The following is a 144,179-nucleotide window of genomic DNA, read 5'->3' as shown; positions in this document are numbered from 1 at the left end:
TTAATTTTAATTAAAAACCTCAAGACTGGGGTGCCTGGGTGTCTCAGACATCTGACTCTTGGTTTCAGCTCAGGTCTTGATCTCAGGATCTTGATATCAAGCCCCAAGTTGGGGTCCCATGCTCAGTAGGGAGTCTGCATGAGATTCACTCTCCTCTTCCTCGACCCCTCCCCCTCACTCATTGTCTCTCTCTCTCTCTCTCTCTCTCAAATAAAATAAATCTTTAAAAAAAAAAGTAGGAGAATATTACATGAGGTAAGCATAGATTGAACTTCAACAAGTTCTAGCCACAAAGTATATTACAAATCTATTCTTGCCTTCTCCAATTTGTTCATTTTGACATGATTTAGTTGCATGAATTGCAATTTGAAGGAAATAGAAAATAGTTTAGGTTATTTTGTTGTGTTTTCTGGGAGGTTGTTTTGTTCCTTTGGACCTGAGGTGCATGGAAGTGGAGCCATCAGCTTGTGGCATGCTCTAATGCTTGCTTCTTGTATTTTTCTTTTTAAATATATTTCCATGTGTTTTAATTTTCCTTCCTTTTATCCCCTTGTATACCATCCCTAATATTATCTCATCTTCCCCCAACCCATCATGTCACCATACTTTATGTGACTGCAGTTTTTTAGAATGATTTGGGGTTATTTCAAATTTTTCACTAAAAATACTTCTGACTCCTCCACCCTGCTTCTTATAGGTAGAGAAGTTGTTTTGGGGTTTTTTTTTGTTTTTTTGTTTTTTTTTCTTTTCACTGTGGCAAAGTATTTCATCCCCTGTGGCACCACATCTTACTTTCCCTGTCCCTGCTCCTGGTCACTGAGATTGTTCCCCGCTCTGATTTTACCAGCAATGCCGGGCAAGGGCTTCACGGGAATGTACACTGTTTTTTCTCAGAAGTACATCTCGAGAGTTAATGAGTGGTAACACACGTACACACACAAATCCGCTACAGACTGCCGTGCAGAATGGTTAAACCTACTTATATTTCAGAAGCAGGAAGAGATGTAGTTTTCCACACTGATACCTGACCTTAGTTTTGACGGCAAAATATTTGCATGTCATGATTGCTTTTTAATTTGATAATTTTCCTCACTATTGAGATTGAATAATCTTTACTTTTTAGGTATTCGTATTTCTTTCTGTGAATGTAATTATCTAGTACATCTTTTTTCGGCTAATTAGAGATTTTCCTCTCTTATTATGTCTAAACTAAAAGAATGTCTTATGAATTTAAGATTTCTTATAAATTATTAAGAACAGTTTTTAGTTGTATGTTGCTTCAGAATCGTCTCCAGGCCTGTGATCTGTTAATTTCGTCCATGCTATTTATATGACAAAAATATTTCCTTGTAAAAAAAAAAAAAAGAAAAGAACTATTTCCTTGTAATATATTCAAAACCCACAAATTTTGCCTCTATATTTTATTTTTTATTTTATTTTTCAATGTTTTGTTGTGATGAAGGATCTATAAAGGGCCCAAATTTTGAGTGTACAGCTTGACAAATGTTTAATGAGCCTCTATGTATACACCCTTGCAAATGTCACTGAGATCAAGATAAAGATTTCTAGCATCCCAGAAGCTTCCCTTGTATCTTTTCCCAGCCAAAACCTACTCTTCGCCCACACCCAGACAGCAACCACCGTACAAGCAGACATCAGTTTTCTTTGTTCTTCAACTTCATATAACCAGAATCATCGATTATGCACTCTTGTTGTCTAGTTTTCTTTGCCCAATATTATGACAGTGAGATTCATGCCCGTTGTTGCAGGTAGCAGTGGTTCTACTTTGTAGCTGTGTGGTTCTTCATTGTGTAAAGAGAGTATATCGTATCTATCCATTCTACTACTGATAGGGATTTGGGTTTTTTCCAGTTTGGGACTGTTATAAATAAGCTGTTAAATATTGTACAAAGAATTTCACAAACATATTTTATACATAAATCTTCGAGTGGATGTGGGTAGTTGTCTCTCTTGAATGCATTTATATAACACACATGTAAGTATACATAAAATTTCTGGGTCCAGGATTGTGTAAATATTTATTAGGAATATTATTGCAAATTTAGTTTCCCCAGTGATTGTCCCAATTTACACTCCAAATTGCTCTACGGTTCTAATTGCACCACATCTTTGCCAAGATTTTGTATTGTTGGTCTGCTTAATTATAGGCATTCTCATGAGTGTGTAGCAGAATCACATTTGTGCTTATTCTCTTTTTTCTCAATATTGAACTTCATTTCCGTGGCTTTTTTATCAATTGTTTAGAGGGGAATATGGCCGGGAGTACCACAATACTAAAGTTATTGCCTATGGACGGTCAATGTGGATGAATCAATTTCCTGCTTCAGAACATCATTTAAGAAAATTTTCTAATCACATGTAATAATCTTTGTCAACTTCATTTTCAGCGTTTCTGTGTATGTAAAATTGCTTCATTTTAATGTATTACTTGATGAATTACATTACCAGATTTCCCAGTGCTGAAACTTTGACATCTAACTGGAATGAAATGAAGTTTATTATGCTGTTAATGCGTTGCTCCATTCTGTTTCCTTGGAGTCCTGTTTACTTAGAATGTTTATATCGTTATCCATATGTGATCTTGGCTTCCTGATCTACTTTAATGTTCTGTATTTGAGGGGCACTAATACGAGGCTATGTTTGCTTCATAGAATAAATTGGAATTATTTTCTGTTTCTCTCGTCGGGGACTGGTCAAATAATATTGATGAGATCTCATTACAAGCAAAGTAGAATTCTCTTGCCTCTCTTCAGCCTGGTGGTTTTTTTGTTTGTTTGTTTTTGGGTTTTGTTGTTGTTGTTGTGTGTGTGTGTGTGTGTTTTTCCAGAAAGTAACAATGTGACAAGCAATTCCCATTTCCTTTGTGGCATTCGGCTGATGTTTTCTTAAAGACAATGAAGTAAATGGCTGAAAGTGTGCACTGTGGTGCAGAAGCCCATGGTTTAGATTCTTGGTTCTATCCCTCACAGGCTGTGACCTTAGGCAAATCTCTTGTCCTTCTGTGCCTCCATGACTTCAGTGGAGAATAGGAGTGATTGAAAGTTCTGAGAGTGCCTACATAAGGTTGTTGTGAAGATTAAAATAAGTAGGTATGTAAAACTCTTAGAACAGTGTGTGGCACAAAATACAGATTTTAGTTCTATTTCAATACTTGTAGGGACAATTTGGGCAATTTACATGCTTGTAGAAAATATACTTCATCAAATTAAAATCAGTAATATGGACAGAACCACTTCTTTACACCCTGAATTTTTTTAACTTTCATTATTTCCTCATTATCATTTTTTTTCTATTGATGTAGTCCTCTCTTTTCCTTGATTGATTTTGCTAACAAGTTTGTGATGTTGTTTTTTTTTTCCCAAAGAACCAGCACAAGATTTATTCATTATTTCTAATGATTTTTGTTTTATTTATTAATTCCTGCTTTTATTTTTATTTGCTTCTTCCTTAGGTTAATTTTATTTTTTTCTAAATTCTTATGTTGAACGCTTAAATTTTTTCCTTTCATTTTTCTTGATTATTTAGTTATGGTTATTTTATTCCATGTCTGTGTCAAAGATTTAGATATGTAATCTTTTCGTTATTTTTCTTTTTTAGATATTTTGCAATTTTGGTGTAAATTTCCTCTTTTACCAAATAATTCTTTATGGGAAGTTTTTAATCTGTCGATTTTTGTTTTTCTGCTCTTTTAATTTTCTTTTAATATGTGTTCCCTTATTCTCCAGGTCTCTTGTGAATAGATTAATTTTTATTGAATTTTGATCAGAAAGTGTTCAAATATCATCTCCCACTCTATAACTTGCTTTTTACTTTTTCTAGTGATGTCTTTTCATGACCAGAGTTCATAAATTTAATATAGGGAAAATTTGTCAAGTGATTTACTTATTATCACTTTCTAAGTATTATTTTTTTAATTTTTACTAGTCAAAGTTCATACAGATTCAACCTACATTTTTTCCAAAGTTTTCATTTTGCTTTTTACATTTACTTCCTTAATCTACTGAAATCCAATTTTTAATATGACATGAGATCTAATTTCAGTTTTCCTCATTTCCAATCTATTTTCACAACACTGTCTATTCAATTTTCCCTCTTCTACAATTCTACTTTTCATATCTATTGTGTCCATATGATTTGTCAGCTTATCTCTATTAAGTCCAATACCACATATAACTAACTACTGTATCTTTATAAAGGTTTTGTGATCAGTAGGGCAATTTCCTACAGCCATCTTTAGAAACAGTTTGTCAAATTTCATTTACATATTCTATTGAAATTTTAACCCCATTGAAATTTTTATTTGAATTGTATTCAACTGATCAACTTGGGAAAAATCAACATTGTTTTAACCTAAGCCACAACACATTTCTCCATTTTCTTGACAATGTTACAGAAACAGTTCCATTTTTTTTTTTTCCATACAGGATTCACATATATTTTGCTAGACTTAAATCTAAGTGATTTCTATATTAGTTTCAAATGGCATTTCATTTTAGCAACTTAATTTCTGGTATATAGAAATGCAATAAATTTTTATACATTGACATTATATTCAGACATGTTAATGAAATCTCTTATTTCTTCTAACAATTTGAAAGTGTAACTTTTTAGTTTTATATGTAAGTAATAAAACATCTGTGAATAATTACATTTTTGTTCCTTCTTTCAAATCTTTGTATTTTTTATTTTATTTTCTTGTTTTACAGTAGTAATAGTAATCTTGTATTATTCCTATATTATTTCTAAAACAATTTTTAAAATATTTTACCATTCAAGATGTTTGCTTTTGGTTTATGTCAGATGTCTTTTGTCAGATAAAGGAAGTCTTACTATTTTGATAAGAATTTTTATCATAAGTGGATGTTGAATTTCATCAAAGGTTTTTCATACATGTATTAATATGGTCACAAGTCTTTTTCCTTTTGAGATGTTAATGTGGTAGAAGATATTTCTGGACATGTATGCCTTCCTAGGATAAATTCAATTTGTCATGATATGTTCTTTTTCTGTTATAAATTTTTTTAAAGATGATTTTACTTATTCATTTGACAGAGAGAGAGAGAGAGAGCGTGAGCACAAGAAGGGGGAGGGGCTCAGGGAGAGGAAAAAGAAGACTCCCTGCTGAGCAGGGAGCCAGACAGGGAGCTGGATCCCAAAATTCTGGGATCATGACCTAAGCCAAAGGCAGACACTTAAGTGAGCCACCCAGGTACCCTTCCATTATAGATTTCATTCACTAACTTTGCTTAGGAATTTTGCATCTCTATTGAGGTAGGCTTAAAATTTTGTCTGATGTGGACATCAAGTTTCTATTGAATTCAATGTATGAATTAGGAGTTCTCTCTTTTCCTGTTCTTGTAGAATCATTTGTATTAGATTACAATACTCTATTCCTTAAGAATTTATGAAAATCAACCTGTAAATCCATCTAGCTCAAATATAAACCTTGGGGGAAAAAATTTTAACTAGAGTGAATTTCACATATTCAGACTTCTTATTTATTTTTAATAAATTATAGTCAATTGCATTTCTGCTCATTTTATCCACCTAATATTACTTAATTTGCCCAATATTTTTTTTCTAAAATTTTACAATTTTTTTAAAATTTTTTTTCCAAAGAACTAACTTTAGGTTGAGATTTCTTATGTCTTCTTTGGTTTTTATTTTATTTTCTACCATAACCTTTTTATATCCTTCTTCCACCTTTTTAAAATTTTATTCTGTTATATGTTATATGTTATACATATGTATATATGTTATATGTTATATATGTGTAACACATATATAATTTTCATATCTATTATCAGAACAAAATTTTATATTTTGTTATATATATGTATACATACACATATATATGTATATATATACACATTTAAGTTCTACTCTCAGCAAATTTTAATTATACAATACAGTATTATCAACTGTTCTCACTATGTGATATGTTCAATCCTCAGACCTTATTCATTTTATAGTGGAAAGTTGTTCTGTTCTTTTTCTAACTTCTTAGGTTGGCTGCTTAGCTTACTTATTTTTAACCTTTGCATCACCTGTTTTTTTCCACCAATGGTTTTTAAAAGTTTTCTCTTTACCTTTTGTTTTCTGCAGTTTCATCACAAATTATGTAAGCAGAAATTTCTTAGTGTTTATCCAGACTGGTAAATGTTTTGCTTTCTTAAAAGTCTATGGATTTGGGGGCGCCTGGGTGGCTCAGTGGGTTAAGCCTCTGCCTTCAGCTCAGGCCATGATCCCAGACTCCTGGGATCGAGCCCCACATCGGGATCTCTGCTCAGCAGGGAGCCTGCTTCCCCCTCGCTCGCTCTCTCTCTCTGTGCTGACCTGCCTACTTGTGATCCCTCTCTCTGTCAAATAAATAAAATATTAAAAAAAAAAGTCTATGGATTTGTTACTTTATTTTATAAAATTCTCGGACATTATCTGTTCAAGTAGTTCCTTCACTCCACTTTTTTCTGTCTTCTTTTTCTGGACGTCCACTTTAAATAGGTTATACCTTCTCATTCTTTCCTTCCTATATCCTAAGATTTCTCATATTTTTTTTCATCTTTTTGTCTCTCTGGGATGAATTTTAATTAATTACTTCAAGAAATACCTTCCAGTTCATTCATTCTGTGCTATATTTAACCTGCATACTTTGAGTTATATCAACACTTTCTATTTCTCAAAGTTTTATTTGTTTTTCTTTCAGATCGATCAGGTTTTTTCCGGTGGTTTTTTGTTTGTTTGTTTTCATGCCACAGTTCATTTCTTGAAACACTTCATCCACAGCTATGCTGTCTTTTCTGTTTCAAGGCTACTTACTCCAGGAGAGCCTGTATGAATTCTCCTGTTGTGACAGTTCATAATTTCTGGAGTCACAGGTTTTTCTGTCAGTGGTCAGGAGACGGTTTATGGATAACTCAGACCATCCAGTGTTGCAAATGAATAGTCAATTGCCAGATGCTAACTTTTTCTCTCCCTATCGACTTTTGTAAGATTTGTGTATCTTTAGGGTCAATAAATGTTATCAGAATATGTTTAGACACTTTCATGTTTTCATCATTCCTACCAAGAATTTGATTATTCCTTTCAGTCTATAGGTTCAATTTATCCTTAACTTAGAGAGGTTTTTTGTTGTTGTTGTTGTTGTTTTTCTCTTTTTAGGCAGTACATATCCTTTATCTGTTCTTTTCCTTCCTTTTTAAAACATTCACATGTTAGATTCCTGGACTTACCAACTAAATCTTTCATCTTTTCCTCATAATTATTATCTCCTCGTCTTTACTCTGAATTTGGAGATAATTTATGGTCTTTAACTTCAAAGGCTTTTAATTCAGGTTTCAACAGTGACAACTCCTTCAACTCACCCACAAAATGGATTTATTTGGGTAAACATAAGTAGTTTCTAACTCTAAAAACATTCTTCTGTGTAATACATTTGTATTTCCTTAAAATCTGGGCCAGGGAAGTCCCCAGATTTTTTTCATCTGCCTATGAAATCAATTCTATTATACCAAAATGTCCTATTTGTCTTCGCTGATAATCATTTTTACAGCTATTGGGTCGCCTTAGATAAGATGAATTTTTCTTTCCCCAGTCAGCACAGGTGATGAGAAGCAAAGTGTCTGTAATATAGAACCAGGAGTGCTTCCTGCCAATGTACCTGGGAGAAGCTCTCTTCTCCTCAGAACCTTGAGCTCTCCTGCCCTCAAGGACAGAAATGACTGACACTTCCCTCAGCAACTTCTGACTCTGAGTTATTGGGAAACCAAGTTCCCTGATGGTAAGTGCTGCTCAGTCTGCTACTTTCCAAGGCTTTTGCCAGGCAAAGGGTCAAAAGCTCTGCACAGTCTGCTGGCATGAGACCACAGGGATAATTGCCTCCAGGCCTACCACTGCTGCATTTTTTGCCTTCTTTTCAACTACTCTGTTCCTCACTTAGCTTTTATGGGAAAGAGAGGAATATTTTGAGAGCTGGAGTTATTCAACCAGCTAACTGGTATTTTTCCCCCCAGAAGCAGGTTAGTTTTTATGGTTATTGTTGTTCTTTCTCTATCAAAGATTTCCCATGGCCGTCAGGATTAGAATTACTTTAATGTCTCTGTCCTCTGCATACTGCTTCTCTGAGCACCTCAAGCCAAGGTTATTATAATCGCCACCATTTAGTAGTTGTGGCCCTTATGGTTTTTCTTTAAATTATTTCAGTCCTTCAAATCTCTTAGATTTCTATTTATTTTCTGTGGCAGATAGAACAGAATTAGAACCACACTCCCCATGTCTTCTGAAAAAAACACACATATGAGAAAGAGAAAAATACTTTTCCCTTGCCGTAAACATCAACTTGGATCTAAACTAGTAGTTGTTTGTTCTGAAAGGCTTTGTCTTATGTCTCTGAACTCTAAGCACCCTGGAATACCTCTCCCTGACAAGAAAGCTTTCATATTACTGTCACATCATGCCTGAGTTCCTCATCCACATCCTACATCAATAGATCAGAAAAATACCCAAAAGTATGTCCGTTCTATATGTGTTAGGTGAAGGGTGAAACAGTCTCTGACAATTAAACGCAAGTCCATATCATGCAGCTTTTTTCATAGATGAGGAAATGCAAAATAGGGGTCTTTAACATTTCTCACAGCAATAGTTATAATTCTGACAGTTACAATTCTAATTCCCGGTATTTATTGAGAGCCCAGAATATCCTATTCCGTTCCATCTTTGCAAAGACAGGAATCCTCAGAAACCCCCTAGGCTTTTCTCTCTAGTGCATGGGAAGTGTACACCCTCTCAGCCCTCTCACCCTGAAGCCTTTACAATAACTGGTGTATGGCCATGCCTTGCTACCCCAACTTATTATATGTCCAAATAACTTCTTGTCATGCTTTGGCCTGAGTTTAACCTCAATCTGTGAATGCTCACCAGTCTCATTTCCAAAAGTTCAATTACTTCAACTAGGTAGTTTCCCTAGAGACTTAGAGTTGGGAAAATTCTGGGCGCTATCACTCTTACTTCGAAAGCTAATTCTCATTCTGCAGAATGAAATATTTATCCCCTAGGGGAACTAAGGAAGCTAAAGAGCATGTTTCAATCATCTGCCTATTATCACTTCTGAACGCCTCCACTGCTTATTCCATTAGATAATTCAGTGACTCAAAGCCAGATGTTTTTATCCCCAAGTGAAAAGTCCTACATTTGGTCTAAAATTACAAATATACTGCAGTGCAGAAAATGACATTCTGAAATTGGCCGGAGAGTTTTATTTAACGTCAGAACACTTAGAGCATTTCTGAGCTGGCACCAAAAATGTATCTTTTATAAACGTATTCTCTTTATCAGTATGTGTTTCATGACATATCAATACTTACTGTCTGGACAGTAAGACTTTGTTTTCATACAGGTCTGGTTTTACCTAAGTTATGGCTTAAAAATAGATTGCTATGATTTTTCTTTTTTGGTGCTGAGAAACATAGTCACATTTCCCTCTTACTTCTCCATGGGTTCCATCGCTACTACCCCCTTCTTGTTCCCTCTACAGTGTTGGATAATTCTTTTTTTTTTTCTTTTTTTAAATACAGTGACTGATCTCTTTTTAAAATTTAAACAGGCTCTGCTACTTTTTTAGTTTACCACTTGAATAATTGAATGATTTTTTTCTAAAAATCAGTGAGATATATATATAAACATATATAAACATAAATATAATAACTATATACACATATATTACATATATATTACATATTTATATAAACATAAATGTGTGTATAGTTCACCAGTCCCTCAGTCTCTCTCTTTCTCTCTCTCTCTCTCTCTATATATATATGTATTTTATACACACACACACACACACACACACACACATATATATATCTATATATACAATCTCCAGACTTTTCTGGACACCACTAATCTGTAATTCAGGAGTTTAAGATCTTCCTGTAATTCTGTGGTTCCTTGTTGATAAATAAGTATTATGGATAAAGTACAAATAAGTATATACCAGAAAAAAAAAAAAGAACACCTTTGTTGATGGATGATGAAAATGTGTTAGCAGAGAATGCTGAAGCAGCAAGACAGAATGCTATCATACTGACAGTAATTCATAGTTAGCCAAAAAAACAAAGAACGACCCTGAGGCCAGCTGAATGGCTTCAAACCTCAGCCGCTGCAGAGCAAATACATTTTCTACCTCCAGAATGGAATTACGTCCTTGGAAATAATTCCGCCCTGTGGTGTTGCTAAAACTTTCACAAACGCACTCCTGCAGTCTGCTTGTACAGGGTCTAATCAGGTGTCCTGACCAACAGCACACCTATCCTGAATTTGTCCCCAGCAGATGTGGCATTTGTGGTGATTCACTCAGCCTCCATGTGTAAGCTCTATGGCAACCTTAATTCAGAACAATTTCAACAATAACTTTTGGGCAAAACAGTAGAATGCAAACAACAGGACAGAAGGTCAGGATCAGATCACTCTTCTGTGGAGAAACAGAACCTCAGCACTTCCAATATGCTTCCAGGTGTATGCAGTACTCACTCTACTGAGACGATTATCTGACAATATTTTGTTTTTCCCCAAAACACCAACATCTCCCCAAAACATCCTTCTAGCAGGAAAATCAGAAGGGCTCAACAGATAACTTCCTCATCCTGTTTCACCAAGTCCACCACAATAAAATATCTATTCTTTTACACATGCCCCTGGTATTTACCCAACTACTTACATGACAGTTCTACTTCTGTCTGGTAGTCATACTAACAGTGATATCTAAAAGCTGAACTTCTATTTGCCTTTCTTAAATAGACTTTTCTCTAAATTTTTCCACCTCAGTTGCTCCAGTCAGTAAACATAAAATATCATGATTCTTCTCTTTATCTCACCCCCACCAGCCGCCCATCAACAAATCTTGTTATCTCTAATTTCAATTTCTTCTTATCTCCTGAACTGTTAGTTCAAGGCCACATCATCTCTCAACTGGACCACTGACTAACCCTTTAACTGTTCTGGCTGGTTTTTTGTTTTGTTTTGTTTTGTTTTGTTTTTGTTTTTGTTTTTGTTTTTTTTTGCCTTTCCACATCCACATTCTGATTATCTGTTGTTGTGTAAAAAACTTTCTCAAAGCCTAGTGACTTAAAAATAACAATAGGGTCATTGTTTTTCATGATTCTGTTTGTTGACTGGGATCAACTGAGCAATTATTTGGTTGATGTCAGTTGATGTCACTAACACAGTAGCAGTTGCGTAGTGGTTAAGATACTGAAAAACCTGGCTGTCTCTGTCTCTCTCTCTCTTTCTCTCCCTTCTAGTCTCAGGACTTGTCCTCTCCCTGTGATCTCTCCAGAACAGTAACCGGGCTTCTTACATAGTAGTCAGAGGCTCCCAAAATGAGTGAAAGGCCTCTTAAAACTTAGACCTAGAATTGGAATAACATCACTTCTATAACATTTTATTGGTTAACATAGTCAAAGGCCAACCTAAATTTATTGTGCTGGAAAGGACACACACACACACACACTTTATATACAAACTATTTGTTCTGCTTCTCTAGAGAACCCTGACTAATGCAGTGATGCATATTTTGCATATCAGGCATTCTTTTAGTTTTAATATCTTTCTTATTATTACTGTCTCTTTTATTGATTTCTCTTAGCTATTTTCATTTCAATATATCTTGGGAAAGAGAAAAGCAATTCTTGACAGCCACAAGCCAGTGTGGCACTCATAGCTAGACCATGGTGTTCTCCCATGGAACATAATTTCAGAGAATGTCAATATCAGAGAAGGCCAATCTGTGATTCTATGGATCAAAAAAAAAAAAAAGAAAGAAAAAGAAAAAGAAAAAGACAAGACCATAATCATGTCTGAACACAGACAAGAATATTAACATTGTCCAAATCACAAAAATGTCTGCACATCCCCTTATCCTGGCTGATACGAATGACTACAATTTTAACCTTAGTCTACTCTCTCTCCCTTTTGGTAAGATTTATAAGACAGAATTACCTCCACTTTCTGACAGCATCCAATCCAGAACAAAGTCTGCTTCTTCAATCCTCTTCAAAATTGATAAACCAAGCCCAAATCTTATTTTACAAAGTTGTTTCTAAAACTCTCCTACTGAAATGACTCATAGGTCTTGAGGGCAAAGATTTACCTTAGCTGAAATAAGCAATAAACCCAAGCTGCTCAACTACAGTTATATTTCTGATAGTCTTTAATGAAAAAGAATTGGCAATCTTAACTTGTTATATGTGCCATCAGTAGCCTTAAATGATTTCTGGGTCAAATCAAGGTGGTACTCAATACTTAAACAACAGGAGCATAAAAGGAGTTTTGTATTCTAAGTAATTCTCAGTGCTACACTGAGTGATTTCAATGTTTATTTTGGTATCTTATGGTTACAAACCAATATTGAATATCAAGAGCACTCAGCAAATTGCTGTCTGGAAGTTATTAAATTAATCCCAAGTAGCTATATTGTTTCCTTTTCCTGAGGAAAACTGTAGGCTTGTAATCATTATAATTCTAGGTCCTGTGAGTATTCTGTAGCAATCAAACACTTATTAACTGCCACTGTTAATGCAGCCATCAAAAAAATGTAGAATGTATAAATTTCAATTCAATTTAGGAGATAATGGAATGACACAGTTAAAAATCCAAATGATGAACAAAAAAAAAAAAAAAAAAGGGAGAGAGAGAGAGAAAAGAAAAAGTCCAAACATATTGAGGCACAGAAAAGAAGCATAAAAAGAAAACAGAAAACAGAACAAACACAAATTCAAATGTATTTTTACTTTTTTATTCTATTTTTTTAATTAAATTTAATTTTTTTCAGTGTTCCAAAATTCATTGTTTATGCACCACACCCAGTGCTCTATGCAATACATGCCAAATGTAGTTGTAAAAAGAGTAAGTTTCTCCTATTGGCCAAAAGGAGTCATAGAGACTTAACTAACACTCCCACTGAAACAATCAAAAACAGGATGAGATATATAAAACAAAAACCTTCAAGACATTGGTCTATGGCAACAAAGGACAGTGAGCCCTGAGAAACATAAATGAGGTAAACCCCATAATTCTCCAACTAACTGTCTTGAAAGAGCTCCCAGTCCACTGTCACAGGAAGGGGAAACATGGGCAGAGAATGTGAGTTGTGAGAGAGAGCTAATAGTGCAAACAGCTAGATGTCGTCAAGCAGGATCCTGGAGAGGACAGGGCTGCCCAGGAAAAGGATCATGACATCTGCAGAAGATCTCTCTTGAGTATTCAACATAGCACTGAACAGTGCATGTGTGTGAAGAAGGTTTGCAAGGCTGAGGAAAGATGAGAGGGCCCATTTCTATGGATCAAGTGCAAAAACATCCTATTTTAGAAGGCATTGAGTAGAATATTTTGAAGGTCCTCTAATCTACTAGTAAAAACCCCACAAAGGTACATGGGTTGGGACAAGAAATGATCTTACTGCAATTTTAATTATCATCTCAAAAATCAGCCTTTGTTTTTACTAATTTTCTCTACTGTTTTTCTGTTTTCTCTTTCACTGGTTTCTTCTCTGACATGTATTATTTCCTTTCTTTTCCTCGCTTTGGGATTAATTTATTCTTCTTTTTCTAATAGTCTGAAGTGCAAGATGAGGTCATTGACTTGAGATGCTTTTTTTTTCCTCATAAAAAGCTTTTAGTGCTATTAATTTCCCTTTAAGTGTTGCTTTATCTGCACCACACAAATTTTAAGAAGTTGTGTTTTCATTTTTATTCACTTCAATATATCTTTTAATTTCCCTTTTGAATTCTTTTTCCTATGCCTTACTTAGAAAATCTCTAAGAATCCAGAAATGTTTCTCTTTGTTATTGCTTTCTAATTTAATTCCGCTGTGCTCAGAGAACATATTTTCCATGACTTGAATCCTTGAAAATTTATTGAGACTCATTTTATGCTCTAGAACATGGTCTACCTTGTTAAATGTTCCATGTGTCATTAAAAGATTAAGCATCCCCCCCCCCTTTTCAGGGAGAATGTTTTATAAATGTCAATTAATTCAAATTGGTTGCAAGTATTACTCAAGTTCTCTATATCCTTACTGGTATTCTGTCTATTTGTTCTATTTATATAAAGAATAGATGATGACGATGATGATGGGATGCCTGTGTGGCTCAGTCAGTAAAGTGTCTCAGCTCATGTCATGATCCCAGGGTCCTGGGAAAGAGCTTCCCTGCTCCAGGGGAAGCCTGCATCTCCCTCTGCTCCTACCCCTGCTTGTACTCTCTTTCTCTCTCAAATAGATGAATAAAGCCTTTTTTTTTTTTTAAGAGTAGATGATGAACTATTTAACTATAATTTGGGGCTTGTCTAGTTTTCTTTGAAGTTCTATCATGTTTGTCAGTTTTGCCTTGAGGCTCTATTATTAAATGTATAAACAATTAGGATTATTAAGTCTTCTTCATTAATTGACCTCTTTATCATTATGAAATGGCTCCCCTTATTGCTGGTAATATTTATTCTGAAATCTAGTTTTTCTGATATTAATGTAAGTGCCCCAGATTTCTTTTCATTACTGTTATCATGGTACATTTTCCCATCATTTCCCTTTAAATTTATTTGCCATTTTTTAGTATCTCTTTATAATTTTCCTTATTCTCCTTATTTGGAGATTCCATTGCTCAAAGTTTTTCTTTGGCTCTCTGATAGTATCTTCATTTTTGTCATTCTTTACCTCTCTCTATTTCATTATGAGTATTCTTTTTTGCTATATCTGCCAGTTCATTGATTTCTTTCTTCTGCAATGTCTAACGTACTGTTAATTTCATCCAGTGTATTTATCATCTTAAACATTATATTTTTCATCTTGAGAAGTTTAATAAGGGTATATATACACTTTCCCCAGCTTCATGAAGAGGTCGCCTATGATTACAATAACTGCTTTAATATCCTTGTCTACTAATTCCATCATGTGCATCATTTGGTTGTCTCAGTTAATTTTTAGTTTTAGTGCTCATTAAGGTTTATATTTTCCTGCTTATTTGGCACACATGGTAATAATTTCTATTATTTGCCAACATTATGACTTTTATCTTGTATGTTGGATGCTTTTGTATGTGTATAAATATTTTTTGCCTTTATTCTGGAATAGAGAGAAGTTTTTTGGTGGGATTCTTTCAGGTCTTGCTTTTGAACTTTGCTAGGCAAGACCAAGCAGTATTTAGTCTATGATGAATTATCCCACCACTGCAATAAAAGCCTTTTGAGGACTTTTTTTGATATCCCTTCAATTAAGAGGTTTCTTACTTTGGTTGGTGGAACTATTCTCAGCCCTAGTTCCAGTACTGTTTTCTCTAATCAGTTCAGGTGGTTCTTTCTTTGACTCAGTCCCTCACACACATGTATGTATCAGTATAAACCTAGATAAGAAGACCTGAGAAAGAACTCTGCAGGTCTCTCTAAATGCAGCCTCCATGGACTTGAGCCCTCTCTTATCAGTTGAAGGAGACCAGCAGGTTCTAAATGGGTTTTTGTTTCCCTGTATTACAGCCATAAAACTTCCTTCAAGCAAGAATTTGGGACAAAGCTCAAGTTCACCTTGTTTGTTTCCTATTTCCCAGGCATCATTGTCCTTTGTTGTCCAATGTCCTATATCTTAAAGACCACTTTTGTATGTATTTCATGTGCTTTTACTTATTTAATAGATTAAGTCTAGTTCCTCTTACTGCATTTCCACTGGAGGCAGAAGTCCTAGAGTTGAAGATTTAAATTTACAGAGTACTGATCCCTAATAGAAGTAGACTCCAAATTTCATATAGTATACCCTGATTCTTCCCAAGGATTTAATTATTGGTAAAATAACATGGATTATTACAGAATGGTAAGAACTGACATTACCTTAATATTTTTTATTTCATACACAATAAAGGGAAGAAAGATTTCTCCCATTAAGCACATCTGAGTCTGCCCCAACTCTTATTTTCTCAACTGCTATCATCTATTCATTTTCCCATCAGCTACTTCAAAGGAAGAACATTTCACCAAATTCAGTGACTGGCTAGCTGTCATTCAGCTAATTTTTGTTTTGTTTTGTTTTGTTTTTTTGTTTTGAATTGTTTTGTTTTGTTTTGTTTTTTGTATTGAGAACAATGTAGAGAATCGCTCTGGAAATAATTTGGGGAAGACTATGAATAGTGCTCAGTTGTGTTTCTCTTTTACTGCTGCTTTTATGGACTTTATATTGTAGTTGGGTTGAAGTTCACAGAAGTTTTAATAAATGTAAACCCAGGGAACTCATAAACCTTGTCCCAAAGTCTACAACTGTAATTGTTCTTTATTTTGCTCTGCTCTAAGGAATGCTGACACACACCCATTTCTCAAAGAAATTTTCTGCTCTATTTAACTTACGTATTTATTTAAGAAATATTTATTGAGCATAGCCATTCAAAACACTGTGAGACACTGAGGTTATAATATCTGAAACAAAAAATAGTCTTTTTACTAGCAAAGTATATAATCTAGTGAAGAAATTGATAACACAAGTAAACAAGTATTTAAACACAAGTTGTATTAGGTGAGGTGAAGAAAATTAACAAGCGGCTATGCTGCAGAATTTTTTAAAAATCAATTTTTATAATAAAGAAAAGTCTTTAGACAGTAAGTTATAGAATGATCCACCGAATGAAAACAATCAATCACAGGAATAGCACAAAAAAGAGTGGGCATAGAGATATATTTGTGCTGAAATATTAAGAAAGGAAGGTGGAACTTGGTGTGTTCAAAGATTTGAAATAAAGCCACTGTGGTTGAAATACAGCAAAGAAGAGAGTGGAACCAAATGAGGTTGAAAGAGAAGCAGAAGCCATACCACACAGGATCCTACTTGCAATAGTCATGAACAGTTTAAAGCATGGGGACAGTAGAATCATCCTTTTGTTTCCAAAAGACCACTCTAACTTCCAGATGTATAATAGATTGAGGAAGGTAAGACAGGAAAAGATAATATCAAGTAGGAGACTAATGCAGGAGTCCAGATAAGAATGATAGTGAAATATACTGAGGTGGTGGAGATGCAGTGAGTGGGTGACTATATGTTTGAACAGTGAGTTTGTGCATGGATAGGCATGGAGGTGGGGGAAAGTTTCTGGTTTGAGCAGCTAAGTTAACAACAATGCCCATCCCCAAGATGGTAAAAGACTAAATGAGGAAAAAGTTTGGAGGTGAAAGCAATTCAACTTGGCCCACATTTAAGTTTGGAATGCTCAGGAGTTATCAAAATAGAGATATTAAGTAGCCAGTTGAATAAATAATTTACAGGAGGAATTTGAAATGGAAATATTATTTTGGTAGTTGTTAAAATTTAGATTATATTTAAAGGCATGGAACTGGATAAACTCACCTAAGGAAAGAAGGTGATCAGGAGAGCCTAGCACTGACCTCAAGTGTGATGGTTAATATTATACGTCAACTTGACTGGATCACAGATATCTGGTTAAACATTATTTCTGGGTGTGTCTGTGAGGATGTTTTCAGAAGAGATTAGCATTTGCATTGGTAGACTGAGTAAAGGTCATCACCCTCCCCATTGCAGGTGCCCATTATCCAAACCACTAAGGACCTGAATAGAAGAAAAAGGAGGAAAGTAGTACCCTTTCTCTCTCTCTCCCTCTCTCTCTCTCTCTCTCATTCTCTCTCATTCTCTCTCTCTCTCTTTCTCTCTCTCTCTCCTGACTATTGAATTAGAGCATTATCCTTCTCCTGTCCTCAGCACTTTTGGTTCCCAGGCCTTCACACTCAGACTGGAATCTACACCACCCTGGCTTTCAGGCCTTCCAAGTATGTCACTGGTCTTCCTGGGTTTCCAGCTGGCAGATAAAAGATCATGAAATTTCTCAATCTCCACAATCAATTGATCCAAGACCTTTTAGATAAGTAGATGAATATATAGATGACGATGATAGATGAGAGAGAGAGAGAGAGAGAGAGAGAGAGAATGAGAGAGATTCTGTTTCTCTGGAGAACTCTGACCAACAAACACCAAAGAACCCCAACACCTAGATTTCGCACAGAGGAAGAGGAGTATCAAACAGGAAAGGACAGTGTGTTATCATAAAAGCCAAAAGAGAAAAGTTATCTTTTGAGAAGGATAACATGAGTGGGTTGTGGAAAGATGCGTCAATTAGTTCTAAATCTCAATAGCTCTCTTGTGAAGAAGAGTTTTTGCGAAGCGTTTGAAGTGACAGGCAGATTTAACAGGTTAAGAAGAGGTAGGAAGTGAAGAAGTAGAGACTGCATGTGTGACAAATAACTTGGAAAAATGATTTTGAAAAAAAATCAATGAAGTGCAGTGACAAATAGAGGGAAGCATGGAGTCAAGAGATTTGTATACATGTACATATATATGGTTCCTCACTTTCCTTGCTAAAATAGACCCTGAATACTTGCCAAGGTACCAATTTGAAGCATATATAAATAAGTTAGGGAAAAAAATCAAAGTCATCTAGCATCGTCAAGGAAGAAAAGCTGCATAGTCATTCATAGTTCTGAAAGATATGTGGAAATCCATTCTATCGATATTTGTGCAAACCAACCTATTGCAAAAACTGATTAGTATCAACACAGTTTTACAAAACAACTGCCTAATCAGAAATAATCCTTTTTCTATTTAACAAAAGGAAATGATTTTTGATGCAAATTCTCGTAAAACTGCAGTAAGTCATGTGACATTACTATGAAAGTTCTCTTTCTCTGACTATATAAAACTAAGCATTACCATTAAAAAAAAAAAAAAAAAAAAGCATTAAGCACAACCAGAATGAAGATAGAGTTTGACCTCAGATTTAACTTCCGGGTGTGATTTTCCTGAAATTTTACTGAGAAAGGAGCCAAACGCACATGATATTTTCAGCAAATAAGAGAACTCTTTAGTTTTTCTCCCAGTATTTGGTGATATATGGCAGGTGAAAAGTAAATAAATAAGCATAGGTGAAGGAATGAGGAGAACATGTAGTTGCAAGGGAACAGTCAAGAAACTAGTCTTATAATTTACTATGAAAACATATGAAGTTTAGGTGAAGGGACTATTTTTTAATTTAATAATTCCCACCCAAGTAAGGACTCCAAGCATATTCTATTTGTTCTTACTGAACACAATGAGGTTGATCTTATTGTTTTAATTTTACAGATAAGGAAACTAAGGTTTACGGAAGTTAAACATGTCACCCAAGGACACATAACTGGTACGTTCCAGAGCCAGGGTGTAAACCCAGCTTGTCCAACTCTAGAGCCAATGCTTCCAAAGATGGAGCACAGTGATCAGCAGTAGAAGAAATAGGACTGTAGGCTGGGAACTTGGCTGCCTCCTTTCGACACCTAACTCAACCCCATATTAACTCTGTGAACTTGGGCGGGTTGTTTCTTGTACTCGATCTCAGTTTTCTCATTTATAAAAGCGATATAATAGTTACTTCATAGATTGTTGTGAGACTTAAATGAATTAAACAGGACTTGGACCGTGGATTTTAATAAATGATAGGCAATAGTATAAGAGTAGTTTTTTCTTTGGTAAAGTTACCCTCTTAAGGAGTGTCTAGTGACTTCAGTGAGCAAAGATGCTTCCCAGTCAAATCACCCTAAATCACCTTTAACCTTACATCAGAACACAGACAACTAGGATTTTAATTTCAAAATACAGATAATATTGTCTTTGTCTCATCATTGTTTATGCATTTGCTTATTGTTCAAGCTTTCCCCGCCCCAGAGCCCTGATAAATCTTTGTTTGTCTGAGAAGTACAGCAACTAAATCTATCAGCACCAAAACTGGGAAGGCTTCCAGGATCATTAGGAGAGTACTCCATAGAGCTTAGGGAAGTGTGATCTGTCACAATATTGTAAACTTGCACTAAGTCTGCGTTCTAAAAACTCACTGGGAAAAGCAAAAGCAAACAAGTTGGAACGGCTTCTCCATTCAGTGTGCAGTAACGATTTTGCCTGCCTTAATTGCCTCTTTCTTTTATGAACAGGAGAATTCAGTCAAGTAGATGTGGCATACCTGAGTTGCTCTAAGATAATAAAAAAGGACTCCTATCTTTTATATAATTGCAGCCCTTGTTCTTGTGTTTGTTAGATGCAATGAATGTTATTCTATGAGAAGGACCAGCTCTTGCATCCCATCAAAATCTTTCCGGGAAACCTGAAGCATAGAACTCTGATATCCTCTCGTATTGTGGCAGAAAAGCAGCGGTACAAGGCACATTACTGAAATAACAGGGTACAGGGGAGATAGGGCTGATTTGTTTTGTTGTAGAACCTTTGCTACTGAATTTGCTGGAATAGCAGAGTAAGAGCTACTAAAGACTCATCTTTTGAATATTATGCATTCTGACTTGTCCCTGTGATGGAAGAGCAGAAAAATGAGGGACGGAGAACATAAAAAAAGTAATTAACAATTTTGAGAGTTAAATGAAAAGGCACGCATGTGTGCATATCTGTGTTTTTCCAGAATGGCTATGGGATAAGTAATATTTAGGTCGAAGTGTGGTTTTATACAAGTCATTTTAGAGTTCTGTGGTTACTTCCTAGTTTTATTATACATCTAGAAGCTGGGAAAACAGAGGGAAATCTAGGGCTCCTAACTATGTAATTAAATATTTAGAAAAACCTGCTAAAAGCCGAAGAGACAAAAGCTGCCACAGATGAAAAGTTTGACAAAAGTGTTGTTTTTCAATATAAACATAAACCACCTTATGACTGTACACTTATTTGTGTGCATGTCTTTGTGCATGCACACGTGGTCACACACAAAAAGAATTTAAGGGCAAAAAATTTAAATTGAAATAATACGTATGTCTCAATTATCTGGATGCTACAAGAAAAAGTAAAAAGCGTTCTGACCACAATACGTTTTCCATTTCAATCTTGTATAGACGATTTTAGATCATTTAGGACATTTTTCTTTGAAAAAAAAAAAAAAGTCTTTGGCAGCTTTGGAATGGAGAACAAAATAGGTCCCATTTATTTGTTTCACAGATGGACTCCTAATAGATGGTGTTTTTAAAATTACGTTACAGCAATGTTTGAAGAGAAGTGGGATTTAAATTCAAATATGAGAAAAAAAGTCCATTCAGAACCGAAAAGAGTAATACTTTGAGAATCAAGATGAGAAGACCTTCCAAGTAACTTAGCAATACTTTATCCACAAAATAATTTTTCTTGCATTCCCACTTCCAAATGTAAAAACTTAAATATCACCTTGAATTCTTTCCATTGTGCCACGAAGTCTCTGTTTTAAGGATTCAGTTGAAAGAGAGAAATAATTCCATCCTTAGCACTTATGTGATGGGATCAATTCAATAATACCACTAGAACTGAATATTTATAATCATTCCTTCAGCAAATGACCATATAGGCTAAATAATAAAAACATAACAAGATGAAATTTTTATAAAGGTGGTTGTAAATATTTGACAAATTTCTGAAATAATTGTTAGTAAAACTCAACAGAAATAAACATTTGTTTTCCAATTGCTGTCATGATGGAAGCTTCCCATAGCATATATTGTTGAATTGCTCTACTCAGAGAGGAACAGTAAGTAGATCATCAGCCTTTGGTCTAGATTATCAATGACTACATCTCCTTTCTCCCTCTAAGAGGAGTTGGGTAAACTTAAGCTGAAAATACAAATTTGTGGAGTCTCCACTATTGGCACTATTGGCATTTATGATGACATCTGATTTGCTGTGCCCTTCTTGGGTATCATACCTCCAAAGGGTTGAAGTGGCATATAAGACCACATTCTAGCACCTGAGAGCCTAGCCTAGAGCCACACATTAAAAGCAGAATTTGGGTTAAGATTGCTCTATATTTTCAATTACATTTCAGTCAATTAACAACATTTTCTCTAACTTTAAACTTATTAATTCTCAACAATGTTCAAAGATTTAAAAAGATCAATGAAACATTTTCCAAAAATAAATGAAATATGAGAAAATTTGCTTAGTAATATTTATTGTTCACTATCCTTATTCAGTTAGGCTTGCAAAAGAGGAGAGGAAAATTTCAAGTGGGTATTAACCTTGAGCCCCAAACAGTTTGATTCCTACCTTTTTAAATCAGCCAATAATCCAGAGAAAATAAGAAAAATGAAAATGGTTATTTGTAGAATACCAACCAACTGTAGCCATGATATTTTCAAAGAATTATGTACAAAATTCTAAGGATAGTTAAAGACAGCTATATGCACTTAATTTAAATCACCAGTGTAAGTGTGTGAGAAAATAATTAGTTTGGGAAACTCTATCGGCAGTGTCATTTCAGTGCCTGAAATAATCAGTGTATGTTAGCAAAACTTATGGAAATAATTTATGAACTTACTCATCTAACACATGTTTATTGAGAATCTACTCATGCCAGAAAAATTCCCTATCTTCATGGAAGTAATATTGAATGGTAGAAAACAATAAACACAAAAGCAACATATATTCAATTGATTCTTGAAAACATGGGTTTGAATTGCACAGATCCACTTATACAAGGATTTTTTTCAATAAATACAGTACAATATTGTAAGTGTATTGTCTCTTCCTTGAGATTTCCTTAATAACATTTTCTTTTCTCTAGTTTACTTTATTGTAGAAATACAATACTTTATTGTAACAATGTATAATACATACAGCATAGAAAATATGTGTTAATCAACTGTTAATGTTATCAGGAAGGCTTCCAACCAAAGAGTAGGCTGTTGGCAGTTAAGTTTTGGGAAAATCAAAGCTATATGTGGATTTTCAACTGTGTGGGTGTCAGCACCTCTCACCCTGTCATTGTTCAAGGATGCACTGTAATTGACTGGATAAGTGGTAAGCGCTAAATAAAGGTGAGTGCTGTGAAGTGGAATAAAGTGGCAATGGTGTACCTATTAGTTAACTATTGCTACAAAGTTGTGACATTCAGCCGTAAGCAATTATTGCACATATATCAACTATGCTGATGTCAGTTGGCATTGGCTGACTCTAGGATGGTCGAGGTCAATCTTGATCAAAGTGATTGGGCATCTCAGCCCTAATTCATGTTTCTGAACCTCCAGCAGGCTAGTCTGAGCAGGTTCTCAGGGCCCTGTAAGAGATGTGGGAGAACATATGAAGGAAACAGCCAAGGTTTCCTGTGACTTAGACTTGAAACTAACACACTGTTTCTTCTAATTCATTCTACTGGCCACAGAAAATCATATTGCTGAACCTAGACTCAAAGAACTGTGTATGTCACCCCACCCACTGGGAGAAAGAACTGGAGAGTTAATAGTAAGGGGTATAGACACAGTGGGGGGTAAAAAAATGGGATCAATAATACATCAACCACAGTGTATAGGCTACTTGAAAAGAGTTATCAGGAAAGGAGTTGTTGACCTATATGATCCGAATGATTAGACACCTTAAAGAGGCAAAGGGGTGAGCCACTGGGATATGCAGGAGAAATAAATGCAAAGACCATGAGGCAATATGGAGGAAATGAGGGGACAGAAGTAGAAGATGAGGTTACACAGGTGGTGGAAGGAAGTGAATTGAGGCACAGATCTTATAAGGCCTTGTGAGCCCTGGAAAGTATATTTATTTTTTTGTAAGTAAGAGGAAAAGCCACTTCAATTTTATGAGATGAGGTGAAACAAACTTTATTTAGGTGAACTACAAATGACAAAATGCTGGGCAGGCTAAAAATTGCCATGCAAATTGAAAAATTGAGAGCCTTAGAGAAATATGTATCTATAGACTATAAGAGAAATGGGTAAATTCTACAAAAGGACTCATAGACACAAAACTATATACAATAGTTCCCCATTACCCACAGGGATAATGTTCTAAGATCCCCAGTGGTTGCCTGAAACCACACACAGTAGCAAATCTTATATATACTATATTTTTCCTCTACATACATATCTATGATAAAGTTTATTTTATAAATTAGCACAGTACAAGATTAACAACAACTGAAAATAAAATAGAAAATTACATTAATATACTATAATAAAAGTTACATGAATGTGATCACTCTCTCAAAATGTTTTACTTTACTGTACTCACCCTTCTTCTTCTTGTGATGATAGGAGAGGATAACATACCCACGTGATGCATGAATTGAAGGGGATGACATAAATGTTGCGAGGTAGCACCAGGTTACTACTGACTTTCTGACAATATCTCAGAAGGAGAATCATCTGCTTCCAGACCTTGATTGACCACAGGTGACTGAAACTACAGTAAGAGAGACTGCAAATAAGTGAGGACTCCTGTATTTACACCTTAAAGGAAATCTAATGGCTCTTCAAAGTAAGGTGATTTACAACTTGCTTATGCTGAATTTAGAATATAGCCCAACCAAGCAGAGATTTGAGACTTCAGTATGGGCTATGGTCTTGGATTTATTACCTAGAGGCTCATTGAGCACAGATATTCTTTACTTTATGTGGTATATGTATTTCTGGAAATTTTCTGGGGCTTTGAATTTTAAAATGAAGTAATTTCCCAATGGTTATTATTTAAAATATGTGACCCGTGCAAAAATAAATTGAAATCCCCTAAAATAAAAAAATTATCATAAATAATAAAATAACATGTATAAAAATTAACATACAAAAAGCAATATCATATATATGTATGTGTATATATATATATATATGATGTAACCAAATAGAAGATATAATGAAAAAAACACATTTGCAGCAGCTAAAAATGATAACAATAATATGTTACCTAGACCAAATTTTAAGAAATATCCACACTTCTATGATGAAATCCTTAAAACACTCTTACATGACACGAAAGTAAATGTAAACAAATGAAAAAATAGGCCATGTGCTTAAGAAGAATCAACATTATAAATAGATCAGTTTCCCTTAAAGTGATTTAGAATTTTAATACAATACCACTTGGAAAACATCAGGCTTTTTTTCTTTTCCAGACCTGGACAAGTTAACTATAAATTTCATTTGAAAAAACAAATAAGCAAAAATATTGAAAAAGAAGTAGGGAAGTGGCCAGTCCTATCAGTTCTTAAAATACACTGTGAAGCTTCATAACAGTGTGGAAACTGTTGCATTAAAAAGACAGAGAAACTAATGGAATGGAATAAAACATTCAGAATAAACTGAATAAACATTCAGAATAAACTCAGTTACATATACACACATAAAACAGAGTACAATAAGGAGGTGGTATCTCAAGTCTGAGGGGAAACGCGAACTGTTTAGTAAATGGAATTATGATAACCGGATAGTCATATTTTAAAAAAGGATAAAAATTAAACCCATTCCATACATCATAAAAGACAATAAATTCCAAAAATACCAAAAAAATAGACATAAAAATGAAACATCATAGTTCTAGAAGTTAGTATGGTTAAATTCCTCTATAGTCTGGGAACCTTTGTCTACCTACTGTTCAAATTCCAGAATATGGGGAAACATGGATAAATTTGAACACATAAAATAAAAAAGATAATTTTTGCATGGCAAAAACCTTAAGCAAATTACAGAGACAAATGAAAAACTGGGGAAAAAATACTAACTGAAGTGTTAATATCTCTAATATATAAACTGCTACTAAAATAAAAAAGAAAAAGACTAATCACCTCAATTTTTTTAACCTTTTTTAAATATTTTGTTTTAATTCTGTGGCAGTTAACATCCAGTGTTATAATAGTTTCAGATATACAATATAGTGATTCAACAATTTAATGACCCTATTTTTTAAATGAAATAGGAAATTGAACAGAGCATAAAGAAAACTAAAGGCTGGCTCTTAACTCTAAGGAAAGATATTCAACCTTACAGAAAAGAGAAAAGCAAAGTGAAACTTCTGGTATAATATTTCTCTTCTACCACATAAACAAAAAGTCCAGAAGGTTGAAACCACACTCTGTTGGTAATTCAATGTAGAATCAGGCACTCAAATATTTCTGTTAAAGCTGTAAACCATGAAATTCCCAATGAGAAGAGTTTAAAAATACCTAGCATAATTATGTACACATTTACCCTTTGATCCAGCAGTAATTCCAAGAACCTATCTAAAAGACATACTGGCAAAAAATAAGAAAAGCACAGGAGTGTTCATTGCACTAGTATTGGTAGTAGCAGAAGTCTGAAAGCAATTCAAATGTCCATCAAAATGGATTGGTTGAATAAACTGTGAAACATCCACATAATAACTTGTTACTTACAGCTATAAGAAGGAAGGAATAACAAATATGTGCTATGTCCAGAAAATTTATTAAAATAAAATTTTAATTTATTATAAAATCAATTAAAATAATTGATTATAGGGGTGCCTGAGTGGCTCAGTCCTTTAAGTGTCTGCCTTGAGTTCAGATCATGATCCCAGGGTCCTGGGATAGAACCCCAAGTGGGGCTCTCCGCTCAGAGCAGGGAATCCACTTCTGCCTCTCCCCCTATCCCTCCCCCGCTTATACTCTCTCTCTCAAAAAAAAAAAAAAATAAAATAAAGTAATTGATTATAAAGTTAACATGTACAAAGTATAAGAAAGCAATAAGGAGTAGGGGGATGGGTTAGCCCTGTGATGGGTATTAAGGAGAGCACAAATTGCATGGAGCACTGGCTGTTACACACAAACAATGATTCATGGAACACTACATCAAAAACTAATGATGTACTGTATGGCAACTAACATAACATAATAAAAAAATTTTTTTAATTTAAAAAAGTCAAAAAAAATTTTAATTAAAAAAAGAAAGCAATAAAGAAAAAATCTATGATGTGCTAACAATTGTCTAAGAATGGAAGGATACTATTAACATATTTGTATAACTAGGGCACCTGGGTGGCTCAGTTGGTTAAGCAACTGCCTTTGGCTCGATCCTGAGGTCCCAGGATCAAGTCCAACATCAGGCTCACTGCTCAGTGGGGAGTCTGCTTCTTCTGACCCTCCTCCTCTCATGTGCTCTCTCTCTCTCAAATAAGTAAAAATCTTTAATAAAAAAAAATATATATAACTATTTATAATTTAAAAATCCATGAAGAAAACACAGTTTAAAAAAATTACCCCAAAATAATAATTATAATACTTAGCTTAAGTCAGAAAGGAAGAAAGAAAGTTAGTAGGTATTGAGTAACTAAACTCTTGTAAAGTACTTTGTATCTTCACTCTAAGAGTTTAAATTGCTTAATAAGTTTTAGAGCTGAATTTAAAGAATTTATATTGAAATTTATTTTCAAGTTTGGAAATTCTAATTCAAATTTGTTAACATGACATTAGATTATTTTCTCCAGTTCCTCATACGTAACAGATATTTTGGCATTTGTGAAAGCACAGTATTTATGGACTGTATTTTTTGCCGTGATAGGTGTTCCCATTATACAGTGAAGAAGGAGATTGAGTCTGGTGGAAAGATTCCCAGTTGAAAATCAGGTTATCAGCCAAAACTAAAAAGATTCTAGAAATAAAAACCTCAAGGGCCACCTGGGTGGTCCAGTTGGTTAGGCATCCAACTCTTGATTTGGGCTCAGGTCATGATCTCAGGATCATGAGACCTAGCCCCTCCTCAGGCTCTGAATTAAGCATGGACCCTGCTTAGCATTCTCTCTCTGTTTCCCCCCCACACCCCTGTCTCTTAAAATTAATTAATTAATTAATTAAAACCTCAATTGTTAATAATTGAGGAAATAAAAATATGGTTGAGCTTTATTCTCTTAATGGCTATGATCTCATTTATATAATCAAATCCAAATATCTTGATATGCCTCTCAGTTTGGTTCCTCATTGGACTACATATGATTTTATCACAAAACTGACTTGTTTTTTTCCTAGCACTTACTATCATCTGACTAATCATAAATTAGTCATAGACCAATTGTTCTCTCCCTGTCCCTCTCCAACTGCCCACCAACTCTTTTTCCCTCCCTACCTCTAGAATGTAAGCTCCATTCACACAGGGACTTATTCATTCTTTATCTTAGTATCTGGTTCCAGTGCCTGGCATACACAGGTTGCCCAATAAATATTTGTAAATAAATGAATGTGTAAGTGTTATGGCCAAAAATCTATCCAAGATTTGATATGGTCCTAATGTGTTTGACCATGTGTATAAACCCAGGTGTTTATGATGCACAACATAATCTCTAGGCCTTTAATGACACTGGGGTACATGAGATCAACAGCAGAATGTAGTGGCTAAAGAGGAGCCTTTGAAGTCCTTCACTCCAACTTCCCATAGAGCCTCCTTTACTCACTTGTATAGAAGTCTTCATGATAGTACTTACCTCATAAGGTTATTCGAGGTAAAGCACTACCACTGTGCTTGACATAAAGTAGGCTCCAAGGAAATGTCTAATTTATACTCATATGCTGTAAGAAGGGATTAAGAAAGAAGACAAGGAATTTGCCCCCTAACATCTAACTTCCTCAAGTCTCTGTTCTACTATTTTCCATACAGGTGATCATTGTGAAGTTGTTGAAATAGTTTGAGCTTCAGTTTCTGAGTTAGTAAAGTGGAAACGAAATGATTTCTACTCAAGCTACCATTTCCAGGTTGTTTTGAGAATTATATCAGACAATTTAAATGGAATTCCTATGCTGTATCCTTTGCCATTGACCCATTCAAACCATTTAATCAAATAAGTTACCTGCTCACTCAATGAAACTGTACATATTCATGATCACACACCATGTGAAATACACTGAACTTTATGGAATTATTTAGCTGTTTATAGCACTACCCAAGGAAAACATACAATTCAACAGTGTCTTCCGACTTTTGTTTAACATTTAGCTGCTAGCATCCACATGTAAATGTGGAAGAGAACCCAACGCATCCGTGGGTTCAAAGTTCTTTCTCATTTTCCATTTCCCGCCAGCAATTCCCTTTCTTGTCTCTTCTACTTGTGCTCATCAAAAAATGGGAGTCCCAAACCTATTATAGTTCTGGGAAATAATAAAACTAGACTAAGGTCACTTATTGCTCCAGCAGAAAGCATTAGATTTCTCTTTGAGACGGAGTGTCATTCTCTCTCCCATACTTCAGGCCCAGGAATGGGTATTCAAGTCCTGAAAATAGTACTATGCTCAGATCTATGATAATCTTTCCTTTTGTGTTTCATACATCATTGTATGACGTATGAAAAAGAGACCATTTTCTATTTGGGTGCAAGGTCCCCCCTCCTTGGATCCATCATTGAGCTGTTTTTCCAGCCAGTCTATTCCCACCCTGTTAATATCTCTTTCCTCTTTCTGGACATGGAATTCCTCCCCCACAAGGTTTTTTTTTTCGTTCTATTGCCACTTTTCTAACAATATGACCATCTTGTTTGGTCCATCTTATAGGATCCCCTCCTCTTTGTACAGGTCTCCATATCCCTTCCCTGAGTTCAAATATAAATTCATACATTAAATTCATACATAAATTCATATATTAAAAAATTGTCCATTTATGCTTCAAGCTTTCCTTAAAATATTTAATATACATAAGACTGACACTTTCTAAGGTAATATACATGCAACATGACAACAAATTAAATGTTTTAAAAAAAAACTAAGCACTCTAGAACATAAATGAAAGTATTTTTTCATATGGTCATTTTGTAAGATTATATTTTTAGAAAAGCTTCCTGCTTATAGCACTAATCTTGAAATTGCCTACCAAAAACGTATAAACCAAATATTTTAAAAGTCCATCTCCATACTCTAGGGCTGACTATCTTATCTTATTTTAAACCCAAAATAAAATGATGAAAGCAGAACAGATAAACTTGGCTCTGAATGACTTTTTTATTATGTTAGAAAATCAATCTTAACCTCAAAGAAAGAAGACTGTAACACTTGCAGCTGTTTTAAAGGATACATTAATAATTATAAAGAAGCATAGTTTCAGGTGAGATTTTTCTATCCACAGGAGACGGACTAACATTGATAATTCTGAAGGCTCCTATCAGGGAAAATTTGGAGATAAATTCCCCTTTATATTTATATTCAGAAACGTTCCCTTAAACATTCAGAGTAGACCTGACATATTGTACCCTTCTCAGAGTTTCCTCATGCTATCCAGGTATGCATTTACACTTACGAAGGTATATTAACATATATACAAAGGAGGGTAAATCTTGCTTTTTGCTCTTGAGGTTCTTTAAACTTGTTGAAGGGAATAAATTGATAGGTAGTGTGGAGACACTAGGATTTTAGAAATTTTCACTTACGCTGAGGAAAATTATAAAAATTCAAAACTGGACTATGTCTGGTTCCTTTAAGAATTAAAAACTTTAATAGGATTGTATTATCAGGTATGAGCTTGGAAGTGTTAATTTGCCTGAATCAAAAGTCTTACTGTCTGCCTGGACTCTTTCAAGAGAAGTGCAGTGAAAAGTAAAATTATAAGCTAAAAACAAAAGGAAAATAGTGTTAATCATATGTACAAAGCTTTCCCCTCACAAATTTGTTTTTAGTAAAGAAAATTCTGGGATATTCTCCTCACAGGACGTGGGAAGTATAGGGAGTTTGGGCAAGAGGTTTGGGTGAAAGACATTGTCCTACCTCAAATTTTGTGCAATCTATTCACGGAAAGGGAGGAAAGTTATATGAAGATCAGAAGCATCCAGAGTTAAAAACAACTTTAAAAATATATGTATTGCTTTCATTGTTCTTGTAGAAAAGGGATCACAGAAAAGACAAAAAATTGGGGAAAATTATATTAACATATCTCTCTGAACCTGCAAATGGACACAGGTGACCACTAGAATGTGTAACCCAAGGTAATGGTCAGAAAGCCACATTCCAGCCACAAGTGTCACTTAATGGTGGAGTTATCATAGAAGTTTGTCTTAACTTTATATTAAAAACAATAAGAAAAAAGGGAGTTAAAGAAAAATCTATGATAGTTTAATCCCATCAAATGCTCTGTGACAGTTTATATCTCTTTAAATTCTATTTCAAAAGCATAGTCCCTTAATGTTAATATAAAAATATTGGCATTTAGACAATTTTACATTGTTGTTTTACCAAAGGTCCTCAAGGGGGAAATGACCAATCAGTTGTTGGGCACAAATGCATTAAGTTCCGAGATACTCTTCTCTGTATGTCTAGAATGTATCTAACCATTGGGTCTTCTCCACTTTCCTGCCAATCAGTTGTTACAGGATGTTTACTGAAGATTTGTTCTATTCCATTACTGTACCAGTCTACATGGTCAAATGGGGCTAAAACAGTGCATTACAGCCAGTCAACAAATACTTATTAAATACCTCCTGTGTGCCAGAGAAGAAAATGATGAAAATACAGACAAGAAAGAGTATGGCAAGTACAAGGAACTATATAAGTCGTTCAGTATTCACAGGGAGCAAAGTGCAAACAGTGAGTACCCTAGAGATGAAGCTGACAGAGTTCATTTATCCTGAGGGACCATATATAACAGGAAATTCAACTTTATCCTATCAATAACGGGAAGCCAACAAACAAGATCAGTAGCAGCGCAGTCAGATTTCCATTTTTTAACATCACCTTTTGGCAACACTGTGTAAGGTGAATGCATAGAGAGAAAGAGAGAACAATTAAGAATTTACTATTTAACTCTACAGGAGTAATAAAAGTGTAAATTAGAAGACTGATAGCAAGAATGAGAGGAAAATTAACAGGTAGAATCAGCAGTCACGGTAACTGGATAGGGGATAAAAAGAGTGAGAGCAGTCTATGAGTTTATTTAACAAATATTTCTATCATGTTTACATGTGCCAAAGACTCTTGTAGGTATTTTTATTAACAACAACTCAAGCAATACCCATAAAAGCCATATCGGGAACTCAATTTTGTAGATGAAAACACTGGCTATTAGTAGATAAAGTACGTTGTCCACAGTCACATGGTTTGATTGTGGTTAAAATAGGATTTTACCAAGGAATGGGGCACCACAGTTTACACTCCTAACCACTACATGCTGCCCATCTAGAAATGCAAGTATGGCTGTCAGGTTTCTCAGTTGGGAGACTCAGGGGATAGTGACACCATTAAGAGAAGTATGTTTGGATTGGATGGTGAAAATACTTTGGACATATGGCATCTCCAGTACCCATGAGTTGTTCAAGTAGAAATGTCTACCAAACATTAGAATCTGAAACTTTAGATAAAGGTCAGAGCTGGAGATGTGAAATGATTGGGTCCGTCAGCATATAGGTTAAAATCAAGAGTGATTTGCTATTACTTTGGAAAAGCATGTTGAGAAGGTTAGTAGAGGAGATGATGAAAAATCAATATTTAAGGAGCAAGTAATGGAGGAAGGAACAATTAAAATAAATGAAAAGGATAGGATGTGATGAGCACTGGGTGCTGTATGCAACTGATGAGTTGTTGAACACTACGTCTGAAACTTGTGATATACTATGTGTTGGCTAATTGAAATTAAAATAAAATAAATTAAATGAAAACATATGATCAGAGCAAGAGGATTATCAAGAAATAGAGTTGAGGTGAGGCACTAAAGAGTATCAGGAAGAGAAATCCTATAAGACTTAAAGTGTCAGTAGGTTAGAATTATGAAAGTCCCTAATGTCCTTAGAAATGAAGGCCAGATTTTTAAGTGTGGGGGAGTAAATGAGACTGTGCGAAAAGAGGGGGAAGATTAAGGGCAGGGCTTGGGTTAGAGAAAAAAACATGAATAAAGTGTTTTTTTAATGAGAATGGAATGGCCTGATTTTATTAACACCGAAGTAAAAGGTCTTTTGTACAAAGGCAGATGTGTAATTGTTTGAATGCAGAATTAACACACTAGAAAAAAGCTGCCACCATCACTTTCTATGTGATCTTTGGAGCATGGAAGTTCAAGGAGCGGAAAATGGGGAAATGAATTAAGAAAACGGAAATATAGAGTAGTCTGTACAAAAAATAAAGGTTGATAAAGTTGGTTTAGGTCAATCATTAAAAGCTATGGTACAACAGAATGATTTGCTCAAGGAATGATTTTAAGAAGATTTATATAGCACTGACACATATGTCCAGTAGATTGATAAGAAATAAAAGCAGGAAACAGGAGATATTTATAAAAGTCTAAACTGGTGGTTCCGAAAGTGTGGTCTGGGGATTCCTGGAGGTCTTTAAGACTCTTTCAAGGGATCCATGAGGTCAAAACCGTTTTTATAATAACCCTAGAAAGTTCTACAGCTTTCTCACTCTGTTGCAATTTGCATCAATAGTACAAAAGAAATGATGGGTTGAAACTGTTAGCACCTTAGTAGGAATCAAGGCAGTGACACAAAACTGTGTCATTGTATTTTTCCATACACATTCACAGAAAAGAAAAAAGAAGTTTCACCTTTAAAATGTCATTGATGGAGAGGGTGGTTGAGTTATGGACATTGGGGAGGGTATGTGCTATGGTGAGTGCTGTGAAGTGTGTAAGCCTGATGATTCACAGACCTGTACCCCTGGGGCAAATAATACGTTACATGTTAATAAAAATAATTTTAAAAAATAAAATAATATGTCATTGACAGATCAGAAAAAATAATGAATTTTATTAAATCTTGGCCCTTGAGTAAATGTCTTTTTGATATTTTGAATGATGAAATGGGAAGTACACATAAAACACTTCTGTTGCATGGAGTAGGATGGTTTTCTCCAGGAAAAGTATTTCTGTGATGTGGGATGAACTGAACTCTTCCATGGACTACTATTACACTTATGACTGAAAATAAACTATATGTATTCAGAATTGTATGTCTGGCAAATATTTTCCTAAAAATGAGGGGAATGAGCCTATCACTTCAAGGAAAACTGAATATATTTCTTACCAATGATAAAAATCCAGTCTTTCAAGAAAAATTGAAAATTAGAAAAATTTGTCTTCCATTGCAGCTTGCCAACATCCCAATATGTGAAGAAATTTCCTATAGTACCAGTAGTGACATTAACAAATGTGATTTTTTTTTAATACATAGTGGACTGGTCCAGCATTTGGAAAATTGACATAATCCAGTAAACCAACATTTTCCAAATGATCAATACATGATCTACAAAATCATGCATGACTAGCGAGTTCATTGAAAGTGGAAGATAAACCAATGGATTTTAATTGAAAAGAAAAAAATCACTACTTCAATTTCTACATTCCAACTAACCTTTAAGTAACTAGCACTTGTGAACTTTGGGTTTACTATCAAAGAAAAATATCACAATTACCTGCAAAGGCCACTGAAATACTCTTCCCCTTTCTAACCACATATTTGTGTAAGGCCATAGTTTCTTCATATCCTCAACCAAACAACATATTGCAACTGATTGAATGAACAAGCAAATATGAGAATCCAAATATCTTCTTCTAAGCCAGACATTAAAAATAAACCCATAATGTAAAACAATGCCACTCTTCTCAGTAAATATTTTCTTACTTTGGAAAATATAGTGGTTTTTTTTCCCCCTAAAAAAATTTTACCTATAGTAAGTTTACTGTTTTTATTTTAAATGAATTGATAAATGCTTTTAAATTTTTTGTCTTAATTTTTAATGTTATAAACTGTGATAAAGAATAACCTACATAAACCAAAGTTTCTATGAATTGTCAATAATTTTTAAATGTGTAAATTCCTGAGACAAAAAAGTCTGACAACTTTTTGTTTAGGTATAAAGTGATAAAAGACTATAATAGAGTAATGACAGTCCTCTATAACTGGAAATTGAAGAGAAAAACTCAAGTAGAAATGATCCAGATTTTAAGGAAGATATTTAGGCTTATGAATCACTTAAACTACCTGCTTTTATAAATTATTCAAGAGAATTAACTGAGTTGGACTCACAGATACCATCTTCAGGTCCTTAAAGGAATCAGGCCCTTTATATCATTTTTGTGCTATTAAATATACTGTAATATTTCCTGTAATTCATCTTGCTAATCTTCAAGCCACATTCAACAAGATAGAGATCCAAAAGGTGAAGGATAAATATTTTCACATACAATGGAACATTACTCAGCCATGAAAAGGAATGGAATCTTGTCATTAATGACAACATGGGTAGACCTAGAAGGTTTTATGCTACGTGAGATAAGTCGGAGACAAATACTGCATGATTTCACTCATACATGAATCTGAAAAACAAAACAAAGGAACAAACAAAATGAAACAGAAACAGACTCAGAGACAGAGAACAAACTGCAGGTTGCCAGAGGGAGGACAGGCAAAATGGGTGTAGGGGAGTAGTTGGTGCAGTCTTCCAGTTATAAAATAATTGTCATGTGAATAAAAGATTAAGCATAAGGTTTATAGTCAGTGGTACTGTAATAATGTTGTGTGGTGACAGGTGGTGACTACACCTGTGAGCATAGCATACAGAGTTATTGAATCACTATGTTGTAAACCTCAAACTACTATAGTATTGTATTTCAACTATATTTCAATTAAAAAATAGTTTACAGGACAGAACCCCCCACATCCCCAATAAAGAATTATCCAATCCCCTCTAAATGTGAATTACTATGTAGTACACCTAAAACTAATATAACATTGTATGTCAATTATAATTCAATAAATAAATAATTTTTTAATGTTTTAAATAAATAAAGTCCAGAGTTTTTGTCTCCTCTATCCCAGACATCTCTCTCTTAGGTTTATTGAGTTGAGGTGATTGTGAAATTATTTTTTTCTTTTTTGTTTTATTTTTACCATATAAACATACCTGTTGCACTTTACTGAATGTTTATGCAACAATACAGTGGTCAAGGATAATATTGCATCATAATGCATTTAAATTCTCTTTAGTTATACACATTCAGATGTTAGATAATGTAGAAAATATCAGTCAATAAGCTCATAAAGTGTTCTTCTAATGAAATTTCAGATATCCCCTTTTATCCTGAGCTTCAAACCACTATAATAGTTTTATACATTGTATTTATGTCTGTATTCCTCATTAATAACCGTTAATCTTGTGTTCCATTAACAGTCAGTCTCCAAAAAAATTAAGACTAAGCTATTAAAATATGTGTGGGATAATGGCAATTATATGAATAATTAAAGCTAATATATTTTCAAATTCAGTGAGTGGCTTTTAGCACCTGTCTAGAATCCATTCTATTACTAAATGCATTGCTTTGAAGCAAATATTTTTCTGAAAAATGTTTTATGATAAGGGTTTGATAGCAATGTTAAGTCTTGACTGGTAGATAAGTTTTTCTTTCTTCAAATAGAAAATCCAGGTGAAATAAGAAATACTAACCAAAAAAGCAGATATTCCTATTATACAGATAACATGCTAAGGCTTAAGGAAATTAAAGATTATATGGTTAGAATCCAAGTTATATAAAATAATTAGGCATGTTATAAACTGACTTATGTATTTACATTTCACCTCTTTACAAGAGACCTGAGATTTCACAGGAGACTTAAGACCACTCTGGTAAGAGGGGTGCCTGGGTGGCTCAGTGGGTTAAGCCTCTGCCTTCGTCTCAGGTCATGACCCCAGGGTCCTGGGATCAAGCCCTGCATTGGGCTCTCTACTCAGCAGGGAGCCTGCTTCCCCCCTCTCTCTCTGCCTAGCTCTCTGCCTACTTGTGATCTCTCTCTCTCTGTCAAGTGAATAAATAAAATCTTAAAAAAAAAAAAAAAAAGACGATTCTGGTAAGAAACATGCAAGTAGGAGAAAAGGGAGAACACCCCACAGGGCAACTAAGATAAAACAGAAACTGGAACTTGAGGTCCTTTTATACTATATATTAAGTGGCATCAAATTGTATTTCTGTAATAGCTTTTCCCTGGGTTTCTCAAGGCTGTCCTATGACATTTGAGAGAGAAATTAAGTTTGTCTTGCATTTTCTCAAATTTTATATTGGTAGGATATACTCAGCCTGCAAGGAAAGACTTGCATTGATGTCCAGAAAATCCTGCATTCAAAATAGAAATAATAATTTCCTTAATGAAACTTGAGAAAGAGTAATAGAAAAGCCAAGCATCAAATTTCAGTTAAAAATATGTAGTTAAAGCCCAGGGTTCAAATACTTACTTGATAGAATAATTGTATATTTATAAAACAGAATGAAAAACAAATAATGTTTCTAGAGAAGGACAATGGAAATTTGTACTCTGTGACAGTAATTCTAAGAGAAAAGTCCCATGAGCTCTCCATATGTCTGTTCATTTAAATCCTGACTAGTTAACAGAATATACTGAATTTAAAAGGGCAAGTATTATTATTATATTCATTAAAGTGTTTTTTTCCCCAAGCTGTACCATTTAAAAATCACCCAGATTAGTTTAGATGATATTATTGTCTTACTCAATTTGGGCTGCTATAACAAAAATGCCATAAACTGAGTGGTTTATAAGTAAGAGAAATTTATCTCTCAGTTCTGGAAACTGGAATTCCAAGATCAGGGTGCCAGCATGGTCAGGTTCTGATAAGGGTCTTCTTCCAGGTTGCAGACTGCCAAACTGCTCTTTTTTCATTGTACCCTCAAATGGTGAAAAGAGAGCTAGAGAATTTTCTGGAGTTTTTTTTAATAAAGGCAATAGTCCCATTCCTGAAGCCTCCACCCTCATAACCTAATTGCTTCTCAAAGACCCTATCTCCTAATACCATCACATTGGATGTTAGGATTTTAACATATGAATTTTGGAGGGGCACAAACATTCAGTGACAGTCCGTAGCATTTATAAAACATATGGTATATGTTTATATTATATTTATATATATGTATGCATGTATGTATATATATAATATATATGGCATATAGATAGCACATGACATATGCTATATGTATATATTATATCTCAATTAAATTAACATATTATATGTGTACACATACTATATATTTAATACATAAAGAAGGAAAAAGTCCACTATGTATTAAGTACATAGTGAACAAGCCTGCCCTCAGGAGTCAGTTAAAGCTGGGAAGGTAAATAAAATATATAAAGTCAGAAGCAGGCATACAAAAGATGACAGAATCACAATTCCAAAAGATTTTATTAGATATGAATCATAAACTAGATCTAACAAGATGTAATTTAGGGGCGCCTGGGTGGCTCAGTGGGTTAAAGCCTCTGCCTTCTGCTCAGGTCATGATCCCAGGGTCCTGGGATCGAGCCCCGCATTGGGCTCTCTGCTCAGCAGGGAGCCTGCTTCCTCCTCTCTCTCTCTGCCTGCCTCTCTGCCTACTTGTGATCTCTGTCTGTCAAATAAATAAATAAAATCTTTAAATAAAAAAAAAAAAAGATGTAATTTAAAAATTAAAAATCTATTTGTTGTACTCAGGTCTCTCTAAACAACTATAAATTTATAGGAAAAGAAAAACATAACTTACATGGTATCAGAAGTCAGCTCCTGTGTCCAAAAACAATTGTATCTATCTTTTAAAACCACAGCACCTGACCCAAAATAGATCTTTAATAAATATCTATTAAACTCATTTGGATCAAGTTTAGAGAATGTTGTCAGTACTAGGCCTCAGGAGTGTCAAGAAAGCATGTGACTTCAAAAAAAAAAAAAATGTCAATGGGACCTTCCAATACATATATTGGTAGAAAGAAAAGTTCATAATCTTGCTCAGTTTTTATGGGTCATGCCAACTTAGGGCATTGTTTTTAGCTTTGGAGCTCTACCTTAAGAACAGAGAACTGACATACCAAAAAAAAAAAAAAAGGGGGGGGGTGCCTGGGTGGCTCAGTGGGTTACAGCCTCTGCCTTCAGCTCAGGTTATGATCTCAGGGTCCTGGGATCGAGCCCCGCACTGGGCGCTCTGCTCAGCGGGGGGCCTGCTTCCTCCTCTCTCTCTCTCTGCAATCCTTGTGATCTCTATCTGTCAAATAAATAAATAAATAAAACTTTTAAAAAAAAAAAGTAGAAGAAGAAGAAGAACAGATGTACAAACTATAATGTGAATAGAAAAAACATAAGCCTACTGAAAAAAAAACAAAACTATACTTTATAAGAAATAGCCAAAAGAAGCTGATATTTAACTTGTGGAAGAGACTGCTTTGTTATTTTCAAATATATGAAATGGAGTAATAAGCTATCATCTATTAAATAACTAGCATTGTATTGTATACCTTATTTAATCCTGCTAATACACCTATAAGGTATTATTGACATTTTTTTACTGATAACAAAACTGTCACTCAGTGAGATAAAGTAACATATTCAAACTCACACAGCTAAATAGTTATAAATCCAAAATTCACAAAATGATTTGAGCCCAAGGCCAGGGCTTATTACATTATGCTTATTTGTCTTTCACATGAAATAGGCTTAAACTGGTTCTATGTGTCGTCAAGAGACTAAATAATGTCAGGCAGATTTCAGCTCAATGTGTGTGAAGTCGTACACTAGTTCATATGAGAATACGTGGCAAAGTATTTTTACTAGTCCTTAGGAGATCTTTATGAACTTTTACTGATGAAATTATACCCTTTAGTGAAAAGGATAAAAATAATGCTGAAAATCGGTAAAGTAACCTATGATTAATAGCGTTTACCTGTGAGTTATCTTTTCAAGAAAATGGTAGAAATAATATTGAAATTAAATGTTCTTTCCAAGCTCCCTAACCCACTTCTCTTCCTGTTCCCCAGGAATGTTGTTTTCTACAACCAATTGGGGATATCTAATACCAATGCATATTGTTAAAAGATATATACATACACAAATACACTTACAGTTATGAGATTTACTTCACAATTAGTGTTAATTTACAAAAAAAAAAAAACACACAAATAACAACAATCAAAACATCTTACCCCTGGTTGATTTACAAATTTATTTCCAAAATTGAAGTATTTGGGGTCTTGGAAGTTAGGTATCAAATTTTAAAATGTATCAATATTCCCCAACTTTGTGTGGGCTGCTCCAGTTCCAGATGTTTGCAAAATTCCTCCTGGAATCTCTACACTAGGAAACAGACTAAAATAATGCAAATGTCTGATTTTGAGAACTGCTACTGAGAAGCTCATGTAGGAAGTCTGGCAATAAAAGGGTAATAATTCTAAATGGATCGTTGAGATTTAAGATGTGGAGGCTCACCTTTACTCTATTCTTGGTTTGGCTTTCCTGGATGCCACAACCCCCTGATTTCTATAACAAGCTCTTGTGCCTCGTCCCCACCAAGACAGAAATCAGGTGTAACTAGAACTTCTACTTTAAGAGAAATTAGGGGAGTATGGAATGAAAAGAACAGGCTTCCTACACAAAAGTTGTTTCTCACTTCTTTTTTCAGAGACAGGACCACTTTTTTTTTTTTTTTTCCCAGACAGGTTTGAAGGGTTGAAAATTCTCATTTAGTGATGTAAAAAACACGGTTACTTTTGTGTGTAGGTGCAGGACTGAGGCAAGGAAAGGGCAAAGAAAAGGAGTTAGTATAACCTGTCCCGAATGATTTCAGCAGACTGGAGGGCTGGAAGAGCGATGGGATGTAAGGATTGTCCCGGTTGCACCAGGCCAACGTCTTCCCTTTCATATTACACTGAGAAAACGGAGCTGGGAAAATAGACTGATGTCAGCCCCCTTTCTTACGCTTTACTGCTGCCAAGAACTAACTCTCTGTCTCCCCCGCCCCTTCCCTCCAGCTCCCTTCCCCATTCGGCCCCTCCTTAGTGGTGTTTGTACGGACGAGTGCCGAATGGGGAGACAGACCAACTAGTCGGATTGCTTTGCGCAAAATCCACCCCTTCTCTCTCCTCCCTCCCCTCCAGCCTCCGGATCCCGCACAGCTCTCCCTCCCCTCCCCATAGCGGTGTGAGGTTGAGGATGTGTCTCTACTACTAAGGCGGAAGGGGGCTACAAGCAGTGGATAATGTCAGATCCCCCCTCTCCCATTCTACCTGACGCTCCTCTCTGGCTGCACCAGGGCTGATCTCTGTAAGAAACAGCAGGAACTGTGGCAGCGGCGAGAGGAAGCGGCCGAGACGCGTGGAACCTGGAAAAGTCTGGGTGCTCGGGTTTACCTCATAGCGAGGTCCCAGCCAGCCGTCAGCACCATGGACAGCAGCACCGTCCCCACCAACGCCAGCAATTGCACTGATCCCTATACGCACTCTTCAAGTTGCTCCCCGGCACCTAGTCCTGGTTCCTGGGTCAACTTCTCCCACCTAGATGGCAACCTGTCCGACCCATGCGGTCCGAACCGCACCGCGCTGGGCGGGAGCGACAGCTCGTGCCCTCCGACCGGCAGTCCTTCCATGATCACGGCCATCACCATCATGGCACTCTACTCCATCGTGTGCGTGGTGGGTCTCTTCGGAAACTTCCTGGTCATGTATGTGATTGTCAGGTAAGGAAGGCGCCAGGACTCCCACCAGAGACTTCAGCAGCTAATAGCGCATAAAGGGACACCTGACCCCCCAGGCAGTGTTTGGCGGGAGGATGAGAGAAGGGAGGTAAACAAGGGAGAATAAGGAGGTGACGATGAATAGAGTGGTTATTGTGAGTGCAAAAATCCACTTTTTGGTTTTTCCTTCCACTGTTAAAGAAAGAATTAAAAATTTCAGTAGCAGAGAAGTTGCCTTGGTAGAAGATGTAAAGCTCCGGGAGGGAAAAAAAAAAAAAAAATATATATATATATATATATATGCATGCTCTGTCTTACATCTCACCTACCTTGAGCCAAGAGAGTTCTTGGGCACAGAATCCCACAGTCCCATCCACAGGAGCTGTGGAAACAGTAATTTGTGAATAATGGAAGAGGAATTCTAGTTAGGTTTCCTGATGAGGGGGCCAATCTCCTTCTCAGTTCTTTTCAGACATGAACCTTGGCAACTTTCCTATCCCTGCTGTCTTACCTGTACTTTACTGCACCACACCACCACTGCCATTCGCTTGTCACACTTGTCCTTACCCCACGGTTCCTTCTACCCTGAGGACACACTCAGTGAGAAAGTTTTTCTGGTGTCTCTCTGCAGGAAATAGTGTTGCTTTGTAGTAACAAATGTGACAGTTGTGTTGCCTAGACCATTTTGCAGTTGACAGCTGCCAGATCTGGTAGGGGAGTCACAAACTGAATTGGGAATAAACAGTGTGTTTCGGGAGAAATGCAGAGCATGACTGTTTTCCAAATCCTCTGAAAGTGGAAGCCAATTAGAAGTGACCAAAAGGGCATAATTCTGGATTATAAACTATTATATAGGAAGTTACAGTGGTTGTTCTGGGAGGAAAATCTGTCTTTATCCGTGAAATTATTTCAAGATTTTGTGGCCCATTTTCTGTTTACCTAGATGCTCCAGGTTTATTTGGCAAAGAGTATGCAAGCTTTCAATATTAACTGTGTTAGGGTTGGTGCGCATATTCAAGTCCTAATGATAATAATGGAATACTATATATGCATTTCTGTTAAGGTAGATAAATATTTTAACACTTTAAAATGATTTCTAATTTGAGATGTTCTTCCTACTCGGGGTTATATGTATGTAGAGAACATGGCAATTTCATACTTAGTTGCAATATTTTTCATCTATTCAGCAAGTACTGCAGCTTTTAATGGAGTTCCCTAATCATTTAGCATTCATTTTTCCTATTATGCTTTCATGATCAAGTTCTGTGAGTTGCTTGTAATTGATTATTTCTTGTATGTCTGATTGCCTTAATTAATGATTGTTAAAGAATAAAACTAATTTCTCTAATCTTTTGATGAGGAATAAGATAAATAGTGTCTCTGAGAAAAGAGCACCATCTATTGAGAAGAAGGCTAACAACAGAAGGGAAAATGCAGGAAGGAAATCAATAGGAGAATTTATTTTTCTAAATATTTACCATGTATAATGTAATACAAAGACTCCTATCAAAGATAAAAACCCAGTCTTACAGTTTTAATAAAAATCATAATTAAAGGCCTGCCTTATGAAGAGAAAATATGTTTCCCATTTGTCCTAAGAATATTCATAGAATCATAAGCTGATAGGGCTAGAAGGGAACCTAGAGTTTACCTATGGTAGATGAGTAAACTGAGGCACAGAAAGTATTAATGATTTCTTCAAGGGCAGATAGTTCATTAGTGCAGTAACACTGTATTAGTTCAATATAATATCTATCTTAACCAATATAATTTTCTTGTTATTAGAGTGGTAAATCATGATTTGAGTTAATTGAACTAAAATATTGACAAAGTAGATTTAATTAGCAGTAATAATGTGGAAATAATAAAGTACCCCAAATTTATGTCTGGAATCCTGGAGAATAAATGATGAAGAGAGATTACCAAAGCCTCTAGAAATCCTGCTGTCTGAAACATCACCCTTTATTCCCTTTTATTGCTTCTCCTGGTATTGTCCTTCCTTATTTTTCTCCCCTCTAGCTTATGCTTTTCTATAAAGAGAGAGCGGATAAAGCAGCAACTGGCTGTGAAATAAGAAGATTGGTCTGATTTCAGTGTTTAAGTGATTGCTGGTTGATTGAGTTTCTTTTAAAGGCATTGCCTCTGACCCCTTGATGACTTGGAGAAGCATAGGGACACTGCGTCTTAGTAACAACATGATATTATGCTTTACTTCTCTCTACCGAAAGTTGGAACAAAATGCAGTATGATTTGAAAGGTCACCCCAAATATCCACCTATAACAAGTTGGGTGTTTCATTCCATAGTCAAGTAACCCTCTGGGAATATGACAGTGAAACAGAAAAATGGACAATTTAGTGACCAATGAAGTAGTGAAGAAAACATTTGGAGGTTGAATAAAATATGTTTATTTAGCTTAGAATATTTAACTGGACTGTCTCCAGGCTGTAGTGTTTTCACTACAAAATGATAGTTCAGAGATATTATTGTCCCTGTTAAAAAGATGACTATAATGCTACATTTTATTGAGGTGAAATGCTTACTTCCTGCTATTATTTAAAATTCAACAAATACTTTTGAATGGTCAGGTGCAGTTAATGGTCAAGTTACAGTCTTCTATCCAAATTAAGGTGATATTTATTAGAACGTTTTAATACATCAAATGAATTATGAGTCTCAGATGACTATAGCAACCAAAACAACAACAAAAGTAACTGGCAATACAAATGCCATGATTCATACTTTTTTTGCTCTATGTCTGAACTCCACCATCATCATACCTTCATCAACATCACTAAATAGTATAACTTAAGTAGAATTCTTACACTGTGCTATTCTAAGGAACATAAGGGAGGAAGAGATACCATCATATGATCCAAAGATTTAAAATCCAGATGTTAAATGATAAAAATATTAAAACTATTCACCACATTAAAACTTTTTCAGTTTTAAAGAAAAAATATTACTTGCAAGATAATATTATTGTAATAATACAATAATATAATAATATTTATTATATTATAAAAATTACCACACATTCTAAAGAATATGGAGATAAAATATTATAAAATTTAGCAATTATTTCAAATGGGATGATACTTTATTATTGTCAAGACTCTTTACTAGGGGCACCTCACTGGCTCAGAGAGTAGAGCACACAACTCTTAATCTTGAGATTGTGAGTTCAAGCCTCACGTTGAGTGTGAAGATTACTTAAAAGGCAAATTTTTAAAAGAAATAGAATTTTTTTTAAATCAACCAAAATAATACACAAAGTTATAGCGACCAGCATGTTTCACATTGTGAGAACACTTGACCCAAGTATAGTATTAACCATAAATATAAAAACTGATGTTGTCACACATGTATTTATTTTGTGATATATTCTTCCAAAAATTTGTTCATATAGTCATGAATATGGCCTATGCACACACTATTTTTAAAAAGTAAAGGGTTGGAAACCATTAGATCTTTATGAGATGTGTAAACCATCCTTCCCAATAAATTATCAATGAAGAGCGTCCAATATTGTCTCCATTTTTCAGATTATTTCTTAGTATGACTAGATGAATTCTCAATATGACTAGTTATCAGAGCAGAGCATTTAAATATATGCAAGATTTTATTGTCATTTTTCTTTCACTAAAAAGTATTTCTCATTTTAAAACACTTGTTCTATATACTAAATATTTGATTCAGGTTTAAACTATGAAGTGATCAGTCATGCCTGATTGGAACAGAACTACAAGCTTTTTTACTTCATATATAAGTTGCTGGGAAAATAAAGAATAACAATATTTTATGTAAGTTTATATATGTTGTATTTATATATATACATCTATCTACAAATACATATATACATATGAATTATTTTCAATGCTTATGTCACTAGTAATTTTTATAAAATAAAAGTTTTTTATTTAGAAAGCTCAAATACCAATAAAGCTCACTCTCTTTTTTTAAAGATTTTTTTTTTTTTATTTGACAGAGAGAGCAATCACAAGTAGGTGCAGAGGCAGGCAGAGAGAGAGGGGAAAGCAGGCTCCCTGCTGAGCAGAGAGCCCGATGAGGCTCAATCCCAGGACCCTGAGATCATGACCTGAGCTGCAGGCAGAAGCTTAACACACTGAGCCACCCAGGCACCCCTCACTTTCTTTTTTTAAAACTATAAGATATCCTAGTTAGAGGTTGGATTCAAAGGGAAAAAAGAAAATCTGTCTTTGACATAATGGCTTATGTGAAAACATAAGAATTTAATTTTATTCCTTTTACTTCACAATGGAGAGCTTCTAGTATCATCTATTACAATTTCAACTTTAACTGCTGTTTCCCCACACAGGTGCTAATTCTGTCAGAACTGTCTTCTTCCATGTGTCCAGAAAACAAAAGTTACTTTTCATTTCCTCAATTGCATGCTATGTCTGTCGTTCACATAGTGTTATCAATTAGTTTCTTGTCTTTCCTTCTTGAAAGAATGAACTATCTTATATTTTATGTAATATTTCCAACATAAAGGAGTGTATAGAGAGTAATAGAAGATTCTTCACCTTTAAAAATTATATATAATTATAATAATTATATATACTTCTAGTAATATATATTATATATTATATAAGAATATCCATTATTTATATACATTATATAATGTGTAATTCATAATTATGTATGACTATATATTATGTAATACATAATTATATATCTATAATAATGTGTAATTTATAAATTACATTATATATATATGTAATATATATGTATAAGAAACTTCCTTTCTTCTCCTATTATACTGCTTCCCCAGAGACTATTATTAATGTAAATTTGGTGGTTATTATTCACATGAATATTTTTAAACTTTTATTTCTGATGTGTTTTTCCACAACAAAATATAATCTTTTTTTCTTTTTTTTTTTTAAGATTTTATTTATTTATTTGACAGAGATCACAAGTAGGCAGAGAGGCAGACAGAGAGAGAGGGGGGGGAAGCAGGCTCCCCGTGGAGCAGAGAGCCCAATGTGGGCTCGATCCCAGGACCCTGGGGTCATGACCTGAGCGGAAGGCAGAGGCCTTAACCCACTGAGCCACACAGGCACCCCAAAATATAATCTTTTAAACATGTTCTTTGAGCTTTACATATTAAAATTTATATTTTACATTAATGTTAATTTAGATATAATTTCACTATTTTTTTCCCAGAATTATTCTAGTTCCAGAAGATCAGTGATAGAAACAAGATGTCAAAGAACTAGCCCTCCTTAATACTTTTAACTTATCTCTAAATCTGTGTTAAAAATCATTGTAAAGATTTCTTTGCAAGTGTTTTCTTGAACTAATATTTTCATTAATACTTACATCCAATATTTGGGGAAAAAAATTTCTGGCAACTGCTACATAAGTAAATCTATTCATAAATAAAACCTAGGTGTAATTTCTCTATTCCAAGAAGGAAATAAAAATAATTAGTTTCTGACTAGTTCAAAATGTCATTCAAGTAGTAAATGCTAATAACACTTACTTATGGATATTGAATATCTTAGAGAACTTTTTACACATTAAAGTTGAAAATGTTACTTCTTCCATTATTCCACTTTAGGTATTTATTAAAATAAAATTCTTTTGGTTTCCATAAATAATGTAAAACAATGTGACATTTTAAAATACGTTAATGATAAATACCAAGACTAAACATGTGAAATGTTAAAATATGAGAATTTCATATCTTTAACCTTCATAAAGTTTAATTTATATGAACTAAAATAATAATTTATGACAGTAATCTCCAAATTATAAACACAGTCACTTACTTCAAGAATTTGTAGGCCAATATATAAAAGAGATCAAAGGAACTATTCAGGATTAATCACATGCTGCGGCCACACAGTACTGCTCAACTGCTACCCCCATCCTACACTCCACTGCTGTCCCCAAGGTACCTTCGAGGAATTTCTAGAGCACCCTCAGGTAATATTGTAAAACAATGGTTTTCATAATGTTTCAGACATTTGTTGTATCTCACCTCTCATCCTGAAGCTCACCTTTTACTTCAGTGATAGGTATGACAGTTTTGCTCAGATATAACTTATTAATTCTCTACCCTAGCTATATCTACACCCCTTGCCTTTGGCTCTGGAAGTTCTCTGATTCCACCACCCTCCAAAAAACCACTGTGGTACAACAGATCAGAAAGTGTGAGGGAGTTGCCACCCCATGAAACAACCGCTGACTGGGGAAATGAGAGACTATGGATGAATGGTCACCTAAGCTTACTTCTATCCAGTTCTAAGATGCAGACCACAAGGCACATTAGAATTTGTGTTCCACATTGTGTCCATTTCAAGAACATTCTTTTCCTTCTTTCTTATTTCACTTTCCTACTCCCCCACTTCTGGTCCCACTTCTCTTCCCTACAGTTGCTTTCCAAAATGATTCACCTTCACACCAATTCCTACTATTTTATAATGGGTTACAACATTTTGGCACAGTAAAATCTGACTAATAAACAGTCTTTACATATCCATAGAGTATAGGTTTTTCTTTTTTTTAAAGATTTTATTTATTTATTTGACAGACAGAGATCACAAGCAGAGAGAGGCAGGCAGAGAGAGAGGAGGAAGCAGGCTCCCGGCTGAGCAGAGAGCCTGATGCGGGGCTCAATCCCAGGACCCTGAGATCATGACCCGAGCCGAAGGCAGAGGCTTAACCTACTGAGCCACCCAGGTGCCCCTAGGTTTTTCTTAATAATTAAAAAATTCTTAAGAAAAATTTGAATAAGTAACCCAAATTCGAACAATGAAGAGAGTTCATGAGTCAAGCTTTTCCTTTTATTTGTTTTCCTGCCTCAGGATTCAGGAAAGTCTTTCTTAGTACATTTTTGCTTTATGACAACAGTCATCTGTGGAATCCAGATTACTTCTTGAATTCAAGAGGATGGTGGCAGTAGGGTCTCTGATATGGAAAAGAAATAAAACCTCCTGTGCCTTCTAACAAATTATCAGAAGACAAAAACTACCACCCCCTTCTCCACTGATTCCAAGTTGTATAATAACTATAAGATTTCTTATAGTAACTGGGCTCAAGAAAATTTCAGGATCCTCAAAGTGAGCTGAAACAACAGATACAAGAAATGTCATGTACAAGAAACGTTTTATAATGAGTTTGTTTTAGCACCTCCTTTCCCTTAGCCATCTGTGTCACTTCAGGACACTTTCTTTCTCCACAAATTCTTCAGGCTGAGGGTCCTTGAACCAAGATAGACATTTAGAATGGAAAAGTTACATAGGGAAAAAAAAAAAGTGGCTTTAGCTCAGAACCCTAAGTGTCAATTGTGACTCAACTTCAAATTGTTCTGTGCCTCATTCTCCTCACCTATAAAATGTGAGAATTAAACTAAAAATCTTGGAGTCCCTTCTAGTAGTAAGAATTCCTATGGCAACTTCAAGGACAGTTTCTCCATAATTTTTGTAGTTGTACTATATAGAGAAAAAAGTAATGATCTACCAAATTAAATAACCTTGGTTTCATTCCATCTCACCCTTTGGATTCTAAATAAGCTCAAATGGAGTCTGCCAGAGAGAGAAAATGCTGAGCTGTCAGTTTTGTGCTTGTCAGTTAATACAATGAGACTAACTGAAAGCAATAGTCAAGACTTTATTCACTCATTGTGAGAGTATAAGCAAGACATGAAGCAGGAAAAAGGTGTCAGCTTCCCACTGTTCAATTTTTCCCAACAGAAGAGCACCAGGTTACATGTATGAGTATAGATGTGACAGAGGGGGGAAGAAGGTCATCATCTTGTTGTACAGGGGGCCCCCAAAAACATATTTTATTTACCCACGGACCAGACGGAGGGAGAGGTGAAAGAATAGGAATAGGAAAGGATGGAGTAAGAAAGGAGAGAAGTTTTTTCCAGAACTCCTGATATGGAGGTCTCAACAGAGACACTTGGAAATAACCTTCTTAAGGGCTCCTCAACAAGGAGACTTCAAATGGAGTGTGTTAGACTAGCAATGCATATACATCTTTTCTTTTTAAATTTTTTTATTAACATATAATTATTATTTGTTTCAGAGGTACAGGTCTGTGAATCATCAGTCTTAAACAATTCATAGCACTCACCATAGTACATAACCTCCCCAATGTCCATCACCCAGCCATCTTATCCCTCCCATCCCTCTCTCCTACAGCAACCCTTAGTTTGTTTCCTGAGATTAAGAATCTCTTATGGTTTGTCTCCCTCCTGGTCCCATCTTGTTTCATTTTTCCCCTCCCTTACCCCCACAACCCCCCACCCTGCCTTTCAAATTCCTTATATCACAGAGACCCAAAGATCGTATGAGAATTGCCTTTCTCTGATTGATTTATTTCGCTTAGCATAATACCCTCTAGTTCCATCCACATCGTTGCAAATGGCAAGATTTGGGGGGTTTTGATGGCTGTATAGTATTCCAGTGTGTATGTATGTGTGTGTGTGTGTGTGTGTGTGTGTGTGTATAGATATATATACACACACATATATACCACATCTAAGAGCATGGTTGTTGAGTTGGAAGAGGAGCATGAGTCCTTGATCACAACCTCCTCCAAATTATGTACCAAGTTTGTTGTGAGGAGGGCAGATTCTCCCCATGAAGCCTGTTAGATAAGCCTTTGTAATTGCCTATGGTTGGGCCTCAAAGTTCACACATAGGATTTTGCCTGAACTCAGACTCCTCAAATTCAGCTTAAACCCTGACACCCTTCTTCTCTTCTCTCCTATGTCTTTCTCTCTCTCCTTCTCTAACACCCTCTCTCTTCCTTTCTCCCTCTCTCTTTTTCATTCTCCTTTTAATTCATGTAAAGATTGCTTTAATATTTGCTTTCAGAAATTAATTATATTCTAGTTGTTGCATTCTAAAGTAGGGTGGATAGGGCTCTCACACTTGATGGAAACTGGGATGGGTTTTAATGAGAGAGACATTATTCTGCTCTGGATATAAGTTTCTGCCCAGGCAAGAATATTGTCGAGTACAGTTGTATAACTTTTCTTATTCAATCATGTGTTATCTTATTATTTACATATAAGTAGGTATTCTAAAGTGATTCAAATGGTAATCATTCATACAAAAAAGTATTCTTAATAATTTAAATTAATGATAAATAAATTAAACCAACGGTACCTAGGTGGCCCAGTTGATTAAATGCCCAGCTCTTGGTTTGGGATCAGATCATGATCTCAGGGTCATGGGATTGAGCCCCACATCAGGCTGCATGCTAAGCATGGAGTCTACTTAAGATTCCCTCTCCCTCTCCTCCCCCTTCCCCTGGTGTGCTCTCACTCTCTCTCTCGCAAAACAAATAAATAAAATATTTTTTAAATAAAAAATAAATTAATTAAACCAACTTAACACATTAACTGTCTCCAGATACACTACATATTAATTTCTCCTACTTTACTTTACTTCTTTACTTCTTCACTTCTTTCTATTTCTTTACTTCTTTTTCTTTACTTCTTTCGATTTTCCCCTATCATCCACTTTTTCTAATAAAAGCCTTGTTCTTCAAGTCTCAACTTAAAGCCATGTCTCTTTGCAGTCTCCTCATAGTACTTCTACAACCAAGCTCCCTGCAGCATAATCCATGATAAATGTTCTGATTGTGAAAAATCTGGGAATTTTCTCATGCTTTTACAAAATGTCTTTTCCTAATCATTGAAGATTTGCTGTACAACTATTTGTCTGCTGTAGCTAAGAAATTTAAACATATTAAGGTTTAACAAAAGAACCATGCATCTTTGAAATATTTTGCAACTGAAAGTTTTCAGCATTTCAAATTCGCCTCAAAGAATTCAGATATAAATTTTCATTGATCAATTCTCTCCATTCACTGCTTTGTTCATGGGCATTTAGCTTTTATAACTTGAGTAATGAAAACTGATCTGTACCAATAGATTAATATCAACAAATCATAAATTCACACACAAACACACACACACGTAAATAAATAAATTCACATAGATAGATAAATGGACAGATGATAGGTGTGTAAGTCCAAAAACTTTAAATAGGAAACAGATTGAACTCATGACAGAAATACAGAAAGTAAAATTTTAAAGAATAAGAAAAATAAAAAGTTAATAGTCAATTCTCATTATTCATTATAGTTATGTTCTATGAAGTCATTGTGATTAGTAAATTAGAGAAGACTGAAGCTTTACTTCTCAGGGAGATGCAGGGTTAGGTTCCTATGAGCCTCCAATTTCATTTGTATCAATTAATCAAAACATAACTCTCTGTTATTTGTGGTTCTGTTTAAAGGTATCTGTTTAGTGTATATTGTTGATTCATTAACATTGAATGTATGATCAACAGTATTATAGCTAATGCCTACATGAAGCTCATCTAAGAGACCTACCTTCTCCATTAGACACATCACTACTATCATACTTAGAAACACCTAAACACCTGATAGCACTTCAGCACTCTGTTTGAGGTCCATTTTAAACACTGAGATCACCAACAAAAAACACAAAAATGCTATAAATGTGTCACTAAAAGGGGGGTTCCCCTTTCTCCACATCCTTGCCAAAATCTGTCATTTCCTGACTTGTTAATTTTAGCCATTCCAACTGGAGTGAGGTGGTATCTCATTGTGGTTTCGATTTGTAGTTCCCTGATGCTGAGTGATGTTGAGCATCTTTTCATATGTCTGTTGGCCATTTGTATGTCTTTTTTGGGAAAATGTCTGTTTATGTCTTTTGCCCATTTCTTGACTGGATTATTTGTTCTTTGAGTGTGGAGTTTGGTAAGTTCTTTATAGATCTTGGATAGTAGACTTTTATCTGATAAGACATTTGCAAATATCTTCTCCCATTCAGTAGGTTGTCTTTTGGTTTTGTCAACTGTTTGCTGTGCAAAAGATTTTATCTTGATGAAGTCCCAATAGTTCATTTTTGCTTTTGTTTTCCTTGCCTTTGAAGATGTGTTACACTGTTAGTTGTAATGCATGCTGGTAGAGCCACTCCGGAAAGTGGTATAGAGATTCCTCAAAAAATTAAAAATAGAGCTACCCTATGACTCAGCAATTGCACTACTAGGTATTTACCCAAAGGTTACAGACATAATGATCTGAAGAGGCATCTGCACCCCAATGTTTATAGTGGTAGTGCCCACAATAGCCAAACTACAAAAAGAGCCCAGATGTCCATCGACAGATGAATGGATAAAGAAGATGTGGTATAGGGATGCCTGGGTGGTTTAGTCGCTAAGCATCTGCCTTTGGCTCAGGTCATGATCCCAGGGTCCTGGGATTGAGACAAGCATTGGGCTCCCTACCCAGCAGGAAGCCTGCTTCTCTCTTTCCCACTCCCCCTGCTTGTGTTCCCTCTCTCGCTGTCTCTTTCTCTGGCAAATAAATAAAATAAAAAACCTTTAAAAAAAAAAAGAGGTGGTATATATGCAATGAAATATTACTCAAACATCAAAAAGGATGAGCTGTTATGATTTGCAATGACAAGGATGGAACTAGAGGGTATTATGCTAAGTGAAATAAGTCAATCAGAGAAAGACAATTATCATACGATTTCACTCATATGTGGAATTTAAGAAACAAAACAGGATCATAGGGGAAGGGAGAGAAAAATAAGATAAGAAAATCAGAAAGGGAGACAAACCCTGAGACTCTTAACTATAAGAAACAAACTGAGGGTTTCTGTGGGGGAGGTGAGGTGGGGATGGGGTAACTGAGTAGTAGGCATTAAGGAGGGCACATGACGTAATGAGCACTGGGTGTTATATGCAACAGATGGATCATTAAACTCTACCTCTTAAATTAATAATACACTATATGTTAATTAATTCAATTTAAATTTTAAAAAATAATAAAAAAATTAATGAATCACTTAATGAACCTCAGAAAGGAGACATTTAGAGTCTGACAGCTAAAATGGGACGGTAGAGTGTTGCTTTTACCTCAGCTGAGAACTAGCCCATCAGAGCAATTCAAATTTTTCATAACTCTGTACATATCTGCAAATAACCACAAAAACCCAAAAGTAAAGATTTTCAAGGTTAAAATACATTCTAGCATGTAAATTTGTTTGTAGATACAGAATCCATTCATATGCAAATGTTTTACAAGGAAATATTTTAAAAACACAGCTGAAGAAAAAAATCAGAAATTATGTTCCACATTAAATATAATGACACTTTCATGAATGAAGACAAGTTTAATGTTTTTATTATCATTTATCATAATCAAAAGGAATAGCTTGAAAACAAAATGGATTCCTATATGAATCAATCATCAGTCTGTCACTAGATACCTAGGTTGGCACACGAATTTAAAAACCTATATTATGCACAAGGGTCCCTAGTTCTCCATAACCATGTCAGCATTTGTTACTTCTTGACTTTTTGATAATGGTCATTCTAACAGGTATGAAGTGGTATATCACTGTGGTTTTAATTTGCATTTCCTAATGACTAATAATGTTGAACATTTTTCTATGTACCTGTTGGCCCTTTTATAGATCCTCTTTGGATAAATGTCTATTCAGGTCCTTTGCCCATTTTTTAATCAGGTTCTTTCTTTTCATGTTATTGAGTTATACGAGTCCTCTATATACTTGGCTATTACCTTTTTCTCAGATATATGGTTTGCAAATACTTTTTCCCATTCCATAGGTCCTCTTTTCACTTTGTTGATGGTTTATTTTGTTGTTCAGAAGCTTTTTAGTTTGATGTAGTCCCATTTGTTTATTTTTTATTTTGCTGCCTGTGCTTTTTGTGTCACATCCAAAAAAATCATTACCAAGACCTACATCAAGGAAACTTGTTCTTATGTTGTCTTCTAGGAGTTTCATGGTTTCAGGTCTTACACACAAGTCTTGAGTCTATTTTGAGTTAATTTTCATAAGCAGTGTAAGATATGGGTCCAGTTTCATTCTCTTACATGTGAATATCCAATAATTCCAGCACCATTTAATTGAAACTGTCTTTTCACCATTGAATATTCTTGGCTCCATTGTCAAATATTAGTTGCCCGTATGTGTTTGAGTTTATTTCTGGGCTCTTGATTCTGTTCTGTTGGTCTATTTGTCTGTACTTATGCCAGTCCCATACTGTTTTGATGATGATAGCTTTATAATATAGCTTGAAATCAGGAAATGTAATATCTCCTGTTTTATTCTTTCTCAAGATTTCTTTGGCTATTCAGGGTCTTTTGTGGTTTCATATTAGAAGTGTTTTCTCTACTTCTGTAAAAATGCCATTGGGATCTTGATAGAGATTGCATTGAACTTATAGATGACTTTTGGTAATATTGACATTTTAACAATATTAATTATTCCAATCCATGAACATGGGATACCTTTCCATTTATTTTCCATTTATTTGTGTCCTCTTTGATTTCTTTCATCAATATCTTGTAGTTTTTAGAGAGACCTTTTATCTCCTTAAATTTACTCCTAAGTAATTTATTGTTTTGATGTAATGATATATGGAATTGTTTTCTTAATGATTTCTCTTTCTGATAGTTTGTTATTAATGCATAGAAGTGCAGCAGATTTCTGTATATTGATTTTGTATCATGAAATTTTATTGAATTCATTTATTAATTCTGACAATTTTTTGGTAGAGCTTTTAGTATTTTATATCTATAGTATCATGTCATCTGCAAAGAGAGACAGTTTTATTTCTCTCCACTTTGGACTTTTCTTTTTCTTTTTTTGTTGCCTAATTGCTAAGGCTAGGACTTCCAATACTATGTTGAATAAAATGGCAAGAATGGGCAACCTTTTCTTAATATTTATCTTGGAGGAACCTTTCAGTTTTCCCTATTGAGTATTATGTTAGTTTTAGGCTTCTTATATGTGGCCTTTTATTATATTGAGGCACATTCCCTATATATCCACTTTGTTGAGAGTTTTTATCACAAATGGGTGTTGAATTTTGTCAAATGTTTTTCTGCATCTGTTGAAATGATCCCATGATTTTTATCCTTCGTTTTCTTAATGTGGTGTGTGTATCACATTGATTATTTGCAGATGTTGAACCATTCATTTCTGCATTCCTAAAATAAATCCCAGTTGATCATGATGCATGATCCTTTTAAAGTGTTGTTGAATTTGGTTTGCTAATCTTTTGTTGAGGATTTTTGCATATGTTCATCAGGAATATTGGCCTGTAATTTTCTTTTTCTATGATTTCTTTGTCTGGTTCTGGTGTCAGGGTAATGTTGGCCTCATAAATAAGTTTGGAAACATTCTCTTCTATTCAGTTTTGATGGCTAAAATTGTTCAGAGTCATCTTTTATGATTTTTTGTATTTCTGAGGTATGAGTTGTAACTTCTCTTTTTCTTTTCTGATTCTATCTATCTATCATCTATATTTTCTTAGTGAATCTAGCTAAATGTTTGTAATTTTTTAAGATCTTATTTATTTATTTGACAGAGGGAAACACAGTGAGAATAGGAACACAAACAGAGGGAGTGGAAGAGGGAGAAGCAGGCTTCCTGCTGAGCAGGGAGCCTGATGCAGGACTTGATTCCAGGACCCCAGGATCATGACCTGAGCTAAAGGCAAACACTGAGGCACCAGGCACCCCATGTTTGTAAATTTTGTTTATCTTTTCAAAGAACCAGCTCTTACCTTCATTGACATTTTCTACTATCTTTTTAATAGTCTTTATTTCATCTATTTCCATGTTATCACTGCTATTTACTTCTTTCCACTCCCTTTGGACTTTGTTTATTCTTTTTTTTTTTTTCCTAGTTCCTTTAAGTGTAAGGTTAAATTGTTTATTTGAGTTTTTCTTGTTTCTTGAGAGAGGACTGTACCACTATGAACTTCCTCTTTAAAACTGCTTTTCCTTCATTCCATAGATTTTGGTCTGTTGTACTTACATTTGCATTTGTCTCCAGGTATTTTTTTTTCTCCTTTGATTTCTTTGCTGCTCAGTGATTGTTCAGTAGCATGTTATTTAATATCCACATATTTGATTTTTCTAGTTTTTTCCCTGTAAATGATTTCTAGTTTCATACCATTTTGGTCAGAAAAGATACTTGATAATGATTTCAATCATTTTAAATTTATTGAGACTTGTTTTGTTGCCTAACATCTATCCTTGAGAATGTTTCATTTGCACTAGTATTCTCCTGCTTTTGAATGGAATGTTCTGTATATGTTTATTAAGTTCATCTAGCCTAATGTGTCATTTAAAGCTAATGTTTTCTTACTGATTTCTGTCTGAATGATCTATTCATTGATGTAAATGGAGTAAGGTCACTAACTATTATTCTATTGCTGCCATGTTCTCCCTTTTTTCTGTTAATATTTGCTTTATATATTTAGGTGCTCCTATGTTGAGTGCATAAATATTTACAACTGTTTTATCCTTTTGTTGAATTGGCCCCTTTATCATTATGTGATGCCTCTTTTAGTCTTTCACTACAGTCTTTCCTAAAAGTTTATTTTGCCTGGTATAAGCATAGCTACACCAACTTTCTTTTTGTTCCCATTTGCATGGGTCATCTTTTTCCATCCCTTCACTTTCAGTCTCAGTGTGTCCTTTAATCTGAAGTGAGTCTCTTATAGGCAACATAAATATGAGTTTTGTCTTCCTCATCCATCCAACCACTCTATGTCTTTTGATTGGAAAATTTAGTCTATTTACATTTAAAATAATTATTGATATGCATATGCTTATGCCATTTAGTTGATTGTTTTCTGGTTGTTTTGTAGTTCCTCTCTGTTGCTTCTTTACTTGTTTGCTTCCCTTGTGATTTGGTAAGTTTCTCTAATGTTATGTTTACCATATCTTTATCACTTTTTTTGTGTATCTATTATTTGTATATCTGTATAGATTTTTGCTTTGTGGTTTACATATTCTATCCTAGATATTTAACAGTCTATTTCAGGTTAATAGCATCTTAAATCTGAGTGTATTCTAAAAATTCTATATTTTTACTCTCCCCCCTGTGTATTCTGTTTTTAATACCATATTTTTCATCTTTTATTTTACATATCCATTAACTAATTATCATAGTAATAGTTAATTTTACTACTTTTTTCTATTAACCTTCACGTTAGCTTTGTAAGCAGTTAATATACTACCTTTAATATATATTTGCATTAACCAGTGAGATTTTTTACTTCCATATGTTTTCTTGTTTCTAATTAGTATATTATCTTTTCAGCCTAAAGAAATAACTTTGACATTTCTTATAAGGTCAGTTTAGTGTTAATAAACTTCTTTAGTTTTTGTTTGTCTGGAAAACTCTTTATATCTCCTTCAGTTCTGAATGGTAACCTTGCTGGGTAGAATATTCTTGGTTGGAAGCTTTTTCTTGTTGGCATTTTGAATATATCATGCCTCTGTCTTCTGGCCTGCAAAGTTTCTACTGAAAAGTTAACTGATAGTCTTATGGGGGTTCCCTTGTATGTAACAAGTTGTTTTGTGGGGTTTTTTTTCCCCTTTTGATGCTGTTATTTCTCTTTATTTTTAATCTTTGGTCTTCTAATTATGTGTCTTAGTGTGATCTCTTTAGGTTCATCCTATTTGGAACCAACTTTGCTTTCTGGACCTCAATGTCTATTTCCTTCATCAGGGAACTTTTCAGCCATTATTTCTTTAAAAAGCTTTTCTACCTCTTTCTCTCTCTTCACCATCTGGGACCTCTGTATGCAGATATTATTTCTCTTGACATTGTCCCATGGGTCACTTAAACTATTTTCACTTTGTTTAATTCTGTTTTCTTTTGTTCTCCTGATTTGGTGATTTCCACTGTCTTATCTTCCAGATTGCTGATCTATTCTTCTTTTTCATCTAGTCTCCTGTTCCACAGCTCCAGTTTATTTTTAAATTCAGTGATTGTGTTCTTCAGATCTATGACTTTTATTTGGTACCCTGTTATGTTTTCTATCTCTTTGTTGAAGTTCTCGTTGTGTTCATCCATTCTTCTCCTGAGTTCAGTGAATATTTTTATGACTGTAACTTTAAACTCTTAATAAAAGAGTAAGTAGATAAATATATAATAAATAGATAAATACTAAATAGATAATACATAGATAACCTATCAGATAGATAACCTATCTTTATTTCATTAAGGTATTTTTCTGAGGTTTTGTCTTATTGTTTCATTTGGAATAAATGTTGTCTTTCAGTCTTGAAAGAGTGGCCTTATAAAGAAGATGAACCCTGTCATTCAACCTTGCTCTAGGTTTTGGTTGTTTCTCAGACCTCTTTGATTATCTGTGTATCCTGATTTGTTTTTGATGGGTCCCAGCTGTTGACAGTGTGTAAGACCTGTCAGTGTTCCAAAGGGATGGATCTCAGATTGTGCTTAGTTTTAGGCACTGTCATCAAACAGCAGCTTTTATGATATAGATAGATGATAGATAAATAGATAGATAGATAGATAGGTAGATGATGTATATATAGATAGATATAGATAGATATAGATATAGATATAGATATAGATATAGATATAGATATATACAGTCTTTTGAGTCTGTGATCATAAATCCTGTTGACTTCTAGACCAAGAGTTGGAAGTGTCCCCTCAACATTTGCAACATTTCCAAAAAATGTGGCTTTAGTCATGTGTATAAGCTCATTTCTGGGATGCATCCGTGAGCTGTGGCAAAGCCAAGGGAATGCTTTAATCTGGTATCTCTCTGCCCATACTTCCTGGGAATACCTCTGTAGCATCTGGATGATGGCAAATCTGAAGCCTGCCCCTCAAGCTGAAGCTCCAGGACAAAAAAAAAATTAGATATTTTTCTCATGAAGACTGGGGATATGTGTCAGTCTGCTGTTCATGCATTACTCTAGAGATGGTAACCTGCCACGGACTGTCTTTCTGATTATTTTAGACCCAAAGAGCACAGAAACACACTCCTCACTGGTCACCAGATCCAGGCACTCAAGCCAGGTACTCAAGGGGCTGTGCATACCCACCATCCGTGGTGAGGCAGGCTGTGGTTGTGACACATGGTGACTGGGGCAGAACACCCCATGGCCAAGATCCAATGTAAGGTACTTGACTGCCCAGCTGTGGTGCATGAAGGCAAGACAGTCAACAGCTATGGCTGTGGTGTGAGGGGATGGGACACTCCCACTGAAGCTAACAGGCCAGAAGGCAGGTGTGATAGATGGTACCCACCAGCTCCAGCACCAAGAAGGCAGAAGGTGAATGCAAAAATGGCACCTGCCAGCACCTCTATCCTCAGAGAGAATCCCAACAGTTTCTTGCCTCTTTGAAAGATGCTTTAAGGTTAACAAATGAGTCTCTTCATATGATTTAGTTACCTTTCAAATGGTTGCTTTTGTACTGGGTCTCCATATGAGTGAGTCTGTGCTGAGCCCTTTGAGAGTGGATTTTCTGTCCCTATACTCTATGGTTCTCCTGGAAGTAAGCTTTGTTTGTTTTTAAGACCAAACTCTTTGGGGGCTGATCTGTCTGGTGCAGTTCCCAAGGGTAGATGCACCTGATATGGGACATAAACCCCTCACCCTTGAGGGATAAGCCCTGTATTATGAAATCCCTCCTTAGAGTCCCTGGGTGGCTCAGTCAGTTAAGTGTCTGGCTTTGGCTCAGGTCATGATCCTAGGGTCCTAGGATTGAGCCCCACACTGAGCTCCCTGCTTACAAGGGAGCCTGCTTCTCCCTCTCCTTCTGCTTGCTACTCCCCCTGTTTGTGTGCTCATGCTCTCTCGTTCTGTCAAAATAAATAAATAAAATCTTTTAAAAAAAGAAAAGAAAAAAATCTCTCCTGACTACGGGTCACCACATGTGGGGGTGGGGTTTCTTGCAAGACTGTGTCTCTGCCTCTCCTATCCACTTTGATGTGGCCTTTTAATTTTTTGTTGTGGAGGCACTGTTCTGCTAGCTTTCAGGTCCTTTTCAGAAGGAATTGCTCCATATATAGTTGTGGGTTTGTTGTGTTTGTGGGAGAAGATGAGTTCATGATCCTCCTATGCCACTATCTTGAGCACTTCTCCCACCAGACAATCTGCAATATTCATTACCACCCTTAGCCAGTGATCAGGAAGTAAGTGCTTAGAAAATAGCATTGCTGAAAAGTTTCCCTCAATTGGACATGCTTTATGGTTATCTTAAATCAGTGCAATTTTCTAGGCTTTCTCACAGTATTTTCATCTTCAACTATTTGAAGCTTTCAGGAAAAATTGAAACTGTCATCAGCAAATTCATATTAACTTCTTAGCAAATACAAAATCTGTCCTCAAAGACACCTATGTCTGCATACCAGCCACTCTGCACCCACCTTCATGCACCCAGATGGTGACTGGCAGCTTCATTTCACTCAACCTCTCATTATGCCCTTTCAAGCACAAAAGCTCATTGCTTGTTTTTTTTTTTTTTTTCCTTTTCTTTCTAATTTATGTAACTTGCTCATTTAAAAAAAAAAAAAAAAAACGGTTCTCTGCAGTTCTCAAAGTTTGCTTTGAAAAATGTGTTCCCTTGTGTTTTAGTATTCAGACTGGCTAGCTGGATAAAAAGGAGCATCAGTTAGGCCAAAGCATTCTGTAGTGTTTGTAATCCAGTGGTTTCTTATCCATGGTTTTTTCATTGGTTTTCTAAGGATTCACTGAAATCTCTTTTCTGCCTGGCTCCCCATCTTTAATTCAGTCCCCATCTGTCTCCAAATGACTGCTACTTTAAAGAGTTATGCTTAAAGAACACTTTCTGGCATGTACAGCAATTCTTTGGATTAGCCAAATATCCACTGGGTATAAGTTTGCAAGGGGTGCAAAGTTGAGGAGAGATTTAACTGGGTGATATACAGTCCAGCTAAAAAATTCTATAGTTCCTAGAATCACTTATGTGAGAATTAGATCTATATTCTATCAAGGAACCCAGACAGGTTAAAATCAATAATAAAATTTGAGTTTCCTTCCAGTTAAGTCTTGGAACATCGGAAATATTGAACAAATCCTTGCAATACGCTTAGGCACATAGAAGAAGACCTAGAAGAAGACTTCCCAGATCACCTATTCTTCTGTTGCTCAATCGTGGTTTGCACATCAGAATCACCTGGGAAGGCTTAAAAAAAAAAAAAAAAAAACGGAAGCCCACCTCCAGCTAAAGTTAAGGTTAATTAAATGAGGATCTCTGGGGGTAGTTTTGGGGAACAGGCAGGAAAGCCTTAATGTTCATCCAAGATTAAGGGTCACAGATGTGGTCCAACCTATTCATTTTATGAATCTGAAAACTGCAGCTTGTTTGTCAAGGCGGTTTGGGGTTTATACATATGTCTTATTTCTCTGAACTTGAAGAAGCTGTTTACAGAGTAACAAATTCAATTACTTTTCAGAAAAGGTAAAGCTCAGCGTGTTTCCAAAACTTCCATAAAATTGAGCAACTTGCTCCCTTCATAATAGGCATAGTGGAGTGGACAGTGCTGAACCTGGAATGAGAAGAACTGCGTTTGAATCTCTGCCTCTTGCTAGCGAACATTGTCGCTCAACCGCCCTAAATCTCATTAGTTAACCTTTACTAAAAAATAATAACCATATTCAATCTCACATGGATTTTAAGTCCATATTATATAAGATATATGGAAGTGTGTGGTGAACACTGAAAGTGCTATATAAAAGTAAAGAGTTTTGTTATTTGCTCCCTTCCTCTTGGGAATTCATCTTCCTTCCCACTAGGTTCACACCATGAGCATGTGGGATCTAAACACTCACCCAGTGTTTTGCTTTCGCTAAGGTCAAATATATTACCTGATATAATATTTTGAAATACAGTTCATCTCTTTGGAATCGTGATTTCTGCAGAAGCAAAGCAAGACATTTCATGGGTGTCAATATTGTCATTCCTCTCTTCACCCTAGTCAACTCCTCCCTAACACTGGATGGTTTCAAGATCATCTTATTGACTACCATGATGCTACCAAGAGAATTCTAAAGACAGAGAAGTGCAATTTACTTGATTCCATTTTGATAAGTCTTTCTTTTTATACTGTCCACTGAATAAATTCAGTGGGTAAAAATATCCAAACCAATTATTTTGGGGAGAAAATAGCTATTTTGTTACTTTAAAATGTTTCACATTTAAATTGGTATTATAGTCACAACATCTAAAGCAGAATTTAAGTTTAAATGCTGATTGCATGTGATGAAATTTGTTTTTAGCCAGCAGCATTGTTTATTTGAATTAGAAGAAATAACTTAAAATAATGGTGTTCTCAAACACTAGCTATGGAAATTTGGGTATTTAGAATTCCACCTCTGGGAAGAGAATCCTACCTTCTTTTATGAGTCTGACACACTAATCACAGTAAAATTGGTCGAAAAGGTGGAGCTCTTCATAATGGATGCATTAATGATGATACAGTGAATCTGTGTGTCTATTTCTAACACCTTGTTAATGGATTTTTTTCAGAACTTGCAAAGCAATGTATGTAAATGCCATAAGAATAATGAATTGTATAAATAAGCAACCACAGGGTAGAAAAATAACATTCATGGGGCTTAGTGTCCCTGAGAATTTAAACTATTTCAATATAAAAGCTGTGGGAAACAAGGAGATCAATGAAAAGGAAGGCCTTCCTTGTCTATGAACATTTTTCCACTAAAACAGTGGGTTCAGTGCCAATGAGAGATTGAGCATTTTGCAGGGAAGTATTAAATGTTAATTGAAAAATGTTGCCAACAGTATAACCTCAACATCAGAACCTGATTTCATCTGCCAAGAACAGGAGAAATTACTAGACATTATAATTTCATGCTTATCCAGGCCCCATGGCCTATGAAAAGGTAACCATATGATTTGAAAGAAATTAAATATGAGTGTGCTTCTGATGATGCTGGTGGTCCAAGGCACCAAAATAAGAAGTCCCGTAAAAGTCAGACAGCGTAAACTGAGATCCTGAAGTCTTTCCTTCCGAAAACAAAAGAAAGCTTATTTAACTTCTCTGTAAAAGAAATAAAACATATATCTAAGTAACAAAGATTATACCTTACAATTTTAAAGGACCTTAATTTTTTCATTAAAATGACTAATTTGAATTTCATAAAATTTTTATGATCCTAGGGAAAGAAATTGTTAACTAGACTAATACTAAAGAGGATGAAACTGAGGCTCAGGGATTTATTTGCAATGATTGTTGGACACTAACCATGTACAAAGCATTCTCCCAGAGACTCCAGATAAAGTAGTGAGAAGATTGATACAGTCTTCCTTGTCCCCAAAAGTCCAGTGTAGTGGAGAAGACAATCAAACCATTGCACTTGCTGATAAATGCCAAGGATAGGATTATAACAACCAACCTATGTTTTTCAACCATACTGTCAGGCAAATACTATTCCCAAGCTTTTTAACAATCAATTAGTATAGGACTTCTTTCTCTATCACCAAACCCAGCAATGAGGTGACTTCTAATTTAAGTGTTTATTCACTTTTCCAAAATTTTTTAAAGGTATTATTTATGTCTCAGAGACAAGATAGAGAAAAATGAGTGGACAGGGCCCTGGTTAATTTAAGAAAACAATGAAAGAGGGGCATCTGGGTGGCTCAGTGGGTTAAAGCCTCTGCCTTAGGCTCAGGTCATGATCCCAGGGTCCTGGGATCGAGCCCCGCATCGGGCTCTCTGCTCAGCAGGGAGCCTTCTTCCTCCTCTCTCTCTCTGCCTGCCTCTCTGCCTACTTGTAATCTCTGTCTGTCAGATAAATAAATTAATAATCTTAAAAAAAAAAAACAATGAAAGAGATTCCTATCAATCCTAATTTACAAGTATTTCTCAAAGCAGGTATTGTAAACATTTTTCAAATTAATAAGGATATTAGAAGAGTCCTGAATGAACAGAACAAGGAGGAAGAAAAATCTCAAGAATCATTGCTTTAGGAGATTCATTAGTGCCACTAGTGCCATTAGTACTCTAACCATGTCCAGTCTTCTGAATACCTTACAACATGAACACAGGCAGCAGAAAGCTTAAACCTGGAAGTCAGACATAAAACTTCTGTTCTCTAAAATTACTACCCTTTTATGGAATTTAGGATAGAAGTTTCAAAGGAAAAATTGATGCCACCCTTTGAAAAGGATTACTTCTCTGAACAAAGATGTTTCCTGCATAAAAATAAATATGTCACATTTCCACAAAAGACATTACTACATGAATCAATGCCACAACACATATATTAAAACACATGAACCACACCAATGATCATTTGCACAAGAGTATTATTTTCTCAAAAATTTAGAAACTCAAAATAATAATATATGAACCAATGAATTAACAAGTCATCTACACACCCTTGTTTTAATTGCCTTGTAAAATACATTTTATATAAAGTTATATGGCTTCTGCTCTACCAAAAAGTTTAATTCTAGTATAGCAATAGAAACCATGCATTAGTGTAACTGAGATGTTTTGTTCACACAGTTGTTTGAAGTTAAGCTGTTATGTAAAACGTAGTATACCAGTCAGCCTTCTAGCTAACATAGATGAGGTCATGAACTTAACGAACTATTGGTCAAAGAATATAGTTGTGGTTTTTTAGAATAACCATAGGTCAGAGTGCAACTTTCGCACACATAAGAAACATACTACAAACAATGTTAGTACAGGCAAAACAAAAGTAACACTTTTATGAACATTTACCAGTGTCTTATCAGAGAATAATGTCAGCCTCATTAAATTTGAAATACTCTTCCTTGAGCTAACATTTGTTACAAGTTACTACCCATTAGACTCCATATTAACAATCCTTAAATAAAATCCTTAAAATCTTTAAATCCTTAAAAACCCATTTTTAAAAATTTTCATTACATGAACCATAGAAAGAAAGTACTAATTACATTCCAAGTTTTACAGAAGAGAAAAATAGAACTTGGGAAATGTAAGAAGCTCAAGTTTGTCCAGCTAACAAATAATAGAACTAAGATTTGAATCAAGATATATATGATCCTGAAATTTAATTTTAAAAACTGTTATGTTTAATTCTGTCGAGGTGAGATTTTCAAGCCATTTCTCAAGGCATCATCAAGACAGCTGATTAGACTTTCATCTTACCCTCTACATCGTACGTCCATGGACATTCTCTAACTGACAACCTGTTCATGATATTCCTTTTGTTGATAGGCTGTGCCCCCACTGAAATGGAAGTGAAACAAAGGGAAAACTTGTGTCCTTACAGGGTCTAAATCTGGAGTTTCTCGTTAATATTGGACTGTGAGACTTTGAAGTGAACATATGCCTTTGGACTAACTTGACCTAGGTTTTTAATTGAGCCTACCTTTCAACTGAAAAGTAGACTGATTAGTTCTGATTAATAGAATCCATTTTCTGTAAAACTTTCCAATTACAGAAACTCAGTTGTGAACCAAAGCTGCTGTCTAAGTTGAATAGATTTCCAATAACCTGATTTTATGTTGTGAAAAATGGATGCTAATAATTCATATCAACATACTGATCAGGGGACAGTTTGTATGACAGACTCAGCACTGACATCTATAGATCAAGCTTGGTTTTTGAATCGGTTATCTAGCTAAACACCATGTCATTTTTATATTTCTGTTTACAACAGTGATCCCTTCCTACATCTTTGGAAAAGGGAAATTTCCAATTTGGAAAATGTAAGCTCCTTGAGGATTTGACTGTATATATATTTATTCATTCTTTTATCCTCAAGCCAAAAGAGTAAGAAACGGTCATAGGACATAGTGTTGTTGAAATGTCTCAGTACATTGAATTGATTACATTGTTATATTACTTAATTTCAACCATCTGAGTTTAAGTGCCCCCTTCCTACTTTGTGAAAATAATAACTTTTGTATCATCTCTCCTCTGAGAGTTAATGGTTGAAATAAGCTTAGAGTTCTTAAAAGTAAAATTCTATTCTAAAATTCTGTTATTTAGGGGCACCTGGGTGGCTCAGTGGGTTAAAGCCTCTGCTTTCAGCTCAGGTCATGGTCCCGGGGTCCTGGGATCGAGCCCTGTATCGGGCTCTCTGCTCAGCAGGGAGCCTGCCTCCCTATCTCTCTGCCTGCCTCTCTGCCTACTTGTGATCTCTGTCTGTCCAATAAATAAAAAATCTTAAAAAAAAAAGAAAAGAAATAAAAAAGATAAAATAAAATTCTGTTATTTAATTTAGAAGCAAAGATATTTTCCAGGATTGTTTTCCACATTCAAGTAGAGAACCTGAGTCCATACTGTCTGCTTTTTCCTTCTTCCAACTGTCCCAAGGAATCCAAATGGGATAAGGACTGTAAGGACATAGCAGAGAATGGGAAAAATTGAATCTGGAAGAATTAATTCTAGAAGAATTTCTGCAAGGACAGATAGGCCTTTATTCAGGACTTTGCCAAAGATTCACCCAATTAAATATTCAAAGAAAAGCATGCTATTCCATGCCCTTATCTTCCTGGTGAGCAAAACACCAGATGGACAGGCTGGAGGCAAGTTAGCTGGAATTACTCCGGATGAAAGTAGCAAGGCATGTTGGTGTTACTCCAGAGAACCTAAATAGAGTAAATAGAAATCTTCCCTTCTTACTTGTGGCTCTTACCTGTGACACTCTTTTTTTTTTTTTTTTTTCCTTCTCAAATGGCTTATGGGGCCACTTGTGAAAAGTATAGAAACCTAGCCTATTCAACTCCCATGCCAAATTCTTTCCATACACTCTACTCCATTTCATTCCACATCCCACGCCTTGCAGACAGATGGGTAATATGAAGTACCCCGAGAAGTTAAGAGTAAATGGAATTCTGCTTCTTGTGTAAACATGATAGACCAAAAGCAGGCAAACATTAGGAGAATTCTTAGTGGTGAGATTTTTCCCCCTGAAAAGCCAGTGGGCTATACCTTGCCAGGAGAAGAAAGATGAGGTGGCAATGCCCACAATAACAAAGGAAAATAAGAGTGGGGTTCTTCCCCAGGAAATGGAAAGAAATAAATTATAAGACAATGTATAACTAAGAAATAAAGACTCATCTTACTGATGTATCCACATGATGGACTAACCATCTTACAGACATTTAAAAGTGCAAAGCTTAGGCCAAGGAAAAGAAGTCCTAGTTCACACGGCATTAAATAAACTGGCAATAAAATTTTGATAATTACTGTCAGTAAAGTGAGTAGTAAAATTTGCCAATTTAAATGTATGTAGTAATATTTCTGGAAAACCAATACATAATACAGGTACAGACTAATTTAAAAAACAAGATTTACTTATATTTCTAGAAAACAGATAATAGATTGTCTTATTTGGGGCCAACCCTCTACTAATCCCTTCCTACCTCCATCAGAGACAAAACCCTCCATGGCATGGATCAGGCATATGACTCCAAGAAGTAAATTTGATATTTTCATGGATACTCCTCAGGTAATGAAACAAATTTTGAATAATTGCAATTTTCCTGACACTAAATTAAGGTTAGGTTCTCCTCTCAACATTGTTACATCTCCCCCACCTTGCCATAATATCCAACACGCTATTTTGAAATCACTCAGTTCTTCTCTCTCACCAGACTATAGATGCCTTCAAGGCAGGAGGGTTATGTCTCATTTGATAACCGTTACCTACCACAAAACTTGGTGAAAATAAAAATTAAAAGATGTTAAATAAACACATGTTTGACGTAATATTGACACAAAGGATTTTGTGGTAAAACAAGTAATTATGAAAATATAATAAGAACCATATGATCCACTAAAGCATTGCAGAAAAAGCATTTGACGAACCACAGCATCCATTCTTGATAAAAACCTTCAACAAAGTAGGGATAGAGGGAACATACCTCAACACCATAAAAGCCATATATGAAGGACCCACAACTAATACAATCCTCAATGGGGAAAACCTGAGAGCTTTTCCTCTATGGTCAAGAAAAAGACAGGGATGTCCACTCTCACCATTGTTATTTAACAGTACTGGAAGTCCTAGCTTTAGCAATCAGACAACACAAAGAAATTAATGGCATCCAAATCAGCAAGGAAGAAGTCAACTTCAACTATTCACAGATGACATAATACTCCATATAGAAAACTCAAAAAACTCCACCAAAAAATTGCTAGAACTGATACATGAATTCAGTAAAGTCACAGGGTACAAAATCAACATACAGAAATCTGTGGCATTTCTATACAGCAATAATGAAGCAGCAGAATGAGAAACCAAGGAATCAATCCCATTTAAAATTGCATCAAAAGCCCCAAGATACCTAGTAATAAACATAACCAAGAGGTAAAACATCTGTACTCTGAAAACTACAGAACACTTATGAAAGAAGTAGAAGAGGACACAAAGAAATGGAAAGACGGTCCATGCTCATGGATTAGAACAAAATGTCTATACTACCCAAAGCAATCTACATATTTAATGCAATCCTTATCAAAATACCAATAGCATTTTTCATAAAGCTAAAACGAACAATTCTAAAATTTGTATGGAACCCCAAAAGAACCTAAATAGCCAAAGAAATCCTTAAAAAAAGAAAAAGAAAAAGAAAAAAAAATAAAGAAAAAGCAAACCTGGAGGCATCACAATTCCAGACTTCAAGTTATATTACAAAGCTGTAGTGACCATATGGTACTGCCACAGAAGCAGACACATAGATCAATGGAACAGAATAGAGAACCCACAAATGGACACACAACTATGTGGTCAACTACTCTTTGACAAAGCAGGAAAGAATATCTAATGGAAAAAAAGACAGTTTCTTCAACAAATGGTGTTGAGAAAACAGGACAGCAACATACAAAAGAATGATATGAGCCCACTTTCTTATACACAACAATAAATTCAAAATGGATAAAAGACCTAAATGTGAGACAGGAAACCATAAAAATCCTAGAGGAAAACACAGGCAGTAACCTCTTCAACATTGGCTGTAACAGATTCTTACTAGATATGACTCTGGAGGCAAGGAAACAAAAGCAGAAACAAACTACTTGGTTCATCACCAAGATAAAAAGCTTCTGCACAATGAAGGAAGCAATCAACAAAACCAAAAGCCATCCTTCAGAATGGGAGAAGATATTTGCAAATGATATATCTGATAAAGGGTTAGTATACAAAATCCATAAGGAACAGATCAAATTCAACACCCAAAAAAACAAATAACCCAGTTAAGAAATGGGCAGAAGACACGAATAGACATTTTTCCAAAGAAGACATACAGATGGTTAACAGACACATGAAAAGATGCTCAGCATCACTCATCATCAGGCAAATGCAAATCAAAATTACAATGAGATAGCTTTACCTGTCAGAATGGCTGTAGTTAACACAGGAAACAACAGATGTTGGCTAGGGTGCAAAGAAAGGGAAACACTCTTACATTGTTGGTGGGAATGCAAACTGTTGCAGCCACTGTAGAAAACAGTATGGAGATTCCTCAGAAAGTTAAAAATAGAGCTACCCTACAACCCAGCAATTGCATGACTAAGTATTTACCTAAGGATACAAGAATACTGGTTTGAAGAGATAATGCACCCCAATGTTTATAACAGCATTATCAACAATAACCAATTACGGAAAAAGCCCAAACGTCCACCAACTGATGAATGGATAAAGATGTGGGAGCTATACACACACACACACACACACACACACACACACATACAATGAGCACTATTCAGACATCAAGGAGAATGAAATCTTGCCATTTGCAATGACATGGATGGAACTAAAATGTATTATGCTAAGCAAAATAAGTCAGCCAGAGAAAAACAAATACCATATGATTTCACTCATATGAAGAATTTCAGAAATGAAACTGGTGAATATAGAGGAAGGGGGGAAAAAAAGAGAGGCAAGCCATAAAATAGACTCTTAACTAAAGAGTACAAACTGAGGGTTGCTGGAGGGGCAGTGGGTGGAGGATGGATTAAATGGGTGATAGGCATTAAAGAGGTCTGTTGCGATGAGCACTGGGTGTTGTAGGTAAGTGACAAATCACAGAATTCTACTTCTGAAACTAATACTATATGTTAACAAATGAATTTAAATAAAAGCTTGAAATAAAAAAAATACATATAACATGAAAAATAAATAATATTTTTTGTTAAATAAGAAAATATAAATGTTTTCTATAAAAATTAAAGACATGCCTATAATTCTTCAGATGTTCTATTTCATAATATAAAGTCTCATATAATTTTCATATTAAGTTAAAGGAAATGTGAAGTGTATAACTTTGATCACAAAATTAGACTATTAAATATAGTAAAATGTTATGAGAGTTTGTATCTACATGTTAAGCTTACGATGTTCTGTATTTCACTTTTTATATTCATACTTTTTACAATGGTATGCAATCTTATAATGAAGAAAAACACAATAATATGAAAACAAAAGGGGAGAAAATTTTTTAAAGTAATAGATGATCTTGAAAAGCAATAAAATATTCATCAGAGGGCTTTTTCACCAATATATAAGTTGAGACATTGTTTCACCAATATATAAGTTGAGACATTGTTTGAAGTTTTCCTATTAAAAGTACAGTTACGGGGCGCCTGGGTGGCTCAGTGGGTTAAAGCCTCTGCCTTCGTCTCAGGTCATGATCCCGGGGTCCTGGGATCGAGCCCCACATTTGGCTCTCCGTGCAGCAGGGAGTCTGCTTCCTCCTCTCTTTCTGCCTGCCTCTTTGCCTACTTGTGATCTCTGTCTGTCAAATAAATAAATAAAATCTTTAAAAAAAAAAAAAGTACAGTTACATACATTAATTGTAACTGAAAATGTTGATAAACATTTTGAAAGACAGCTCCATTTGATTTAATAACTCTTATGACACCATGAGACTAAAGGTTCAAATTTTAAAAACTAATGGGACTTATTTGCTTTGCCAAGTTACTGGTATATTTATGAATCATTTTTTTTTTTCTCCTAACAAGTGCTATTGAATTCTCCACAGGGGAAGGGAAATACCTTCCAAAAAAATCTCTCTGCCTGAAAATACTTAGAAAAAAACTCAATAAACTGACTTCCATTTCCTAGAAAAAATCCCAGGTAGGCATGATCATTAAGTTATAAAGAACTTATAATTCTTGGATGGGAAACAGTCATCATAAATAGACTACTTTACATAAGTGAAGATCTAGAGAAGCTAATTGTATTACCTTTATTTCTCCCTCAGTTGGTCCTGAAAGATTTTCGACAGCTATTTTTGCAGGAATTAACTGAATGCCAAATATTTAGATAACTGCAGGTTCTATGACACATTAGAAGAGGTAAACAGGGAACGCTCATCAACAGTTTTGACAAATGGAATTTGAAATTGAGTCTTCATGTATCTTAATTAAATCTCTCTGTTGCAAAACTCAGGAGCAATGAGAACATTCCTATTTCAACTCCCTGAACAGTATCTTAATACATGATTCTCTCCAACATGCTGTGCTGTTGTTAAACACTTGAAATACTTATTTCCAGGGGATACACACACACACACACACCCCCCACATGCAAAACATCTAAATTATATAGGTATTTTGCTTGCATAGCAACAAAACCTCTAGGTATTTCAAATGTATAATGCTGTACATGTTTGTTCTGGACACTGCCCCAAACCTCTGTTCTCCTTAAAATGGGGACAATAGCCATGGTTGCTGCAGCTACCAATAGAACTTTTGTGAGCACTAGTTTACACGTTGTTATGTAGAAGCATTTGTAAACCTTACTGCACTTTTTAAAAGTGAGTAGTTATTATATAGACAGCTTATATTGTATAGTATGGGTCATAGCAATGCCACGTAATAGTGAAGAGTGTAAACCATAACAGATATGGATTTAAATTCTGCCTCTGCCACTGTTATTCCTGAGCAAGCTACTTAACCTCCATGGACCTCAGTTTATTCATCTGCAAAAAGAAGTGATAATATGCAATCCGTAAGTCTGTTAGGAAGACTGTCCAAAAAATCCAAGTAAACTGCTTACAGCCGTTCCCCCCTTATCTGTGGCTTCACATTCCCGAATTTCAGTTGCCAGTACCCTCAGGGAAAACGACTCTCTTCTAAAAGTAGCATTTGAAGGTCAATAGACTAATGCTGTGTCACAATGTCCATCATGATTTACCTTATGTCGTCTCCACACATGGGCCTTTTGTCATCTTACATCATCACGGGAAGGTTGATCACAGTAGAATAAGACATTTTGGTGAAAACGGAGACCACACTCACATAACTTTTATTATAGTGTATTGATAAAGTTTCTCTATTTTATTATTAGTTATTGTGGTTAATCTCTTATTGTACCTAATTTAGAAACAAGCTTTATCATAGGTATGGCTGTATAAGAAAGAACATAGTATACACGGGGCTGATACTACACACAGTTTCAGGCATCCTTGGGAACACAGTCCCCACAGATAAGGGAGACTATTGTGTAGCAATGCCTGGCAAAAAGCGTTCAGTAAATGTTGACTATGGTTATAATCATTAAAAATAGCAACTATCACCATCATAACTTTTTGGTCTAATGATGATTTTTAGAGGTAATATAATCATTTCTTTACAGCTGTGAAAATTCACAGTTGTGAAGTTTAACCACTTGGCCAAGATCCCAAGCCACCCCACTCAGACCTATGTATCTTAGTACTAAACTGAGCGCTCTTCCTTCTAGATTATGTGGGACTGTTTTACTCCCAACTTGATGAAGATGGTAAATTGGGGGGAAATTAACAAAATCAAGGTAGTTTTAGTTATTCAATAACATTAAAGTGTTATTCATAACATTTTAATGGGACTGGCTTTGGTCTTCAGAGTAAGTAAACGGTTCATAGGACTCGAGAATTACCAGGAATGTTCCTACTCTAAAAAGTAAGGTTTTTGTTGTTTAATCTCCTAACACTTAAGATTTTAATTAAGGAAATATCAGATAGTCATTTTAAAATGTGAAATATCTCAGAGCAGCGGGGTGGCTGAGTCAGTTAAGTGTCTGCCTTTCGCTCAGGTCATGATTCCTGAGTCTCAAGATCAAGCCCCACATCAGGCTCCCTGCTCAGCAGGAAGTCTGCTTCTCCCTCTGCCCCTCACCCTACTCGTGCTCTCTCTCGCTCTAGCTCTCTCTCAAATAAATAAATAAAATCTTTAAAAATAAGTAAATAAAATCTGAAATATCTTTAGAAGATATTGAAAAGAAACACTATAAACGCAAAACATATGACTATAATTGAGCAAGCAGATTTTTTGCTTCCATGACTCCTAGACCTAAAACACAACTTTCAATTAGTACTTGCAGGAATGCAATGCATAACAGGTGAAGAGAGTTACTGGGGACATGGGGAAGATCCAGCTAATGGCACAGTGCACGGTCATAGGCTCAAAAAGAGGAGAGCAGCCCTGAAAAAAGACGAGATGGTAACCAATAGGAACCACCACCACCACCACTCCCCCCGCCCCCAGGACCATCTGGAAAGGAAAGGATTCTGACTGCTCCAGACGGACATTGAATACATTCGCCTGGATCCCCGTGGTGCAGGCAGCTGTTGTAGTTACAATGCCCTCTGAGTGGCCCATACCCATCTGGGGACATCATTGGAAAATTACTAATGCTCCTTCCAGTCGCTGATTGCTGTTAGCCTGATGATGCTGGTACAACGTCCTGAGCCAAGTACACTCTACTATCCATGCTCACCAGCTGAAAGCCACCAGGAATACACCTGGAGCCAAACAAAACTGGACTTACTAAGCTTGCTGCAGAGCAAGAGACAGTACACCACAGGAATTTTAGTTCCTGTTTAGTGATTTAAGATTGAATTCAAGGAGGCAGAGGTCTATCTGGACAGGCTGGGGCTCCAAGCAAGACTAATCTGATTCATGAGCATCAGAGATTTTTTAAATCTAGGACACAGAATAAACAAAGTAGGGCTGGAGTCATCATTGAAGAAGAAGCAGCGGTCACTTAATGCTAAGCAGGAGAGAGGAGATGTTTGGCATTTTTATGGCTGTGGGCGATTTGGGTTTTATCTCTGTTCAGACATAGTTATAGAGTCAACTGGTTTTCGTCTTGTGGCATCACAGCCATGAAGAGTTCTCCTATGATGTTAATATTCTACAGAATTATGTTCCACAGAAAAATACCACAACCTGGCTGCTAGCAACTAGGCTAGCTCTGTGAAAGCTGGCAGGGGCTTTTGCCCTCATATTCCTCAGCCTCACTGTCATCACATGCCATCCCCTGCTCTCCTCTGGCAATAGGGAAGAGATAAAAATGGGGATCGATGTGGGAGTGATAAGATGACATCGGATGAGAAGGTATGATTTATTTCTATTAGGGTAGAGAGAATTCCTTAGGAATATGAGGTGAAGAGGAATGTCATATTTAAAGAGATATATATTGATGCAGGCGTTTGAGTCAGGAGAATTCACCATGTTGTTCGGGCAAGCAGACAGTAGAGTAGGGATTGAGTTCGGTCCCTATATTCCAGAAGCTTACAGACCAAAAGGCAAAATAGCTAATTCTAATTTAATCACCACATATGTTGCACAGCACTAAAATCTCATGTGCAAGCATCCAAAAGGCTAAAATTTATTCTCGAATTCATTAATAGTACAAGATTTGCCTTTCTTGAATACTTAAGTACTTGTTGAGGGTAAATACCATACAATGTTCCATTTTCAGACTGAAAACAAACACAGGACTCCACACACAGCCTCCAAACTCTAGAACAACTTTTAGAAACTATTGTTTTTAAGTTTTATTTATTAAAGTAATCTCTACCCCCAGTGTGGGACTCAAAACTCAAGACCTGGAAATCAAGAGTCACATAGTTTTCTGACTGAGCCAGTCAAGCACCCCATAAATTATTTTTTTAAATAGCATAAATTAGAGCAATAAATCAGTGAATAGACACATGTAAATTTATGAAAATTATAGAGAAATTCTTGGAAGGGAATGTGGATGTTTAAAAGAGGCTATTAAATGCCATGCCTAATTTCCTCGCTAATGTTTGAACCAACTGAGAGATAAGATGAAATGAATCAGTGAATGAAGAAAAAATATCAGCTTTATTAGGATAAGTACTTTTCTGGTAGGTGTGACTTAGATATGCCCTATTAATGGTTTCTTAATTATAAATCCAGAGTGAAATATACTCACCCACCTACTCATAGTCCTGGACCACTAGTGACCTCCCCATATGGAAATCAACCCCTTTAAAATATAGAACGTGAAGTCGTGGGATGTAACGTGTGTTTCCTTTGAGCATCTGAGTCTCAAAAAGAGATAGGACAAGGAATAGAGTTATACATACCCAACCCTAAACGTATAAACTAGATATGTCACTCTTCCTCCTTTCGAAAGGAGTGAATGACGCAACAGAGATTGAATGCTTGAGTCACTGCTGACTCTACTCATGAAATATGAATTCAGAAGAAAAAAGATTCTTTCACCTCAGATAAACTAAAACCCTGAACAAATATCTGGGGCAAAAAAAACAGACAATCCAAGCCTCAGGTTGTGGAGAACACCCCGGAGGGAATTTTATAATAGAGTGGATTTCCACAGCGCTAGCAGCCATGTTAGTTGACCTTTGTGTATTTTCCAGTCTACAGACTAGACAAAAGCAACAAAGTCCATTTTAAAACTGATGCAGTGCTTGGAGCTGAGATACTAAGCTATACCTGGGAGACTAGCAATGGACTAAAAATTAGAAGGTCGGCACCAATGGACTATGTCTACTCAAGCCCATCCCACCGTCAGTTCTTGTGGAAAACTGTGGTGGACAAGGTTCAGGAGCAGTTTCCAACCTCTGCTCCTGGTCAGGCTGCACAGCAGATGTGTGAACTGTCTACCAAGGAATAATGATTTCAAGGATCATCTCAAAATCAACAGTAATCATGTTGTTAATGAGTGACCACACCATAAAAGAGATGGCATCTGGGGGAGAATACAATAAACAAGATAATTTACACTTGAGGAAACTGCTAAAAAGCAATCACACAAGAACTTTAAAATGTTATATTTAGTATCTTCAGGGGGGGAGAAAAAGAGTATTATGCCCATAAAACAAGAAGAAGCAATTAGGAAAAAAGAAATGGTTATTAATTTTAAAAAGATGATAGCTAAGGACCCAAACAACTTGGACTCAATCCTGGCTCCAGCAATTGCTAGCCAGGAGTCCCTACGCTAATTTATTTGGCCACTGTTTGTCTTAGTTTTTTGCATCTGTATAATGGAGATAATCATAATAACTACCTATTTATTTAATGTTTGTAAAGAACTCAGGGCAAGAGATGACACTTACATGTCTGTGACATATAGAAACAAATTTGAAATCCTGAGAATAACTGCCACAATTTTTAGCATTCAAGACTCTATGGGTGACCTGAAAAACAAAACGAAGGGAGGTTAGCAGTGTGTCAGTGAGTTGGAAGAATACAGTAAAGGGGATAGGAATAGAGAACGAAAAAGCAAATAAGGTACCAGAAGGGAAGATAGAATAGCTAAGATGTCTCTATCAGAAGCAGAGAACACAGGGAATAGAAGAGACACAATTTTTGAAGAAATAAGAGCCCCAAATTTCCCACGACTAAAGAGAGTGATGAGACTTTAAACTGGAAGGGTTCTCTGAATGCCAAGAACAATAATTCTTCCAAAAGAAATTCTCACATTTTAAGGAGGTTCAAGAACACAACAGATAGAGGTAAAAATTTCAAAGAAAAAGAAGAGAAAATAACATGATGTAAGGGAATAAAATCAGTCCTCATCAATACCATTGGAGTAAAGACAAAGATGGCGTAGTATTTTCAAGGCGAGCGAGAACTACTTCGAATGACAAACAAAACTATTTTAGAAGTTATATCCTCCATATACACTAGAACATATTATTTACAAATGTTGAAGTAATCACTAAAATCCATTCCAAGTACTAAAATTGATCATATGAACGATAGGAATGAGACAGAATAAGAGAAACTAGCATCTTTCATCACCAGGATGAAATTATGCGCAGGGATTTCTTTGAAAAAGGTTAAGTGTATTTTTTAAGTAACCAAATAAAATAAGCACTTCTGAGTGCCTACTGTAAATCTGACGGAGGAGTCCTAAGACTCAGACTCTGGCCCTGAGGGACTTTTTGTTTGGGGGAGGGAACACAGAGCAGTGAACAGACCAGGGGTCATCCCAGTTCTGTCACTCACTGGCTTTACAACCTTGGGTAAAACTGCTGATCCCTGAGCCTTAGTTTATCATCTCTAAAATAGAGATGATAAAATGCCTGTCCCATCAATTTTGTAAATTGCTTAATGCAAAAACAGGCATGTAGCCAGCATTCATAAATGTTATTCTTCACGTGTATGAGATGTTTGGAAGGATATTAGCCAAAATAGCCAAATCCCCTCTCTCTCCAGAGGCTAGAGTTTCAGTTTATTTTTTCTTTTATTCTTTGTACTTTCCTGTATTATTTGATTTATTTTTATATTAAGCATGCATCATTTTTAAGTTCAAAAATGCATTCAAATTTTCTTAAATTATTGAAAGGAAATTTTAGAGACAAATTTTACTGGTCTCTGAAATAGAATAAAAGAGGCCTTTGTGAAAAAGGTGTGCATGCGTGCACGCGCACACACACACACATACACACACACACACACACACACACCCCATAATGTAAGTTAAAATTTGATACATCTAGAGGATTAAAAAAAAACACCACTAATAACATAAAATAAAGGGCAGTAGTCTTCTAGGAAATATTTGCAACATATATTTTTAACCACTTACAAATCAATAAGAAAAAGATAACCCAACAAAAATGGGCAAAAAATGAAAAGATATTGAGTAGGCAATACAATGCACTGAGAAATATATGAAATTATTTTCAACCTTTAGAGTAATAAGTAAAGTGGTAACTAAAATGATAATAGGATAGTATATATCACTCATCAGACTGATACATATTTTCAAGTTAACACCAAATATGGGAAGCGTGTAGGAACCAGAAACAGTCTCGTGCTACAGGTGGGAATATAGCCCCTTTGCCAAGTGATCAGGGAGACCCTCTCTAAACAAAAAACATGCATCATCCATGACCCAGCAGTGAGGGTCCAGAGGGAGGAAGACTTGCACATGAGCATAAGGGACAGGCACAAAATCCATGTGCTCTTGTTAATATTGAAGAAATCAATAACGCAAATGCCAATCAGCTAAAAGGATATGTAAAATGAGGCATATTCATATAAAGAACTACTAGAAAGCAGTTAAAAAGAACGATTTAGGTCTCAGGTGTTAAAATGGAAAGCCTTCAAGATCATATTGCTGACTGAAAAACTAAAGAAACTCAAAACTGCTGCAGACAGCATGGCACTTCTTAAGAAAATAATGCGGCATTGCACATTTTCTAAAGGTACATGTTTATGCATATAATTATTGTAAAAGCTGTGTAATAGACCAAAGCCACAAGAGTGTGTGTATATGTGCTTGGGAAAAAGACAACCGTTTGATATTGGAGTTGGTACTTCAAAGGGTCTTTAGTTTCATCTGGAACTTGTGTATAACTTGTGTTACCATAAAGGAATTGGAATGAATTTAAAGACCGAGGAGAAAAAAAACCAGTTTGACACAATACCTGTTTTGAAAGAATGGCAAGCTACAGAAGATAGAACAAGTGCACAACTGCATGCAAACCAAATATACTGGAGGAGGAAAAGCAGGAGAAAGAAGAAAGGAAGGGGAAGAGAAAGAGAAAGAGAAGGAAGCAGAAAAGCAGCAGAACGAGCCAGGACCAGAAGAGTGCATGGTAGTACTAGAAGCAGCATCGCAACAGTAGTCATTATGGAAAGTGTCTAGATCACGACTTGGGAAGGGCAAGAGGCATCAGGAAGGATGGTGTTTGAATGGAGCTTCCAGTGATATTTTATTCTAGCTTGACTTTATCTTCATCTTGCATAGTCACACCCTACCACTATCCATCAATAATTCCAAATCTCCCCTTTAAGGATCCCTACTCCTTTCAGACTAATAGCTCCTAATTCAGACCCTGAAGTTGATATTCCCTCAAAACTGAGGGTTTCCATCCCTCTTTCTAACCACTTGTTTTGCAAACTACAAATCTCAAGTGAGTGCCCACCACTGCCGAGCAAACGTTTCTTTGATGAATTTACTTTCCTGCCCTCCTCTCTGCCAGCTCACCCATCTCTCTTGCTCCATCACCTTGTTCATTGATGCCTCAGACTTTTTCTTCATTCATTCATTTAATAAATATTTATTGTGTCCCTACACAGTAGAATTGAAAACAGTGCATATGGATTTTTTTTTTTCCTAAAAGCTTGGTGAAACAAGAAACAGAAATGGAAACCACAAAATGGAAAATGAGGTCAAGAGAAGAATTTTGCTGGAAAAATATAGCATGCAAAAAAACGTCTTCCGCGAGTCTGCAGACCTTGTCTGTATCTGTGTCCCTACTTTTAGTCTTGCTGCTTGTAGTAATCGAGAAGGGACCAGACGTTCACGTGTGCTGTGAATCCTACCTCCTTTCAGTTTCTCAAGGACATTGCTCCCACGAGTATTCTCTGTTTCCCCTGATTCATCAAATTTCATTGCTCCATGATTCCATAGCACACACGCATCTCTCTCGAATATCAGATCAAGTTTTTTAAAAATCCTTTCCTGAATGCACACTCCCTCTGTTCTGCATAGCAAAAGTATGCAGAACATTTTACATCTTCCTCCTGCTAGGGGCCCATTTGCTTTTTAACTCTTATCCACATATCTTCCCCCCTCACCACTCCACAGCACTTGTCAAGCCCATTAATAAGGTGTATTTGCTAAGGCAAACAAATATATCTCTGTCCTCATCTCACTTAATCTCTGCAGCATTCAGTGAATTTGACCACTATAGACTTCATGACACTTCCCTTTCTTGGTTTCTTTAACCCCAGCTCTGTTTCTTCTTTAAATCCTGGCTATTCCTTACTTCTCCATCTTTATCAGGGCTTTTTTTTTTTTTTTCCCCAGTGTTCCAAGATTCATTGTTTATGCACCACCCCCTGTGCTCCATGCAATCCGTGCCCTCCTTAATACCCACCACCAGGCTCACCCAACCCCCGACCCCCTCTCTGCTCCCAAACCCTCAGTTTGTTTCTTAGACTCCACAGTTTCTCATGGTTCATCTCCCTGTCCGATTCCCCCAACTCACTTCTCCTCTCCTTCTCCCTTATCAGGGCTTTAACCTGAGCCATTTTCTCTTCCCTATAGAGACTTTCTTCTCAACTGGTCTTCCAGGGCCCCAGGCTTATATACGATACAAATGTTAACCCCTCCCAAATCCACTCTTTCAGTGTGTCCTCTTCTAGACTGCATACTCCAACTACCTATTTCATTTTTTCACTAGATATCTAATAGGCACTTGGCAAAAGAATAAACTAAAATACTATCTAATGCATGTTTTCCCTATCATTAATTCCTTTTTAATCCTGTAGCTCTTTTATATTTAAAATCAAACCATGGGGCTACTCTTTATTTTTCCAAAAAAGAAGAAACTATGAAAGAACCCAGGGAGGATGGAAAAAAATAAGCCCTTGACTGTAAGTTCCATTATGGAGTTTTGAAAGTCTTAGCTTTAAAATGCATGACTAGGTAGAAAATATTTGGGCTTGATAATGGAAAGCTCAGCCTAAAGTACTGGGAGAGTAGAGTTTATATAATAAACCATAAGTTAGGACAGAAACGCTAGCAAAAATTGTGATTTTCCTGCAACACAGAGAGGAGAGAGAATTTTCTTGGCTTTGAAAGACGGGAAAAAGAGAACGAAGAGGTCAACTCTTTATTTGGCGCCCTGCCCTTATCCCATGCCCACATGGCTACTTACTCCAGGGGCCAATTCTTTATGGGGATATAAATCACAGATCTGTGAACTCAAAACAATAAGAGATTTGATCATATACCTGGCTGGAATTCTGGAACAAGAAGCCTCACCGAGCATCCCATGGTACCATTGGATAGTGATGGTGGAGTAAAATGGTTGCAAGGCAGACCAAGGCAGAAAGAGGAACTGAGATGGTTTTGCATTACATGGTGGAGATCTAAGAATGGGATATAGGAGATTATTGAAATTGAGAACTATTGTGCCGGAGGTACCCCTGCCACATGCAGTAAATGAGCCCTCTAGTTAACTTGTGTGGGGGAAAGCCCAGGGCAGAAACCAGAAGGATCACGGGATTGAATCTCAGGAAGTTCCCTATGGGTGGGAGCTGAGAAGTAGGCAGGAATGGGCTCAGAATATGTGAGGTAGAGCTCAAAGCTCCTATGTTTTGGAACTTCAAGAAATTGATTTTTTAAAAATTAAATAAAAAATTAATTTAGAAATTAAATTTAAATTAATGGAATTGAACTTAGAAATTAAAGCAAATAATTAGGTTGAAAAATCATGAAAAATACAAAATTTTTTAAAGATTTTATTTATTCATGACAGAGCAACAGAGAGAGAGTTTACAGGCAGGGGGTACAGCAGAGGGAGATGGAAAAGCAGGCTCCCCGCTGAGCAGGGAGCCCATTGTGGGGCTCAATCCCAGGATCCTGGGATCATGACCTGAGTGGAAGGCAGACACTAAACCAACTGAGCCACCCACGTGCCCCAAAACTACAAATTTTTAAAAGCTGATAAATACCACAAACATCACAAAATCCATAATAATATTTTTATTAGTTAACTCCCTGCCATACTCTGTAATACTTTCATAAATTTTAGGCCATATAGTTTTTTGAATGCCTCATCACTTGATACAATTTTATACTGTCATTTTCCATGAAAAAGAAGAAAACTAATTTAATTTTCCTCTAACATAGCTGATCAAAAATTTTTTTTATTGATCCTTTAGAAAAATTTCTTTCTTTTACAGATTGATATTGGGAATGGTACAAAATTATAAATTGTCAACTTTAGGGAAATATATATCAAATTTCTTATATGAGCTATAAGATTTATCAGAAAAACATTTATCAAATAAGTAAGATGTGACCCAATATGTTAGGAGGCATGAAATATGCAGTTTCACATATAGATACACTAATGGCTATAGGACTGTTACAAATTCATGCTTTCATAATCAAGAATTCTGATAAATTCTATTTCAAACAATTGTCATGAAGAGTTTTATTATCTTTGAGTAATTGCATTTTACACAATATATTCAAATATAGTCATGATAAAAAAGAACTATTTTGATTGGATATTTATCAAAGTCAAACTCCCCATTTACAAAAAAAAGTATCTGTCTGGTGATTAAAAGACTTGTGCTTCTGGCTGTGACATTTCAAACTTCATTTCCTTCCCACTCACGCTCCAAGGTGCCCTGTGTAACACATTCATACCCTGTCTCTGCCTCTCTCCTTTTCTTTTACCTCGTTCCTTCTCTGTCCTTTTCTGAAACATTGTCCTTCTCTGCCTTAACACTGTTCACATTTTGCATCTTACCACAAAGTGATCTCATCCTCTTGCATGATTGGAATTACCATCCAGAGGCTGATGACTATAAATGAATTGCTCTAGCTGAAATTCAAACATAATAATTTTTCCTTTGTCCCACAACATAAAAAGATCAAAATCAAACTATTGGTACTGAATCTGCTTTTCCTGTCTTCCCTCCCTGTTAGATAATGGTACTACTACCCTCTCCATTCTTCCGTAGTAGTCCCATTGATCCTTCTTCCTAAATACCTCAATTCACCATTTGTTACATCTTTTTATATGATGTTACTAATTATTTTGTGTTTGCTGATTGTGTGATAGTGGTGGAGGTGGTGATTAAGGAGTAAGAAAGAATGACTACATCTGGGGAAATACTGCACTTGAGAAGCCAATGGCAGGTGCGGATACTCAAAAGAGAGCTGGAAAGGGAGTCACAGAACCTGAGAGAGAGGTTGTGGATCAACTACATAGAACTGATAAAGGATTGTGATAAAGTAAAGCAAAAGATATGAACTCTACTCTTTAAAAACTATGATTCTGTTACAACATTCAATATAATGAGAAAATGTCTCAAAATTTCCAAGATGTTCCCAGCATGGCCATTTTTGAGGAGATTAAAAAGCTTTGCATATCTACCATGTTTTAGCTAGATGCCTAAATACTGTTGGGGCAAAGTACTTTGCAATGTTACTAGCAACGCACTCCCAGAAATGTGCATAGCCCACATTACAGTACAGAAGGCACACTGTACTTTTAGGTGAAGCCTAAATAAATGGGGGGGAAAATCTCAAACATTTGTACATGTCTTCATACTTCAGACTCTTTTACCATAAAATGAGGTGATCAGACAATGTGGTTTAGAAAGCCCCTTACAGTGCCTTCTTATTATTACATGACTTTTTGATCAAAGTTCTTTTTAATTTGACAATGAACTGATGAGGGGAAAAAAGAATATTCGCTTTTTACTCTACTTTAAAAACTGCTGATTCCCTAAAAAACATTGGGCTTATTTTACTACAATAAAATAAAATAACACAAATTCTTCTTTCTATATTTAATTTCATTCAATAAGCATTTACTGGTGCCCATTTTGTGCTGAGTTCCTTGCTGAATGGATAAATTTTCTCTATTTTTATTAAACTTTTCCATTTGTTATATCTTTCATATTTTATTTATAGTGAGTGATCATATGTACATCACCACCAAAAGTATAAATGAAGCCTTATATTTGTTGTATTAAGTATAATAGGTAATAATTTTACAGGAAGACTATGCCTTCTAAAAATTTACAATCTGTAGCATATGTTTGAGCTTCTTTAGGAAGCAATTTTCTAATATTGCTGTTGGTAGTATTGCTTCATCATATTTTGAAGTTGTGTTCTTTTTTGCTGTTGTTCCTTCATTATTAAGCAAGTACCTAGGGATAAACCATTATTTGAAGTTAGTGGTAATATACACTTGATTCTTTTTTATATACAAAACTTTTAATAGAAGACATTTATTTTTCTCTGAGAACTTCCAAATTTGAAATCTAAAATATGTCTAAGTTCTAAAACCCAGTCCTTTAAAATAAAAGCAAAACATTGTTATCTATAAACCAAAAAGTTCTATCCCTGAGGTAAATATTCTCATGCTGTTTTGAAAGTCAGTTTGTTTAAGTAGATGAGATTTTCCTGCAAACAAAATTCTAAAACTATAGATGAGAATATTTCAACCAGTTATGATGGTTAAGTACATCAGAGGATTTAGCATAGTAATATTTTTCTATGATACATAATATTATTTATCACAGAATTTGGCATCAAGTAGGCAAAAGATGATTTTTTTCATATAAACTTCTGATGAAATAAATGCTATCCATGTCCTGAAGTAAAATTTCCAGAAATGAAATAAAGCAGGAAATAAGCACTTCCAAAAAGCATAATAAAAATAAAATGGTTACACAAATTCTCTTGGCCATAATGGTAGTCTCTCACTTTTTCCTCTGACCAGACGTGTGGTGCGTTGGCATCTGACCATGTTCTCACTCCATCCTCCACCTCAGTTCCATTTCCAAAAGGAGAACTTGAAGAATCTAACAAAAATGCATACAAGAAAATAAGAGAAATAAAGAGGAAAATTGGCAAAGAATAGGCAACAGAAAAGGAAATGATGAGATTAGCAGTAAAATTGACACAATAGAAATTAATGTCATTAGGATTCTACACAATTATTAAGAGGAAACATGGATTATACATTGATTTTTCTGAGCCACGAATGCAAAATATAATCACTTATTCATCTCACATTTTCTATTTAAAAGGTTCAACCATTCAATCTACTTAAAGAAGGCAGATTTTTCCCTTGCTCTGTGTGAAAGATATTTTTCTCATGAATTGTCATTAGTGGGAGATGGAGGAGAATGAAAGAATAAAAAGAGAGAATAAAAAATAAAGCAGGTGTGGATAAAGAGAAAGGAACACAACCAAAAAGTCCCTGATGGTCATCACATTCTGGTGATGCAGAGACAGAAAGAACCAATTAACCTCTGAGAGGAAGTGCCTCTTTGTTTAATTTCCTATAAACCTCTCTCTGTCTTCTTTTTTGAACCAAACTAGCAGGCAACAGTCACTTTATTATCCACAGGGCTTGGAAGTCTGAGGTTACTACTGTCTCTTTTTTTTTTGTATAAGCTTATTAGAAATTTGATCACTGACCACATAAAACCACTTCAAAATAAATGTAAGTGAAATATTTTGAAACATTCTATGGCAAAAATGAGAAATCCCTGTTCCCTCTTTCCCTAAACTAGTGGAGAACATAAAAGAAAATAATAAATTAGTATATAGTCTCTTTCTGTGTTAATAAGAGTATCATCACTGGCCTTGGCTTTGGTTATTTTAGATTTTAGATCTCAAACTCTCTCTCTCTCTCTCTCTCTCTCTCTCTCACACACACACACACACACACACTTGCCTGAAATATCAAAATAAAATGGACAATAAATGAGAAATTTAAGTAGGTAGTCATATGACCACTTTGCTCATCTAATTAATACCTTATCTTCTCTGTTAAACATATGAATTTCTTTATGTGAGGGTGGATAGACATAAATGGGAAGATAGAGGGGCGCCTGGGTGGCTCAGTGGGTTAAAGCCTCTACCTTCGGCTCAGGTCGTGGTCCCAGGGTCCTGGGATCGAGTCCTCCATCAGGCTCTCTGCTCAGCAGGGAGCCTGCTTCCCTTCTTCTCTCTCTGCCTTCCCCTCTGCCTACTTATAATCTCTGTCTGTCAAATAAATAAATAAAATCTTAAAAAAAAAAAAAAAAGGGAAGATAGAATAAAAGTATCTTTCCAAGCACAGTGCTGGAAAGGATTCATTGAATCCTTACTGGATTAGATGCCTTTCTACTTCACAGGGATTAGCAAACAGGGAAAAAGAGGGGAAAAAACCTCCATTTGGTAAAAACATGAAAGAGCAGAAAATTAACCCAAAAAGAAGTGAAAGTCTTCTGCACACCCCAATTGGCTCTGTTGTGAATTCCTAGAGAGGGTAGCAGAGCAATGTGAAGGGCTTGACATGGTATAAAACTGACCAGCTTGATTCAAGAATATGTTCTTCTTTTCAAGCTTTCTTCGTTTGTTTGTTTTTTTTTTCTGGCCAGAGACAAGGCCATCACAATTCAAAAATTAACTCAAAATAAAACCATAACAAAAGGTTTGCAAAGCGCATTGGGTTTACACAAGTAATTTATTCAGTGTGGCTTCACTTAACATATGTTGGTAAAAATCAATGATGTATTGGCAAGTAGTAATAATTGTGAAAATGACACCAAGAACAGGTCTGAAAATAAATAGAAGTTCTTTCATGACCACAAAGAAAGGAAGGGTATTTACAAACAAAAAATGTACATGAAACTTGGGAGAATATTTGAGCTGCCAATAAAGCGGGATTCATAATGCCTCCCCCAACACAGCATCTGGAAGCTCCATAAAATGGGTCATATACTGAGGGTCTGGAGAATATAATTTTTCAAAAATAATAATTACATGGCTATATATTTGGATTTATATAGAAAATTAGCTACTCAATCACTTGGAACAGGTTTTAAAAAATACATACTAGGAAAATTTCAATGGGAATAATAGAAAGAAAATAATAGAAAGAAAAAATAGATTAAGCCTCTGCCTCGAGGAAAATCCCTAATTCAGAGGGCACAGTAAAACCGGCCGGGTCAGAAAGGCCTAGTGAGTTCAGGAGAGACACTCCAAGGACATGCCATGTATCCCTCCCATTTCACTTTGCCAACTTTGTCACCAAACTCATTCATGGCACAGTAAGAAGGAAGAGGTGTAAAGGACGACAAGAGGCTCATGTGTTAATATCCAGAGACTTTATTGATGTATGTTTATTTCAGTTAAAAAAATTTCCTTCCCCCAGAACGAGATGTTCTCAGGTCCACTTGGGTAAACCTCTTTGTCATGGTTGCTAACACTGGTTTGTATACATCTACAACTTACGGAGTGACCGACTGTTCATGTAACTTTTCTGAAGCAAAATTCGTATCACTGCATCAGAACAGAATGAAACAGAATGAAAAGCTTGTGTTTGCTAGATGGCACGACCCCTTTTCTGATCAGACTGTCCTGTTAGATTCAAGCCTTCAGAGATATGTTGGAGGCAATTGGAATTTTCAAACCTTTGGTCTTGTATAATTCTCTTACATATATTTAGGAAATTACTAAACCCTCTTTTATATGTTGCCGTGACTCAAAGTGTGAGTAATTGGGGTAAGAACACTGGCTATCTTTAGAGAAAAGCTCTTTGGATAAATTGAGAAAATTCAAACTGCTTTGTTCCTGTAAAATGCCAATTGAAACAGCTTTTGTAGATATTCACTTTTGCTCTTATGAGAGAGGACCCTAACCTAATTTTGTTTCATAAACATCTCATTCTGGGGGAGGGAGATTTTTTTTAACTGAAATAAACATACATCAATAAATACCTAGTGCTAAGATGAGCCTGAAGAAAAGGTTAGAGGTATTCTGAGTCATAAAACTGACAGTAGAGAACCTGATTATTTAACATAATACACTCTTAAAGATACGATGTGAAGTATAAGTTCAGCTGAGTGGGAAAGTGACTAAGACAGTCAAGCCTGCTTTTGTATCCTGCAGGTCTGTTACCAGTGGTGTAGCTAATAAAGTTCTTTTTTTTCTCCCCTTGTTTGTGGAGGAAATTTATTTTTATAAATATCAAATTTTTTTTAAACTTCTTCAGCATCCGGGTTGGTTATTCTAAAATCCTTAAAGTCATAGTTTGAATTTTGTTTTTGTTTGGTTGTTGTTGAACTTTGGAGGATCTTGTCTGAATTACCTTTTTCTGTTTGCCACATTTAGAGTCCTCACTAACATCAGGTTGGTTTACCTCCTCATATTAAACGGCTTTCTCTATCTTTTTTTCCTTTTTAAATCTTTTAAAGGAATAAAACTTCTAAAATAATTCAAAAGGCCCCAGATCTGACTTTCAGGCATTAATGCAACTTCCGCAAGTTTGACAGTCAAGTTGGTGTATCAGAATTGTAAAGCTCTAATAAACAATTTGAGCCTGTTGACCTTGAGAGGGTTCATAAAATCCTTCATTATAACTGCAGCTTCCTGGTGCTTACTGAAACCAAACCAACTTCCCTCAACACTGAATTAAGGCCCCAGGATAATGAGTTCATAATACTATCTCTTCCAACCAGCAGCCATCTTGGGCTAAATGAGTTAGCTTTTTAATTTCATGTGACTGAAAAACACAGGCTAAAGTTTAGAGAGAATTGATTGTCCCACGTAAACAAAAAGTTCCTGGCGTCAGGCAGATACTCGTCTCTTGCTTTCTCAAATCCACATACTCCGTATTGGATCCACTTTCACACAGGCCCTTCCAACAACCCTACATTCTCTCAGGTTTAATTATCTAAAAATGCTATACTCAGAGGGCTCTGGTGGAAACATGAGACCAGTCCTGAACATTCACCATGGCCCCAATCACTTTACATCTTGATGCACTGAACTAGTAACAGAGCCCACTACAAAGCCTACACTTGATCTTGGAGGCTGCGAAGCCTACAGACTAAAGGTGGAAAAGGTGTCATTTCCCAGAGTGAAACTGAGTACAGTTCCTAACATTAAGGTAAATAGATATGGAATGTCAAATACATCTGACAATTGAACAACATATTAGCAAGATATTCTTCTACCATCATATATAATTTAGTAGTATTGTCAGTATACCTGTTCATCCCTTCTAAGTTCTAATTTCTGTGGCTTTGAAGACATATAGCACTCCTAGATACTTACACAGGGGAAAGAAAAACATATTTCCATGCAAAGACTTCATTAATGTTCAGAACAGCTAACTCAGTATCCAAAAACAACCTGCAACTCAATTCCCATCAATAAGTAAATGGATAAACAAGTCTGGCATAACCACACAATGATATCCATATCCATACTCAGTAATAATAATAATATCCATACTTAGTAATAAAAAAGAATGTATTATTGGTACATGCAACAAGATGTGGATGAATCTCAAAATATTATGCAGAGCAAAAGAAGCTAGACAAAAAAGAGTACATACAGAATGATTCTATTTGCATAAAATTCTAGAAAATGAAAACTAACCTATAATGACAGGAAACAGATCAAGATCAGTGATTGCCTAAGGGTGGAGGTCAAGGCAGGGAAGGGAAAATGGAAAGATCAAGGAGCTGCCCAAGGAAACTTCTGAGGGTGATGGATATGTTCATTATCTTGATCAAGAGTTGGGATTTTTTGTTGTAAAGGGCAAGATAGTAAATATTTTAGGCATTGCAGGCCATATGGTCTCTGTCTCAACTACTCAACTCTGCTACTGCATCATCAAAACAGCTACAGATAAGAAGTAATTAAATGAATGTGAGTGTGTTCTTTCCAAACAGGCAGTAGCCCAACCAAGTCTGCACGCTGAAGTTTGCCAATTCCTGATCTTGATTAAGACGATTGTTTTGCAAGTGCGTACATATGTCAAAACTTATCAAATCGTACACTTTAATTATAGGCCATTTATTGTATGTCAATTATGCCTCAATAAAGCTATTAAAAAATAAAAACAAAACAAACAGCCTTAGCTTCCTCATCATGGATAGGATAAAGTTCAGCCTTCTTACCATGGCATACAAATCGCTCCATGAACTGGCCTCTGTATTCCTACCCAGCCAGAGTTATTGTCCTTCTCTGGTGGGATTTTACTTTTTGGCACTACCAAAACACACACATCATGCCATTTCAACTCTATGCCTTTATTTAGGTGTTCTATCTAGAATAACCTACTCTTATTAATGTAAGATTAAACTTGCACATTTACAATTCCAGGATGCCTTCCTTCTTCCCTTACCTTACCCCTTCATTTCTTCTTTGTGCCACCATAATAGTCTCGGTGTGTGTGTGTGTGTGTGTGTGTGTGTGTGTGTGTGTGCATACACCAATATATATTTATACATATATATAAACACACTTGTACTATTACATTGATATATATACATACACATTTTTGCATGATTACATTTTTCCATACTTTTAGCTACATATATCTGAAATTTTTCTTTTACATATTTAGAGGTTAAAATGAATTATCATTCATTTTGTATTCTTTTCATGAATATCGGTAGACTTGGATATATGACTGAGCACTCCCTGTGTCTGTTACATCTATCGCAGTGCCTGGCGCATTAAAAAAATTCAGTAAATCAGTTTGTTAGCTGTTATTATGGCCATTTTACAGTTTATAAGATTGATAGGTAGAGAAACTTTATTTGACTCATAGACACTTGATTAGGAATAGCCAATCTAGTATCAGAAAAGAGTTCTCCCATATCTCATCTCAAGTACTTTCCACTAACCATTGCAATATTTTTTATTATTGGAAGCTTATTTTTATTTCACACTGGTCTCTTTATGACTTTGCCACTGCTCCTCCTTCACCTCCTAGATACACCAAAATGAAGACTGCCACCAATATCTACATTTTCAACCTTGCCCTAGCGGATGCCTTAGCAACTAGTACCCTGCCCTTCCAGAGCGTCAATTACCTAATGGGCACATGGCCATTTGGAACCATCCTCTGCAAGATTGTGATCTCCATAGATTACTATAATATGTTCACCAGCATCTTTACCCTCTGTACCATGAGTGTTGATCGCTACATCGCAGTCTGCCACCCCGTCAAGGCCCTGGATTTCCGCACTCCCCGCAATGCCAAAATTGTCAATGTCTGCAACTGGATCCTCTCTTCAGCCATTGGCTTGCCTGTGATGTTCATGGCAACCACAAAGTACAGGCATGGTAAGTTGCAGGCCTGAGGGGTGAGGGGTTTATAGACTGGCGTGCTGGTAAAGTCATGAGTGGTCCAACTTCTTAGTCAAATTGTAATTTCAGTGATTTTTTCCTAGCAAAATGACTTTGAATGTTTTGTAATAGGAGTTCTCTCCTAAATTTTAAGACACCAAACATTTTAAGGAAAATATAATCTATTGTTTCCTGATTTCTCTGTATTGACTTCATCAAAATGATGGGGAAATAAGAATATAGCTCTTACAAGATTGATTAGACTTAAACCCAAAAGAACTTTAAGGTGTTTTAAAATTTCAAATGGCTGTCAACATGACAAATTTATTTTTCTAGTCCTCATATCAAAATCATGAACCACCTATCAAAAAGTGGAAAGAATTTATCCATTACCTGGAATCTCCTATAGACTTTGGACAGTGACTGTATTTTTTATGTCGACATGGACCCCATAGGGGATCTAGCTCAAGTGAAAGGCTCCATAATTGTTGATTAAATGAAAGCTTAATGTGATCAAAATGGATGAAACATGAGATATTTAGAAAAAAAAAAATCTAAAAATAACTCCCTGAAAATCAACGGAGAGCTTTCTCCCTCGATTTCTTTAAGTCTTCCTTTGTTGGCTTTCCTTAATGGCTTTAAGTTAGCTCTGGTCAAAGCTGTAATTAGTTGTTGCTGCTCATTCTGCCTTAAAATTATTGTTTTCCAGGTTCCATAGACTGTACACTCACATTCTCTCACCCAACCTGGTACTGGGAAAACCTGCTGAAAATCTGTGTTTTCATCTTTGCCTTCATCATGCCCGTCCTCATCATTACTGTGTGCTATGGACTGATGATCTTACGCCTCAAGAGTGTCCGTATGCTCTCTGGCTCCAAAGAAAAGGACAGGAATCTGCGAAGAATCACCAGGATGGTGCTGGTGGTTGTGGCTGTGTTCATTGTCTGCTGGACTCCCATTCACATTTATGTCATCATTAAAGCCTTGATTACAATCCCAGAAACTACATTCCAGACCGTTTCCTGGCACTTCTGCATTGCTCTAGGTTACACAAACAGCTGCCTGAACCCAGTCCTTTATGCATTTCTGGATGAAAACTTCAAACGATGCTTCAGAGAGTTCTGTATCCCAACGTCCTCTACCATTGAGCAACAGAACTCCACTCGAATCCGTCAGAACACCAGAGACCACCCCTCCACGGCCAATACAGTGGATAGGACTAACCATCAGGTATGCAGCTTCTAGAACTGGGTACACCTACTGGGGATAACATAAAAATTATAGATTTTTGTTCCAATCCAAAGTTTTAAACCATTAGAAGTGAATCAGTAACTAAGGGATGGAGGTTCTGCCCTTATGAGGACTGAGGGAGAAGAGCAAATGATGGTCACTGTGACAGAGAGGTACTTTACATTATTTAAACAGCTCTATGTATTTGTGTATATTTATTTAGATATTGAGCTACACCAACTAGAAATCCATAAAGCTACTAAAAATCAGTATCTTCACAGCTGTTGCTTCTATGTGAAATTAATGATGTTAGCACGTTGTGGAAGTGATGCTATTCTAGACTTCTCCTCATTTTCTCCAATGTTTATGTTTCGTGCATATCATTCCAATATCCCTGTCACTTCTTAAAAGTCAGTCCTGTTCTGGCTCTGTAGTTAAACAGAAAGGGTCATCACTTCACTCAGTGTGGTGATGGGTACCAGATGTTCCCAGCAAATCAATGTCACAGCAAAGGAGAAAAGACAGAAAAAAAAAAAAAAAATTGCCAGCCCTAACTTTTTCAGCCATTGGTTTGTCAATTTTTAGACCTGAACTCTAGTGGAAACCTCAAACATATTACTTAATTATTGGAACTAACTTACTTTTTTAACAGTCATTATACCAGTCAGAGTTATGGCAAGGAGTGACTATTTTTTGGAAGATATATTCCCTTGCACAGAGTACAGAGGGCAGCCTGCAGGAAGGAGTCAAGATTTATACACAGTATTATAATCACATGAGAATCAGAAAAGAGAAAAATGTGTCTCTAAGTTAATATGACCTTGATAAGCCACTGATGTGCAAACTGTAGAACCTGACTAGAAAATAAATCAAACATACCACTTAACTCTTAATATTACTGGAAATAAGTAAAGTTTCAAATAATAGTGTCAGCATCCAAAAATCACTGCCTCCATAATTTTATAACACAGAACTGAAATTCAGACTTCCAGTGAAGTAAATCCTTGAGTCAGAACCTGGTCAGAGGCCAGAACTGTGAGAACAGACGCCTTTATAAAAATGACTAGGAAGTCTAATTGAGGAGGCATACAGAGAAGAGCCTTGCAGTACAGAGCAGCTGCTTCCTCTTCATTTACTTTTCTCCAGGTCCCACTCCGTCTCCCCCACACCTACTACAGGCCCCCAGCCCAACCCCGCCCAGGCTCACCCTTTCCTACTGACCACAAGCCTAGCTTAAGGAGGTCCTCATGGTCTGCCCTAGGGGGCACTGATCCTCACACCTCTGATACTAAATATTGTTCAAAGGAACACGGGAACTTGGACTCTCTAGGTAGTATAAGGTGATGATGGTCGACTCACTGCCAACCAAAGGGAAATTACTAATTTACTTTGTGCCGCTTCTAGTTCCGTTTCAGACTGAGTCAAAGACAGAAAGAAATCTACTCTGCTTCTTTTCTATTTTTTTCCACATCAAGACCTCTAAACCTGCTTCTTCTACTAAGCAGCTCTCCCTCTCAGCAGCTATCAAAACCCTGTGAGTAACTTAGAGAGGGTAGGGATTCAAATAGATTTTCTCTGACCAGAGGATAATACATCACAGAATGCAATTTGAAACTCTCAATCCTAAACCAAGGTTAACACATTTTGCCTTGGAACAAAATACTTCTCCTGGAAGCACGGCTCCCAGCTTGTCTGATGGAGCGGTCCTCCTGAGTTCAGTATGATCATCCTTCCGTTGCCCCGACCCTGTTCTTGACTCCCATATAGATTCAGCATTTTCACATTTAGTGTGGTTGCGGCACAGCCAGAGAGCAGGGAAAGGAAGCTAATTGAGGAAGCTCTGTTCTAAGGAACTAAAAGGTTTGCTTTAAAAATACATCCAATTAGGGCTTATCTTCATTGTTGCCTCTATGAAGCAGGATCAGGGTCAGATAACAGCAGAAACACATTAGCCCCGGAATTGGCTGCTTTCCCAAAATGCCCAGCTGAGAGGGCTGGACAGAAGAGTGGCTGCCAGGAACAGAGGAAAAGACACTCTGACATACTTGAAAATTAAGATAAAGCAAAGATCTCTTTTACTCATCTCCACTGATGCGTCATCATTAGAATCGCAACGGTTACACAGGGACGTCTGGAACGATATGTAAGCCTTTGGTGATAGTTTCAATAATGTATCAAAATAATGAAATTATTTGAAGGAAAAATCAGACACTTTATGGCCATGTCTATAGGACATAGTTGGCTAGTCAGACAAATTCAGAATCTGACAGATAGGTTTTTGGGTTTTTTTGTTCATTCGTGTTTTTGTTTTGACGCCATGACCCATTATGTTGCAAAGCAAAGCTAATTGGATTTGCATGAACTTTTTGACTGCTTGTTTGGACTTGGTACTGTTGTAGATGTTTATGTCTTGCCTACATGTTTGTATTTTCTCCAAGAAATAGATTATACTCTATATGTCACGTTTCAAGCGCATTAGTCAACTTCATATTCTGCAGATCAGAGATCCAATATCAAACCTTCCCAGGGTGTCTGTATTCTGACAACTGTACACTGAGACCATGTCCCTACAGCGCAAAATGAAGAGTTGGCAGTTATCAAGGTAATTTCATAAGCCGTGTGAGAAAATTCTGTGCCCCAAATAAACTTTGCATCGTTTCTACATAGTTAAGGGTGACTCAGTCAGCTTTTGCTACCTAACAAATCATTCCAAAACATAGCTGCTTAAAGCAACCATTTATGTAGTTTGCATTTCCGTAGATCAGTAGTTTGAGCTGGGCTGGCCTAGAATGTTCTTCCAGTCTTAGCCAGGCTCAGCCTAGGAGTGGCACATTAACCCTGCTGTCCTCATGGTAGTTCCAGGATCTAGGTTCAACGGGTGGCAAAACAGACCTTACCTCCTGATGGTAGTAGCTGCAGTTACATTGCAAAGGAGTACCTACTTACAGTAGGCACATGCTGCCCTGGACAGGCATAGCTTCTTGAGGCCATGAACCACATCGGCCTTGCCCCTTCTTCCTCCAGCAGCTACCTAAAACAGTGTCTGACACATTCAAAAACTACTTCAAAAATATTTGTTTAATGAATGAATGATGAGAGGGCTCATGATATTTCAGGAGATATGGAGGGTGGTGAAAATGACCCCTATCTTAAGCAACTGATGGACAATCCCAATGCTTGCATAACACTCTGACGTTATTCCAGGCTAACCCTTCAGTAACTGGAAAATATTCACGGGAGGTGTTCTTCCTTTCCTTTTCTTTAGTCCTCTGATCAAAAGTTCTACTTTCAAAAAAAAAAAAAATTGTTACATCTGTGCTTGTCTTCTAATTTTATTTCTTTTTTTTTAAGATTTTATTTATTTATTTGACAGACAGAGATCACAAGTAGGCAGAGAGACAGGCAGAGAGAGAGGAGGAAGCAGGCTCCCTGCTGAGCAGAGAGCCCGATGCGGGACTCGATCCCAGGACCCTGGGATCATGACCTGAGCCGAAAGCAGAGGCTTTAACCCACTGAGCCACCCAGGTTTCCTAATTTTATTTCTAACAAGTGCTATTGATAAGCCAGCCACAAACTGGATTTAGTGCCCTAAAGAGGTCTTGCCCTGACTAAGTATAAAAAAGTAAAATAAAAAATGTCCTCATGTCCTTTTGAATTCCAGGGCTCAGGCTCCTTCTCCAGCTGTAAAACTCCATGCCTGATTTATGTTCAGCTTGTTGTCTTTACGGCTTCTAGATTTTTATTAGATAGACTTAGGCAAAGACATTCATTTTGCATCTGCTATCCATGCAATTTAATTTCTCTGTACGTGTACCAGTCGACAGTTTTTGCTGGACTCCACCTTGCTTCAGAGCTCATCCCCCATTTGCTCAGATCAATTCAGATCAGCTCAGACCTGCGACGCTGGCCACTGCAACCCACCTTCACTGCTTGGCTTCCCACCCCGATTGCATTCCATAATGCATTTCTGTTGTGATACCTAGACTATGTCTTTTAATGTTTAACATTATATGGGGAAAGAAACAACTCTCTTAGACCAGTTAGATTATTATTTAAAGAGTTTGTACTAACCACAACCATCATAATAATGCTATCTTACATTATTATCACAGCATAGAGATTAAAAAGTGCACTATCACCTTGGCTTCCTACAACAAACCTGATGGGTAAACATGAAAAACTGAATGCTCAGGGAAGCTCAATGATCATAAAGATCAAACCACCAGTAAGAGGCAGAACCCTGGGCTTCTAATATTAATCCAAAGCTTTCCTCTGCTTTCCTACACAATGCCACTTTGTGCCCAAATATTATTCCATAGTCTCAATCAGAAGTTCTCAAACCTTATTATGAGTATAAGTTCTGAGACACTCCTCTAAGAAACTCTGGTTCACTGGGTCAAGGTCAAGGTAGGGAACAAGTATCTGAATTTTGAATAAAACATAAAACTGAAAACTGATTTAAATTGCAACTTTATCCAAATACTGCTTAAGTTACTGTTTTGTCTGGCTACCATTTTAGTCAAGCTGATTAGCAAGGATTTTTCTACCAAATGAGTCTTGTGTTTAGCAAAACAGTGTAGCTATAGAGCTATAGTTGGACAAAGCCTTAGCTTTCTATCAGTGAGTTTTATAGGCTATAATGATATAACATTGATAAACCTAATATTATGGTACCTCCTGCCAACTTCTTCTCATTAATATGGCAAGTCCAGCCCTAAGACCCCTGGTTACTGTTTTTAAAGCATTTTCTTGACATTTTAATCCAAGCCACATGTCCAGAAATTAGGAGATGCTTTGCAATAGTATTAACTACAAAACTATATTATCCCCAGCTAAACTAAAAGCAGAAGCCTAATTTTTTAAACCAACCACATCATTCGCAAAAACTACATCTTGATTTTTTTTTTATAAAACATCTGTGGAGAGATAATTTGAGAAGGAAAAGCATTTCAATTCCATCACAAAAGCCCCAAATGGGAATAGCTCACAAAATTACAGAGCTTGATCACATTAATGCATATTTTGTGAATAAAACCAAAATGGCTATTCTTTCAATTCTAGGGTTTAAAAAGAAAATGGATCCAGTTACGTATGTGTGTGTGTGTGTGTGTGTGCGTGCATGTGTGTGCACATGTGCATGATATTGGAGTGCCTTTTTATGTGTGTGTAGCCCTAGAGTATATTTAGATTTAAAATGAATAATTTCTTTAATAAATAACAATAAGAATGTCATGTTTCTATAACTTGGCCATAGTCTGGAAGGAAAAAATATTGTTTAATTGAAACTATGTTTATTCATAGAAAACATTCGGTTTTAAGACTATTAGAAATAACACTTACTGACCAGTTTGTGCCCAGTATATCTTATTTAGCCTCATTATGTATGGATCATTATCTCTACAGTTCAGGAAACTAATGTTTACAGAATTCACCTGCCCAAGGTCATAGTTACAAAAGGACCTAAGGAATTAATCCAGTTGAATTTGATTTTAATCTATATGCCCTACTGCCCTACCAGACTGGTTATCATTCTTCTCAATGGTAGCTCTTAGAACTAAATTTTAGTATTTACATGCCAATGATTCGAATGCCGTAAAGTCTTTATGTGGGCTTGTTCAGATCTATTTGTAGCTATCTGTGTATCTGTGTATAAAGATGAACATCCAAATAGATTAATGAATAGCTTGGGAAGTTAGAAATTTAATAATGAGGATTTGGGTTATGAATATATGAGTTCAAATTATTTGAACTAAATTTTTTTGCCATCATTAAGGTCATATTAATTCTCACTGAGTGATACCATTTGCTTTTCCACAGGTAGAATTTTTCATTCATATGGGAGAGTTTCACTTAGTATTTTCATAAATCGTGTTTATCCTACTAGAAAAGGCAGCTTGGTGGGTGATGGTACCAGAAGGGACCAGGACAGAGAGTCAGGTGAATGTTCTAGTGGTCGTGTTTTGCCTGTCCAACATGTGATGGAACAAAGCCCTTCATCTTATAAGAGCTCAGTTTCCTCAACTTCATCATGAAAGGGTTGAACCAGAAGATTATTCTGCATATCAGAACCATACAGTGAACCTTGATGCATGAATTAGCTAGCATTCTTCTTGAATGAATGTTCACATCTTTCAGGGAGGTTAAGTTGTAAAGATTAGATTAACTAATATAATTACCACAGTATTTTCCTTTGCTTGTTTTTTCAACTGATGTAACTAACTGATAAAATACAGCAATATATTCATCTCTAAAAAACTAACTTTAAATGAGGTTTTACTTATTTGGCTGGCCTTAAGTGGTGAATTGCTATTTCATAATCATTTATCATGGAAAATCTAGTGTTTTGAAACATGTCGATCTTTAGTTGCTATCTATATAGTTTGGGAGCTAAATATGAAAGGTGGATATTTTGCTCTTTTAACTTTCTACGACACATTTGTTCTTCCTTCCACCTCTATGAATCTGAAATACAGTTACATAGTATTTTTTTGCTTTTGCATTTTTTTCTTCATACCAAACAAAAATTGAATGAAGATGACCTATCACAAACCAGTCATTAACTTTTTTTTTTTTTTAAGATTTTGTTTATTTATTTGACAGACAGAGATCATGAGTAGGCAGAGAGACAGGCAGAGTGAGAGGAGGAAGCAGGCCCCCTGCTGAGCAGGGAGCCCGATGCGGGGCTCGATCCCAGGACCCTGGGATCATGACCTGAGCCGAAGGCAAAGGCTTTAACCCACTGAGCCACCCAGGTGCCCCCAGTCATTAACTTTTGAATGTCATTCTGATTGCTGTATCTTTTGGTAGGTTGCAATAAGTATTTGCAAATTGAACAATTTTACAAATGACAAATTATTTTGGGGGTTACTTTATGAGAACTACAAGTTTCTAAAACAAAACATGTCTTGATTTTTCTTTTCTAATTATTATTTCCATGGAAGTCAAGAACCTAGGGTCACAACTTTTGTTGCCCTTCTCCCTTTACACTAAGAAATTTTTTTCTTATATAATGGAGTTCCTGGCATTGAAGTGAGTAGAGAGTGGATAAGAGGAGGCTACTAACAAGATTTATTTTGAATGCTAAATAGTTTTAATAGTACTTTTTCAAAACGTGAATGGTTTTCATGATACATATCCAAAAGATTATAATGCCAGCTCTCAAGATGTCATGAGTTTGATCTTCTGCATTACCAGTGATGTATGCTGAAGGAACAAATACCCATAAATATTATTTTACTAACCATATCTGGGTGGGAGGTAAGTTTGAGTATAATTTAATGTTATTGTTTTATTGCTTGTGAAAAAAAAAATGAACTACTTTTTCTTTCCATAACAACTGAACTTACTAGGAACACATACAAATAAATAATTAGCCTGATAAATTAGTTCCCTATAATTATCAAATATTAAATAAACATAAGCTGAAAGTTTCATTGTGACTTAAAATAATGGCTCTGTCAGTCCAAGAATGAATATTGAGAAAAATAATTCATGTCATTTGTCTATAAGGCATAGTATTTGTAAGGAAAGAAGGGGGGAAGAAAGGAAGGGAGGGAGGAAAAGAGTACATTTTGTGTTTGAAATCAGCCACATTCTTTTATCAGCCACATTCTTTATCAGTTATCAGCCACATAAATTTTTCTTTTTGTGATGAGATATTTACCTCTAAGACATCTGATTGAAAAACAAGAAAGCAAAGGCTATGGAAAATGACATTAAGAAATAAGAATATTTTACTCAAGAAAGATCATATTTGACAATATGATCACTTATTTAATCCTTCTTATAATTTACCAATTTAGCAAGAATATTTCACTCTTACTGTTCTTTTTTTTCCTCTATCATGTTAGCCAAATAGTCTTTATATTCAAAAATCCCCAAATATAGTTATATATGGGTCCATTCAAATTCAAAACATCAACCTAAAAAATGTTTTCTGCAAATTGCCCTTGGGAAATAGAAGAGACACATGTCACTCCCAGAACCTTACCATGCTGTAGATAGGCGGAAGCTTGCAATATGGCTACCATATACTTTAACAACTGAAATTTTTTCTGGTTATTTCAGAAATTCAGTGGGACAAGTAGACTCTCAGATGACTACACTATGCATAAATACCCACCTCTAAATCCCACTAAGGCAAATGGACTTATCAAGCATATGCAAAATATTCACAGTTCTTAGGTGATCGTAACTGGAAAAATAACACTAGAGATCATCCAATACAAACTGACTTATCCTACAAATGAGGAGTATACGCCAGATACACACTTTTATAAATTTTGTGCCTTTTTTTTTTTCAAATATTTAAAAGATGGTAGTGAGAATCTTTTCAAGTATCTGGTTTTCAAATAGAGCTTAGGAAAAGTTTATGACAAAGAAAATGTCAGGCTAATATGTATTATATATACTCCGGTATCTGTAAATTTATTTAAAAATTTCAGCAGGTAAGGGAACATTTTATAATTAGATAACAATAGCAGATATAATATAAAATCCTAAAAGTTTAGGTGGTTCATTTATTTATTTAGATTCGACCACTGACCAGGTCCTGAAACTCTCCAGTTTCAATGGATACATTTGTGAAAATTATGATAATTGTAGTAGCTAGCACTTAGTTTTCACGGAATGTAATATACCATAATCCACATACTTTGCCAAGAAACTGGCTAGCATTATTATTTTAAGCCAGTCAATGAGGCTTTACACTTTTCATCTCCTTTCTTCTCTTTTCCCCAAGAAACTGAACTACAGCTCTTGTAAAGGAAATTAAAAAGGAATAAAAGAATGGTGATAAAAGGAATCATAAGTTTGGTCCTAGCCAAGGCTTCTCAATGTTGGTACTGGTGATGTTTTGAGCTGGTTAATTCTTGCTTCGGGGGAATGTGCATTGCAATGTTTAGCAGCGTCACTGTCCTCTATCCATTAGATGCAAGCAGTAGCCACCCACCCCTAGCTGTGACAGCCAAAATGTCTCCAGACATTGCCAAATGTCCCCTGGTGTGGGGTGGCAGGGGTGTGGCAGGGAGAGGGGAGGAATCAGTTGAGAACTGTTGATCTAATGTGACAACCACATTTAAATGATGAAGAAATTAGTTGTGATGTCTTTAAAGTGGTGCCCAAAAATAGGAGTTAGATCCCAGGCATCCTGAGAGATACCACACTGATTTCTCAAAAGAAGGCTTCCTTCTGCACTGCTAACATTGCAAAGATTAAGACTCAGTATTAATGAAAAACAAGAGGAAAGCACAATTCTTCAAACCTTATTTTATTTTCAAGTTTCTCCCTCAGAAAAAAAAAAAAAATCTTCAGCCTAAAACATTTTTAGAAAGAATTAAAGGACAGTAAGTGTGAAGATATTGTTAAAGGATAGTAGGATACTCAGAATAAGGTCAGGTCTCCTGAATATTGTGAAACATTAAGAGAATTTGTAAATGAAACACAATTAATGAAACATAAATCATAACCTCAGAAGCAAAGAAGAACGGGAGACATCCTGGAAAACTGTGGGAAAGAAATAGAGTCACAGTTTTAATGGCAACTTTGCAGCAACTAAAAACCCTCACTGAATATTTAGCTTTGCACTATTTTTTTAGGACCTAAAACAAATTATTAAAATATATTTTGAGAACACTTAGAAAGGAAGCAATAACCCGTAGGAGGCAAGATAAGCTCTCTAGGAATTATGGTAAAAGGAATCTTGTTTTCTTAGAGGATACAGAAATCAGGTAAACACGGTGTCACTAGTGTTTTTAGCAAGAGATTTGACCAGCTCTTGCAGTTTTTAATAATGCTATGATATGTTGAATTATGATCTGGATATAATGGTATAATGAGAGAGGTTTATAAGTTTTGGCAGATTCCCATCTTAGGAGTCCCAACAAATGGAGGAATGCTGAATAACCTAGATGCTAGGATAAGGGAACAAACATACTAGAAGAGTAAGCAAAAACTACAGCTAGAGTAGTTATGAGGGAAAAATTTTAGTCCAGAAATCCATGTATAGACACACAGGATGTGAGTGGTAGCAGATATGAAAAAATGTCATAGATTTTATTTCATGGATCAGCAATATGATATAGGCCATCTCAACTATTGCAATGATAGATAATCACATCAACAGAAGTCTAGTATCTAGAGCTTAAGACACGTTAACTTGACTCTAATATACCGCATTCTTCAGGAATGAAATACGCAAATTAGAACATGTCCAGAGACGAGCACCTAAGAAGGTGAAAAAAGTTAAAATTCCTCGGTATAACAGATGGTTGAAGTAACTGCACATGGTTACCCGAGAAATAGGAGACTCGGAGAGGACAGGGACAAGAGTGTTCTCTTTGTATACTTGAATGGATGTGAAGAGGGGATTGGACTTACGCAGTACAACTCCAATTAAAGCCAACAGGTGGAAGCTACAGGGAAAGGGATTGGAATGCAACCAAAGAAAGACTTTTCTAAGACTTGAGATACAAAGACTTCTTGGTCACTGGAGGCCTTGAATGTTCAAGCATCAGCATGTTGCCTCCATGGAAGGGAATGTGGCCAGAATTTGGGTGCTAAGATTTGATGTCTAAGGAATCAGAACAAATGACTTTCTTTATAGATCTTACAGCACACGACTACAGTGAAATGTTAATACACGTTCCATGAGAAAATAGCTCTTTACACAAATTTTCAGAAATGTTGCATGTCTTATTTTGGTCATGGGGACTGGTCCTGTGTATTAGCATTGTAAAGGCTTTGAAAAACCCTGCTGTGCGTGTGTGTGTGTGTGCGTGTGTGTGCATGTGCCGCATTTACTTCATATATATATATATATATATATGCGTATATATACATATATATTTAATATATATATTAAAAGAAACCTATTAATACTATATATATATGTGTATGTGTGTGCATATATATATATATATATTTTTGTTTTTGCATTTTGTTTTTTAAGCTAAAGTTCTCAAACTTACCTGAACACAGGCCCGATGTTTCAAAGGATGTCTCCTAACATCTCACAGAATGGAGTTTTCACCAAGCAGTTTCAAAGCCCACTGTAGACCATAAGTGCTAGTTAGGCACAAATATTTTCAAACTTCAATGTCTTACTAGAATAAATGGCAACATCCTTTTATCCCAGGTATTAACCAGGATTCTAAAATTGATCATTGATCCCTTAGTCTCACTCATTTAAAATGTATGGCCTAAATACAAACAAGATACTGAAACTTGCTTCAGTTTGAAATCGAACAGTTTGTGTTTTGTTTGGTTTTCACTTTTGTTTTGCTTTGTTTTGAAATTTGCCACTTTTTGGTTACAATCCTAAAGGGGAAAAATGTCTATGTAGCTTTGGGATATGTTTTCATTGATTTAAACCACACATTGCTAAGAATAAATCTCATAATTGGTACATTCTTCTGTTTTGAATAAAATGACTTTGAGGAAAATAGGTTTCTTTTAAAAATCATCTATACTCAACAGTGAGATGCATTCCAAAGAAGTTGAATAATTACAGTCTTTCTTGTGAAAGAACACAAGACTAGAAGCCTGGGCTCTGGTGCCAGGCTGCCAATAACCAGCTATGTGAGCTTGGCATCCCACGCCAGTCTTTGCATAGGAGAGCTTCCCAAGCAAGACATCCCTGATCTCTTTTATCTGACAACAAATTAGGGCTCCTTTCTGGTCACCCCATTCAGACACTGGGGACTAGTTTCTCCTAGTGAACAACAAAAGTAATCACCAAAGCTTCTTTTCATGAGAGAAAAGATTTATTATACTGAACAAAATAAACACACATTAAGAGCAGGAGGAAGCATATGGCACAGTGAGTCAGGATCCTTCGGAACTACCAGATTATTTCACTTCTCCTTGGATTCTCCTTTACCGAAGTTTGACCACGTGTCATACTCTAGATCTCAATAAGTCTATTTAGGCAAAGGAGCTTAGAAAAAAAGGATGAGTTCTATATCATTGAGGTAAATGGAGAGTTTTGTCTATTAGGCATCAACTCTAGGTTTTTTGTGTGGCTTTGTGTTTATGATTCTATAATAATGAAATTTTGAAGCCTTTTGCTGGCTGAAACTCTGATCAACTTTAAAAGTACCCAACTCTGTTATTGGTTTCATTTGCAACTTTGGATGCCTCACAAATAGAGAAGAGAAAACAAAAGTAGAAAAAAAGTGGCTGCAAAAAAACAAAAATAAGAATATTGAACTATCTTTCTTTGACCAGTACTCAGGCATGTCACTTTACCTCTCAAGACCTCTGTTTCCTTCCATAGAATGATGACATTGGTTAAAAAAAAAAAAAGACAAAATAACAATCTTTTAAATTCCCTCCGGAGGTAGGATACCCACTCCAATCATTGTGTGGATAGAGAGTAAAAGTGCCTCAAATCAGCTTCAGTTTAATCAAAAAACTTTACAAAATTTTATTGTTCAAAATAAGCTTAAAAAATAGCCCAAGAGGATTTGTTAGTTGACTTCCTGGAAAAAAATAACAGTTCAAAAAACTTTGACAAAATAGGAAAACTAATGGTAGATTAAAATAGTGTATCAATGTCAAATGTCAAACTTACTGAAATGTGTATGTATGGTCATGTTGGGAAAGAATCCCAGACTCAGGAAATAGAAAGGAGTTACAGGTTTCCAAAGGAGATATCTCGACAAGCAAGCAGGTTTGGCACCACTCCATGGGTACCAAAAATATACAATGTGATTCAGTGGACCAGAGAAAACAATTTACTACTCATGGTACTGCAGACTGCAGGAGCATCAGCGTGGGAGCCCTGGTTCCCTGTCCCTGTGTCCCATGGTACAACACAATGGGCCCAGATTGTCAGTATGTGCACAGTGGATTGCACCCAGCTGAAGAGCCCAGAGCTAGGAGTTCAGCACCTTTTGTAGCAAGGAGTAAGCAAACCAATCCTCTTTCCTAGAAGCAAGCAATCACAAAATGGCCATGCTGTGGTCCTCACGCAGTCAGGCAGCAAAAGTTCTTAATTGACTATATGACCATAGGAAGAACTCAGAGTCAGAAGATAGACCTTGCAACACAATTCAGTCAGCAAGAATGTGTAAGGATGCTTGGAGAACTATCCTTCCCAATAACTCACCTGTCAGCTCAACATATTTTTGGCTGAACTCAATTTTCAGATGCCACCTATAGCAATTTGGATTAGACATACTGATGGGGGCTAGAACCCAAATCTGTTCTATTTATTTCAATCTATTGACTTATTATACACAGAATCACCTCCCAGGATGAAGTTAATCTATAGTATTAACCTCAGTCATCACTCTAGGATCTATATTCAACTGAATAAGTCCCAGAGAGGGCTAATAGGTCTTATTTCTGATAACCATTTAGCTTGCTTTCTTAGAGTATGTATAAGCTGTACCACCATAGTGTTAATATTAATTCAAACACAACAAATTAATTCAATCATATCAACAAGAATGTAGTCTAAGGCCAATCGGTGATCCATTTATAATCAGAGAGTTTAGCCTGATCTGCTGATCTCCCATGGCTTGTTCCATCTCATTGGCTATGGTAGCTAAAATAAAGGATATGTTCTTGACTGTCTCTACAATGTGGAATTGGATGGTGGGGGACAATTTTCACACTGCTACATGAAAACAGGAATCTACATATCCCTCAGGTCAGACAGCATTGGACAGCCCTCTTTATCTGGGGGCCTACCAAAGGGAATGTGATCCAAGGAGTGGTGTCATTGCCAATAATTGCAGGAGACAAAGAAGAGTTAACCAGAAGCCCCCACCATGCCCAGTAGAGGGAAATCCTGTGGTCCATTCTCTCCACATACAAACATATAACTGACAGGACAGGTTACTTTAGTTCAGAATTTGTCAATAAAATTGTTTTGGATCACCATTACATTAATCTGGATAATCCATATGGGCAGGGCCATCAAGTAATTACAGCCTTGATAGCCATACATGGCATAACCCAAGAGCACTCAGGTATCAGGAAAAGCAAATTAATTGGTAGGACCCTGACTAAAACAAGATCACATCTATCTGTGCATTTGTACGTGGACAAGGGGCTTCACATTTAGGAGTTTTCTTTGATAACATTAGACACAGTAGAGTCACTCTGGGCCTGCCAAACACTTAAGAGTTTTCCTTATCCCACAACACATAGACCTACTTGGCAGTTGGTCAAGTTGTCAGTCAGAGATGCATCTTGTCTCAATGAACCATGTGATTATTTTGCCAGGTTGTAGAGCTAGTATTTGGAGACAAAGAGAGGGTTCATTATTTCCTTCTCCCAGCACCTCCAACGTTTAAGGAGTTCCTTCCCCAACTCAAGTAGGTAATGGTACCAAGGAGGCATGCAGAGGCTTTCCCCATGGAGGCAGCCTCCTCCTATGGAGATTTAAAGGGCCCCAGGGCTGGGATGTTGGAACAGCCTCCAGGGTCATGGGCTGCTTAGGCCCTCAGTCAAATTCGTCAGATTTTCTGATTAACTTTCAGACTCAACAAATACATACATTGAGGTACATATTATCTCCAGTGCCTGAATGGTGCAATTGTGAGACTGCCTTTCTGAAAGCAGAGAGCGATAGTTCTCTTCTCTTTACTGTCTTCACGATCCGCTTCTGAGTTGTAGCCCACATTGCTCCCAAAATTTTGATTTGGATGGTTGGTCCCTATATCTTATCAGAATGTTAATTCTGATTAACAAGCTGTTAACAAGCTTTCCTGAGCCTTCATATGAGTTAGCATCTGCAAACTTTATTAGGGCTTATCAAGATAATATCATTGATGTGGTAGGACCATGTCACCAACAAAAAGAGAGGGTTTGTTCTGTGTGTCAACCTACCTATTGGTGGCAAATAGCAGGAAGGTTCAAGTATTACTACTGCAGCCCAGTATGTTCTGGGGGCTCAGCCAGGTGAGGGACTTGGATCTTCCAGGGGCTAAAGCAGTTGAGAAAAAGACATGACCAAAGTCCAGGATAGCATAGCAGGTGCCATTATGGGCAATTGCTTCAGCCATTGTCACAATGGCTGGAGTAGCCAGGATGTAGGAGCGCCAGCTGAATTCAGTTGGCAATTATCCTGCATAAGCCTCCAGATCGCCTTAGCTTTTTTCACCAGGGACACAAAACTATTATATTAAGATATGGTGTTTTTCATAAGCACTATTACACTTAAACTGTGATTTCCTCTCCTTCTCTTGGAATTCTAAATCGGGTCTTTTATAGACCATGGAAGGGAAACTGAAGTGGAGGTGTGATCTGTTGTGCGTGCATCTCCCTCATCACCCACCTACAAGAGGCTCTTCCATATCAGGAACATCTCCCTTGGACGTTATGAGCCTACACAGAACAAGCATGTAAATTATCAATGCCAATTATACATTCAGTCTTGGGAGCAACAAAAATGGTGCATGACAAGGATCCAAACAGTCACTCCTTTTCTCATTTTATTCTGTTTCAAATCTGGCTAATTGAATGTGTAGTCCTCACCTCTCAAGAGAACCTAGCATGTTAGTCTTTCAGGCACAGATATTTTATATATATATATATATATATATATATATATATATATACACACACACACACACACATACACACACACACACACATATATACACACACATATATACACATATATACACATATACATATATATGTATATGTATACATATACATATACACACATATATACATATATACACATATATATGTGTGTGTATATATGTGTGTGTGTATATATATGTGTGTGTGTGTGTGTGTGTATATATATATATATATATGCACGTATATATTCACCCCCCCTTACCTTTCTCCCCTACCCCATTCTGACCTTCTAAGGGTATGAGGCCTTTGATCCCTGCTGTAAATGAAAATACCTTACCTCATCCCTTATCTTTAAAGGTTTTCAAAGTATGATACAGAAATGGGGGTCAGGCAATAGGGGTTCCAAAGGAGATATTTTCCCTAAGACAGCCTCATGGCTTCCTAGTTCCTCATTAGAGGGAGATTAGTCTTCACGAAGGAATCTGGTTCTATGGAGGAACACAGAGTTTTATTTGTAATGAACTACTAATTGCCTCATTGGGGCCTGTCGTAGCCTTATATGTGGACTGCATTTTTTTGGTGATTATCCCATCTGCCTCTACTTTGTGATCCCCCAGGTTAAGAGGCATATCACATTGCCTTATAATTTGGAGGACATTGGATGGTCCCATCTTGGCCTTTGTCTTAGATTGCAGAGAATGCCTGGTTTAGAGAGTTCTAACTTTATCATGGGTGTCTAATGGCCCTTAGCAAGCACAGCTTCCAACACAAGGTCTCCCACCAAAAAAAGTAGTAGAATGCTACCACCTTGTAGGGAAGGGGATAATCTTAAAAGTGAACCAGTCATTCTCTGGGTGTGGGATCATAATCAAGCTGTCTTTCCGTTCAGGATAGAACAAGCCTAGAGCAGCCTCAGCCTTTGAGTAGCTTTCTCCATAGTGTTTCATGGGATTTTATTGGCCTCAAGAAAGTCTCCTTGTTCATTAAGACTATAACCTCCCTAACTCCTTCATCAGTCACATGTCTAACAGTTCCTCGACCTATCGATCAAAGCTCTCCTGGATATCTCTTCCCTCTCACTGTGGATCTATATCTTAGTATTCATTATAGAGGCATGTGCCCTCTAGTTGTTTCTAGTCTTGACTTAAAACTGGTGAAGTTGTGCTTTCTTCCCTTGTGGGGCTCAGAGTGTTCTCTTAGCCTCCTAGTCCATAGAAGAGCAAGCAACAACCATGGCACCACTTGGGCAATTGGTTAGACTTTATCCCTCATCACTCAGCCCCCATCTATTGACTTGTGTCGTGTTCATCAATAGCAAGAACAGGAGTGGATATGTCTTTCTGTAGCACATTTGCCAGAACATTTCCTACCACATCCCAAGGACTTAAGGACTTTCTTCATATTCTCAAACCCAGTCCATGAGCCCTTGCCTTTTCTCTTCCAAAAAGTCATTGTCTATCTTGACATCCTGCTCATGGTGCCAGTTTGGGAAGAACCTCTTAGAAGATGGCTAGAAGTAAGCAGATTCCAAAGGAGTAAATCAAGCAAGCAAGCAAGCAGGTTGTTTTGCCACAACTATTTAGGGGCCAAATGTAGACCAAAGTCAACAGTTTAGTACTCACAGCACAACAGCAGCAGAAACTTTAGCAGAGCAGTGCCTCTTCTGTCCCCAAATCCCACTGGGCAGTGTGATGGGACCTGATGGTGGCTGCACACATAATGGGTTGTGTCACAGTTAAGGAACCCAGAGCTAAAGTCCCAGCCCTTTTGGGGGCAAGCAATAAATGAACCTCCCTAGGAACCGGCACTTCACACAATGATCAATGCTGTGGTCACCCTGGCCTACCTAATTGCTTATGTGACCACCTGCAGAAACTATTCCAGGCCAGAGAAGGGTTAAGCCTTGCAGTTTGGCACAGTCAGCAAGGATGTGCAGGAAACCCAGGGTTCATGGTAGACTGCCTCTCCAAATGATGATTCTGGTCTTTCTATTCCTCATTCTTAGGAAATATATATTGAAATCTGTAGTGACAAAAAGTCAACTGAGTATCAAATAGTTCAGAGAGATAGTGTGTGTGCATGCATGTGTGTGTGTGTGTGTGTGTGTGTGTAGAAGAAGAGCAAAAAAAAAAAATAGAAAGCAAATGATTAAACAAATGGGATAAAACATTAATAGCAGGTGAGTCTGGGTAAAGTGTACACAAATATTCTTTATGTTATTCTCATTCTTGCACTTTTCCTGAAGTGTGAAATTTACCAAAATAAAATTAAAGGAAAAACCCTCCCTTTATACTGACTCTGTAAACACCTCCTTTCCTTCTTACCAAAAAATATATTAACAATGACAGCAGAGATTACTTGTTAATTACAAAATGCATTTCTTTGCCACAATTATCTTCCCATATTTGAAAATACCAAACCACATTTTTATGTGTGGGAACATATGTCATGTTATTGGTCAATGTATATGCCAGCTTTACAGTGGAAGTGGGGGTGGCAAAAGTCCCTGAACTTCAAATTGGTTGCTTCGGAAAAAAAAAAAAATCCATTAATTTTGAGAACTGAATGAAAAATAAAAATGTCTTCATCTAGAAATGAAGAACATGAAAGGTCTTGCAAAAAAGAGACACTGCTATTCTTTTGAAATTTTTGTCAAGTCATGAATAATTTGAGGATAAAGAAGGAGAAAGAGAGTCAAGAACAGAGGGAGATAAGGGATTTGGATTCAAAATGTATTTTTTCAAGGAAGCCAATATCAATAATATCTCTTTGATGACTAGTGTATAATTCTTATTCATTAGTGTGTACAAATGCAATAGCATACTCATAACGATCCAAGAGATTATTCATAATGGCCCAAGAGGTTAATTAATGTCTTGACATTTAGGAAAAGCTCTGAAGGTTACAAGTGAAAGTGTACTGAGGGCCCTCAGGACAGTTCTGACCCGCAGAAGATGCCTGATAAATGTGCACTGCAACCCAATTTGAAATGCTCACTATCTTTGCTCTTTCCTCTTTCAGCTAGAAAATCTGGAAGCAGAAACTGCTCCATTGCCCTAGGTGGGTCTCATGCCATTCAGACCCTCACTGAGCTTAGAAGCCACTATCTGTGTGGAAGCAGGTCACTGCAAGAACCTGTGGGAGACTCTAGTTTCCTAGGAAAGTGCCCGCTCCTGGGTCATCAAAACTCGATCTTCCGGGCACTCCACTCGACACATGTGAAGGACATCTCAACCAAGTCAGTTGCTGGGAAGGAAGGACTATACCACACTAAAAAGTCCAGCTTGTGTACATAATCATGAGGAAGATGTCCAATGGGACCAAAACGCACCATGGTATGTGAATTGAGGTCATCATAGAAGATGGCCCTTCTGTGTGCAATATTTTGTTTTCAAGCAAATATTTATGATCTCATCAAACAAAAAGCATCAGTTGTTAAATTTAGCATGGTGACATGTGAAGTAAGTGCTACCTCTGATCAAAGGAACTTGTGTGGAAAGCTCAAGACTTTATCTAGTTTCTGTAAGGAATACTTTCTTCTATCTTTTACCTTTAATATTAACAATATTGGTTAAGACATCATTTCCACCTTTTTTCTTTGTTTTGTATTCTTCTAAAGAATAACGTCTCCTACCTAGCTCCATAATTTTGAGGAAGTAATTGGCATGGAATGTAATCTGAAACACAACAATGTGTCAGCTGCAGAAAGGTTGACTCTTGTGCATTGCAGGTACTTCCCAAGGGTTCATGGGAGATTGTCCATTCTTAGGCTTTCAGTTGTTTGCTCCCTAATTTTAACTGTGAGGGTCCCTTCTTTTATCTAAGTATTCATAAAAGGTAATTGTGGATCAATGAGCTCATCACTTCATCTGGGGAGGAAGTCAAGTTTAAAATGTACTTATTCTTCATTTCTCAGTAGTTTCTCCATACTGCATGCTCCTTTTGTATATTATCTTATCTTTTTTTAATTCTGTGATAAAATGACAGTCTAAGCCTTTTTAAAAATTTGTATTCAATAAGCTTAATCTCAAAACAGAAAGACTCAAATGATCATAGATAAAAAATGGTTAATCTTCTTTTCAATCCTGTGGAGTTACTTGGACCTGAAATATTAACAATAACCCAAGAATATTTTCCTGAAGATTGCGTTTATATAATGTCATCACCAATATGTTGGTCTTTTTGATCTTTGCTAAATGTCAAGATTTCCTTTGTAAAATGTCAGTCTTCTAAGCAATTTCTGTAAGACAATTCTCCTTTTTGACTGGTTTTCTTTGGTATAAAATACAGTAGAGATTTGGCAATCACCCATTTTTATTTGATCTATATAGACAGTCAAGTCAGATGGCCTATGCAAAAAAAAAGCCCTCCACTTTGAACTTTTGTCTGGGTTGATTAAATGAGTCACGTACATTGTAGTTATCTATGAATATAACTAGTACATGACAGGATGCCAATTTCCCTTATAAAAAAAGTATTTCTAAGTCTACAAGCTGCCAGTAGACTCAATATTAAAAGTTATCTCTGTTCCTCCATATAATAAGACACAAATATGTACTGGGCATCCAGATCAAATATCCAAGACATCTTGAACCAGAATAACTAAATTTACTCTTTCAGATCTAGCTAGCTGTCATTATGTGGACCCAGCACATGTACCCATTGGATGCGAAGAAAAAGAAAAAAAAAAAAAAAGATAACATTTTATCTTGAATCTTGAATATTGAAGTCTTACATTTGCCTCTAATAATCTCTGTTTCTCAAATATTATGTCCCAGAAATGATATATATTACTTTTATTTTTTTCTGATCAAAGTAAAGAGCCTTAAAAAGTTTTAGATTGTTAAATAAATGCATTTGTGTATAAATACATATATGCATATAGACACTATTAGAGCTTCCACAAGTAAAAGGATAAATCAAATGAAACACAATGAAGGAGAATGAAATATCTGTATGTAAGTCACTGGGGAGGAAAATTCTTCCCTTTAATGGGCTGTAATAACATCAGTTCTCTCGAGAGATGACGTAGTACTGCTTTCCGCTCATAAGGATGTTTCTCCACAATCATTTCTGCCTAATGACCAGCTCTTAGTTAAAACATTCTGAAGTAAATAATAAATATGCTTTTCAATGTTTTTCATTCAAAACCATTGTCACAAAATTTACTAGAACTGCCTTGATATTCTATGGCAAATGGGGACGTGTCAGCCCTGCTTCAGTTGGTTGAGCTAAAGTTCCTTATGAAATCTGCATATAAAGAAAATGTGATGTTCTGCTTTGTTCTTCCTTCTCATTTCACCTTCCCGTCCTTACAGATAGGATTTCTTCTGGTTTGGCCTTCTTGCTGTGAAGCAGACTATCGATGTAAACTAAGGGTAAGGCCTAATAGCCTTAACTTCTCAGCTTCTCTGTGAACCACACATGCCCCTACTATAGCTGTGTATTTACAGCCACAAAGATGATCCTTTTCATAGAAATATCCACGAATAGGAAATGGGTGTCTTCAGCAATCCTTGCCGCCATTACAAAAGCACCAAGATTTTTGCCTACATTTTCAACATATTTCTTTTCTCATGAGCCATATTGCTTCAATGAGGGGAGGGATGGGAACAAACACCAACCTTCATCAGTGCCTTGGCCTAACCACTGTACTTTCCCTGGTAGAAGATGCTTCAGGATCATAGTGACAGAATACAGCCTTCAGATTATATTTAAGATCACTGCCATTGGGACATTAGAGCCTAAAGTGACAAGCCAATTGAAGGGTCTAGTTTTGTGACATTTAGCCAGGAGGCAATTGAATGTAATTAATAATAATTTCAACCCAGTCATTGTTCACCACTGAGATCAAACTAAAACCACAAGGAGGTATGTACATTGCTAGCTGTTCTAAAGTAAACAAAACCAAATGGCAAAAGCTTAGTGTGCCATGGTGTGTGGCAAATATTCAAGCTCTTGTCATGTAATGTCTTGGCGTTTTTTAAAGGAGTCAGCACATAAGTCAAGTTCTGTTTGATTTACCTAATATTATTGTGTCCTAGACACTTGAGTTACAAATGTAAAGACCATTGACACTGAGGTTTTAGGGTTATGAACAGTGGATTGAGGGTGGACTGAAAGTGCATCCTGTAACAAGGTACTTTTGAAATAACACCAAATAGCTGCAAATACATTTTAAGGGAATTTTAAAGGCTCAGAAAAAATTAAAATTGAATATATCAACCTTTGAAATATATCAGTCTTGACTCAAATATATGAAAAGATGATTCTAGACCCTTGGCACATATTCAGAGAGAGATCAATTATTCTGGGGCTTTCCCCATCACATACATTTTCAACTCACTTTGCATTTCCTATAACCTTGTATGAAGTGAGAATTTTAAAATCTGCACTTGAAATTGCACATAAACTTTACAATGTTACATAGTAAATTAGGATAATTACTTCTTCCTCTGCTCTTTGAGAGGGGTTTAGATTTGCATTTCAAAGCCAACCCACCTGGAAACTAGTGCTTAGGGTTCTAATGTCCCCATACCCCTGACTCCTCCCTGAAAAAATAGCCCTGTGATTTCATGTGGTACAAGGGGTGAGGTCCTTCCTTCTCTCCCAACTTCCAGAAACTTAGTTAAATCTCTGATCCATTCACATCCAAAAGAGTGCCCTGTCTGCTTAAAGACAAAATAAAACTCTATGAAAACAGATTAAGATGTTTCTAGACTGTACTACACCATCTGAAACAATGCAAAAGTTTTGCTATTTATTTGGAAAAAATGATTTAAGAATCAAGTGGAACCACAAGGGATAAGGACAGAAGAAGAGAGTTTACTCATTTGTATCATTCTACCATCAGAATTATCAGTCATCATACTTTACTACCACTCAGAGGAGCTGGTTGGCATCACTACCTTTTATACAAAGAGATTGTTTCTATAAAGTGTGCATTATGTGGAGCAGGTAGGGATCTATTTAAGTTGCAACAGTTCTTTAAACTATATTAGACAAGAAACAGGACCTACAGAAACCACACTTGAATGCAAGCAAGTCTTATAGCTTTGTGTTTCAGTGAAACCTCTATATACTTGTAGAAAGAGCATAAACAATCCTATGTAGTATAAAAATTGCCTAAAATTAATCATAACAGTCCCAAAGCTTTCAATGCAAGCATAAATATGCTTTGATTTTTCAGATGATGTGTCCTCGGTTTTGAATTTGAAAGAATGGTAATATTAAATATACATCATGAGGGGAAATACCGTTTTTGCAGGAGCTGAATTTGCCTCTATACATCTCAATAATTGCAAACCTCAATGATTTGTTGTCATTCAGAGCTATCTTATGAGTCAAACATAGTTTGCTTCTTCCCCTACAACTATGTCCATGAAATCTAAACCAGGGCAACAGAAAAAAAAAAAAAAGTTTATTACTTGTGTTCCAGCTAATAGTGTCACATTGTTAGCAAATTTGCATTGCCTATACAGAATAAATGTATATTTGTCTTATAGTTTCAGAAAAAGAACACAGAGGTCTTTTTGAAGACAGCAAGGGAAATTTATCTTATCATCATGTGCTCTGTAATAGGCATGTTTTGCAACAACAACAAAAATCCTCCAGGAAAAGATGCACTTTAACATTACCTACAACTTCCTTCTTCTTACTTTGCTCCTTGATTTTTTAAAGAACCTAAATCTTGAGAACAGGCTATTATATTTACTTCCAATTCCTTAAAAGAAATTTCTGTTGTTTTCCTTCCAAAACATAAATGTTTTATTCAATTAGCATTACCCACGAAAGCTAGAAAGTTTTTAATGAATACACAGGGTTACAAAATGCCAAATGGAAATGAAAAAATAAGTGATAGAACAGAGAGAGGAAGATATGAGAAGACAAAGGGAGGGACAGATGGGACACTGTTTCTGAGAGCCTGGGTAAAACTGAACACAGTCACATACACTGAGTAGCATGAGTGAGCTCCGTTAATATAAGCACAGTAAAACTGTTTTAATTAATGATTCCCAGAGAAAAGAGAGAGGAAATCACATTGGCGTGACCTGATGATAGATTTTACCGTCCATAGTGGAGGCCAAAGAAGATGAGTCACTGAGAAAAACAATAATTATTTTTCCCCATTTTGTCGAGGGAAACAATGTCCCAACAGTACATGATATTTGCAAAATTTGTATGTCTCATAGGCTGTCCTTTTGCTGGTTCCCTCTGCGATGGGCTTCTGGGATGTAGAGATACTTTTCACATTCTACATCTGGTAATAGTCATAATGTCACCACTTCAGACCACTATGACATCAAAACAACCAAGCCTAAAGATCAGTTGGTGCCTCTCAGAAGAGACGAGAGTCTGCAAATGCCTACACAGATTAGGCTCCCAGGGATATTCCCAATTCTGAGTTGGAAAGGGCCAGTTACAGGCATACAGTTTTTATTATGCCCTCAAAAGTTCTCTAATCAGAGATTATCCTGTGGATCTCACTGGTTTTTGCATCCCACATTAGAATTTTTACTTTCCCAAAATGAGACAATGCAATTCACATGAAATTTCCATTATATGGCCTAACATTGAAATGCAGTATGAATTTCTACAGTTTTCTTGGCAGAGTAGTACATACGACTTTTTTCTTGCCATGGTCAAGATACCATGCTCTAAAATCAGTGGACATTATTCCCTAAGGAGACTGACTACCGGAGACTTTCAAAAGAAAAGAGTTCCCATTTATAAACTAAATTAGAATAAAATGGTCCGTCAGATGTTTCAGATGCCTATTCCTTATTTCCCAACTCTTTGAGGTTTTTTTCTTTCTTGGTTGCCTGGTTAGTTGGTTGGTTTAGGGATTCATTATTGTTGTTGGTTTATTTTTCGTTGCTGTTCAAAATTTTTGACTTCACCCTGTCATCATACACATGCATGTTCCTCAATTTTCTCTACCCAGTGAATTTCCCTTTGTAATGGCCAGTGCAGGAGGTCATCATTGCCAGAGTATAATGGAAAATTGAGACGTATCTTTGTTCATGGCTTGGCAACATGCTGGGCCACTTACATTCCCCATTTCATCAAATAATGTCCCTCTTCTCTATATCATTTGGACTTTAGAACCAACCAGAATTCAATCTCTAATACCCAGACTAGCACAAGAAACTATCAGCCCATTCTTTCCCTGCATCTCTGCAGGTGGTAAACCTGCTTCCTATTGCCTGCTCTCTGCAGGAGTCCATTCAAAAAAAACAGAAAAATAACAAGGCCTTCCTGTTACTCTCTTTGGCTGTGAGACAATTTGTTCCCATCTGCCCCCAGGCTCACCCAGTGCTCTGACTCAGTGGGAAGCTTCTGCTGATCGTTGCAGTATTAACTCAAAACTCATTTGCCTTATGGAAATTCACGGCCCTTAATTCTCAAGAGAATGGAGAAAACCAATAGGCTTCCTACGCAGCTAGGTACTTTCCATGTAATCTACTACATCTGTATAAATTAGGTCCAAATAGCAGGTTATTTTCAAGATTTATATACTCAATATTGCAAATCATAGAACCTGGCAAGTAGTTCTTAGGATCCCCTTGCTGCCTCTGAATCAATCACATAACTTCTACATGGACTGGGGGAAAAAGTAATAACAATAAGAAAAACCTGTGTTTTAAACTGCCCCATGATTTTTGTTTGTTTTAATAAATTTCATCCATTTACTGGGGACGGGAGATGGGGTTAATGTTGATGACGCAATTTCATTTTCACTTTTACAAAATCCTTCCTTTTCTAAGAATGAGCTATATCTTATCATAAACAAATGCATAAACCAAATGTAAAATGCAATTCCTAATAATGGCTGTTGATCCATTCATTATAAGTAATATTCACCACGAAATAATTCCAGTCAAATGTAAAAACAGGGATAGTCTCTTGAAGTTACCTGCACCAGGATGTAGCTTGGCCCATAAGCATGGATATACACATAAAAATATGAGCATCTCTTTTAAAGTATTTTCCTCATAACAAGGCTGAAGATTCCAGTAGGAAATTGGGAGATCAATTTGGTTCATTTTCTTATTGATCCTAAAGACCACTGAAGGGATCGTGCTGGTTGTTTCTCATTTAGAGAAAGCTGGCCACTGAGCACTTAAAGACACCATGGGGAAAAAGCCACCCTATACTTCATGCAGAGCTGAGGGAAAGAAGAGAAGAATCCACTGAATGGTGACTGCCATGTACCAGCCATGCTGCTTCTGGCATGAATGTAAAAGCTAGAAGTCTTCCCTTTGGCTCTGGTTTTGCATAGTGCACAGATGTCTTTGTAAATGGGAGGAAATTAGTTTTAGATTGGATCTATAAACTAAGTCATTTTGACTCTGTTATGTTAAAAGAGAATAGCTTTGACTTCTAACTATATTTTGCAATATTTTGAGGTCTAAGAAGCTCTTGTCAACATTTTATGATATTGGAGATTCCTACAAAAAAATTGAGTTTGAGAGCCCACTGTTTGAGAAAATCCATAATGGAAAAACTAAAATGTCAATAAGACTTTCAGGTATATATTTCATTTCATAAGAACATCTACATTCATTTGAAAAATGTTCTATACATATTCTCTAACATATTTATTTAGTTCCTGGCCTGACAAACACATGACCTTCCAAACTCTGCAGCCTCTTGAACATCAGAGGACTCTGTGATTCTTGAAATGTCTGGTTTGTTTGAAGTTTCTGTTATCAGTCAGGTACTTTTCATTATATAGTATATTTGAAAATAACTATCATGGACACACACAGGTAGCAAAATGGAACCTTGGAAATTATATGGTAATTGTAATCAAAATAGAAAACAATTAATGAAATAAAATTTATGAAGAACTTAGCTCCTTATTTGGAAGGTCCCAAATCAATAATTATTTGCAAGCTTTTTTACATTTATACTCCCGAAACAAAGTGAAGATTAGAAAATGCTTTAAACTATACATTCTCTATTTAAATCTTAATTTGAACTTCAAATTATGCTTTTATCTCCATCCAAACCATTAACTTCACTGAAAAATTTGGTCATAAATTCTGAATCCAAAATTCGAAGCTACAATTTATAATTTTATACTCCCACCATAAAAATTTCTACCATATGAGTATAAAAATATAAATTCCCATTAATTTGATGGGAATTTAAAAAAGAAATGCCAGTTTCCAACAACACATCCTTCTCTTGGCAATATATTTTCTGAATTTTTCATCTACTTAATAATAATTCTGGAAACTTAAAACGAGTGATCTTGCTCCTTTATTTTGTTCTGTTAAATAAAAAAGAAATTACACGTGGAGCTTTAAAAAAAGAAGTTCAAAAATCTGTTATATCAAATGTAGCAAAAAGATGAGGGTTTTTTTTAAAGTGTGAATCTAAGCATTGGGTGCTCTGTCACTTGTCTTTAAATTTCTTGTAACATTAATGACACAGTTTGTTTTCCAAAGACAATTTCCATTAGAAAGGAGAAGGTGTGCTGCATGATTTTAATTATATTTGAAGTTTAGGCAACTAAAAACACTTAGCTTAAAAAGATACCCATGTTTCATGGGAAAAATCAAAATATTATTTTTTAAATATTTTATTAAATGAGATTTTCTGTGGCTGATTTAGCACAAATATTTTATAGAGATTCATGCCCACCCTATCCACAAACTACTTTTTCCCTAGCAATAGAAACGGCAGCAGAATTATTGCTTCCTTTTTCTATAGTTTGAAGTCAGATCCAACATAACCAATCAACTCTCTATGCATTGATTTTGTTCTCGTGGCTCCCATTCAGGGGTCTGAGAGAAAAGCAGAATCGATCCTTCTCCTTGAACCTGTTGGGGACAGAAAGAAAGAAACAGATCTGCTGCTCTGCATGTAGATTCAACTTCTATGCAGCAAATATCCAAAGAGCTGATTATACAAATGCCAACTGGTAGCATAAAAAGAAAAGTCTAGAATTGTGCGTGTTTTACTGATTTTCTAGCCAAGTAAGTGAAAACATAACCACATCGTTAGAAAAACAGTATGAAGCCCATAGATTTAACAGTGAGCACAACATGCTTCCTGATTATTTTTAAGAATTTTCCCATATCTGCCCTTACCACAATAGGTAAAAAATATTTCCCTAGGTAGTGTATTTCACCTAGATGGCCCTGCCAGGAAAACAGAGACAAATGAGTACAGCTGACCCTTGAACAACATAGATTTGATGGCCCAGGTCCACTTATAAGTGTTTTTTGGTTTTTTATAAATACAGTATAGTCCTGTAAATGTATTTTCTCTTCCTTATGATTTTCTAATAACATTTCTTTTCTCTGGCTTCCTTTATTGTAAGAATACTGTACATAATATGTGTAACATACAAAATATGTGTTAATTGACTGTTTATGCTGGCTTCCTGTCTACATTAGGCTATTAGTAGTTAAGCTTTTGGGGAGTCAAAAGTTTTTTGCAGATTTTAAGCTGTGTGGTCAGGGTAGTAATTGCCCCCAACTCCCACCTTGTTCAAGGATCAACTGTATGTTGTTGACTGTGGTAATGCCAAAGAGTAATGTTTAAAAATATACAATGTTGTTTTCATGTTTGTCTGGTAGTCTTTCTTCAGTTTTTTGTTTCTTGTTTGGTTTTAATTAATGTGTTGGTCCCATCATAATGTCTTTTTAATTGTAGAAAAATTAATATTTTCATGTGCAGTAAAGATGAAGCTATCATTTTGCACTTTATGCACATTTCCAGGTAGAAGAAGATGGTCAGCTTTGGCTTTCAAAAGAATGAACTGCCAGATCGTAGTGGTCTCATGTGCAAATCAGAATGTTGACTTGTACATCAAACAGTGAGCACATCAGTAAATTATTTTTACTTTATTCCTATTCAACTGTTGAAGATAGTTGTATGTAAATATATAAACTTTTGACTGTATTATTCTTGTTGTGCCAGAATACATAATCATTTGGGGCTACATTGTGATTTTCTTGCATGTAATGTACAGTGATATATATGACTAATAAAGAAAATCTGATAGTGATATATAGATTTTCCTCTTGTCTTTCTCATTTGCACATAACTTACCTAAAAAGAATATTCTCCAAATTAATGTTACTGTAGATAAGGAGCCCAAGAATTGACTAACAGATGACTTTGATAAGTACTTTTTTTTTTTTTTGAAGTTTTATTGAAATTCCAGTTGGTTAGCATACAGTGTAATGTTAGTTTCAGGTATACAATACAGTGATTCAACACTTCCATACAACACCTGGTGTTCATCACAGCACATGCTCTTCTTAATCCCCACCACCTATTTCCCCCATCCTCCCACCTACCTCCCCTCTACCAACCAAGAGTTTGCTCTCTATAGTCAAGAGTCTGTTTCTTGGTTTGCCTTTCTCTCTGGTTTTTTTTCCCCTTTGCTTGTTTTTGGTTTTTTGGGTTTTTTTTTTTTTTTGGTGTTTCTTAAATTCCACATATGAGTGAAATCATATGATATTTGTCTTCCTTTGACTTATTTCACTTAGCATAAAACTCTCTCACTCCATCTATGTTGTCACAAATGGTTAAGAGTTCATTCTTTTTTATGGCTGAATAATATTCCATTGCATTGCTTGAATTCATATGCATATAAATATAAGTATATATGTATATATTTAAACCTTTTTTAGAACTATAGCATTTCTTTTTTATGTGCTTTGTTATCTCCAGTCACACTTTCAGGGGTGTTGATCAATTATTGCACACCTAGATGCCTACATAATGTGGTGATGATGCATTTTTCACATCCTTGTGTGCACTACAATAAAAAAGCTTCTAAAATTAAAAAAAAAATCCAGTGCGTGGGTGTGGGTGGGTGTATGTGCATGCATGTGTGTACCACTTCCACTTTATTCATTCATCAATCTATGGCCACTTGGGCTATTTCCATACCTTGACTATTCTGGATAATGTCGCTATGAACATAGGGGTACATGTACCCCTTTGAATTAGTATTTTTGTATTCTTTGGGTAAATACCTAGTAGTGCAATTGCTGGATGATAGGGTAGTTCTATTTTTAACTTTTTGAGGAAATTTCATAGTATTTTCCACAGTGACTGAACCAATTTACATTTTCACCAACAGTGCATGAGGGTTTCCCCTTTCTCCACATCCTCACCAACACTTGTTGTTTGCTGTATTGTTGATTATGGCCATTCTGACAGGTATGAGGAGATACCTCATTAGAGTTTTGATTTGTATTTCCCTGATGACGAGTGATGTTGAGCTTCTTCTCATGTGTCTGTTAGCCGTCTGTATGCCTTCTTTAGAAAAATGTCTATCCATGTCTTCTACCCATTTCTTAACTGGATTATTTGGTTTTTGGGTGTTAAGTTTGATCAGTTCTTTATGGATTTTGTATTCTAACCCTTTGTCAGATATATCATTTGCAAATATCTTCTCCCATTTTGAAGATTGCCTTTTAGTTTTATTGATGGTTTCCTTCACTGTGCAGAAGCTTTTTATCTTGATGAAGTTTATTTTTGTCAAAGATTAATCGACCACATATTTGTGGATTTACTTCTGGGTCTTCTATTCTGTTTTATTAATCTATGTGTCTATTTTTGTGCCAGTACCATACTGTCTTGATCCCTACAGTACTTTATAATATAACTTGAAGTCCAGAATTGTGATGCATCCAGCCTTGCTTTTCTTTTTCAAGGTTGCTTTGTCTACTCATGGTTTTCTGTGGTCCGATACAAATATCAGGATTTTTTTTTCTCTGAAAAATGCTGTTGGTATTTTGATGGGGATTGCATTAAATCTGTACAGTAGCTCGGGTAGTATAGGTTTTAACAATATTTGTTTTTCTAATCCATGGACATGGAATGTCTTTCCATTTCTTTGTGTCATCTTCAATTTCTTTCATCAGTGTTTTACAGTTTTCAGAATACAGGACTTTCACCTCTTTGACTAAGTTTATGCCTAGATATCTTGTATTTTTGTTGCAATTGCAAAGGGATTATTTTCCTAATTTCTCTTTCTATTGATTCATTATTGTTGTATAGAAATGCAACAGATTTCTGTACATTGATTTTATATCCTATGACTTCATTTATCAGTTCTAGCAGTTTTTGGTAGAGTCTTTCTGGTTCTTTATATTGATTAAGTACTTTAAAATGATTGATATAAGTGGACTTTTTCTCTTCAATTGTTTGTATTTTTAAAACTAAAGTGTCCCTAAACCTTGACAACCATGACTCCTTCAATTAGAATTGTTAATCCAACTGCATAGAGAGAAAAAAAAAATCCTCTGCTATAAAGTCTGTTGTTGAAAATAAATGTAGGTACCTTTGATGAAGTTTTAGAATGTAAGAGAGGTCCAGAGCTGATGGCCAAGAAAGAATTCTTAAGACGTCTCTGGTGCAAAGGGGTGATTTATTAAAGCAAGGGAACAGGACACATAGGCAGGAAGAGATGCTGCCCCAGGGTTGTGAGGGATGGCAGGTTAGGTACAATAGGGCCAGGGGAGGTAAGGAAAATCGAGGTTTCAATAGAACCTTCATATGCTAAAGAAGACCTACCAGATACTGGATACCAGAGGCCTTACCATTGTCAAGGTCATTTTTTCCCTTTTTAGCAAGCTATTAACATTAAGATAGTTGGGAGGTTCCTAAAGAATGTCACATATGTCCCACCCAAGAACGGGGTGGGGGGGGTGGGGGGGTGCAAGGTGTCAGCCTTTTGCTTTGTCCTCAGCCAGGCTTCTGTTCCCTCATCATTCCCCCCTGAACAATTTTGACCCTTAAATTTTTAAGGTTTTAGAGGTGGAAGGTCTCATCTTCTGTAACTTCTTCCTGCTGAATAGGGGCATAGAGTTGTCTCTACCTACTGGGGTCAACACTGATCATTTGAGGAATATGTAGGGGAGTTAGGAAAGATGGAGGCAACTGAATCCAGCACTGGCAGTAAAGAAGTGTCTCTGTGTGTGGTCAGGATAATCTGTCGATGGGAAGTCATTGCAGCAATGGAGTCCCAGCACCAAGTAGGGAAACACTGAAGAAGGCAACACATTAAGATTAGTAAAGCTATAAGAATGAGAAGTCCAAAAAAGAGATCTTTAATCATTGACCATAGTTCTGCTTTAAACCAGAAACTTAACCAATCACTGAGAGAGAGAGAGAAGGATCCTGTAGAGCCCCAATTTGGTATTCATGTCTTTTATTAGTCCTGTGACATTTTTATGATAATCTGGGATGTACACACAACGCTCTGTGTTAATAATTGCATATGTGCCCACCCTGTGCTGTTGTTAAGACATCTAAGGCCATTCTATTTTGTAGGACCTCCTTGCACATCTGTGTGACTTCGATATTAAGTAAGGAGATGCTATTTGGTGAATCATTGAGTGCCTTTGCAGTGCATTTATTAAGGGCTTCTACATGCCACATGACATCCTCTAGTCCTACAGATGGAGCAAAAAAGTGGATGTTAAGTGATCATACCATTTAAAAATGATCGTGTCCATCTTTGCTTTAAATTGGGAAGATTAGCTGAAGTAGTGATGGTTTAAGTAATGTGTCCATGAATCCAGGCAAATTCTAAGGTGCAGCGACCTATCCACCCTGGAGGAAGCCAGGGCCACAGGTTAGTTCCACATATCCAGTGGGTTCCATTTGGACCTGGCCATCTGATGCCAGGTCGCATTACCCAATCTGTAGCGAACGAGTCAGTAGCCCAGAGTACTATTATTTGGGAACATGCTTCTAATGATAGCCATCCTAGATGTCATGTGTTATTTACCCAAGTATAATATGTATGATTTTTTCATTCCCAGCATAAAACTGCCTTTTGACTGAGCTGTCCAATAGAGGCTATGAACCACAAATATGTATCCCAAATTTGATATATACCATCCTCAGTACAGAGATAAGTAGGGTTTTGTAGCTTAAGCCCTGGTTGGTGGGTATTAATGTGTGGGCTTGTAAGGTCAGTTAGGACTTTAATAGTTTGAGAGTATGAAAAAGTTTGGTTATGTCCTGGTGAACTCCATATCTTACTGATCATGGGCCAGGAAGAAGCATCTTGATTAGTGATAGATTTATCCTGGTACCTATTGTCTCCATATATTATTTCTGAAATATAATCCTGTAGAGAGTGCCAATCAGTGCCTGTAAAGGGGAAAATCACCAGGGTAACCCAGACATATTTGACATGGGCAAAATTCCACATATCCAGCAATCCATTTGATTTTGTAGTTCAGCATAATGCTGTGCCCACTGTAGGGAAGGAATTGTCAGTTAAGATAGGTGAAAGGAAAACAAAGAGAAGATATACAACCTTTATTTTTGTTCAAAAAGAAGTTTGAGGTTTTCTATGGGTTCACGGGAGTACGAAGTCACATTAGTTTGCTCACTGGGTTCCTGTGAAGAAGGTACAGGTTTTGTTCTAGATATATGGACCCATGAAGAGTGTCCTTCTAGTTTTACTGCAGTGGGAGTACATAGTATGACCCAATATGGACCTTTCCATTTTGGATGTAGGTTTTCTGTTGTATCCAACTTCTAATTTTTTAAATAAACCATATCTCCAGGATTTACATGGGATGGGTTTTCAGTTATAGTTAAATCAGGTTTTGGGAGTATATGATTAGTATACTCATTGAGTAACTTATGAGTTAAACCAGCTTCCAATGGATAATCTAATAAAGCATTATAATCTTCATCTAACAACAAATCTATAGAAAGAAATGATTTGCCATGTAATAATTCAAAAGGGCTGAGTCCTAGAGGTTGTTTTGGGGCAGTTCTTATCCTGAATAGTTCTATTGGTAAGGGAGTAACGCAATTTTCCTGGGTTTCTAGACTAAGTTTAGCAAGATGGCATTTTAAAGTATGATTAGTTTTTTCTACTTTCCCAGAGGATTGTGGATGCCAGGCTGCATGTAAGAAATACTCAATTTTTAAGGCTTGGGCTACTTGTTGAGTTATTTGAGCAGTAAAAGAAGGACCATTGTCACTTTGAAGAGATTGGGGAAAGCCAAATCTAGGGATAATTTCTCACAACAAAATCTTAGTTACTTCTACAGCTCTTTCAGTTTTACATGGAAAGTCTTCAACCCATTTGGGGAAGGTATCAACAAACACTAAAATATACTTACAGCCTTTGCAAGGTAACATATATGTGAAATCAAGTTGCCAGTCTTCTCCTGGATAGGATCCACACATTTGGACTGGTTTTAAAAGAGGGGGAGGGTGAGATGCACCTTCCGGATTTACTTGGGCACAGATAATACAGGATCAGCAAACCTGTTTTATTGTGGCTATCAAATTTACTCCATCAAATATATTTTTAATTAAATGTTTTAAAGTGTCTTTGCCCAAATGAGTAGACTGGTGTAGGCCCTGTATTATCTTCCATTGAATCCCTGAATTATCTTCCATTGACTATTCTTGGGCATAAAAATTTCCCTCATTGTTAACAAGCCAGTGTAGTTTTAGAATATCCTCACTCCTGAGCAATGTGAATTTCTTGGGCTGACTAGACAGGAGTTATGGACTCCATTGGAGTTAAGACTGGTATAAGGCTTAATATCCATTTACCTTTTGCTGCCTCTTTGACTGCACAGTCTGCTAAATTGTTTCCTTTAGATTCTAAGGTCATATCCCTTTGATGTCCTTTGAGGTGACTCGCCGCTACCTCCTTGGGCAGAGGTATAGCCTCAAGAAGAGCAATGATTTCAGGTCCATGTTTGATTGGGGAGTTATGACTTGATAGAAATCCCCTTTCCTTCCAAATAGCTCCATGAGCATGTAATACCAGAAAGGCATATTTGGAGTCAGTGTAAATGTTAATTCTTAGACCTTTTGCCAATTGAAAAGTACAGATAAGTGCTATTATTCCAGGTTTGGGGGCAGAAGAATTTATTGGAAGGGGTTTTGCCTCAATAGTTTGAATCAGACTAACTATAGTATATCCAGCCCTTTTTTCTCCCTTATCTGTGAAGCTACTGCTATCAGTAAACCAACTATCATCTGCATTTTTAGTTGGGGAGTCTTTTAAGTCTCACCAGCTAGAATAGACAAGATCAATGATTTCTGAATAGTTATGTTCTATAGAGGTATGATGGTCATGTCCAGACATAAGAGTAGCTGGGTTTAAAGTCTGACAAGTTTTAAGGATTATTTCCGGTGTATCTAAAAGCATATCTTGGTGTCTAGTAAGGCAGCCTCCCATCATCCATTGGTGGCCCTTGTTCTCTAAGACACTCTGGACCTGATGTGAAGTCACTACAGTCAGGGACTGTCCCATCATGAGCTTTGAGGCTTTTTCTACCAGGAGGGCTATGGCAGCCACTGCACAAAGACAAGCAAGCCACCGTTGGGCGACATTGTCAAGTGACTTTGAAAAATAGCCCACCAGCCTTGTTTCATTCCCCAATTTTTGGGTGAGAACTCCCAAAGCTTGGCTTTGCTTTTCTGCTACATACAGAGTGAAAGGTTTTTCCAAGCTTCCAAAGCTGGAGTTGGCAGAAGTTTTAGCTTTTAATGTTTGAAAGGCCATCTGCTGAGCTTTAGTCCAGAGCAAAGGTTCCTCATCAGGACCTTTAACAGACTCATACAATGGTTTGGTTAAGAGTCCATATCCAGGAATCCATAGGGGGCAAAAACCTGTCATACCTAGGAAAGTGTAGAGTTGTTTTTTTTTTTTTTAGTTGGAGGCTTAAGATCCAGTATGGCCCTTTTTCTATCAGTAGATAGAATAAGGTGACCTGGTGTTAGTTTGTATCCTAAATAGTGTACTTTTTGTTGAGATATTTGTGTCTTTTTAGGGGATACACGATACTCTCTATCTGCCAAAAAAATTAAATTAAGCTATAGAATTTTTATCAGATGTCACCTTTGTGGGACTACAGATTAGAATGTCATCTACATATAGAATTATTGTTCCCTTTCAAGGATATATCACAGAGATCTTTGCTAAGTGCAGCTACAAATAGAAGAGGATTGTTTTTAAATCCTTGTGGTAAGACTGTCCAGCTTAACTGAGCAGCCTGTGGTCTTGAAGGTGAGGTCCATTCAAAAGCAAATAACAGCTGTGTTTCCTCACTTAGTGGGATGCAAAAACAGGCATCTTTTAAGTCAAGTGCTGTAAACCAGTTGGCGTCACCAGGACATAGGTGAGAATAGTGTACAGATTTGGCATTATGGGATGAATAGGCGTTACTGCCTCATTTATAGCTCTTAAATCTTGTACCATTCGATATTCCCCACTTGGCTTTTTTACTGGTAAAATTGGGATGTTATAAGGAGATTGACAAGGCTTTAATATCCCATGTCTTAGAAACTTATCAATAAGTGGTTGTAACCCAGCTTTGGCCTCAGGTTTTAGAGGATATTGTTTTCTATGAGGTATACTGGTTGGGTCTTTTAAGGTCATCTTGACAGGTTGGCCTGTAAGAGCCCATCCTGGGATATCACAATCCCAGATCTATGGATTTACTTCCTTCCAGACTTTGGAAGGGATAGTAGGGTATGGTTTTAGGTCTCCAGACATTAAAGGGAACAAGCCATCCCCCTCTACAGTAAGAGAAAATCAGCTACCCAGTTTATATTCATCCAAGTACTGGAGTGGGACAAGATGGAAGGACTAGAAAAACATGAGTTACCAATGGACTTTTGTATATACAGGTTAAAGGTATTGTCTGATGGCATGTTTTAGTTTCCCCTTCTATGCCAACAACTTTAAGGTTAGAAAGACAAGTATGACTGGAGTGCTGAATAAGGATAGAGTAAGTGGCTCCAGTATCAATAAGAAAATTGATAAACTTACCTCCCACATCCAGGGTAACCAGGGGCTCAGTCATCCTGATGTCAAAGGGAGCTGGACCAGTCTCAGGGCCCCATCATGCCAGTTCCTCCAGCTTCGACTCTTGGGTGGGGAAGTGGGTTCCTGTCTTCCTCTCTCTGGAGATGAGGACAGTCTCTCTTCCAGTGTCCTGTTTCTTCACAGACAGGACATGGCCCTAGTGGAGACCACTTGCTTGGACATTCTCTGCCCCAGTGTCCGATCTGGCCACATGTATAACATGGGGACTTACCTAGTTTTCTGACTGTTACCGGCCTTTTCTGTTGCCCTTGGTTAGTCTGGTGCTGTGGGGAATCCGCAATAGTGGCAGCCACTATTTGAGCCTGTATCTTACCCTGCTGGTCCTTTTCTTGCCTTAAGCCCATATCTCTATTATTACACACTTCGATTGCAACTTCTAGTAGGCACTGGATGGGAGTTTGAGGACTCAAAACCATTTTAGTTAGTTTTCAGCTGATGTCAGGTGCTGACTGACTTATAAAATACATATTTAGGAGAGAGTCAAGATGGCGGAGAAGTAGCAGGCTGAGACGACATCGGGTAGCAGGAGATCAGCTAGACAGCTTATCTAACCATTGTGAACACCTACAAATCCAACGGGAAATCAAAGAGAAGAAGAGCAACAATCCCAGAAACAGAAAATCGATCACTTTCTGAAAGCTCTCGGCTCCTCCGGGCCGAGAGATTGGGAGGCCGCCATCTTCATTCCCGTCCTCCAGAACTCTACGGAAAGCGCTCAGGGAACAAAAGCTCCCGAAAGCAAACCCGAGCGGATTCCTTAGCCCGGCCCCTGGCAAGGGCGGTGCAATTCCGCCTGCGGCAAGGACACTTGAGAATCACTACAACAGGCCCCTCCCCCAGAAGATCAACAAGAAACCGATCCAAAACCAACTTCAGTCACCAAGAACAGCGGAATTCCACAGCAGGAGAAAGCAAATCCTACCTGGACAAAATGACAAGGCGGAAAAACTCACCTCAAAAAAAAGAACAAGAGGCCGTACCGAAGGCTGGAGACCTAATCAATACAGACATAGGTAGCATGACAGATCTAGAGTTCAGAATGACAATTCTCAAGGTTCTAGCCAGGCTCGAAAAAGGCATAGAAGATATTAGAGAAACCCTCTCCGGAGAGATAAAAGCCCTTTCTGGAGAAATAAAAGAACTAAAATCTAACCAAGTTGAAATAAAAAAAGCTATTCATGAGGTGCAATCAAAAATGGAAGCTCTCACTGCCAGGATAAATGAGGCAGAAGAAAGAATTAGTGACATAGAAGACCAAATGACAGAGAATAAAGAAGCTGAGCAAAAGAGAGACAAACAACTACTGGAACACGAGGAGAGGATTCGAGAGATAAGTGACACCATAAGACGACACAACATTAGAATAATTGGGATTCCAGAAGAAGAAGAAAGAGAGAGGGGAGCAGAAGGTATATTGGAGACAATTATTGGAGAGAATTTCCCTAATATGGCAAAGGGAACAAACATCAAAATCCAGGAGATGCTAAGAACGCCCCTCAAAATCAATAAAAATAGGTCCACACCTCGTCACCTGATAGTAAAATTTACAAGTTTTAGCGACAAAGAGAAAATCCTGAAAGCAGCCCGGGAAAAGAAGTCTGTAACATACAAGGGTAAAAACATTAGATTGGCAGCGGACCTATCCACAGAGACCTGGCAGGCCAGAAAGAACTGGCATGATATATTCAGAGCACTAAACGAGAAAAACATGCAGCCAAGAATACTATATCCGGCTAGGCTATCATTGAAAATAGAAGGAGAGATAAAGAGCTTCCAGGACAAACAAAAGCTGAAAGAATTTGCAAACACCAAACCAGCTCTACAGGAAATATTGAAAGGGGTCCTCTAAGCAAAGAGAGACCCTAAAAGTAGTAGATCAGAAAGAAACAGAAACAATATACAGTAACAATCACCTTACAGGCAATACAATGGCACTAAATTCATATCTCTCAATAGTTACCCTGAATGTTAATGGGCTAAATGCCCCAATCAAAAGACACAGGGTATCAGAATGGATAAAAAAACAAAACCCATCAATATGCTGCCTACAAGAAACTCATTTTAGACCCGAAGACACCTCCAGATTTAAAGTGAGGGGGTGGAAAACAATGTACCATGCTAATGGACATCAGAAGAAAGCTGGGGTGGCAATCCTTATATCAGATCAATTAGATTTTAAGCCAAAGACTATAATAAGAGATGAGGAAGGACACTATATCATACTCAAAGGGTCTGTCCAACAAGAAGATCTAACAATCTTAAATATCTATGCCCCTAACATGGGAGCAGCCAACTATATAAACCAATTAATAACAAAATCAAAGAAATACATCGACAGTAATACAATAATAGCAGGGGACTTTAACACTCCCCTCACTCAAATGGACAGATCATCTAAGCAAAAGATCAACAAGGAAATAAAGGCCTTAAATGACACACTGGACCAGATGGACATCACAGATATATTCAGAACATTCCATCCCAAAGCAACAGAATATACATTCTTCTCTAGTGCACATGGAACATTCTCCAGAATAGACCACATCCTGGGTCATAAATCAGGTCTCAATCGGTACCAAAAGATAGAGATCATTCCCTGCATATTTTCAGACCACAATGCTCTGAAGCTCGAACTCAATCACAAGAGGAAATTTGGAAAGAACGCAAATACATGGAGACTAAACAGCATCCTTCTAAAAAATGAATGGGTCAACCAGGAAATTAAAGAAGAATTGAAAAAATTCATGGAAACAAATGATAATGAAAACACAACGGTTCAAAATCTGTGGGACACAACAAAGGCAGTCCTGAGAGGAAAATATATAGCAGTGCAAGCCTTTCTCAAGAAACAAGAAAGGTCTCAAATACACAACCTAACCCTACACCTAAAGGAGCTGGAGAGAGAACAACAAAGAAAGCCTAAACCCAGCAGGAGAAGAGAAATCATAAAGATCAGAGCAGAAATCAATGAAATAGAAACTAAAAAAACAATAGAACAAATCAACAAAACTAGGAGCTGGTTCTTTGAAAGAATTAATAAGATTGATAAGCCCCTGGCCAGACTTATCAAAAAGAAAAGAGAAAGGACGCAAATAAATAAAATCATGAATGAAAGAGGAGAGATCACAACCAACACCAAAGAAATACAAACAATTATAAGAACATACTACGAGCAACTCTATGGCAACAAATTTGACAACCTGGAAGAAATGGATACATTTCTAGAGATGTATAAACTACCACAACTGAACCAGGAAGAAATAGATAACCTGAACAGACCCATAACCAGTAAGGAGATTGAAACAGTCATCAAAAATCTCCAAACAAACAAAAGTCCAGGACCAGACGGCTTCCCAGGGGAATTCTACCAAACATTTAAAGAAGAATTAATTCCTATTCTCCTGAAACTGTTCCAAAAAATAGAAATGGAAGGAAAACTTCCAAACTCATTCTATGAGGCCAGCATCACCTTGATCCCAAAACCAGACAAGGATCCCACCAAAAAAGAGAATTACAGACCAATATCCTTGATGAACACAGATGCGAAAATTCTCACCAAAATACTGGCCAATAGGATCCAACAGTACATTAAAAGGATTATTCACCACGACCAAGTGGGATTTATTCCAGGGCTACAAGGTTGGTTCAACATCCGCAAATCCATCAATGTGATACAATACATTAATAAAAGAAAGAGTAAGAACCATATGATACTCTCAATAGATGCTGAAAAAGCGTTTGACAAAGTGCAGCATCCCTTCCTGATTAAAACTCTTCAAAGTGTAGGGATAGAAGGCACATACCTCAATATTATCAAAGCCATCTATGAAAAACCCACCGCAAATATCATTCTCAATGGAGAAAAACTGAAAGCTTTTCCGCTAAGGTCAGGAACACGGCAGGGATGTCCGTTATCACCACTGCTGTTCAATATAGTACTAGAAGTCCTAGCCTCAGCAATCAGACAACAAAAAGAAATTAAAGGCATCCAAATCGGCAAAGAAGAAGTCAAACTATCACTCTTTGCAGATGATATGATACTATATGTGGAAAACCCAAAAGGCTCCACTCCAAAACTGCTAGAACTTATACAGGAATTCAGTAAAGTGTCAGGATATAAAGTCAATGCACAGAAATCAGTCGCATTTCTTTACACTAACAACAAGACAGAAGAAAGAGAAATTGAGGAGTCAGTCCCATTTACAATCGTACCCAAAACCATAAGATACCTAGGAATAAATCTAACCAAAGAAGCAAAGAATCTATACTCAGAAAACTATAAAGTACTCATGAAAGAAATTGAGGAAGACACAAAGAAATGGAAAAATATTCCATGCTCATGGATTGGAAGAACAAATATTGTGAAAATGTCTATTCTACCTAAAGCAATCTACACATTTAATGCAATCCCTATCAAAATCCCATCCATTTTTTTTAAAGAAATAGAACAAATAATCCTAAAATTTATATGGAACCAGAAAAGACCTCGAATAGCCAAAGGAATATTGAAAAAGAAAGCCAAAGTCGGTGGTATCACAATTCCAGACTTCAAGCTCTATTACAAAGCTGTCATCATCAAGACAGTATGGTACTGGCACAAAAACAGACATATAGACCAATGGAACAGAATAGAGAGCCCAGAAATAGACCCTCAACTCTATGGTCAACTAATCTTCGACAAAGCAGGAAAGAATATCCAATGGAAAAAAGACAGCCTCTTCAACAAATGGTGCTGGGAAAATTGGACAGCCACATGCAGAAAAATGAAATTGGACTACTTCCTTACACCACACACGAAAATAGACTCAAAGTGGATGAAGGACCTCAATGTGCGAAAGGAATCTATCAAAATCCTTGAGGACAATGCAGGCCCCAACCTCTTTGACCTCCACCGCAGCAACTTCTTCCTAGGAACATCGCCAAAGGCAACAGAAGCAAGGGCAAAAATGAACTATTGGGATTTCATCAAGATCAAAAGCTTTTGCACAGCAAAGGAAACAGTTAACAAAACCAAAAGACAACTGACAGAATGGGAGAAGATATTTGCAAACGACATATCAGATAAAGGGCTCGTATCCAAAATCTATAAAGAGCTTATCAAACTCAATACCCAAAGAACAAATAATCCAGTCAAGAAATGGGCAGAGGACATGAACAGACATTTCTGCAAGGAAGACATCCAGATGGCCAACAGACACATGAAAAAATGCTCCACATCACTCGGCATCAGGGAAATACAAATCAAAACCACAATGAGATACCACCTCACACCAGTCAGAATGGCTAAAATTAACAAGTCAAGAAATGACAGATGCTGGCGAGGATGCGGAGAGAGGGGAACCCTCCTACACTGTTGGTGGGAATGCAAGCTGGTGCAACCACTCTGGAAAACAGTGTGGAGGTTCCTCAAAAAACTGAAAATAGAGCTACCCTACGACCCAGCAATTGCACTCCTGGGTATATATCCTAAAGATACAAACGTGGTGCTCCGAAGGGGCACGTGCACCCGAATGTTTATAGCAGCAATGTCCACAATAGCCAAACTGTGGAAAGCGCCTAGATGTCCATCAACAGATGAATGGATAAAGAAGATGTGGTATATATACACAATGGAATACTATGCAGCCATCAAAAGACATGAAATCTTGCCATTTGCGACGACGTGGATGGAACTAGAGGGTATCATGCTTAGCGAAATAAGTCAATCGGAGAAATATAACTATCATATGATCTCTTTGATATGAGGAAGTGGAGATGCAAGGTGGGGGGGGTTGGGGGGAGGTAGGAAAAGAAAAAATGAAAAGATGGGATTGGGAGGGAGACAAACCATAAAAGACTCAATCTCAAGAAACAGACTGAGGGTTGCGGGGGGGAAGGGGGACGGGAGAGGGTGGTGGGGAAATGGACATTGGGGAGGGTATGGGCTATGATGAGTGCTGTGAAATGTGTAAACCAGACGATTCACAGACCCGTACCCCTGGGGATAAAAATACATTATATGTTTATTAAAATAAAAAAATTTAAAAAATAAAAAAAAAAAAAATACATATTTAGTGTGGTTACTCCCTCAGGTGAGGCTGGGTCCAAATTTGTGTATTTATGGATGGCCTCTACCAATCATCCCTGAAACAGAGCTGGAATTTTGTCAGTTCCATGTGTGACTTCCTGAGGTTAATCAAAGTTTACTGGTTTAGAAAATCTTTTTTTCATTCCTTCTATCAAACAAGTGACCACATGGTCTCTTTTTTCTCTCCCTGGACTATCCTCCTGATAGTTCCAGTGTGGTTCGGTACTAGGGACAGCAGCACCCTCAACTGGGTAACGATCCCTATCTCTCATCACCAGCTCATCAGCGAACTCCTATGCTCCCTCCCAGATTCGTTATTCCCCCCTGGCCCCTCAGGGGTGCAACAATGAGCTAAAATTATATATATCTATATATATATCTCTGTATATATTAATATATCTATTAATTAGACCTCTATTTAATCTATTAATATATAAATATATATAGATATATATATATCTATATATGTCTATATAGATATATATATATATCCTTCCATGTCAAATCAAATATAATAGATACTTCTTGAAAGCCTTCAATAAATTGAGAGGGATTTTCAGAATATCATCCTAATTGTTGTTTTATCTGATCCAGGTCTGCCATGGAGAATGGGACATGGACCCTAACTGTGCCCACTTCTCCATTAGCAACTTCCCTAAAAGGATGCATCCCATACTTAGATGGCACTCCTGGAAGATAGGGAGTCCTGCTCCTGGTATGTCCAGTGGGGTGGGATGTAGGGGGGGAAGAGGGGTCTTAGGGTTTATAAGGAGGAGGAATAGCAAGAGAGCCAGTGTCCTCTTTCTTTGGACTGGCTGGTGATTCCTGTAACTTCCCAGGTTTATTAAGAGGAATCGGCCTATTTAGACAATCATCATCCAACATATCTGGGGTGGGGAGGGGCTGTTAATCTGGCTGAGGGTTAGACACACTCTACAAGAGGCCAGCCAGTCTGGATCCCGATTTAGGGCCATAAAGGTTTGGATGTACAGGACTTCAGTCCATTTGCCCTTCACCCTGCAAAAGAGGTCTAATTAATAGGTCAACTTGAAACTTAAAATCCCATTTATGGGCCACTTTTCCTAATCTCCTAAGGAGTACTGAGGCCATTCAGTGTTACAGAAGAAAATCATCTTTTTCTTTCTTAAATCTTGCAGTTTGAATTGATTCCAGTGGGTTAAAAGGCATCCCAAGGGAGAATCCTTGGGCACAGAAGAAGAGGATCCCATGTTCCTAGAAAAGTAAAGAAAGTCCATTACCAAAATCCCCCCCGACTTCTGGGTGGTGTCCCATGCAGGATACATCAGAGGTTTCAGGTGTCAAAAGTGACCAGAGGCATACTTCAACAAAAATCACTATTGATCACCATTCTACCTTTCCATGAAGGCATTCCTGTCATAAAAGGCCCTGGGGATGGGGGATGCTGGCATCCCTCCTCTTCCCCATCACATCCTGGGCTACAAATAGGTGCCCAGTGAATGGACTAAGACACTGTGCCATCCTATACTCTGGAAGTTGTGTTATTGCCCTGCCATTTCTAACCCATAGAAAATACAGTAAAGTTTTACAGGGGGAAATTACTCAATTTTTATAACTTTTAGTAATTAATAGAGAACACTGACAAGAAACAGTAAAAGACTGAAATCCATCATGATCTAAGTGACATTCTAACACATGTGGTCCTTATAGCCAACTCCTCTAGCAAACAGTTCCCAGTTGGTTTTTAACTCATTTGGGTACTGGTTTCAGCCCAGAGGAGGTCCCGTGGCTAGACCAGGGCTAGAAGTGGCTAGACCAGGGACGTGGAGGGGATCACATTAGATCAATCAGGAGGAAACCTCACATGGGAGTCTTAAGATTGGCAGCCATCCTTGTGACCGGTGATTGTCCCATGCCCAAGACAGACAACTTTGTATAAGAACAAGAATAGAGAGAGGGCATTAAGTTTCTGGGTTTTATTACCATTCTGGCCAGGGTACTAACTTTCAGCCAAAAGTCAGACTTTCTCCTCCCCATAGAGTTGCCACCTAGAGGATTGCTGTCTAAGCAATCTACATGAACGTGTTCCAATAAGACCATACTCCTTGAAGGGCCCCTGAAATGAGAGTCAAGGAAGAGGAAAGAAAGTACTCACCAGTTTTGTACATAAGCTCAGAGTCCAGATGTAGACTCAAAGCCCCATGTTGGGCACCAAATGATGAAGTTTTAGAATGTAAGTGAGGTTCAGAGCTGACAGCCAAGAAAGAATTCTTAAGACGTCTCTAGTGCAAAAAGATGATTTATTAAAACACAGGGACAGGACCCATGGGAAGGAAGAGATGGGGGTTGTGAGGGGTGGCAGGTTATGTACGATAGGGCTGGTGGAGGTAAGGAAAAGGGAGGTTTCAATAGAACTCTCATATGCTAAAGAGGACCTGCAAGATACCAGATACCAGAGGTCTTACCATTGTCAAGGCCATTTTTCCCTTTTTAGCAAGCTATTAACATTAAGATAGTTGGGAGATTCCTTAAGAATGTCACATATGTCCCATCCAGTAGTGGGTGGGGGGAAGGTTGCAAGGTGTCAGCCTTTTGCTTTGTCCTCAGCCAGCCTTCTGTTCCCTCATCACCTTCACTTCTAGTCTACTTTTCAAAAATGAATTTAATATCTTATGCAGTGAAATACTTTGCAAGAAACAAGAAATTTGTTGAGGTAAATTTTAGAGCATACTTTAAGTTGTTAGGTATGGTTTTTTGAATGGTGAAGTTATCTCCATATGAAAACACTTTATGGTAAGAAAAAACTTTTTAAAAATAATATTGGATAGGGATGCCTTGGTGGCTCAGTCAGTCAGGCATCTACCTTGGGCTCAGGTCATGATCCCTGTGGTCCTGGAATCAAGTCCTCCATCAGGCTCCTTTCTTCACAGGGAGCTTGCTTCTCCCTCTACTTGCTATTCCCCTGCTTGTGCTCTCTCTTTCTCTCGAAGAAATACATAAATAAATAAATAAAATCTTTTTAAAAAATGACCTTTTATGCTTCTCATTGTTAGGTAGTTAAGTCTATAAATAAATAAATAAATAAATAAATAAATATTGGATAGCTATAAGTTACATATTTTAAAAAGATATAAATGTGAGTCTTTTGAAAAGAAAAAAGTAAGTCCAAATCCCAATACATGTAAATGTCTTCTCTGCCTAGCATTATCAGATGAAGCACAGCTTTGTTCTTCTGCTCAAAACCTCTGAATGGTGGTCTTTATATTCTGTGGATACAAGTTTTTATTGGATATTCATGAAAGTATCTTTTCCCACTTTATGTCTTGACCTCTTACTCTTCCATGGGCATATTTGGATGAATGAAACTTTAAGACTGTAATACTCTCTAGTTTATCAATGATAGTGGTTTTTACATCCTGTTTGAGACATCTTTGCTGACTACAAAATGAAGAAGATATTCTCCTATTTTTTTTTCTAGAATCTTTTACTTTTGCAGTCCATAATCCTTTCATAACATGCAGTTATTTATGTGTATGAAATTAAAAAGACTTTTCCATATGGCCATTCAAGTAACAAGTCTTTACTGGAAAGATGGGATCCCCCCTGCCTTGTATTACACCTATGCTATAACTCAAGTAACCGTATATATCTGGGTCTGTTTCTCTTTAATCCATTCCATTGGTTGGGTGGAATGGATTATCCTTATCTGAAACGTTGACAATGTTTTAGATACAAAAATTTAGAGTCTTGACTACCTAATAGCATAAGGCCTCTAACTTTGTTCTTTGTCCTCAAGATTGACTTTACTATTCTTGGCCCTTTACTTTTCCATATAGGTTTTAGAATCAGCTTGTTGATTTCTACAGAAAAGGCCAAAGAGATTTTGATTAATACAAAGTATTGCCTGCCGAGAAGGACCTGTGCCTGGAGGATAGGGTTTGAGAGCTAAACAAGGAAGAAGCTTTAAGTTTGGCGAAATCAAGTTTTAAAGGACTTTGAATGTTATTTAAGGAATGTATACTTTATTCAGTGGACAGTGGGGAGCCATCAGAAATCTTTAAGCAGGAAGGTCAGATGATTAGTTTCGTATTTTTGAAAGATCACTAGGAAGCGGCATCCAGGCCCAACTCCAACCACCTAAATTCCCAGATACCAGTCTTAAAAGTAGATTTATGTTTATATCCAGGTTCTGGGCAATGGATTATTCCCCCCAGAATCTCAAAGCTAAGAAGTTGTTTCACGCTTAGAGTTGGAGTGGGGAGAAGCCTCCCCACGTGTTAGAGTAAACACAGCTAGCAACATGCTCCTTTCCAGTGCACCAACATTCAGTCCAAGTCTTGTTTTGAGAATCAGGAGAGTGCCAGCCTCTTTGAGCCAGTTCATGTCTGCAGGAAAGATGCGTCGTTCTCTAGGATATCAAGATAATGAGAGCAGATACGATGGCTCTGTAATGGAGTTGTGCCCAAGTGACCACCCTATCCCATGCATTCTCACTGCCCCTTTCTCTAACTCCCAGGCAGAGGCAGGGAGAACACTCAGCACTAAAAGTGCTGGACACATAACATATAGACACCACACTGTGTTCAATAAAGCACACATAAAACAGCAACCTGTGAAAAGAGCTTCATCCGTGACTCAGACTCCTTTCCTTCCAACTTCTGCTCCAGACTGCAGGAGCAATCAGACAGTCTTACAAAAGTACAGGCAGTTCTCTTCCAGAAACTGGCTGACTGAGCAGCTCATTTAAAAATTCGTATGCATTTTTAGGACAAGAGTCGAAGAAAAACGTTATTCGAGAAGAGGAAATGGGAATCGTAGTTAGCCCACTTATCAAAAATAGATGACAGGAACTGTCTACTTAAATTAGATTTCATGCTGAGAAGGGAAGGTCTCAGAGTCCTTCTTTGTTTCCCACCAATTTCCTATGCGGTCATGGGGCTTTCAGAGCAGTCTGGTGGCCAACTGAGACTTGAACCATTTCTGGGGGTCAGATCTGTAGTCTGCATCCTGACAAAGCTTTGTTCACTGTGGGTATCGAGGTGGTTGTCCTGGGATTGATGATCCTTTGTCTGTACACTAGTTATGATGAGAGGAAAACTCTCTAAAGGCCTGATATACAAAGGAAGTCAGTTTAGATTTCTAAGTCAACATGACTGTGTATAAACTTTGTTCAAAACCAAAAACCTGATTAGAGCCCACCACACATGCATTGTACATCTGCTTCGTGAATGAGTAGCCTAAGGAAAAACCATCTTGTCCTTGAGATATCAGTCAATGCTCCTACACCTCCATTCCTTTGCCATGAAACTCTTGACTCCAGCTTATATGCTAATCTATCATCCATAATCTTTTGAGCTTTCACAAGATGTGAAAAGTATAAAACCCTGTAAATGCTGTTCATTCTCCAGAGCACCTTCTTCCCTGTAAAGAACATATCTTCTGGGCAGCTATCTTAACTTGGGCTTGAATAAAGCTCTCTTTCTTACTTTTAGAGATTCTAAAAGGTTTGCTCATTTTATGCTGACAGGTGTCAGAATCCAGCAGAAAAGATGGGAAGAGGATCAGGTGTGCTCCACATTTTGGAAAGGTCAGGAGCTGTTCTCTGGGGACTTAAGCATGGTTCCCCTTTATGATGCATCTCAAATGCCTTGAGTTCTACCCTTACAAGCTCTTGTCTTCAAATGTTCTTTCAACCTGCAGCAAACCACAAACCAGAAAACACATATAGTTAAACAACCACAGTGGAAAGGACAGCAATCAATAGTAGTGCCCTTTGAGTGACCCCATGTTCCCATTCACCCTGACCATGATCATTCTCTCCGATCTGGTCACTGGCATGTCAGAAAGAGCCCCAGGCATGGGGATCACTGGGACACCCTTCTTAATATAAAATTCTCCTTAAGGAAAGGAAGAGTGTCACTATGGCTGCAGCTAGCTAACATGTGTTCAGAGAAGCAATCAGGGTGAAAGACACTTAAAGACCCAGGCACGTGTGAGTAGCCACTCATATCAGACCCTACTATCTGGCTTGCTAGAAATGTAATCAAATGCTCTTCATTTTCTTCACCATGTATGAAAGGAAAGACATGACCCGCAGACCAAAATGGCCAGAAACAAGGAGCAGGAGATCCCACTACTCACATTTTAAATTTCCCCGCGGAGGTATCTCACCCTTGAATCAGCCTACCCCACAGTAAGATGAGGAAGCACGTGTGCAGACTCCAGCAGTGACACACAACCCGGTTTGCATTCCCTCTGTGCCGAAAGGGGGCCTGAAACATTGATATGCAAGTCATTCTCCGGATGAGTCAGTTTTCTTCTCAAAGCAATTAGCAATTACCAACATTTATTCAGTGAGCAGGATTCAGGCACAGACACTGACAGTCCGTCATTATCACAACAAAAGAACCACAGCTTTTATCCTCCCCGAAGGAAGTAAGATTTTCAGAACTCCAACTTTCAAGCTCTCTTTCTCTCTCTTCCCAGACCTATGATTTATTGCGTCATCAACCTTAAAATAATATAAAGTTCAGCCATTTATTGATGAAAATAACCTGCTTATAGATGTGCCTCCCAAGAATCACGTGCAGTACCAGAAAGCTCTGAGAGACTATTAAGCATAGATTTAATAGCTCAGCCCACAGGGGACACCATTTCTATGGTCACCACCCTATCGATTATCTTCTGAGAGAGCCCACACTTTCTGCAAACCTCCTGTGGACTGCTTCCACACTGTCCCACCCTAACAACTCAGATGCTCTCATAACGTGGTCAAAACAATCGTTATTTGCCACATTCCAATTATAAGTCAGTACTGGACACTGTGGAAGCAAGAACAAACAAACGACCCATGCATACATAGTCCCAGAGCCTCAGTAATGGAACCAAAGCCAAACTGGAATGGAATCCAATTCACTTCCAGCTCTTACTGGATGCACAGTTTTGGGCAAAGCAATTACCACTCTGAGCTTTAGCGTTCATTTATCAAAAGGATAAAACCTACATCACATAAAAGAGATCATGTATATAAAGCACATTGCCTTACGAACAATATGTAGGCAATGTGTATTAGTGTCAGAAGTCACCAGTTTGTCCCATCCTTATTTATGCCCGTATTATTTATACCCTTATTTATATCCTTATTTATACCCTTATTATTTATATCCTTAGTATAAATATTCTAATGGTCAGCCCTACCCCTAAGCCTCAGCCTATAGGCCCCAGGGCCGTCATGGCTGTAAGTAGAGCCCTTTCCATTAATTCTTTCTCTATTTATTCCCTTAAAGTTTTGATGAGGGTGGGGATGATGGAATTCCTGGCAGCCCTGGCGCACAGAACTTCAGACAGGGCTAGAATTTCAGCCCTCTTGTCTGAAGTTCCGTGTTCCTGGGTTGCAGCACAACAAAGCTTTCCCTGTCTACAAGCCTCCATGCTGCTTTGCCTTGTGCCTCTCATGACCAAGTTCCCATGTAGACCTATGGCAACAGTAGTGCCATAGATTCCTCTTTCCCTGGGTGCTTGGACACTTGACTTGCAGAGAAAATGCAAGTAGCCTAACCCTCACTCACTCTGAACCTGACATCTGGGACCATGCATAGGTCATTTATTCATTCTTACTTCTACAGTATTTAGTATTGTTCTATTTCTGTGCTACACCCAAGTTCTATAATTTCTCTCGTGGATTCCTTATCTCTCGTGAAGATATTTTCAAGTGGGGATAGTTGCTCAAATTGATGTTTCTTTGAGGGGTAAGTGCTGGAAACTCCTATTCCACTGTCTTGTTGACATTTCTCCCCTTGCTTGGACTTTGATATCATTAAACCTGTCTGTTAATTTGGGGAGAATTGACATCCTTACTGTGTTGAGACTTCTAATTTGTGAACAAGGTATGTCTCTCCAGTTATCTAGATTTCTTTGATTTCTTTCTTCAATGTTTTATAGTTTATAGCATATAAGTCCCATACATTTTTGTCAGATTAACACGTATTTCATTTTTTGAGTGATTATAGATGGTATTCTATTTTTAATTTTAGTATCCATGTGTCCATTGTAAGTATATGGAAATACAACTGATTTTGTGTGTGTGTCTATTTACTCTAAGTTCTGTGATTTTGCTGAACTCTCTTACTAGTTTCAAGAGACTTCTGTTTGTTTTCTGGATTTTTTTTTTTTAAAAGATTTCTTGGGGCTTTCAACATAGACAATGGTAGCATCTGCAAACAGGGGAAGTTGTATTCTTTTTTCCTTTTGTGATCTCTATGACTTTTTATTTCATTCTCTTGTCTTATTGCACAGGCTATAACTTTCAGCATTATGATGAATAAGACTGGTGAGAGTAAACATCTTTGTCTTTTTTTCCCAGTCTTGGAGGGAAAGGATTCAGTGGTTCACCATTAAGTATAATGTTAGCTATAGGTTTTTGGTAGATATGATTTATCAAGTTATGCTATATCAATTAATATAATCATGTGATTCTTCTTCTTTAGCTTGTTGATATGGTAGATTTGTTGACTGATTTTAAATAATGAATTAGCCTTGCATCCCTAGAATAAACTCCACTTGGTCATGGCACATATTTTTTTTTTATATATTGAACTTTATTACTTTAAGAATTTTCAGATCTATATTTATCAGGGACGTTGGTCTGGTTTTTTTTTTTTCTCCTAACTTTACCTGGTTTTAATATCAGTATAATAGTTTCAGAAAGCAGTCTGTCCCCTCCAACCTTTGGCCCTCTCTGCCGAATTTCTATTTTTACAGTCCCACAGGCTCTGCCACTCATCTTGCTCTTTAGTCCAGTCTCATTGGGTGGTCCCACAATCCATCAACTAGGTGGATGGATTATCTTAACCCCAGCTGTAGACTAGTTCTTTTTCATGTCTCTTTAAGTTCTATTCAATTAGATAGTAGTTTTAGATTCCCCAAAGTTTTTCCTCCCAGAATAGAGAAACTCCAACCAGAGTAACAGAGTCTCATTTCTAACATACCAGGTCATTAATATATACATATACACATGGATATAAATGCATGGGCATAATACAGGTTTGATAAAAGAAGTAAATATTTATTTTGATTACTTTCAAAATCAAAATACTTTTGATTATAAAATATTTATTTTGATTACTTTTGATAGCTTTCTACAGAAAGCTAAATAGCTTATTTCACTAATACATTTTGTATTTTTCTGACTTCATGTTGCCCCTTTGTGTCTCAGACTAACATTCCTAGTTCCTCTCTTCCTCTTGTTCCATCTGTATCTCAAAATCCAACTCAAACCTCACCTCCCCAATGAAGCCCTCCCTGACCATTCCAGCACACAGTTCTCTCTTCTTCATCTGCACTTTTTATAATTATTGTCTATGATACACATCTGTGAATGAATTTATTCTTCTCCAGGACTTATTAAAGTTATTATTAAATAAATAAACAAATAAACAAATTATTAATTAAATAAAAAGGACTTATTAAAATAAGTTTTCATTCTTATTAATTAAAGATTAATAAGAATGAAAAAAAAACCTGTCTTCACTTGTATAAACCACTGGAAAATGCAGATAAATGAATTGTGTTTGAGTCTAGGAAGGCCTGATGACCG

At 36.6% G+C, this 144,179-nt stretch overlaps 1 protein-coding gene across 2 annotated transcripts; it reads left to right on the top strand.

Annotated features, from left to right (window-relative positions):
• Nucleotides 1-40,921: 40,921 nt before the first annotated feature.
• On the top strand, nt 40,922-110,744 carry OPRM1 (opioid receptor mu 1; the record flags this gene model as incomplete). 2 transcript variants are annotated; one of them, XM_080806139.1, is made up of 4 exons in its annotated part: nt 40,922-41,223; nt 90,559-90,911; nt 91,624-92,144; nt 110,706-110,744. In XM_080806139.1, 4 exons carry the CDS (start codon nt 40,931-40,933, stop codon nt 110,742-110,744), a joined length of 1,206 nt encoding a protein of 401 aa, XP_080662265.1. The 2 variants fall into 2 exon arrangements, with proteins under 2 accessions (XP_080662265.1, XP_080662264.1); XM_080806138.1 differs by lacking the exon at nt 110,706-110,744 and adding an exon at nt 94,643-94,687 and having other exon boundaries at nt 40,931-41,223.
• Nucleotides 110,745-144,179: the final 33,435 nt, after the last annotated feature.

This window comes from Martes martes, assembly GCF_963455335.1.
Source record: "Martes martes genome assembly, chromosome: 6".
NCBI lineage: Eukaryota > Metazoa > Chordata > Mammalia > Carnivora > Mustelidae > Martes > Martes martes.
The sequence above is the reverse complement of the archived record's forward strand: the minus strand, read 5'-3'. Positions and strand labels throughout refer to the sequence as shown.